General features: G+C 40.7%; 1 protein-coding gene and 2 long non-coding RNA genes across 7 annotated transcripts in view; all 3 read left to right on the top strand.

Moving 5' to 3' along the window:
• LOC144588645 (uncharacterized) overlaps positions 1–11,529 on the top strand; it is an 18,098-nt gene extending 6,569 nt beyond the window's left edge. Inside the window, exons 1-2 of one of the 2 annotated variants that reach the window (XR_013544284.1) lie at positions 1–9,112; positions 9,410–11,529. The exon at positions 1–9,112 is cut by the window's left edge and continues 6,569 nt beyond it. This is a non-coding gene — a long non-coding RNA (uncharacterized LOC144588645). Of the gene's footprint in view, positions 9,295–9,409 lie in introns of both variants that reach the window. The other variant, XR_013544283.1, reaches the window with a different exon arrangement.
• The window catches only part of LOC144588644 (uncharacterized), an 88,206-nt gene extending 44,220 nt beyond the window's left edge, over positions 1–43,986 (top strand). The window contains exon 3 of the long non-coding RNA XR_013544282.1: positions 43,712–43,986. This is a non-coding gene — a long non-coding RNA (uncharacterized LOC144588644). The remainder of the gene's footprint in view (positions 1–43,711) is intronic.
• A 23,516-nt stretch (positions 43,987–67,502) lies between these two features.
• Positions 67,503–140,166, top strand: SLC44A3 (solute carrier family 44 member 3). Of its 4 annotated transcripts, none has more exons than XM_072997967.2 (16): positions 67,503–67,524; positions 69,842–69,949; positions 72,077–72,219; positions 73,479–73,615; positions 83,337–83,430; positions 92,341–92,510; positions 94,594–94,683; positions 97,982–98,106; positions 100,484–100,670; positions 106,381–106,546; positions 118,004–118,160; positions 119,413–119,496; positions 134,631–134,768; positions 135,081–135,317; positions 137,484–137,582; positions 139,958–140,166. In XM_072997967.2, the coding sequence occupies exons 2-16, from the start codon at positions 69,887–69,889 to the stop codon at positions 139,967–139,969; spliced, it is 1,902 nt and encodes a 633-aa protein (XP_072854068.2). In that variant the 5' UTR covers positions 67,503–67,524; positions 69,842–69,886; the 3' UTR covers positions 139,970–140,166. The 4 variants fall into 4 exon arrangements, with proteins under 4 accessions (XP_072854068.2, XP_072854067.2, XP_072854070.2 ...); XM_072997966.2 differs by lacking the exon at positions 67,503–67,524 and adding an exon at positions 67,553–67,709; XM_072997968.2 differs by lacking the exon at positions 67,503–67,524 and adding an exon at positions 67,651–67,709 and having other exon boundaries at positions 72,090–72,219.
• The last annotated feature ends 4,013 nt before the right edge of the window (positions 140,167–144,179 follow it).

Genomic DNA, 144,179 nt, shown 5'->3' with positions numbered 1-144,179 from the left:
AGTGTGTGTGTCTATATTAGGCATTCCTCTTGGTTTACTTCATTGGTTTTTGTTGTTGTGACCTTTTTGCTTAAGCAATGAAGTAACCCTACTATGACCTGGCTTACAGATCATCCCTCCCATGGTCCCCTATTCATGTGGCTTACAAGGCCAGGCCTGTTTAACATCAAGAGGAGACTTGTACCACATGCCTTCAGAATCTCCTCCAGCATGGAAAAAAAATGATAAACACTGTTCCATAGGGGGTATGCTGAGGAAGGCAACATTTTTCCAAACCAGAAATAAAATACAAACAACAATGTACTTGCATGTTGTGTGTTTCTTTTCATTCGAAAGGTTAGTAGTTTACTTTGTTCTCTTGAAATCTTTCATTGCCTTTGAGCAAATGTATGAAGTTCAAAGGAGCTGGGGGCAAAATGCTGCTTGCAAAAAAATCCAGGAAGTAAAACATGTTAGTTTCCAGAGCTGATATGCCCCGAGGCACCTTGCTGAAATTACCTTGACAAGAGCCAGAGCTGTGTAGTACTTAGGAATTTGGAATGGTGGGAGTCCGCATCGCTCAGCAGCTAGTGAATGGAAACTGGTGAGATGTAGGTTGTACTTTGCTCCTAGAATAAATAGCTTGCAGGAAAGCAAGGTTACTTTAATGTCTCCATGTCAAGGTCAAAATACCAAACAATTGTTTGTATTTTAAGTGTAGATTGAAAGTATGCTGTTTTAACCTAAGTCAAAGTGCATTTCATAAGTGACCTGTCCATATACAGTATATCCACAATTCATCACTGTACAGAGATCAATTTCTTAAAAAGTTAGAGGCAAACTGCATAGTGGACAATGTATTTCACTATTAATACACTTGAAAATATGTTAGCTGAGTGGAGTTTCTCATCTGTTGCTGTCAGGCAGAGCTTATGAATGTTTAAGGGATGTTCAGGACATGATAGGTCTTCCACTGAGAAGTACTGTAGAATGAATAAATTCTTGGCAGACACTAAAATTCTTATAAAACAGATGTGTTCTCCTGGAAGACCCTTCTTCCACACCACTACACTTTTTGTTTTGCTATTCTTTCTGGTAAAATACATGTGCCATTGCTTCCATACAAATAGAATACAAAACTGACACACAACAAGTATTTGCACAGCACGGGCAGATGACTCTCTTATTCCACTTCTAACTTTCTGGAAATATTATGTTCTCTATGTCCTATCTTTTACACCTTATGTTGCTCTTCCCAGATGATACTCTTTGATAAGCCCACTTTACAATTCTAAGAATTGCGTAAAAATAAATGTCACTGAATCTAGTTGAGAGCCCTCTGTAATTAGCGATGTTTGGGATTGCATCAACATTTAGCATTCAGTTGCGATCTCAAACCCACCTATGAGGCAGGAAGTCCCAATGAGTAACTTTATTCTGAGTAAACACACTTAAAATTGAACTATTGCCTTCTTGGTTTGTACCAAAAACATGAAAGAGAGGAACTGGAATTCAGCTTAAAAGGTTCTCCATTCTAACAAACAAAAAAACCCACCTGAGTAAACATCTTAAGTTCATGCCTGCTGTTCCTTGCAGGGAAAAGTAAACAGCCTTTTTTGTTCTTCACCAGTTTCAACATAACCAAGTGTCTTTGCAAAAGCTTTGACTTCTTTAGAAACTCAGTGGGAAGGATGGTCCCCACCCCCACCCAACGGCACTCTCATCCGTGGCTGTGCTTCGTCATGGGCACAAGAGCATGGTTTGCCAATCCTAGCAAGGGATATTTTTGCCATCATATAAAGATGGTATATTTTCCTGTTTCTAGAACCTTCTGGGTGTGGTGCACGATATATTAGCCTGAGCAAAAGGATCCTTGGGATTCAGACCTGGAGATGTTCCATGTGGCAGGTGTGGCATGAACTCTTCTGCAGTACATCTCCATCGGATTATGTACTCCATAACAAAGAACTTTCTTTTTTCTGTGGAGTTTGTAAAAGTTAATTTTTGTTTGGATAAAGCTCCCTGAATCCTTTAGCCAGTATGGCTAGAAGGTTTGTATATGTTTGTGTTCTTGTTTGTTGTCCATTTTGTGTATCAGCTTGGTTTAGAGGTCCCCAAGTGTCATAGCTAGATATATCTGCCATTTTTTAAAGAGCTCTAGGCTTTTTCTAAAGACAGAAATTTTTATCAGAATTCACCAGTAACAAGTCAGGGGGAAAAGCAGAGACACTTTGGAATGGAAGAAAAACAGAACACCAAGTGCTGCTTAACTGCGATTTGTGCCATTTTATGGATCCACCTGAATTCAGAATAGTTCTGATCTCTAAGAAGATTATGCAGATAACACTGAATTTTGCTAAAACTTAACTTTGCTGCAAACTGTTTCTCACAAAACAGACCCACTTGTGCCTTTTGGCTTGCTTGTTAAAGAGACAAAAACAGGAGCATTTAACCCTAGTAATTCAGATGATAAGTAGATGGAGTAAAGCAAATGTACGTAATAACTTGGCTAGAGAACTTTGCTCTGATCAAGCAGGGAGTACATCAAACCTCCTTTTCCATGTGGCTTTTGTGGCCAGAAGTGCCTTTGCCTGATTTTATGTGGTGTACCACTTGGACCCCTGTGATCCTTGTTGGTGCAGTGGTTAAACTGCAGTAGTGCAGCCAAGATTTTGCTGACAACCTGAGTTCAATCCCAAGGGGCTCAGGTAGCTAACTTAAGGTTGACTTAGCCTTCGAGCCTTCTGAGGTCAGTAAATTGAGTACACAACTCTCTGGAGGGCCAATGCGTCACCTGCATAATTAAATTTTAAACTGCCCAGAGTGTGCTTCAAGCATTATGGGTGGTATATAAGAAGCATACTTTACTTTGTTTTCATTACATCTTCTTTATACTGCTTGAATGTGAGTTATGTGCAGATGGCTGTACAGTGGTGCCTCGCTTAACAATTACCTCATTAAACAACAAAACTGCTTGACGATGAAGTTTTTGCGATTGCAAAATTATATTTAGATAGAGAAATTTCGCTTAAAGATGATCGGTTCCCTGCTTCAGGAACCGATTTTTCGCTAAACAACAATTTAGAAACAGCTGATCGGCGGCTCTAAAATGGCCGCCCACTGTGGAAAATGGCTCCCTGCTGTGTTTTCAGAATGGATTCCTCGCTTTACAGGCACCGAAAATGGCCTCCCCTATGGAGGATATTTGCTGGACGCTGAGGTATTTAGCCCATTGGAACGCATTGAACTGGTTTCAATGGGCTTTTTCATTTTGCTTGACGAGGATTTCGCTGTACAGCGATTTCAATAGAATGAACTATCCTCGTCAGGCGAGGCACCACAGTATTTGGAACATACAGTTAGCGCAAAATGGAATGGCCAGACTGCCTGGTGTGTGTTTTAGAGATTGTATGTTACAAGTTTCCAAAAAGAAACAAACAAACAAAAAACAGCATTGGACTCCATTTATTTCCAAGCTCAGACTATATTTCTGTTTTTGCCCTACAAAATACTTCATGACATGGAGCCAAGATGTTTGTCAGACCTTTTCCTCCCACGTTTTCCTCCCTAACCAGAATTTGAGACCTTTGGCACAAAAGCTCTATTGGGTGTCCACCATCCCAAGAGACTATGTGGATGAGTTCATCATCATCATTGTCTTTGAACTGCAGAGCTGGGAGGAATGTGAAGGATCATCAAGTCTAGCCCCTATCAAGGAAGCAGAATAGGGAATTGAACTCCCAACCTCTAGCTCCACAGCAGGATATCCGAACACTGAGATATCCCACAATGCATGATTTAACAATACCCTCCCTTTTGCCACACTTTGATTGTAGAACTCCCTCCCAAGAGAAATCCATTTAGCACCTCTCTTGCTGAATGATTGTTTTGCCCCAAAAATGCTATTTTTGTATGGTCATTATTTTTTTAAGTAGCTTTTGAAATAGTTTTCAATCTGTGCTTAGAGATTAAAGATCTGATTTCTTGTCCATTGCTTTGAGAGCCCTGGTGGGTAAGGAAGCAATTAATAAATACTTTTAATAATAAATAATAGATAAATGAAATGTTGTTGGGTCCTGACCCCTTTGAGGAGAGTCTTTAAAATGTGATGTACACTATATATTACAGAATACCCCCTTGCACTTGTCAGACATTAGACCAGATTGTGAAAAAACTTTTTAAAATTGGAAATAGTGGGAGAGCCTATCTAAGGGCTCGACCACATGTATGAAAAGAATACCAGTTATACCAATTCTTTTCATTCTTCTCTTATAGTGATATAATTTTTTCAGCATTTATCACATAAATGCTGAAAAAAATATCACTATAAGATAAGAATGAAAAGAATTAGTATAACCCCTTAACTTACTTGTTCCTCCTTCCTTATTTCCCTGCACATCTCTCCCTCTCAGTTCTTGGCTTTAATTTTTCTTTTCCCTTTTGCTGATCTTTGGGAGAAGGAAGCAGGTTTTAAAAGACTTGCAAAGTATTGTGAAGAGCAGGGTTTAAAAGAAAAAGACATTCATACGACACTGCTTTCTTTACAATTCAAAGCAGGAAATATCCCTTTCTCTGCTGAAGCTCTCTTTCACCCACAAGGGAGTGGGAAAGGCTGTCTCCTTCTGAGCAATGTTTGTGGCTGTGGTAGCTGCAGCTGCTGCTATTGATTTACCAATATCCCTTTAAAAAAAACAATTAAGAGGTTTTCAAGAAAAGATTGGACAGCCATCTGTCTGGGGTGGTATGAGGTCTGGGATGGTATGAGGTTTCCTGCCTTGGGCAGGGGGTTGGACTAGAAGACCGCCAAGATCCCTTCCCACCCTTCTATGAGCCCTAAGTCATTGCATTAAACATTAGATTTAATTTGCTTATTTTTTTAATTGCTAGGAGCCACATGTTCACTCTTAGTTTACCAGGTGTATACAGCTATTGCATTTTCCTACATCAAAGTCTACTGGATTTCAGACTTTTTTTGTATTGATGTGAACTTTTTGTAACAACCTTCCAATCTCCAGGCCTCTTTTTATCTTGTCCTTATCTTCAGAATCCCTTTTAAATTATAGCCTCGTACTGTGTGAATTAAAGGGACTAACCAAAGAAACAGGCGTGGTGGCCCTTTCCTTGCCCTTTCTCTCCAGCCTATTAATTCACATAATATAATCTCTATAACTACACAACACAGTGTCTATAACCGAGTTTATTAGTTATGGGCAACACACTGGTGCACACTCCCAAGCAATCCTGAGCAAACAATGGAGTTTTGTCTGTTGTTTGCTTAGCACATTGTCCAAATATGGGTGTAGTCTTTCTGGTTTGATTCTCTTCCAACAAACAAATGAAAGAACCCAGGGTCTCGTCTTCATTTTTTATTAGATCATAGCACCTGTGTCTTCAAGGTAGCACAATAAACAAACCACCGAGCAAAAGCTCCTTACTTTGTTTGGCTGCAGGGGTTGCTATGGCAGTGTGCACTGGTCACTGCTTGTAATGAATAACAAAATGTGACCATAAGGGGAAGCAGATCACAGTCGAGATTGCTTATAAAGTGCTTCTACTTTGGGGGGATTGGCTGGACTGATTCCCCAGCAGTCACGAGAATTGTTTTAAGGGAGATCAGACACCTGCCTTTGCAGCCATCTGATCACACCCCCAGAATCCTCTCCGGCGATTGGCTTTCATGCAAGAAGCCCAGCCTGTTTCCTGTTCACATGTGCCCACCACTCAGTTGACGGGTGGGTGCATGGGTACAGACAGCCGGCCAGGCTTCCGTGCAAGGACCATGGCCAGCTGTCTCTCAGGATGGCAGCGGCAGCGGCTTCAAGACAAAGTAGAGAGGTGTGAACTCAAAAAACAAACCGCAAACTGGTTGATTTTTTGGAGGGTACGTGTTAGTTCATGGTTTGTGGGTAGCCACGAAACATCATAAGCTGCTAATTTTCCAGTTTGTGCCCATCTCTGTTCTATTCTTGTCTTATTATCCTGCCATGCTGCCATGCTAGATACAATAATAAATTGACAACGCAGCAAAAAATCAAACCATTCTCTTTAATATTACATTTTAACTTATTTTAAATTTATTTTGCCATCACTGATATAGATATAAATATAGATACAGATATATGTAGATATAGATTTCTTGACTGAAACCTGTCTGAAAACAATATTTTTTATTAACAACAACAACAAAAATACATGTGCACATCTATATGCATAACAAAACAACAAAAACATGCCCCCTAAATCAAGTAATATTTTTCTATTGATCGAAGCAATTATTCCATGATCAGATATACATTTATTGGTGTGAAGGTCACAGTTGCTTGAGACTTCCAGATACATTAAATACTTTAATATACAGCACATGCTCCTAAATATCTTAAAGGTAGCTCTACCCAGAATGCTTCCCCACACTACCCCATACAGGACTTTTGGGGAAAGAATTAAATGCTGCGTTATTAGAAATATGGGGAAGGGCTTTCCGCATCTTTCAAAATAGCAACATGACTGTTAAAAAAGAAAAAACATGGAACTGATTTGTAGTTTTGCAGGCGATGTACTCTACTTGCATGGAAAAATTGCCTCTGTGAATAAACATACATTTTGCTTCCCCTGAACCATCCCCAGGATTTAAGGATTCGGAGGGGTGGGGGAGAAAAATGAAAGGGGAAAAAAAGGTTGAAAAAAGCTTGAAGCTCTGAGAGAGACAGAAAAACAGCAAGTGTGAAGTTTCTAAGTATAGTGAGTGATTTGTGCATCTGGTTAAGGCAGGAGTCTGAACTAAGAACCCCAGCCAGTTAGCAGGGTGATGTGCTCTGCCAGGTTGGGCTGAACAAACTGTAGGCTTCACAGAATGTCTGAAATTGGTATTCAGGCTTCTCTCTTCTCTAACAGGCCATAGAAGTGAACTAAAGAGTTGTGGGTTATTTCTCTTGGTTTAGGGGCAGGGGGTGGAGACAAACCAGATTTCTGGGTTTGGACATCATAATAAGCAAACCACAGATCTGTAGTCATTTTAGACACTTGGGAGTGATTAAAGTGCAGGCACTAACATGCGGCTTTGTTGATAATAGGCCAGAATCTTGGCTTCTCGTAGTACCGACAGGAACCCTTTACATCTTGTCCCTAAAGTGAAATCAATTTTGTCATTGCTTATGACTGAAGGGAGGATTTCTATAACATTTCACACTGTCTCTGCAACCTATACTTCAACCCACAAGCAAATTTAAACATGTTTATGAGTAATCTGGCTTTTCTCACCAGATTACTCATTAACATGTTCAAACCCATGTACTGTATTTTTCTGGGTATAAGACACTAAGGTTAAGGTTCCCCTTGACATTTAGTCCAGTCAAGTCCGACTCTAGGGCGTGGTGCTCATCCCCATCTCCAAGCCATAGAGCCAGTGTTTGTCTGAAGACAGTTTCCATGGTCACGTGGCCAGCGCAACTAGACTCAGAACGCCGTTACCTTCCCACCAGGGTGGTACTTATTTATCTACTCACATTTTTACATGCAACAGCAGCAGCAGCATGAGGAGGCAGAGGTGAATGAGGAGCTGCACCCGGCCACCCCTTGGGGCAAAATCGCTGCTGCTCATTGACTGTGACTCCGACACTTCAGGAGAGAGAGAGAGCAGGGTGGAGTGTGGTGCAATGTAGGAGGTCTAGGTAAAGGGCTATATTTGGGGAGGGGGAAAAGGCATCCTGTGGCCACCCTCCAGAGGATGTGCTGACCCAGATGGTGCCCACTGATTTGGGCACTTGGACTCAAAAAAGGGTCAAAATTGGGGGGCATGCTATAAATGGAGGGCATCTTATAAATGGAAAAATACGGTATAAGTTCAATGCAGGCTGCAGAAAAAATATGACATGTGGTAGAAATCCTCCCCCCTATTTATGACAAAATGGGGGCAAAATGCAGAACTGATGGAATGGGTAAAGTTCATGCAAGCATTTATAAAAATAAATATGATTTTTTAAAAGGTTCTAGCAGAGTCCATACAGTGGACCCTCGACTTACAGACGGCTCAACTTACAAACTTTTCAAGTTACAGACTTCTCTGGCTACAAAATTTAGGTTCGACTTGCAGCCGGAGAATCGACCTACAGACTAGAAAAAAACCAAATGGAACAAAAATGGCCAGTTATGGATTAATTGGTTTTCAATCCATTGTAAGTCAATGGAGACTCAACCTACAGACTTTTCAACCTGCAGCCACCATTCCAATATGGATTAATTCCTTAAGTAGAGGGTCCACTGTATTGTTCTGCTACAAGAGACTAACATGGCTATGCTTTTGAAAATCATTAAAGGTGGAAGAAAAACATTTCTCTTGTATTTCTAGAGAGGGAATTTTATGACCATTCACCCCTTTCTTGGAGTGTTGCCTAATGATGATAAATTTAAAATATTTCACAAAAAATTGTTTTGTAAAATATATTGGATAATACCCCAAACTAAGTGCAGTGATGAAAAATGCATGAAAACATGGTGGAGTGTGTGTTTGGAGGGGAGATTTTACACCTTGATTCTACCTAATGTCTAGACTGACTAGAATAATTATCTCAGGTTTTATTGGATGTAAGTCTACATGAATTTTGTTACAAAAAGATCACACCATGTTATCAGACATCTGCTGGATAGCTCAGTGGTTTAGGTCAGTTAGGAATTCAATTCCCCATTGTGCCTCCCTTTCAGGGGGGAGTTGGACTTGATAATCCATAGGGTTCCTTACAGCTCTGCAGTTCTAAGTTTATTATCTCTGAAAACTGGAAAAAAAAACTGGATCTGGAAGTTACTGGCTTTGTAACAAAGAGAGCCTGTGTTTCTTCCACATCTGATGGAGCTGAAAAGGAAGCTTGTAACATTTAGAACAGAGTGGTACAAACTATTTCAGCTATGCTAATTGTTACAAATATATAAGACCCTATGAAAATATGCAAAACATGTAGCACCTACTACTGTGTAAAGCAGAGCTATATTTACATGCTGCTTTTAGATTAGTTCATGCCAGATGAACTAATGAATGCCATTTCCTTGAAACAGCAACGGTTACAAAGAGTGTAAGACATGCTGGCTGAAATCCAGTAGTAAACTGTAACTCATGTAGTCCGATTAAGTTAATGGAGATGTGGTGAGTCGATTCTTTCATTTGTTCCATTGATCCAGTGGGCCTACTTTAGTTGCAAGTTACAACTGGATTTCTGCCATTGCTTTAGTTATTTTAATAACTTACCAGAACCCACTGGTTCTTTGTGTCTCCATATGCACAACAGAGAGGACTAAATGTAACTTTGCAGAAGGAAGCTAAGCGCAGTAAATACCCCATTTTTCTTTATCATTCTCATAAAGGCAACCCAGTGCTGTGTATTTTAATTTTTATTCGTATTCATATTTTATTGTTATTTTTTTATCCCACTTATCCTCCAAGTCAATCAGGGCAGAGTACAAAGTTTTCCCTTCTGTCTTCCCATAATCCCTGAAGCTAAGAGAGAGTAACTGGCCCAAGTTCATGCAGTCAGCACTGGCAGCCAGGCTTCTCTTGGTTAATTGTTGTAGGCAAAATTACTGATTAGCAGACTCTGATCTGCAAGCTTATTTCAGCATCACTATTTTTCATGTCACTTTTGCCTCATACACTTGTTGTTATCTATATGGAATCTTCTTCTGATGCCTATCATCTTGTGTTGTGTGCTTACTTGACACCATTTCTATTTAAACAGATTTACTACGTAACTATAGAGGTGGTGCCACCTTCAACGAGACCGTCTTTTAACAGTGAACTACTGAGCTAGACAGATCTCTTTGTGTGATAGTTAGATGGAACATTAATTATACCATATCACCACAGCATACCCAGCAGAGGCAATCTTTTAATTTAGACTGGCAAAAGGTTGTTTTTAATTTGAAGGTTTGCAGGACCCCCTACCCTCCCATCCCACATCAAATGTTGGTCCAGTATCCTGTATTTGTTGCATACCCCTTACTTCCTTGGTCATCAGCAAGGCAAAATCATTATCAAAGGAGTCTTTTCCTTATAAGTTTCAAATAGCACCTGCTATCTTATCTAGGTATTTTTCTCTAAAACAGTAAGAATCTTACAAATGTTTTGGAAAGTTTGTCTTGAAAGGTATCTGGAAGAGTAAGAATTAGAAGCATGAACATTTGCACTCCAGACCATTTTGTAAAGCATGTCAGATAAATTTCAATTATAAGATCCTTCGTCTCTGGTGACAAACTACAGATCTTGTAAATACATCAAAAAGGTTGCCTTGAAATATTTCTGAAATGGTGAGAATTAGAAATGAGACACAGAGACAATTTCTTTTCCAGCTCTAATTACTGGTTTAGTTATATCTTGAAATCAATTCCACCTCAGTTCAGCCCAGAGATAACTAGCTTTTAGTAGCACCTGATTGTAGGCATTCTGAGAACTCATTAAATATGTTATATAAATGATACTTACAAGATACTTAATTACTGGTTATGAATGCAATCAGTCATCTGTGAATTCCATTCCCCCCCTCTTATCACACAACAATATATATTGTAATCAATATTTCAAAACATTAGTGTATGTGATATAACTCTAAATAATTTGAAGGTAATTGTGGAACTGAAGCCTCCAAACTCCCAAACAGGGGGCACCAGTATAGTGAGTACTGGGCTGAGTAAAGTTGGACAAGTGGCTACCTGTTCACTTCCGTATCAGTTTCAAGGGGATGGTACTAACCTATAATGCCCTATCTGGCCGAGCGCCTCCTTCCTGTTAGGTCTGCCCGTCCTACAAGATCTTCGCAGGCAGGGTGGCTGAGAGTTCTGACCCTGAGAGAGGCCCAGAAAACAACCACTAGAAATCGGGCCTTCTCGGCGGTAGAGCCACAGTTATGGAACTCTCTTCCACCTGAAGTCTGCCTGGCCCCTTCATTGGACACATGCAAAAAGCTACTCAAAACCTGGCTAGTTAGACAGGCCTTCCCTGAATAAACTACACTCTGATACAATAGTGTCCAATAATATAACTTGTATCATACTGCCATGCTCCATGTTTTTATTTTCTTCTATGCTTTTAATTGTATTTATTGTATTATAATTTTATCCTCACTGCACTTTATGATATTTGATTTTCACCCCTATGTATTAATGCCACTATTTGCTATTTTGTTACTCTGTTTTTTTTTTTGTTATTTGTTATTTGTTGTAAACCACCCAGAGTGGCCTTGGCTGCCAGATGGGCGGTAAATAAATGAATGAATGAATGAATGAATGAATGAATGAATGAATAAATAAATAAATAAATAAATAAATAAATAAATACAAATAAAGTGAAGAAGAGAGATAGAACACTGGGATAGGGTTGGAATGAATGGGTTTCCAGCCTGAGCAAAACTGGGTATATTTACTAATTAAAATTAAAACATGTCCTCTGAAGATGCCAGCCACAGAGACTGTCGAAACGTTAGGAAGAACAACCTTCAGAACATGGCCAAAGAGCCTGAAAAACCCACAACAACCATTAGATCCCGGCCGTGAAAGCCTTTGCGAATAAAATTAAAACACATTTAAAAATAAATAAGCTGAAGTTGTGAGACTCACTATAGATCAATAGCAAGGGTTCTGTAATTCTTTAGCCCATGTGGTTCTGATCCAGAACGCAGGCCCCCTGCCTGCTTGTTTACACTGGGCAGAGTGCCCTACTATGAAAGGATTAAAGCCCCCATGCCAGTGATCCATTTTAAAGCTGTTCATTGTTAATTGTATTAGTTGGACCTCCACAATATAGGAAGATGACAAAATGTTGGTACCGTTAATGAACTTATTATGTCTGGGAAAATCAAAGCTAATGTTGAGATCTAGGGATAAGATCACGCTTCTGTGTGCATCAGATAAGAAAGATTTTATGGGCTTATGTCCCAACAAGCAAGCTCTGTGAAACAATCCAGTGCATATGTGCGTCACTCAAAAGAATGTGCAGGGTTTTAGTATTAGTAACAACAAACACAAAGCGATAGCATTATTGCTTAATGGCCACAAGTAAAGTGCCCTAGGTTGCTGGGAAAAGTGGCTGTGCCATTGACAAAGCAATTTACATGAGATTAAAACAGACCCTTATTTGGAGACAATGAGGGAATATGCAGCATGTACAAAGACTTTATTTTCAGGTTAAATACCTGCAAAATAGGGTATTTTAAATGTTTAACTAATTGTTTAACTAGTTGTTAAAATACTGTGTGTGTTTTATTGTTTTTATTATCATACTTTGTTGTGTTTTTAGTTGGTTTGTTGTAGTTTTTAATAACCTGTGAGCCACCTTGATCTCAGAATTGCGGAGGTGGAAGGGACCCTATAAATCAGTGGTCCCCAACCTTGGGCCTCCAGGTGTTCTTGGATTTCAATTCCCTGAAATCCTGGCCAGTGGTGGTAAAGGCTTCTGGGAGTGGTAGTCTAAAAAACATCTGGAGGCCCAAGGTTGGGGACCATTGGATCATTGAGTCCAGCCTCTGTCAAGGAAGGCACAGTGGGGAATTGAACTCCCAACTTTTGGCTTCACAGCCAGATGTCTAAACCACTGAGCTATACTAGGGTAGCTCAGGTGACCTAGAGATCTAAATAAAAAATCAACCAACCAACCAACCAACCAACCAACCAACCAACCAACCAACCAACCAACCAACCAACCAACCAACCAACCAACCAACCAACCAACCAACCAACCAACCAATCAATCAATCAATCAATCAATCAATCAATCAATCAATCAATCAATCAATCAATCAATCAATCAAACAAACAAACAAACAAACAAACAAACAAACAAACAATCTTAATAGATTTCATACAATTACATTTCTGGTTTACATGCTATTCTTTTAAGTTATCTCTATTGAATCCAGATTTCTTATGTGAAACCACAAAGGCTATGCCTCATCAACTCCCTTACAGGCAAGACAGACAGAAAAAGCTTAAAACAGTGATCCCCAACTTTGGGTAACCCAGGTGTTCTTGGACTGCAACCCCCCCCCGAAACCCCAGCCGACACAGTTAGTGATGAAGCACTTTATAAAACTAAGATAAATGTAATTTTTCATAAGGATGGTTCAAGAGGACACATCTTGCTTACATTGGGAAGGAGAAGATTATTGATGGGCACAAACCCCCTGGTTCACTTGTTGGCCCAACAGGTCTTCTGTGGTTTCAAGCCTTGTCACCTTCAGGTGCTGCCTCTCAATCCATTTTAAAAAGACCCATGTTTGAACAATACAGTAGGTGGTATTCTATACCAAGAATGGGTGATGTCCAAGGGCTTCGGGTGGGAATGTTCACTCCCCTCAACGTTACTGCAGGCTGCCCAAATCCTGAAAAAGATGGGAAACTGATTTTTTTTTTAGATGAAAGCAACCAAGAAGTACCTGGAAAGGCATTTTGGATTTGGATTTTCAGTATTGTACTTGAGGACCTCCCAAGCCTGAAGAGCAGAAAGCCTCTTGGAGGCTTTCTCAGCCCCAATTCCAAATAAAGTACTCACTTTTTCTGGCTAGCTAAATAAATAAATAAATAAATAAATAAATAAATAAATAAATAGATAGATAGATAGATAGATAGATAGATAGATAGATAGATAGATAGATAGATAGATAGATAGATAGATAGATAGATAGATAGATAGATAGATAGATAGATAGATAGATAGATAGATAGATAGATAGATAGATAGATAGATAGATAGATAGATAGATAGATAGATAGATAGATAGATAGATAAAACTTTTGAATGTTCTAGGATGGCCCTGTTCCCTCAAATATCTAGGGGAGGGGACACATGTGGCCTTATCCTGCTTGATCATTTGCCCTTGCCTATATTGACTAGTTTGATCAGCTCACTGGTTACTGGTGGAAGCCTGTACTACAGGAACTTTTCTTTAATATGACACATTAAAGTTGGGGAGGGGATTGTTCCTGCTTTTCTGAATCGTAGCAGTAGCAGTGGCAAGCGGCCTTTTCCTGTTATGAACAAGAATATGCAATGACATAGATTTTGAAATTAGTTAACTCTGCGTATAAGTTGAACTTTATATGAAAAGTTGTGGCCAGAGTTTTCTTTCTGTGGTGGTTTCCTGATGCACTTAAGACACCAAGGAAATAATTTTATTACAAGAAAGCTGAGGAAGTGATGAAGACACCAGGCCTGTTTAAACAATTCCTCTTTCTGTTTCGTACTGTCCAAATTTCTAAACGGAAACAACATTCATGACCTTCCTGTTGTAAAAAGTGATATAATTTAACCTTCCTGTTGGTTAAAATGTATCACTTTTTCCAATAGAATCAGAAAAAGGAAAAGGAAAAAAAAGCAAACCTGTATGCAATGGACACACAAACAGAGAATGCAAAAGATCAGGCTTCTAAGCAGCCACTCAGCTAGTCAGCTATGGTGAGTAGTTAGTATAATTTAAAGTGAATGTTAGATATTTTTGGACAAAGTTCGATTTAATGCTGGTGGTTCAGTATCATAGTGAATACTAGGGGTGCACATGGAAAACACTTCCATGTTTCATTTGTTTCTGGTCATTTGTTGTTGCTGATGTTAAAGGAGGGGGGGCAGTGTCCTTCCATTTCCATAGTTTTTTTTGCCCACAAGCCCTTCTGCTTAACTCAGAAGGGACCAACATGCTTAGTCCATGTTTCCTCCTACATGGTCTATCTGGCACTTGCCCCCCCCCAAAAAACCCCCCAAAGAACCCATAAATGCAACAAAAGCTGCCCTACAGACTGAGTGCCCTCTTACAGCAGAGATGGTGAAACAATGAGTGGGTCAAAATGGGTCAGAGGTGAGGCAAGGAAAGGGGGAAAGGATGGCACATTGAGCCCCTGTATTGCAAGGGGTGATTTTATACACAACAGGTGGAAAGAAGGCTACATGGAATAGGGAAACGTGGAAGAACTTGAAGCATCTGTGTAGCCCTGTTCCATTAACTAGAATCATTAGTGTTTCAGAGGCTTTCTTCCAGAAAGCAATAGAAGAAACACAAAGGATGAAAGAAGAGCCTCTTCTGTATTTTTACCATTCTTAGTCCCATCCTCAGTTAATATTTGACAGATTCATCACATCAAAGTCACAATTGACTTAAATAAGCTTGTTGCACTGATTTTTGTAGAATTGTGCCAAATTATTCCAGACAGAAGGCTCACGGCATTGTGAAGCTTCTTTTGTTCTTCATGTGTTTTCTATTTTTTAAAAAACCAGACAGAAATGGGAAATAGACTGGCCAAATTTCTCTTGTCTCACTATATTACTAAAAACACAGATGGTGTGACGTTTTGAGGTGAATTGAAAGTTTAGAAATTACACTGAATATTGCCAGCTTTGTCTTGAGTTGTGTAGTACAACATGCAATTGATGTCTGCACTGATTTCTTAACTTGAGCCAATTTGCCTCCAAAAGGATTTTAGTGGCACAAGAGGATTTGAGCCAAAGGGCTGCAAACTGAAAACAACCATGTCTGAAAACGACCATGTACCATTAACCTCTATGAACGAGGCCCTGTGAATTGCTCAGTAAAAGCCTTCTCTCAAAGCACCATATCTGACTGTAGAAAGGAAGAAAGCACAGGGCCTAACTTTTTGGCTCTCCCAGGGATGGACTCTTTACTCTTTGACTGTTTAATTATCAATATTATCTGTATGACTTACTTGTGAGTAGGCATGAGTAGAATCATATGATAAAGACATGACAGTGGTCTTTGTCAAGTTGGAGCCAGCTGTGAGAAGCAGAAAGGTCTCTACACTTGACTGCCAAAAAATGTAAGTAAAAAGCAAGCAAAATCATGCAGACATAGAAAATGATAATAATCCTAGAGATAATCATGTCAAATGAGTTTAAAAGCTCCCCAAGGGATTTGTGAAAGAATGAATGTATAGAGGTTCCTAAACCAGTGGGTGGGAGGGTTGGGAATGAAGTTTAGCTGCTCCTAAAGACATGAGCTTGTCTCTCACTAAATTCTTCTCAGAACCAGAACTGCTGATTTATGAAGTAATCTAGATTACTGTAATGCAAAGCACAAACATTTGGATTTGTAAAGCCAGTGCCACTGCAGTTTTTGTATAATGTAAAGCTCAGTGACCATCAAATAAGTGGGTTGAATGCTATCGTCATTTCTAAACACGTCATCACCACTACCAGGAAAGTTTTCTTTTATAGGAAATGAAACTCATGGCATGGGTGCTGGGACAATTCTTTGAACCTAATGACCAGTTCTGGTGGCTTTTTTGCTTAATCGACATGGGCCGCACAAATGGATTATGCTGCTGTTTAACATGGAATTCCTTCGAAAAAGCCGATGAGTCAACAAACAGACTTGCTCAGAGAGTCCTGGGTTTAAACGCTTGCATAGGAATTCGCTTCACAGAATGGCCCCATGGGTTGATCTCTATCTATGAAGCTGAAAAAGGACAATTCATGCTTATAAATCTCCAAGTATCTCAGAAGAAAAGTAGATTGCTACCAGAGCATGGAAGTGTTACCTTTTTCCACTACAACTCCCAGCATCCCCCAATCAGCATGGTTTCTAAGCTCTGATTATGACATGTTTCCTATTTCCCCATGCTCTGATGTGTTCCAGAGGCAGTCCCTCTGGGTCCCTATTCCTTTAGATAAAAAGAGTACTGAAGATTTAACGTGTCTATCACATTGGCTTTATTTACAAATAATCATCCCAGAATATTTACCAAAACTCTGCCTGACAAACGATTAACAGACACAATGCAGTGGATGTATGGGAGTCCCAATGGTGCGCACATTATAGTTCCTGAGTTATGTTGCCTTTCTTGGCGCCTGCTTTCTCAGAGCCATGTGAATCCTATGCCTGGAAACCATTCCACAGCACTCATCATAAATCTCTGATCTGTCTCTGATTGAGTCATTAAATCTCGTGGGGTGGCTACGGACATCGCCTTGGGAAGCCTGGCCATGGCTGTTCCAAATTAGTGTGGGAAAAGGCGTGTCATGCTCTCAACTAAACCCAATTGCAACATACATGATTTTATTTTTATTTTTTAATTTTATTAGATTTATACCCTGCCCATCTAGACTGGGCCTGCTCTGGGCGGCATTACAAAATTTAAAAACAATAGAACCAATAAATATGTAAAAATCCAAGATGTAAAAATGTAAATATTAATATGCAGCAGGAGGGAAAGCCTGCCTGAATAACCATGTCTTAAGTTTACTTCTAAAGACACCCAGAGAGGGAGCCAGGTGGATCTCTATGGGCAAGTTGTTCCAGAGGCGAGGGGCCACTGCCGAGAAGGCCCAGCTCCTCGTCCTTTCCCTCCAGGCCTCCCTCTGTGTTATCCTGATCTTTACCAGGCCATCATTCATGTTATTGTTGTCATTTGCATTTGCACTTTGCTTTCAGCTCACCACTGCATACCGTGTGTGGCAAACACTAAATTTATACCTACCACTCATAAACAACATGCTTCATGTGCAGCTAGAAAAATTTGGAGGCAAGCTAAGGAAAACTTGTTTATCTTGTCAGCATCATAGGTAGGTACTGGGTGAGTGCTTTCTAGAAGTCACCCAGATGATTTATAGATAAAGTAGACGCACAGATAAAGAACTGCTAATTCGATCTCTAACAAAATTACAGCATGACTGACTATAATCTTAGGCCATGTTGTAATACTTTGGGGGAATTAATTAAATTATTGTGAGTCTGTAGATGTAAAAAGAACAAAGGTTCTTCTGATGTCTTTTAAGGATCCTTTTTATTTAAAATTCACATTTTCTTGAATAAAAATCCTAACAAATACAGGTCATCCTTAGTTCATATTCCATGAACTAAGAGGACTCAGATACATTCATGTGTCTCATTTGCCCTCCTCCCATCAGGAAACTTGATTTCCAAATAGGCAATATGAGTGGGAGGGAAGTTCAGGGACTATCTCCTGTCCTGGAGACTGGGTGGAAAAATTCCTACCAGAACACCCACCCCCAAACTGGTTGAAACTAGCTCTCTGCTCGTCTTACGCGACATGTGTGGTGGATCTCTGCCATGACCATTTTGGAATTTTCATTCGTAATTATTCTACCCTATGCCTGAGAAAGTGAATTTTTTTCATGGAAGACTGCATTGAATGTTTGATTTTTAGCCGTCTAAATAAAAGTATCACCTCTTCTACGTTTGGATTGTGTAAAAGACTCCACAGCTATCTCTGTTGTTTATTTGCACAGAAGACTGTCAAGTTTGAACTCTGGATTTTCTTTTTGACTTCTTTCTTTTGTGATATTACTAACTTCAGAGGTACAGAAGTATTAAACCAGACTACAGGAAAGCTTAATCACATTTGGAGAAATACTGTAATGTCTATTTGTTTTGTACTACCTCTATTTCCTGCTGAGGTTCCAATTCTCATATTTTTGCTGTGCCAAACAATTGGTGATGAGACTATTTGAGAATTTATTCCAAAATTGGGATTCCCCAGATTTAGAAAATGAGAAATCTCCCCCAAGAGCTACAGTATTATCATTTGCTCTAATGGTGGCTAATGTGATCACAAAATTGCATTTACAAACACAGTGCTGTGAACAATACTTTGAAACAGCTTGTGAAGTTATCTTTTCCTTTATTGTTTTAAGAGTAGTATTTAAGTGGTAGTAAAGACAGACAGGCTTCTACAGTATAAAGAGATTATTACAGTACCCTTGGGATTGTATATTTCTTGGGTTTATTTTACTTTATTGCCTTCCTCAACCTGGTGCTGTACTTGAGGAAGATGGTGAAGTCTATAGACAAAATAGAGCAGGCTGAATCGGGCAAAACGGGGTTACTTAAGGTTACATAGAGGTGTCATATGTCATTTGGTGCAGTCCTTACATCTGGATTTGTACAAGGACTGTGTGGTTTCAGGTAAGAGACTACACCACATCTTAAGTGACTCTGTTTGGCCCATTTCCCTTTAAAGAGAAAGAAGAGGAGGGGGGCAAAAAAAAAGACACACACTCCTCCTTGTCCTCTCTTGTTTCTTTCTCCTTCTGGGAGGAGGTTTTCAATTAAAGTTTTTATTCTCAAAAAGCATAGCACATCTCTGTCTGCTGAAATCACTTAAGAATACTGGAAACTTGAAAGCTATCTGTTTAAGTTGTCTGCTTTGGTTCATTCCCAGTGACTGCACATGCTGGAACCAAACCAAAATGGAGTGATCCTAATCACACCTTAAAAAAACAGGGAATCAAGAAGGTGCAGATAAGAACACATCAGGTTCGCATTGGCACTTACGTCATGTGGTTTCTGGAAAAAGATGTGAACCAGCCCACCTCCCGGATTGGACCAAACAGTAAAACAAATCCCTGTGTAGTGACATCCTAGGCTGAAACATGGAACTAGAGATGTGACAGAATATTCTGGCATTTATGGAGAAGACTCTACTAAGCCTGTGTTGCCCCTCCCTCTGTAACAATCCCTTGCAAACAGAATATTCCTAATGAAATGAAAGGAAAGACATTGCATTATTTGCAAAGATACCAATCTCCTGTTGTTTTAACCTGCTCCCCTCAGCTGCCACGCATCGTGTCAGCCACCTGCACCCCTTCATACACTTTTCTGCATTCGTTCAAGCGATCACACCATCTGAATTGATGTGAATGGATCCACTGTCTAAAAACAGGAGACACCCCAAGGGCAGAGGAAGAGACTATGGATTCTAGAGGGAAAGGCCAGACTGATTTGCATTGGCTTTTATGTCATGTAAAAGGTAAAGGTAAAGGTTCCCCTTGACAATTTTTTGTCCAGTCGTGTTCGACTCTAGGGGGCAGTGCTCATCCCTGTTTCCAAGCCATAGAGCCAGCGTTTTGTCCGAAGACAATCTTCCGTGGTCACATGGCCAGTGCGACTTAGACACGGAACGCTGTTACCTTCCCACCGAGGTGGTCCCTATTGATCTACTCACATTCGCATGCTTTCGAACTGCTAGGTTGGCGGGAGCTGGGACAAGCGACGGGTGCTCACTTTGTCGCATGGATTCGATCTTACGACTGCTTGGTCTTCTGACCTTGCAGCACAGGCTTCTGCGGTTTAGCCCACAGCGCCACCACGTCCCACCTTTATGTCATGTAGTCAATGGGAAAAAAATGAAAATTGGACTTCCCCAATCTCATACAATTTCCTGCAGTCAGTGTACTCACACCCCGAGTCCCTGATATGCATATGCATTACAAATTGATAAGATAGTTGGTAAACCAAGGGTCACACTGTGGGTAAACTTGATCTAATCATTACTAAAATTTGACAAATGTTGTCGGTCTGACTTGTATCAAAATTCCACTCAAACCACATGATTGATGGGGTTTTGAAAATGAGTTTAAATGAGACTGTCTGCTGGCTTATGTTACATGCAATCAGCCTAGAAACAACTTTACTGATCCTTTGGGATATCATTTCAATGCTGCTATCCAACAGTTCTCTTTCTTTCAAGGGGCCATTGAGCATATAACAGCAAGCCCCCAATATGATAGTAAAATACTGCTAATAAGAAGAAAGGAAGGGAAGCCAATATGAGTCTTGTATTTTGTGTCACTGCGCTAGACGTTTAGGATGATAGGGTTCAATGTAGAAGCCTTGGAAGCTACACCAGGAAGCAGCATCCCCTCGTGTTATTGCTAGCACTGAAAATTAGCTATAAAAAGACAGAAGCAAGCTTGTGTTAGCTTGTGTAACAGGAAACGAGAGATGGAATGAGAGATTCATGACAAGGGGACACCATCAGCTGTTTTGTTTTTGCTTCTTTTCTTTTCTTGGCCTAGTATCTGGCTGTGGAGCCAGAGGTTGGGAGTTCAGTTCCCCACTGGGCATCTCAGAAGAGCCAGCCTGTGTGGTCTTCAGCTACCCAGGATACTCCAGAAGAAGGGAATGGTGAATTATAGCTAAATATTCTTCCTCACATGTTCCTTATGAAGTACTGAATTTTCAATAACTTTGAAGATTTCTTTCCAATAAAGATCAGACTTTGATTTGATTGAATTTATTTGTTCAAGGACAACTCTCTACTATTGCCTTTTAAGGAATTGTCATTCATGGAACTGCAGTACTTCATGAGTCAAGATTGCAACAGCCAAGAATTAATGGATCATATTATGAAATGGTTTTATGCATCAAATGACACACGTTCAAAACACACGGCGATTATAGCAGTGTGATCTCATTGTTAATTTTTTTTATTTGTGGAGAAAAATCCCTGAAAATGTGTGCAATTTTGATTCAAAGTCTGCAGTAGTACACATGCAGTAGCAGTACATTCTCATGAATCAGGATCCAGATCAGGCTATCAAAAGAAAGAAAAAGAGTCTAAGAATATGGATTTTGCCAGAAAGCAAAATAAATCTCCAGATACTATGATAAACACATTGTGTGAGAAAAGTGTGCCATTATAATGACGTTGATGTGGATATAATGGTTTTTACAACAGGATACATTTTATTTCAATAAAGATTCCCAGTAGAAATCTCTTGAGGTTTACATAATTCTAAGCATGTTCTCTGCAGGATCAGCCATGTGATATTTCCTTTCTTAAGGCAATACAAAATGTTAATCTGTCATTAATTAAATTCAGAACTTTGTTTGTTACAAGGCAGCCTTGGCTGGAATTCAGTGCTGCTAGTGTTGATTTAAGTGAGGGCTCTCAGTTCCTATTGAAAAAGATGCCAGGCATCTTTTGAGGAAAGAAACTGTAAAAATGCACGCAAAGTTATTGCAAATGAAATAAATCTGCAACCCAGTTGAGATGAATTAGTTATGTATGATTAGGAGGGGATTCTGTTATAATGAGTCTGACCAATAACTTTTTAAAAGTACAGTAATTTTAATGTTTTCATGTTAGTTTTGAAACAATGGCTGACATTCTGTTGCTTAGTGTAGTGCACTAAAGTAGGGCCATTGATTTCATGAGGATTTGGTGAGTCAACTCTTCCATAAGTTCCATTGATTCAAATAGAACTAGTTGCAAATAGGCCTGTTTGAATTGTTGGAATGTGCAGAGGAGCTGACCAAATCCCTTCTGATTCAATAAGCCTACTCTAATGCAAACTACTAAATTAAGCAGCAGGATTTCAGCCATTCTTCAGATTAGATTTCTTTCTTCTGTTTAATCCAAAAGTAATGATTTTACTGTCAACACCTTAACACATTATTTCCAAGCTTTGGCCTGCTCCTATTTGCATACCTGGATGCAAATTTCTTGGTCACATCAGAATGTGACAGAACATTGGGAGCTGCCAGACTCTCGTGTGTATCATCAATACTAGCAGAATTCTGTGAAATATTCATAGGCTTTCTAATGCTCCTCCCCATTTTTCAGAGGGGGCAAAGTGCAAATGTTGTTCAGTTGCAACGCTCACCAGCTTTAGCCATCATAGCTAATGGTTAACAATGTCGGGCGTAACAGTCCCATAGCGTCTAAAAGACTGTACTATCCCCACCCTGTCTTATGCAAACATGATTGGTATTTCCTATATTGCTTCATGGATAGATGACAAGTTGCTGATTGCCATTCTAGTGGGAAGTCAATGTCCATAACTGTAATATGATAACCGCATGTCTATCCTTTCCCCACTTTTCCTCCAAAGATACTGGAGCAGGATATCTGGAAATACTTGTTTTCAAGCTTGGGACACTGGCTAGCTGAGAGGTTGCTGAGGGTCAGGCTCCAGGGTGCAGCCTGCAGTTGGAGCCCAGGCTGTGCGCGCCCCATCTCAACATTGTAATCCCACTGATGTGGGGAATAAGGACTGCAGAAATGATAAACCTTCCCTCTCCCAGATTCTGGCCTCTTTGGAAGTCAGTACAAGTCTAGCTGCTTGCTACCTGTGGGGTGTTTAGTTTCCTGTTCAGTTTTTGAAACGCTGAGTTCCTTTTTAGAAGGTACTCTCAGAGACTGAACAGGGTTGATGGCTCTGGCTCATCATTCAGATGATTTTGTTGTTCATATTTTCACGAAGGCTTTCACGGCCAGAATCTAATGGTTGTTGTGGGTTTTTCGGGCTCTTTGGCTGTGTTCTGAAGGTTGTTCTTCCTAACGTTTCACCAGTCTCTGTGGCCGGCATCTTCAGAGGACAGATTTTTGTTGTTTTTGTTCTCTTGGAATTCTGGGTCAGGGAAATGTCAGGCTTTGTTAGAGAGGTTTTTCAGTCCAACCAACCCTTTAGCTGAGAAGACGGAGAGCCCGATGACACTGCTAACATTTTTAGGGGACAAATTAGGTACAGTAGAACAGAGTTGTATGCCATCTTTTGATAAGCTGGAGGGCTTTAGACAGAAGGTTGCTAGTTTGGGGATTCACAGTAAAGTTACTTTTTTGGAATTACAAGAGTTAGTGGACCATTACAAGAATTGGAATTACAAGAGTTAGTGGCAGCCCCTGGTTGGGCATTCCTATAGAAGTTGTGCATGGCTGTAAAGGTTCTGCGGCACCTGCATCACAGATTGTGTGGCGTGGCAGGCATTAGAGCCATTCTGAAAGTATGGGAGAGGTTCTTGCTAGAGTATAACAGCATTTTCCTTTTGGAGAGCAGACCTCAAGGGTGACCTGCAGACGCACTCAGATGCTGTGGATTTGCTGGGCTATGGTGTATATTTTAGAGGTAGATGTGGGTGGCCAAGTGGGAAAACTTAGTGATTACTGAGGATCTCACGTTCCTAGAATTCTTTCCTATTGTAGCGACATGTTGTTTGTGAGCAGAACATTTGGCAATGTCAGGAAGCACTTTTGGTGTGACAGCCTAAACTCTTTGACATCTAAATCACCAAGTCTTTTTTACACTGTGCTGCCTGCAAAGCCATATATTGTTTCTGACACATCAAATGCTGGATCTCAGCAACAGTATTGCTTCTGCAAATGGATGGACTGCTTTTAGCAGCTGGAATCCCAGGCCAAGCCTTTGCCAGACCCCATGCCACAAGAGTTATGGAGCTTTTACAGTGAGATGTAGAATGAACTAGAGGTATGACGTTAGCACCCAGCACTAGGAAAAGCTATGACACAGCTGAACAGGAATTCCTAGCATTCAGAGAAGACTACAGTGATGTGTAGCTATGGATTACCACTTGTTACAGTGTGGGGTGCGACTGAGGAGGAAAGTCTTAGTACCAACATTCAGGGCAAGTTAGCAGTGTCAGCCTTTAAACTGAAAGCTTTGTGGCCTTCAAGACACAACTGGTGATCATTGCCTTTTCCTAGATTATTGTCTAGGGGGGAAAGGGTATCTGGCAGCCATTGTTGACAAGGATCTGCAGGTGGTATGGATGATGCATGCAAGGACTAGTATGAGGACCTGCCCTTTAACACAATCTTGGTTGCCTTTTTAGGGGCTGTGCCATGTGGCAGGAGGAGAAATATGCTGACCTGCAGCCATGGCACGGTGTACTGGGCAGCAAATTACATTACAAAGTCAGCCATTGGCACACAGCTGAGCATCAGCACATGTGCAGTGGTGGAATGGCTGGGTTGGAGGGGCCTGAGATAGGAAGGCCTCCTCCTGTCAGTGTTGTGAGAGTGGGCTGTGGGCTACCATCAGATATTGTGATTGTCCATTTAGGAGGGCTTGTTAAATGGGAAAGAGATGATATTGAGGGCAGTTAGAGATTTGTAAGTGGCTCAGACTGGCCATTGTTTTGGTCAGTGATGGGGCCCAGGACAGTTTAGAGGGAGGGCTGTATTCCTAAGGCCACAATGAGAATACAGCAGGGGAGTCAAAAGAGCTCAGAAAAGCTATGGAAAATGGTTTGGGAGTTTACTTACTGCATCTGGAATTGTGTTTGGTAATCCAGAGTTCTGTCAAAGTGATAAGGTACATGTCACATTCAGGTGGCAACAATTTCATAAGGGACCAGCAGATGGGCCTGTAATCCATTTTAGACGGCTTGGTGCGGGCAAGCCATCTAGTTGCTTGCACCATTGCAGTGGCAGGGGTATGGAAGGATAAGAAGGGATGGTTTGCTCTCTTGGGTCACCTTTTGTGAAGAGGAGTCGACAGATGGGTTCATAGGATATTGTCATCCTGGGGTCCCTCTGTCGTGCTACCTTTTGGCTGGCTGGTATACAGCCTTCTTTCAGTCTGGTTCCCCTCAGATGGAGGATGGGGCCAGGCTGTGGATTACAACATGGCCTTGGGGATTAGGAGCTAGCCCTTAAAAGAGAAGAAGTGTATGTAGAGGAACCTGGCTCTGTCTCAGTTCTGCACTTTGTTAGGCCCCTCTGCAGGATAGGGGATGACCGACTAAAGATCAAGAAAGTTAATGCCCTAGTTTACCCCATTGTATGTGTCTTGACTATTTTCAGTTGGGGGGGACTGTCTTATCCAAGTCTGAAATACACTGTTCACACTTGAAATTTAGTTAGCACTCTGTCATGACACTGGCTCCACTGCTGAGGCAGTTGCTTATATCTGAATCAGGCCATTTCCATAAAATATTTTGGTCCTGTTACCTAGGTTTTAATTACTAACACAACTATCTCTCTAGAAACTGCATAAGCGAAGTCCATTCTTGGAAAGTAAAAGATTTAATAGCTCTCCTCCTTTACTGTACCCAGTAATATTTTTAGTAACATTTAGTATATTTATAACTCGGGTTGAGCAGGGACTCATCCAAAAGAGCCATGGAGTATGAGTCTACCTTGTATCCAGGGAGAAGGCTGAATAATGGAAATGTTCACATCTGGAAGACATTTATTCTACCCAAACCATGCCTCCTCAAAGCACATACTAGGTGGAACACATTGTCCTGAGAATTTTCTCTGCACAGACTGGATACTCCCTGCTGTAGCAGCACAGAAATCTTAGGGGGCAGTTTATTTACAACAGAATTCATCAGGACAACCACAGAGTAGGAGTTATTTGACTCACGCCCTCACAGTGCGAACGTACTGAGAGCCAGCTGGCTTACTGACAGTGCAACCCTGTCTACTCTGAAGTAAGTCTCAGTCTGTTTGAGTGGGCTTACTCTTGGATGAAGGGGTATGAGATTGCAGTCTAAAGCTTTGTGGGTATTTCTCACAAGCATTTCTGTTTTTTTTGTTCTTTAAAAATCTCGATTAGATTGAACATTTAAAAAGAAAAAAACATAATACATTTACTTCCTAAAGAACCCATCATAAAAATCCATAGGTTTAAATGTTCTTGACTATTGCTGAGTTCAGTCTTATACTTGATTAATATCTACTATTTCTTACAATAACACATATAGATGCATATGCACAGGCTTTGTAAATGGGTATTAGCAATATCAGTAACAACAAACGAACATTGACCAAACAATAAGAGAAACAACATGAATACTTCTGAAATATTTCTTGAACAATATTTCTTTTTACATGTCTTGCCTATATATGCAATGTAATTCTATTAGGCTAAATCCAAATATTAATCTCAGACTCACTGATTGAAAGGAACTTATTAATATTTATGCAAATCCCATTAATTCAATCACCCTACTCTAGTTGGGAGTAATAATTACACTTAAGCCACCCAGTGTTTCTGCTTCACAAAATTTAAAGCACCGTTCTTCCTTCTCACCTGTAGACGATCGTGGTCATTTTATTTTCAAAGGGTGCTATAAAAATCTGACACGTATGTTTCAAGCAGTTTTCATAGACTCCAGCTGTTCAGATACCATATATATAATTTCTGAAATGTGTCACAGCAAGATACTTAACCCTATGAACCTAATCTGTCTGCAGTGTCATCCTGCCACAACATGTTTTTTTAAAATAATAAATTGTTTTCAGGAAACTATTAACGAGATAGAGGTTTAATGGTTTTGTGTGAGAGGTCACCTTTTGAATGTAAAGCCTAATGTACAACAAGTGTAAACAAGGTGGAATTAAGGTATGGAAGGAAGATTATGTTCAGAACACTCTCCTGAGCCTGCACATATAGATTGCATCTTGTCCACAGGTAACAAAGATGTGTGGAAGGTTGTTTCCAGTAGTGGCCACTGAAGGAAAATGTCTATCAGCATTTCAGGGAAGGAGGAGACTCTCAGCAATTTCCCCCCATTGCAAATCTTCTCTGGACCCCGAGGACCTTCTCATGAAGATTACTGAAAACAACCCTGCTTCCCACTCTGCTGGCAGACCCCTTCCATTTGCAAAGTGGCCACAACAGAGTACAGCCAGAGCACGGACTGTATAGAAAGAATATGCACATGTATAGTTGGCTTATGAGTCTATGTGTTCTGTTTGAAAACATGACCAACATATGGACATTGAGTGTGTGGCCCATGGGTGAGATTATCCCCTTCTCTTTCCACACAGGGATAGTGTACAGAAGCAGTGAATGTCTTATGTATCTTCCATTATAAGTGGCAGGAGTTCAATAGGCTTGAATTCTGTGACATTTTATTGGACGAAACTAGAGTAGGATCAATAGAGTTCTATCATTTCTTGCTACATATAAAATGCCCCCCTTCAGAAATAATACTATTTGTTGGAATTAAAAACTGACCACAAGATTTGGTTTGAATCATAATTGAACAGTTCAGAAAATGGAATAAGTTGATTTGGATCAATTCAGAGGTCCTTTGATTCCAAACTCAAGTCCAGCCGTGAATTTTGCTGCAGAGAAACCAAACAAATGCCTGCAAAAATTTAATATTTGCCAGACATTTACACATGTTGCTTGCTTTTTTGAGTCAGTCTGTCTCATGCAAGGCCTCCTATTTAATTACTGCCTTCCACTTTTCCTAGTGTTAACGTCTTTGATTCTTGTCTTCTCATGATGTGTCCAAAGCAAGATAGTTTAGTCACCTTTTTCTTTTAACTAAATCATGCTTGAGTCGATTTGAAACCCATTTATTTGTCTTTCTGGCATTCTATGTGATATTTGTAATCTCCAATACCACATGTCTTTTTCTGGACTGCTTTTTTTCATTGTCTAATATTTGCATCCATACATGATAATCAGGAACATCATAGTACGAATTATCTTGTCCATGGTCTCCAGCAATACATCCTGATATTGAAGATCTTTTCTAGTTCTTCCATCACTGCCCATCTGCATGTCTGCCATCTTCTGATTTCATGGGTGCAGTCAGGGCGGATTCAAGGTTCTGGTGGGCCCTGGGCAAAAAATATAATAGTGTGGGGAAAAGCCTTCCTCCTCCCTCTCCCTTATCTCCTGCCTACATGGGTCACAAAACATGGACAATGTAATATGGCATAAATAAGACAGACTCATTAATGTAATATTGGTAGCAGTAAATAAGTGAACAATGCTTAGGTAAATAAACAAACAAACAACATAATATTGAAAAGAAAGTCTAACTCTTGAGGGAGAAGGAGAGGTGAGGCAAGGGAAGCCTAAAACTGAGCTTCGAGGCACTCTGCGCATGCCCAGAGAAGAGGAAACGCTGTGCAGATTGAGTGCAGAACATGCTGAGGCTGCAATTCAGAGCAGGCCCCACATGGAAGGGAGGGAGGGAGGCTGCCTGTTGTGTGGGGTTGCAGGACGTGGGGCTCAGGTGCAGGAGGAGGCAGAGGACTTTGGAGAAACAGCTGCCACCACCCAACTAAGGGCAGTGGTGGAAAGAGTGCCCCACGTGTCCCCGCCAGCCTTTCTCCCCCTCCACTTCCTCATCTGAACTCTGTTAGGAGAAGCAAGTCTTGTTGAGGCACTTGAGCTCCAGGATGCCATTGGGGCAGCCGGGGGCAAAGATGGCCTTGTGCACCTCCAGGGGCACCCTTGGGGCCCTGGAAGACATCCCGGAGCAGGTCCTTGAGGTGCAGGAGGGCGCCCTTTTCCTCGTAGGTGTCCAGGAGCACTTCCTACAAATGTGCCTCCTGCTTGCACAGCAACGCCACCCGGCACAGGAGGAAGATCAGCCGCCCTAACAGCACCCATGGCAGCCACAGCCCAGCCTCCAGGGGAAGAAGAAAGGAAGTGGAGGAAGCCGGCATAGCTGCCGCTGGGTCCGTCCCGTAGCTCTTCCCCAGGCATGGTGGGTCAACAGGGGTAGGACATGGTGTGCAAAGGAGCTGAGCGCCATCTACCTGCCCTCCAGCACCCATGGCTTGCTGTTGAGGAGCACCACCTGCATACACTGCACCACTGCCCTGGGCTGGCCTCATCCTTGCGGCCCCAAGGGCTCCCTGCCAGCTGCTGCTGCTTCTCTGGCTGCTCCACCCCCTCTTCATGTGGATCTCTGCAGAGAGTGGGCCCTGGGCAAGTGCCCACTTTGCCCTCTGAGTAAAGCGGCCCTGAATGCAGGCTCCATTTTGATTCCTTATCGAACCAAGGTGTAGAAAACGACTTCTATCTCTTTATTGTCAACACTAAAATTATGTAATTATTCTACGGTAGTGATTTTTGTCTTCTTAATGTTAAGCTGTTATCTTGAGTTTGGTCTTTCTTCACCTTGTTGAGTTGTCATTTTAAGCTGTTGCTCTTTTCTGCCAGTAATATGGTGTCTTTTGTATACATTGAATTATTTATGTTTAGAGATGGGCATGAACTGCACTTCAGCACAGTTTGGCAGATTCGACCCACAGGTGTTGCACGGGTGCCCTGGATTCCCCGCCCCGCCTCCTCATGGTCTACACAGCGTAAGGCTTTAGTGTTTAATGTATAATTTTATAATGCACTTCAATTGTCAACAATCTTGATTGCCACTTCCTTTTCTCATTTAATTCATTTTGAATATCTGGCATTACTTGGTCCATTCATGGTAAAAGTCCTTTTTTGTGATTTTGATAAATGCAGTACTGTAGCTTCAACTAGTATCATGTCTATTTTTCATAATTTTTTCTTTCTTTCTAATGCTTTGAAAGCAGCTTCCACCTCAGTTTCTGAAACTGCAGTTCTTCTTAGCCCATTTCCTTCTGCTTAGTACTAACAAGAGTTAGCTTCAGTACCACTGCCGTTGTCTAGGAAAGCTGCCCGTCGGGTGCTTCTGTGCCCCCAATATCACTACCATTTTTGTTCTGTGGACTTGACTGCTAAGCTTGAAGATAGAGAATGCATCTTAGCCTGATGTGTCAGCTAAGTTCTGACTGGGGTGGTCTGATTTGGATTCTTAACTAGTGAGAATCTAGCCTCTTAAGAATTTTGTTCTGTTTTCCTAGGAGACTCAGCCTATCCTGTTAATGTTTACACATTAAGGTGATTATATGATAATAAATAAAATAATAACATTTTACATTTTAAGTGATACATCATAGTTCTATGAAAATTATTCTATTAATATTTAATTTTCTGAGGTAAAGATAAGGATTTTTCCATTCATTTTCTATTATTTCGGCTTGTGTTAATTAATTTACAAATATTCATAATATCCTTTGTTAATTGTTTAATTTGCTGTAGTCTGATACCGGCCTACAAGCAAACAAATCTGAATATACTTGTGTTAGTACTGTTTTCATCACTGTTAGCTAAAAAAAAAAGCAGCTAAATCAAGAAAAGCAATGGCAAATGGTACTTTTATTGGATCATTAATTCTTTTAAAAATCTAGCTATCAATCTATGCTAGTCTTCATCAAACTGTGCAGCAAAATATTGTGCATAGTGCAGGAAAAAATATGAAGGTCTGAAATATCATGGCAGATGTCCATGCCATGAGTTACAAAAAGCAGGCTGCAAACATAAATCAGGAATGCAGGGGTGGAATTTGAAAGCTACATTCCTGAGTTATGTTTACAGCCTGCATTTTTAAACTCACCTTTAAGAAACAAACCTGGCACAGACATCTGTCATGACTTTTGGGACTTCCATATGTTTTTTTCTGTGCTACCAGCAATACATTGTGGAAATAGTGGTCTAATAAAGGCATCACCTTCCCTTCCTTTTGCAATGTACTAAGGACCACATGGCTTTGTTTTTAATAAATCAAGGAGTGGAAGTGTGGAATTTCCCAGAGATGCGAGAAGTTATTTAGCATATTCTGGGAATTACAGTTAAAACTGATTTTTTCTCATCTTTGACCATTTCCTTTTCCAGATTCCAGGACTGTTAAAACATTAATATGTATTAATTAATACATTAATATTTTTTTTTCCAAAAATATCAAGGATGTTCACTTTAGAGAGATAGAGTAGGACCTATTACTGCTCTTTTGTCATTCACCAGACCTTTTGTAGATTCATACTCTATGCAAGATTAGTTCTTTAAGTAATTCCTTTAACATATAGGACACTGTTCTGAAGCCGTTGTAATGTATCTGCTCTATTTCCCATGCCTGTGGAATGAAGCTGTGTCATTCCCATTCTGCTGTATCTGAGACTCTGCTACCCAGGACAATCCAGCTTCATGGCTTCGTGCAAGCATTTGAGCACTCGATTTGTCTTTGTTTCTTAACAGCTTTGTGCATATGTGTTTCTGAGAGGAGGAGGAGGGGAAGCAGGGAATTTGGGGATGGTTTCAAAGCAGTCAGTGGCAACTGTGGCATCTCTCATTAGAGGTTTGGCTTCTGTAATGTTTGGCTTCAATTTCAAACCAAAAAAAGTCCCCAAAATGGCCAGACTGGAGCTACAGTCATGGGAACAAGTCCTTGCATGGCAGTTCCTTATTTCTTTGGAAGTGGCCACAACATAACTGAAGATGTGCATCATCTGTGTAATGTGTAAGTACTCAGTCATGAGTCTGAGATTAGGCGTCTGCTAATAGTTCTTGTAAATTTGATGCAGGATCTGTTTTATCCTTTCATTCTGTTTACTGGGCATACTAGCTCTAGCTGCATAGAATCAATGCCCCATTGACTTACATGCAGCTATCTATTCACACGCAGAGCAGAGAATAGGATCGTGCAATTAGCTGAAATCTTCAGTAATTTGTAAGGACCTAAAGTTTACTTTATGCTTTGGTGACTGCTTTCCTCTTCTGGCATCTCTATGATTGTTTGGCTGAGCATGCTGTGTATTGAGGTGTTGTAATTGCTCGAATGGATGCCTGTGCCCTTTGTCATTATCAGAGTACGGAGCATTCTCTGATTACCAATCTCAGAGTAGGAATTCACATCATTTTTTATTAATAACCATGAGCAGTATTCGTTTGATGGTAGTTAGAGGGTGCCCACCAAAAAAGCTCCCAAGGGGCAGTCAGTGCACAAAAAGAAAACAACTTAAAATTAAATGACATTTTAAAAAAACAGTAAAAGCACTGGCACAGCTTACACTGAGAAAATAGCATGATACAAGCAGGGTAGATATAAAAACCTGGGAAAATTAAATGATAGCGGTGGAGCAACAACATCAAGATAAGACTCTGCTGAGTCACTCTGGGGTGGATGTTCTGCAGCCAGGGCACTCCACCATACTTTTTCAGCAGTGTTACTTGAAGGAGAACCTCTGAAGATTTCAAGGTCCAGGTAGGTAAATGTGGAGAGTGGTGGTCCTTCAAATGTCCTAGTCTATGGTAGCTGATGAGTGGACCCACTGGAAAGCTGTTCTCGGGAAGTCTGTAGTCTTGAAAGATAACTGTTATGTTTGTATACTAAATTAATCAACAAATGCTGTCAACACACAACTTTCTGGAGGGATGCCGTGGACTTCTTTTCTGGAGGGATACTGTGGTCAATAGAACTGAACACCAATGAGAGGTCCAAGAGAATCAACAGGCTCACATTTCCCTGTGCTTCCCTAGGCAAAGGTTGTCTCATGAAGCGATTGAGGCTACTTCTGTGCCAAAGCTACAGTCATGAGAATGAGTGCCCACACTAGTTTTTCCTTGGAAAATTGCCACCAAATAGCTGAATACATGCATAATCTATCTAATGTGTGTGTAGTCAGTCATAAGTCTGAGAATATGCCAGCACCAAACTTTTTTTTTAAATTAAATCCAGGATAAGCTCAACCACTTGATTTTGCATATTGTATAAACTGGTTTTCGCTGCACTGAACCAATGCAAGCACATTTACATGCAGCCCTTTCCCTCCCTCATGCAAAACAGGTAAGAGCATGGTCTTAGCATGAAACCCAATGGAAAGTGTTAAAGAGTGACCAGATAGGCGGGATATAAATAAAATAAAATAAATAAATAAATTCAGTTTCCTCTCTGTCTTCAACCTGCTCAAGCAGCTCATACAGGCTTCTTTAAAAGGGGTTTACACGATAATAGAATATATAGTAAGTAATTGGAGAGTTTCTTATCTGACTAAAGCGGTGGAGATACAATTGCACATCAGACCACCTTATCCATTTTATAGCCTAAAAGCAAAAAAAAAAAAAAAGTATGAAGATTGTTTAAAAGGCAGCAGAGCTGCAACTAGATAATTTTCTGCCCAAAATTAACCGTTATATCTGATATCATAGTAGATGTTTGTTAAAATAGTAAATAAATAAATAAGAAGAAGATTGAGTAATAATAAGATATGCACACTCTAAAGCATAAGTAAATCGGCATTTAGTACATTATTTAAAAATACATGTTTGGTTATTTTAAAAGTCTTACATTTCTTCCGTCAGTTTATGTACTTTCACTGATAAAAAAGGCACAGAATTTCCTTGCCTGATACCTCCTCTCTCCAACACCACCACTCAGAATTACTGACTATTACAGAATGATCAATACGTTCTCTCTGAATGGGGTAAAAGCATGCTTCACTCATTCATCCCCACTAGCCTAAGGTGGAGACAATCTATATGCCTGTGAATGATATAAAGGAGAAGGAAAAAAAGGACAGGTGTTTATGCTGGAGCCAGAATTTGGACTTTGTTGATCTTTCAGCATTCTTCAATTTCTGGCTCAATAAATTGATGTGTGGCAGTGGATCTGTTCTATTCTCAGCCTTTAAATTGGGAGACAAATTCAAATATTATTGAAATATTATAAAATGTCAAATGTGTGTGCTCTGTGCTGTCAATTGGAACGAAGTTATAGTAACCCTAATAGGGCTTTCAAGGCAAATGAGATATTTAAGAAGTGGTTTTACCATCTACCCACAGTGAATTCCCACGGCCAAGTGGGGATTCAAACCCTCTTCTCCAGAGTCCTGGTCTGTCACTCTGTCCACTACACCACACTGGGAATCCCTCTGAAATGTCATAAGCATCCAACCGTTCCAGTGATGTCCTTGAAGAAGAAACTAAACCTAGGTGAGCACTGAGAATTTTCCAATCACTGGGGAAATGAATGTGACTATAAGTTATGATGAAACATCAATAATTTTTTATGATATGAAAGCATATGTTAAGAAAGCACATTGTAACAAACTTTGGCCAGAACTAGTGGAAGAAAGCACGTTTGAGTTTCTGGCCATTCCGTGCTCTTCCCATGTTTAAACATCTGGAATCACTTAGCTGTCTCTCTGCTTACTCATTCAATTTAATATGCAATGTCACTGAAATGTTCTGTGAGTACAATAATATGCTACCTAATTTTAACTCATGAGTTAAATATATATCTAAGATGCTTTCATCAAACATTGATCAGCATTTTATAGAAGGCACAAGTAACATATTTGCACTCAATATTTGTATTCATTTTGTCAGTGTCCTGTGTTAAATACTTTTAATAGACTGAAATGTTTTGGAAGGCCCTTGTAGCCTATATACAACAATATGTTAGAGAAATATAACTAATTATGTAATGACCTCTGAAATTATTGAGCCATTGCCTCACTAGTGCAAGTTCACCATCATTTGCACATGCAACTCTATAGCAGTTCTGTGACAAGGAATGCTGACAGAGCAGAAAGGGGTTAAATGCACACCCCTGTCCTATACTGAGAGATCTTTGGAATGTCTAGCCAAGATGTGTGTTCCTAGAGTAGCTGTCGCTTCCAAAGATCACACAGATGAGTTAAAACTTCCCCATTTGGGATGCTGGCTTCTGAACCTTGGAAATGTTGCATGCAAAGCATTTGTTCCAGGTCGTTTTTTTCTCTAAATCTCTTTGAACAAGAGATGTGTAGGGTGTGGATGAGTGAAACTGTGGATGCTGATCCCATGGATACAGGGGTCCTACTGTACTAATTGTTTGGCTGTGGATGTAACTCTTTGATTGATTGAATGAAGTTCTAAAGCTGATGAATTGTATATTACCTTGACAAAACAAAATTACACAAACTACTCACTCTGGAGTGATCTCTTAATCTATCACATACAAAATGGATGAATTCTTCTTGCAATGCCCAACCGATTACTTTATTTCAGCTCTTCAAGACTAAGGATTTCCACCTGATCATCGCAGGGCTTCATTGTGAAGTTGTAGAATTTCATGTTATTTGAAAGTGTGCAACAAGATCAGAAAAAGAGGTTCCTTTCTGTAAGAGTACAATTAAGGTTGCACTTTGGTAGCATCTAAGAACAGGAAGATTCTGTTTTAAGAGGGCAAAGAGAGAGGGAGAGGGGAATTTGAATGTGACGATCCTGTTGCTTCCCATTGCAGTTTTCTCATATCAACCCTTCATATGAAAATTATACATAATCAGCCATTCTCCTATATTGCAAAAGCATTGACAATTTGGCATTTTGGAAAAAGAAGTCACAGAGATGTAGCACGTCCTGAAGCTACCACATACTATGAATCAGCAACACTATTCACGTTGAAAGCAGATGTACAAAAGCCTGTACTATGAACTTTTGGTGACTATTCATTCTTGATCCATTAGTTTTAAAACAGAATATTTATTAAGTGAATGATGTGTTTCTACCTGGTTCCAAATCTTCCTTTAATTTCTAGCCACAAATACTTGATGATTTAGCTTTCCACTTTTACTAAGTCTGACTTCACTGTGGTTTTCGAAGTCTGTGAACCATGTGCTTGGCTCTTGCATATCCTCATTAGACATAGTTGATGAGCACATTATACGTGTGTTACTTCTATGGACTACCATATATCAATAAACTGCTTCAAAGTTTCAATGTGTAGGCTTTGGGGGAGTGACCACAAGACAAGAGAAGGTGGCCAGTGTATCAGCAACTCAGGCCACAGTTTGAAAATTATTCACTCAAATATTTTCCAGCCCTGGGATTTTCCACAAACTACAGGCACAGAACCAGTCTTTTACAGCCAAGAGCAGGCTGTCACCTAGCGCAGGAAATAAACAATTACTCATCAGAATAATGTTATGAATTTGACTATTCTGGTACTCAAGTAGTTTTGTCCATTTTGAATCAATGATTCTTTAACACTCATAAAGCTACGACACTTCTGCAGTTACCTTCTGGTCAAAATCCATGTACGGTACATCTTGACTTTGTGAATGGTTTCAGTGTGCATTCAGAACATGATTCCATATTATCAAAACTCAGATCAAGTGAACTTGCATTGGTTTATGATGGAAAAATATGTTGAATGAGTCACAGGTTGGACATCTCCTCCACAAAGGGACTACAGAAAGCTGCTTTGCTGTCGGATAGGCCCCAACTTCTTGGTTGTGACATGTGTTTTAAATGTTAATCAGATGTCTTAAGAATCTCTTAAGCCATTGTTTGGTGCTGAGATACGTAATACTTCACTTATATCATTCTTGAGGGTGAGAACAAAACAAATCAGGAAGTTCCTCCCTGTTGGGCGAGACTGCAACATCTTTTGTGCATTTTTTTTTAAATTATAGGATTTGGGTGGAGACAATTTTGCACAATAAACTTGCAATTAGCACAAAATACAAGTTTTTCTAAAACAAAATACATGGTGTGTGTGTATGTGCTAATGAGAAAAAAACTAGTCTTTTTGATCTTGTTCAGGAGCAAAAAGAAATTAAATGATTGATAGTTTTTCAGTTGAGTGTCTCAGTGACTTAATACACCTGTTTTCATTGAGGACAAGAAAATTTGTGAGTACTTCTTACAACCTTAATTGTGACTGACTTTTTTTTCTCCCTAAGGTTTTTTAATCAGAGGGACATACTATACCTGAATAGCAGATGTTGTGATAACAATTTCCGCTTATTAAACAGGGTGAGTTTGTGTCTGTTCTTTAGAATCAAAACAGTCATCTGTCAACCCTGCGTCATCATTCCTGTTAGTGGAGTTATTAATCTCATTTAACTTTCTTTCCTTTTGTTCAATTTATAAGAAACAATGAGACTGAGAATCTAGATTCTCTGGAAGGCATGTTGTTGTTGTTTAGTTGTTAAGTCATGTCTGACTCTTCGTGACCCCATGGACCAGAGCACACCACGCCCTCCTATCTTCTACTGCCCCCTGGAATTTGGTCAAATTCATGCTGGTAGCTTCGATGACACTGTCTAACCATCTCGTCCTCTGTCTTCTCCTCTTGCCTTCACATTTTCCCAACATCAGGGTCTTTTCCAAGGAGTCTTCTCTTCTCATGAGATGGCCAAAGTGTTGGAGCCTCAACTTCAGGATCTGTCCTTCCAGTGAGCACTCGGGGTTGGTTTCCTTTAGAATGGATAGGTTTGATCTCCTTGCAGTCCAGGGGACTCTCAAGAGTCTCCTCCAGCACCACAATTCAAAAGCAGCAATTCTTCAGTGGTCACCTTCTTTATGGTCCAGCTCTCACTTCCATACATCGCTACTGGAAAAATCATAGCTTTGACTATGCAAGGTGATGTCTCTGTTTTTTAAGATGCTGTCTAGGTTTGTCATCACTTTCCTTGCAAGAAGCAAGCATGTTTTAATTTCGGGGCTGCTGTCACCATCTTCAGTGATCGTGGAGCCCAAGAAAGTAAAATCTGTCACTGCCTCCATATCTTCCCCTTCTATTTGCCAGGAGGTGATGGGACCAGTGGACATGATCTTAGTTTTTTTTGATGTTGTGCTTCAGACCATTTTTTGTGCTATCCTCTTTCACCCTCATTAAGACGTTCTTTAATTCCTCCTCACTTTCTGCCATCAGTCTTAATTCCGGTTTGGGAATCATCCAGTCCTGCCTTTTGCATTGTACTCCTTTCCCAATTTTGAACCAATCAGTTGTTTCATATCCAGTTCTAACTGTTGCTTCCTGTCCCACATATAGATTTCTCAGGAGGTAGATAAGGTGGTCAGGCACTCCCATTTCTTTAAGAACTTGCCATAGTTTGTTGTGGTCGACACAGTCAAAAGCTTTTGTGTAGTAAATGAAACAGAAGTAGATGTTTTTCTGGAACTCTCTGGCTTTCTCCATAATCCAGTGCATGTTAATGAATCGTACACCCAAACAAATAAAAAATATATAAGCTTCATAGGTGCAAACTCTGACTATGGATTGAAGCATACGTACTTCAGTGGGAGTAACTTCCAAAAGATCATGCTTAAGATTACACAGCACTGTGAAGGAACCACCAGATCTAGAGCTGGGATCTCTTAGCAGTGTCTGTAGCTTCCCATGCAGTGAGGGGTAGATCTCTGATTTGGAGCATCTTTCTGGGCACTGAGCTATTTCAGGCTGTCTCCCACATTTCCAGTCTTCTATCCATTGCACCCTTCTAAACCGATAGAGTTATACACCTTTGTGTGGACAAAAACAAGCTGCCTGGCTCGGGTGTGTCCTTTGATTCTGAGAGGAGATGGGCAGCGCCCAGAGGAGGCAGGACAGAGAAATTGAGGTGTTGCCTTTGAGTGAGTGCCTGCCACAGGAGGCAGAGCTGGGAAGTGCCACATGTCTGTTCATCCGAAATACAAACCGACACATGCCCGTCTCTGATTCCGACTCCTGGGTTTGTCCCTTCGGGGTCACTCTGTAACACTGCTGGTGTCCTGGTTCCCAGGCTTTGCTTCACTTTAATTGCTGCCAGTGGCTCAGCCCCAGCAGTGGCTTTGCACAGCTGTATGTTTAGCTTTCATAGTGAGGTATATAGACAGGATGTGAATGCAACTATGGGCTTGAACACAGCTGTCCGTTTTCCTTGTTTGTATGGTTTGTTTAACATAGTTGGCCCAGTTGGTTATAGGGGTTTACCATCTTCCACTTCGGAAAAACGTTTGTAGATCTTGAATTGTTGTTCTTGAAGGCAGAATGCCACTCTGATGATGCTGTGAAAGATGCATTTTTAAAAAGTATTATTTGTGATGGGCTTCAGAGTTCATTGTTTCTATTAAAAGAGGAAGGAAAATTGAAACATAAAAGCAAAGAAGAGGCTTCACAGCCAACATGACATGCTGAGTAATATGAGAAAATACCAAATTACTTCTGAGTTTGGCTTCTTTGCGACTCAGCCCACATCTTCTTGCATAAGAGTCTTGGCAATCATGCTCACTAATTGTCCTTTTGGTTTCCAGTGAGGATCAAGCTAAACCTGAGAGGCAAGCTGCATTTAGTTTAATTATGGGTCTGTTCCATTTGTATACAAAGTGTGGGTGGGATCTAATTTTAATATCAGAAGGGATGCCTGAGTCAGGAATGGTGAATTCTCACTCCTTCCATTTCCCTACAATCCATCGCCCCAGATTCTCTCTTTTTAACTTGTCTGACTTTGGCATTCAGGAGGGGTGGAGAGAGACATGGAGCCCATGACTGTGGGAGAAAGCAATCATCCCATGGGGCCAGGAAGTGTCCCTTCTGCATTCCTTTTAAAGTTAAAACTATAGCCCCAGCCTATTCAGTCTGTGGATGGGCAGCCCCGTTCACATATCTATCCCCCCCCCAAGACTATATCAATGTTTTAAAGCTCAATTTGGTAAATAGAAAGGGGGTGGGTGTAGGTGTGGCAGGAGAGCAAACATTGTAAATGTGTACAGTAGACAACATGTTCAGAAACCAGCTAAATATATCCTCATGGATTATTCTGTTCCTAAACAAAGCATGGCAGAAGAGATCCATGACTGGATTTTATGATCTTCTTTGGGTGGGGATAGAAAGGCTTCAGGCTTTCAGGATCTATTTTGTCTCTTACAAAATCCAGAAAGACCATGGGATGACATTTTTTCCCATGGCTATCAACAAATTCTAAACATTTTACAGTTTTTCTTGTTTTCATTGCATTGCAGAATGTTGTTTGCTTTTCTTAGGGAGTATCCTGGGCTTAGCTTTGTTTTGATCTGTTTCTCTAAGATTATTCTTAATCACCTACCCATTAAGATTGCTTGGCTTTGTAACTTGTTGGGGTGGCTGCCCCTGATGACTTTAGCAGTACAGTGCAAAAAAATGAAACTCTGTTTTCAAGCATTTAAAAAAGACTTCTACTTGCTGTTTTAACAGAATAATCAATATGACCCCAATCTTTCATAAATTTTATTGTTGCATACCATAATCTCTCAAGTGGAATGTAAGTGCAAACTTGATAGCTCTGCGGTTTAGGTATCGGTTGGGAGTTCAATTCCTCACTGTGCCTCCAGGGAAAAGAGCCAGCCTGTGTGGCCTTGGGCAAGCTGCACAGTCCCAGGACAGCCCCAGAAGAAGGGAACGGAAAACCACTTCTGTGTATTCTCTGCCTAGAAAACCCTGGAAAGGGTCACCATAACTCTGAATCAACTTGATGGCACACAATTATTATTGTTCTCTGCCTAGAAAATTCTGAAAAAGGTCATCATAAGTTGGAATTGACTTGCCAGTACACAATTATTTATTATTTTATACTGCAAGAATAAAAAGAGATCTAAATAAGTGGGAGGCTGGGTTTTTCCCTCCTTACAGAAGGCCAGTTACTAACTCAAAGTGTTAGCTTCATATTAAATGGATTGTCATTGTATTACCAAGCAGTTAAAAGTTTGAGTGTTAACTTTTTAAAGTCCCAGATAGCTTGCAACTTGGGTATCTGAAGGTAAATACTTATGAATAAAGGTTATTTCTTCTCGTTGGGCCTTGCCGCAACAAAAACTACCTTGCCAAAGTTGCCAGTCACCTTGAACAGCAGGTTCAAGGGAGAGGATCTTCACTTAGAATGTAGCATATATACACTTTCGCTATTGATACACACATCGCTTTGGGACGATCTATTATAGAAAGTACATAGATTAATAATTTTAAGAATCTTGCAACCTACATCTACTCCTCCTTCTGTGCACCCTGGTTTGTACCATCATCTCTGGATTGAAACAGATGTTATGGATGCTCTGTCATTGGCAAAGTCTTTCCTTAACCTTTGTAAATGGGCCTGAACGCAGAGCAGGAACTTTGCTCACATCATGCAATTTGCAACTCAGCTTTCTTTGTTTTGTGATTCGCCTCCAAAGCAGACCAACAGGAATCCTCTGGAGTTAGATTTTGCAAACACAGAAGTCTGCTTTAGTCACATCTCTCTAACATTTACATGCTTTCATTTCTAATCACGGGCTATTTTCTTTCTGCCCTCCCCCCTTTGGCTGCCAAAAAGAAACATGCATTAAATGTAGTTGTGCATATGGTCTGTTTTGCCCTTTAATTATCAACTGGATTAGATAATGACTGCATATTTTCCTTTTAGTTCCAGGAATAAAGTGGCTAGGAAACAGATTTCTCTTTGGAAGGAGGAAAATGAGGAGGACCACAGTTCTAGAACATCCTATAGGACCACAAACTAGGCAGTCCTTGTAGTGACTACAGCTCTCCTTTAGACACTCTAATACGACGTGTCTCTCTGGTTGCTCCCAGAATTTGGAATGTGCTGGCCTGAGAATCCAGCTTGGCCCCCTCCATTTTGCCCAAGATTTTCCCCGTTCAGGCAGGCTTTTAAGCAAGAAGTGTTTCAGGAATGTGTCGTTTATTAATTTACAGATTTTTAAAATTCTTTTACATTGTTTTTAATCTTGGTTTTAATCTTGATCTATGTCTAATTGCTTTTAATATGACGTTTATATAATGTTTTTAAAGTTGCCGATTATTTGATAGTTTTAGTTGTTGTGAACCACCTTGCGTCTCCTATGGGGTGGGGGTGGGGAGTGGCAAATAAATAAATAAATAAATAAATAAATAAATAAATAAATAAATAAATAAATAAATAAATAAATAAATAAATAAATAAATCTTCAAAAATTGACTTCTGCCAAGTACTGGAGAGGGAAGAATTGGTCTTGGCACACTAAAAGTGGAGATGAGACAACCTCTTCCACTCCCTTTCTGCCCATTCACCTCTTCACCTCAATTGTCCTTTGCCGTTTTCCCTGAACTATTCTTTTCTCTGTCATGGAAAAAGCTAAAAAGCCGGAACAGAGGAAGAATAGAACAAGAACGGTAGAGGAAGGTATAAAGGCCCCAGTTTGTCTACTCCATTTTGGCTTTTGAAAGAATGACCTGATCTCAAATTTGTGACTCAAAGGGCGGTAATGGCAGACAAAGAATCACATATGCATTTACTCATTCATTCAGCTTATCAGTTGCCCTATAGTCAAGGATCTTTAATATTTAAAATATTAAGGTTAAAAACAGAAGGGAAACATTTACAAAAGGTGATTAAAATATTTGATATCTCTTACTACAAAGATCTTAAAATAGCTAAGCCTAGAGGAACACATAGGTAAAACATAATTGGCAGTAACAATTTTTGTCTCAAGTTTAAAGCAGCTGGGAATATTGAAAAGAGTTTTGCCTGGCATTAAAAGGTCAACAAAGTTATTAATATTATAATGCAAACAATAATTCAGGTTAATATGTTCGGTTACTGAGATTATGACCAGAGATGGGCACGAACTGCTGATTTGGTGTTTCATGCCAATTCATCCTTTGGATGAAAAGGTGTTCTGCGTTTCACAGTTCCTCCTTCTCTGGCAGGCATCCACTCAGTGGCAGCACCTAGAGGAAGCGGGGCCGAGAAGCACCAAATACCTGTTTGTCTGAAGGACCAAATGGCATGAAACTGGCGGTTCATGCCCATCTATAATTATGGCCTATTAAGATGGAGGGGAGGTAGATCAGAAATAATGGTTTCCAAATTCTAGGGAAGATACAGGGGGGGGGGGCTGCCTCCATATATGCAGTTTGCTAATTTTGCTTTCCATTATTATAAATGGTAATGTTTCTCAAGCTACAAAATTCCTCTAAGAACCCTGGATTTTAAAGCCGCATTATCTTGTTAGATCAGCAGTTGGCAATTTGTAGGACTCTGTAGTTTGTATAACCAACATTTTGAATTCTGAATGAAAATGAATATCCTCCTGCCAGTAATATAATCTGGTGGTGGTGATATGGAGGAATGAAAGACTTCCTCCTCCTCCTCTCCTGGGGCTACATGGCTTCCATCAGTGAAGGGGATCATTCCCAAGTCAGAAAAGCCATGGGAGAGAAAGGGGAAGTCTTTAATTATCAAGCCCCTTGCTAGCGAGGTTGTTGTTATCCTTCCACAGGCTTAGCTGGGCCAACAGGATTCGCACTGCTGTTTCCAAACATTAGTTAACATAGTCCAAACAAAATGCAGAACACCACTGTCAGGCTCAGAGATGGAAAAAGGTGTATTTTGGGAATGGAAGTCCCTGAATCAAGCAGGTAGAGGTTTCTTGAAAGTTGTAGTCTTGAGGAAATTAACTATCCCCATCTGTGGTCAGATTCAATATTTCTACAAACAGGCACCATAGGCATACGTACAAATGTAAAAGCACTGTCAAAACCTGAGCATCTGAGTTCAGAGCTGAATCCAGGGCTATATCCAGACGGCAATGTGTGTGTTCTTCTCATTTGAGTCTAAATAATGTGCACAATCTGCAAACTGACAAATAATCTGGGATAAAACTCTTGCAATTTAAATTGAAACATTCTGCCACCCCCACCCCATAAAGGCCCAAAGCCCATAAAGCCCTGTTTATGTAAAACAGGAAGGAATTGTAGGAAGACTCAGTCCCATGTACTTCCTCCCCCTTCCTCTCCATGTGCAAAAGGGGAGAATGAAGGCTTCTGCTTGCACGGTGTTGAGCTTAAGGACTCGCATTTATCTGATGTGGTGTTTTCTTTATTTGATACAACAGGTTAATCTACCCCTGGACTTTCACTGCAGATTGCTAGTAAGCGAACACAAACTTTTTCATTAAGTCTGACAAGAAAAGGAAACACTGTATAGCTACGATTCTCTTCAATGCGCCGGAGAATTTTGCTCAAGAAATGGCTACAGGAGACCTTGCCTCAAGACAGTTTGAGAAGTTAACTGAAATATCAAAGCAGACTTTTGGGGTTTTACATGAGGAATGTAAACTGAATTAAGTCAGTATTTATTTGTTGGAATACATACTGCAATAACTGAGAATGTGTATGGCCTGTGTCATGGATTCTACTTTGGAAATGGCTAGTGGAGCGGACTCGCTGAACCAGGTGCAGAATGAAAACTCAATGTTTATGGAAATCCCATTGGTTTTACAGTGATGCCTCACTAGACAGTTACCCTGCATGACAGTTTTTTCACTAGACATTGGCTCTTTGTGATCGCTATAGCGATTCACAAAACAGTGATTCCTATGGGGGAATTTCACTGGACAATGTTTGGTCCCTGCTTCGCAAACCGATTTTCGCTAGACGACGATTTTGACAGCTCCCTCCGCGCTCGCTAAACAGGTGTTTTCAGGACCTAAGCTTCGCAAGACAGTGATTTAAACAGCTGATTGGTGGTTCGCAAAGTGGCTTTCCTATGGCCAATCTTCACTAGACAGCGATGATTCTTCCCCATTGGAACGCATTAAACAGGTTTCAATGCATTCCAATGGGGAAATGCTTTTCGCTAGACAATGATTTCGCTAAACAGCGATTTCAGTGGAACGGATTATCATCATCTAGTGAGGCACCACAGTATTATAGTGGGGGACTAGCTATCAGCTTGAAGCCAGTGCTTGAAAATGCAAGGTTCAATCAATTCAATGTTTGATTCCTTACAATGATTCAAAGTTTGGTTCCTTACAATTGTAGTATTCAAGCTCATATAAAAGAATTTTGGCCACATACCACAACCATGAAGGGCTGCCAGCTAACTTCCTACACACTGAATATATGTTGCTTCAGAGATGCTGGAGTAATATTGACTTTGGCCTGTGCTTTGGCTGTTGGTCATGCACAATAATTGAATAACGGGGTTTAGAAGCAGCATAGATGGCAAATGTTTGGTTCTGGTGTTTCTTCAGGGAGTGCAGCTGTGTCAGCCACATGGCATCACATTTAACCACAATAGACATATTTCCCAAAGGTCTCATCAGAGCAGACACTTCATTGTGGGAAAAAAACCATTTGGGCAGGACAGGCAGGGCTTTTCTGCTTTGCTTTTCATGGGATAGGAAAGAAAATGAAATAAAAAGAAAGAAGGGATATTTATCATACCCTCATCATCTTCTAGGACATCTCTATGCTACTGTATCCAGCCAAATGCAGTAAAGATGTACCCTTCAGCTTTTTTCCAACTTGGGACACTAAACCAAAGCATTTACTGTATTTCTTTCCAGATTATTTATATCTGTTTTCACTAGAGGAACTATGTACAGTAATTAGTCATGATATACAATGTATTCCTTATCTACATTGTAGGAGCACGTGGAGAAGCCATCACGAGGACATAATTTCCTTTGGGTGAGAAGCTAGTATGTAACCTAGACAGAGATCAGGAACCTGTTCTTTACTTCAGGCCCTGTAGCCCTGTAGCTAGCCTTCTCTGTTAGATGATGCAGCCACATGTCCAGGAGGGGCATTTCTGGGGGAGGTGGAAAGGATGTGAGGATTAGGCCAACAGAGGGGAAATGGAGTAAATTTCACACTCACTCCTGTCCCATGGAGAAAGTATGTTAATATAATCTATGTAGAGCTAAACAGAAATTTAGTATTTTTGTCTGTTTCATAAGGAACACTATGACCAAAAGTGAGGGTGGTTTTGCCATACAACAACTTTTGGAGGCCCACATGTTCCCTACCTTTGCCATAGATATAATCATCATCACATCATCATCTTAGAGCTGTAAGGGACCTTAGGGATCACTAAGTCTGGCCCCTATCAAGGAAGCATAGCAGAGAATCGAACTCCCAAATTCTGGCTCCACAACCAGATATCTAAAACACTGAGACATCTATGCATGCATGTTAAATCAACGGTGGATGCTGCATGAGAATGTTGCATCACTCTTATGGAAATTAATAAATTTCAAAAAAAGACAGAGATACTGAGGGTGGTTGCCCCCACCATCAGCAGTTTGGGAAACTCCCTCTCATTTTTTGGGGGGGTGGTGGCTCTCACCACGAAGAGTGAGGTTTGCAGCTTGGGGATCCATCTGGACCCAGCGCTCACCATGGAAACCCAGGTGGCATCAGTGGTCTGCTCCGCCTGCTTCCACCTTTGGCGGATTGCCCAGCTGCATCCTTATCTTGATGCTGGGGCACTCACCACTTTAGTGTATGTGCTTGTAATCTCGAGATTAGACCATCGTAATGCGCTCTACATGGGGCTACCTTTGAAACTGATGCGGAAGCTTCAAATGGCACAGAATGTGGTGGCCAGACTTGTTAGTGGGGTGAGAAAACACCATCATATCTCTCCTACTCTGGCCACACTGCTAGGCCTAACACACCTTGATAGTCATCATAGGAAACAGGATGCTAGACAAGACTGACTATTGGTCTGAACCAGCAAGAGTCTGATATGCCTAGCAGTTTGCAAAATTGAATGCATGTTGGCCCCAGTAACAAAATGCACATGATTCAGGTCTTGTGGGGTTGAATGGGTTCATGGAGGCAAACCTTTTTCCTATAAATGCCAGAAATAATGGAGGGAATTCCCTCACAATATATGTTAATATGAGTAACCATGTTCAGAGTTCACTAGGTTTGTGAATTTTCTGTGTTGATGTTTTCCTGAGCTTTCTGCAACAGCATATCTGCGTCATTTTCTGATGATGTAATGATTTTCTGCCATGCTATCTAATTCTGCCTTTTCTTAGTATCATTAGAAAGAATGAAACATCCTGTTGCCAAAAATACATTTTTTTTCTGTTTTTTAAAAAAAGTCATCCGTGACTGTTTGAAAAAAGCTTCCTCTTTAGAGATTCCTGCCCTCTAGAGTGGCTTCCTTTGCATTATGCAATAGTTATCAGTCCGTGATTACAAGCACGACAGCTCTAAAGAGAGGAATGAATGGTTAGCATTCTACACGGACAACTGTTTGGAAGTCTGCTATAATATGATTAGAGTGATTATATTTACGATTCAGCGGGTAGATCCTTTCCCTTTTAAACATACACTTAAGCATGTTAGAGTGATCCACAGTGGAACTATCATGTCTGGCCAAGGGATGTTTTCTAGCTTGCCATCCCCAGTTGCTCCTCCTTTTAAATTCCCTGCCAGAAGAGGGGGGGGAATCACCTTTGCTGTGGCATAGCATGGGGGGGGTGTCACAGGGGCAGTTAGCCTGGGCACAAAATTTCAAATGAAAAAAAAGTAGTACTAATAAATAAAAAACAGCATCCCCTCCCTCTGCCACCCACACCTTCCAGGCCATCGACCAGTACTCTGGCACCCTTGGTGGGCTGGCTGGCAGTCCAGCTTTCATCCTTCCCGCCAGCTGCCTCCCTGCCTGCCTGGGGTGGGAGGAGATGGATGGATGGTCCCCACTGGACCTGGCCCTCCCTCCCTCCTCCCTGCTTGGCTGTGAGGGTTTGCAGAGGGGGAGGCGGCATGGCCTGGCTGTTCATACCCTTTCCCACCAGTCAGCTGCTGAGGGAATGTGCTGCTGCGCCTCGCAGGGAGAAGAGATCTGCATGGAGAGTGACACCAGCCAGTCAAGTTTCGCCTTGTCAAACTCCCCCCACAATCTCTGGTATGTGGGATCTGCTGGCTAGCCAGTCAGCTCACACCATGCAACCCTCCCTGTCTTCTTCACGATCCTTCTGCATGATGCTTTCCCAGGTGCTCCTGTGCACCACTACTGGGGCAGGATCTGGAGGAGGATGAGGATGGGCCTGTGCCTGCCTGGAGAAAGCCCCTGCTGCCAACATGGCTGATCCCAGGCACCATGCTTCTCACCTCCCTCTGCCGCTGCTGGCTGTCCACGAGCCAGGGAGCACACCCACCTCCTCCTCTCACTCAACCAGGAGGGCCACCCTCCTGTCTCCCACTCCGGGCTACACTCACCACCTTCTCCCCTCTGTCCAAAAGCTCCAGAGCTGCACATGACCCTCTTGGGTACATGAGTTCCCTGAAGACATTGGGTGATTATCACAAACATGAAATCCTGAGCTACCATACCATGGGTTAGGGGACACAATACTTGCCTTGCCCCAAATGCTGGCAACCCACACTACACCACTGCACCTTTGGCCACAATTGAGACATTGTTTTTCTTTATTCTCTGCAGAGGGTGGATTCCAGTGGAAAAGATCGCTTGTTGGGTAAAGATTTAAAGCTCTCCATTCAACACGTGGTGGATGTCGTCCACAGAATGTATCAGTTAGCATTAAGAAGTGAGGCAGCTCTTAGCCACATAGCCCTACCCTAGGTTCTTCTTCTTGGCCATGCTGGGCCATGGTGTTGCCAGGTGACCTATCCCCTAAGGGAACTTGTAACTCCTCTTCTCTCAAATGTATCCTTCACATGAACCTTATTATTTCATTATATCCATTTGGATTAGGCATCCTTTAGTCTCAAGAGAATGTGGTAACCTGCTCTAAATAGAGGACTTGGAACAGCATCTAGTGTGGCTTAGAAGGCCACTTTGAGAGTGACAATCCCTTCCACACTGAAGACAAATACAATCTGTCCCCTGTCCAGGTCCCTGATTTTGCTGGGTTTTGATGCTGTATGCGAAGCTGGAGTGTCCTCTCCAGAGCACAAAACCTGGGTAAAATAATATGGAGGATAGGCTGTTACCCAAGCAGCAAATCTCCCCACTCCACATCACCGAAATAGTCCAATGGAAAGGCAAGAGCCAATACAACTGGTTCCAGCTATATGCAACTATATACAACTATATCCCTTAATTAAAAACATAATCAGTAAGATAAAAATCTATAAAAACACAGTATCAATTGTAATGTAGGAATCAGTTTGTTGTGAAAAACTTTATAAGTGTAATCTGGAATGAATGTAAAATATAAGAAGACTTTAACTGTTTATCTTTCAGTTTGGAAAAGGTCACCTCTTGAAGCCCTGCTGATCCTCAGACTGCTTCAGCCCTTCAGGAAGACAGATCTGGCACAGGCTCCTGTGTTGAGACGGGGGCCTCCCTTCTCTCAGAAAAGGTATAGATCTAGAACTGAATGAAAAGGCTGAGGGAGAAAGATCCAAAGGCAGACAGGATAAAGCAAGGAGAAAGAGAGCCAATACAATGCCTTGAGTATCAGGGAAACTTGCAAATAAATAAGCCTCTAACACTACTCCCAGAAATCCTGGCCTGCATGGCTAGTACTGAAGGCTTCCAGGAGTTGTAGTTCAAGAACATTTGGGGGCCCAAGACTAGGAACCATTGCTCCCATGTTGGAAAGCACACTATCAGCAACTGAGGAAGAGCAAAGGACAAGTATGAATCGCTCTGTCACTAACAACACAATTAGATGAAAGCTGAAAGGATGTGTAGTGGCCGGTGTACATATGAATGTCTGAATGGAAAGGCTGAACCTGTACAACACACACAATTGGAACATGAAATGTGAGGAGTATAAATCAAGGAAAGCTGGAAACTGTAAAGCAAGAAATTGAAGATGTAAACACTGGTGCTTGGTGTCAGTGAACTAAAATGGGCTGAGTGGGATATTTTCAGTCAGACAACTACAAAGTGTTCTACTCTGGAAACCACAAACAGAGAAGAAATGCAGTGGCTTGAATGCCAGCGCAAGATTAAGCCCAGGCAATTAGGGGCTATAATGCAAGATCTGACCAAGTAATATCCATCAGACTCTGTAGAAAACCTATCAACGTAACACTGTTTTTACTAATAAGCAATGGTAGTTTTAAATGTCTTTGATAAAGAAGCCATACTTTAAAAATCATTCTGTCTGCTTTATTATAAAAGGAAACAAGATGTTCCACACACAGATAAAATGATGAATTGGGAGTAACTGGGCAGATGGCCACCTCATTCCTGTGGCACCTACAGCAAAATCTTCAGGAATATAGTCACATTAATATGTTGCACCAAAATCAAAAAGCAATAGTGTGGCACATTATACTTCAACATGCCAGAAGATATTTTTTTTAAAAAAAGTTTTTGGCTGTAACAAAATGTTGCAGCATGGTAAATTCCAATTCCATAAGGAATAGTCTTGTCCCTTCCTTTCTCCCCATAGTTATCCATTTCACCTTTTCAACATGCAGCCAGATATCTGTGCCCATTGCCTATACTCCCTGGACTAAAACAGTTATGGATTGATAATGAAATTACTAGTGCTGGGATTTTTATAATTGCACCCCCCCCTTTTTTTAAAGTAATCTTGTCCGGGCCTGAAATTCCTTGGGTTTATCTTTTAGAAAGAAAATATCTGATGCATTAAGAAATAGCCACAAACATGAAATCAAACCAGTGGCTGATTCAAAGGGGAAGCTTGTGGGAACTCCAAAACCAAATGGAAAAATGGAAACACAAACTAAATTAGTTGACAAACCATGAATCAGGTAAATGCTCCAGCATTTCTTTGGGTGCATTGGTGACTTTTCCTCTTAGGTCTTTGTGATTCAAGAAACAGGAGGTGGCTGTGAGTAAATTCAGCTGGGTTTGGTTCATACTCCTTTAATTTGCAAAAAGATCTTATATTCCAACCCAAAAATGGAAATTAACAGCAAACACTGAAAAATATCTGAAGGTGAAAGGGCCCTGGTATCTTTTCTAAGTATGAAATTGATGGAGAGACTAATTTTTGCACACATTCTTGGGGTAAGTCACTCATTTTCATTATTAAGTAAGAAATACATCTTTCTCTGTCTCCCAGATCACTGGGGGGGGGGGGGGATCAGCAATCTTTTTTTCTCTGTGGGCAATGATGATGCCTGAAGCCTCTTTAAATGCAGAACTTGCCAGCCAAGTTATGCTGAGTGAAGCATTCAAACATCTGGAACACCAGAAATAAGTAGACTGACATTTTTGCACTGTTTCAATCACTTTGAAGAAATGAACAGGTAATTCATTGATTTTATTTTGAGTGTTTTTATTCTATAAAAATTATCAGGTTAAGTAATTCTGTCAGAGTTAGTATTTTTACATTTTGGGACTCAAATCTCCACAGCATGGAGGATGCAGGGTTCTGGGAGATGTAGTCCCTTTCTAAAGTTCTGGTTTCAATTTCTGGACTTGAAAATTATTTTGAGAGGTGGGAGGAAGGACTGTCAATAGAGACCAAATAAAGAAAAAGAAAACCCCCAATTTAGAAACCTTGCCCTTACTCTGATCAATAGCATCATCATTCTCTTAATGTAAGAGTACGGAAACTTTGGCCCTCCAAAGAGCTATCGCTCATGGGAAGAGAACATGCTTAAATGTGGAAAGTTCTAGATTTTTCACCCCCAGCATCACCAGGTCTGGCTGGGAAATAATCCTGCCTAAAACCCTAGGCAGCTGCTTTCAACCAGGCTGTATTAAGCTGTATGGGGTAGTTGTCAAACCCGATATAAGGCACCATGTTCTATTCCAGGTTAAAGGCAGTGTTGAAGGAATTTGAGAGCTTTCTGGGGTTTGTCATATCACCCAGAAAGTCTTGTCTGATTTGGAAACCTAAGCTGGAACAGCCTGGTTAACACTGGAATGGGAAACCACCAGGAAATATCAAGGACCTGGAAAAAGGGTATGAAAAGAATCCAGGAAGAGTGTGAAAAGATTTCCAGCCAAAGTTGGGAATATTAAGATAGATAGATCAAGGGTCTAAATTACGATCACCCAATTTTCTTTTGTTCTGACTCCCAGATGTTGCAACCAGCATGGCTATTGATCAGGGATTATGGAAGTTGTAGTCCAAAATGTCCCCAAAAGGGCAGAGTTTCCAAGTCCACTGTTTTAAAGCAGTTCTCATATACATCCATATCTATTCACCAACAGAGTGCCAGCTGCAGTTTGCTTGCTTACGTCTTTGATAGCACTGATTGCTAACTTTGGGGTAGGGAAGGAATTTTCCTAGGGCAAATTGGCCAGAAACCCTGGAGGTTTTTTGCCTTCCTCTGGGCATCCAGCAGAGGCTACACATTAGGGCAAACATAAAGATTAAAAGTAAATGTATATATATTTGAGGAAAGCTATAAGGAATAAGTAAACTTTTAAAAGTTTTAATTATTTTTCTTTTTAAAAACTAAAAGCCCTGAAGTATTTAATTTTTTTAAATGAAAAAATAAACCTTATAAAAATATTCTTTCTCTTGTTTGTCTTCTTTTTCTCCTTTCTTAAGTGCCATGAGTCACAAATAGATTTTTTCCTTCCAGTTCTCTGCCACTCTCTGTCCCTGCTCCATACAGCCACCGTTATACTCCTTTCTCTTAGAACAGCAGGCAGGTACCCTGTATTCGAAGGTAAAATAACATGTGCATGAAAAAGGGACTGGCAAAGTACTGCATCCAAAAATAATATTTGAAAAATACAATTTTAATACTAAGACATTTGTTTTCAAGGCCTCAGAATGGGGAATGGCTGGTTCTCTGATAGGTACAGATGCTCAATGTCTGACATGAAATGAGAAAAATAACTCATTTGCACACTGAGTTCCTTGCAGAGGTGACTGAAGTTGCTCACTCAGATGTTTGCACCATTGTGAGTATCAGCTCCTTTGCTGGATTGGGATACAAAAACATTTCCGATTGCAAAGTTAATTGCATCCAGCCTTCAACCTCTCCAATCTTCCATGCTGAGTGAGGAGATCTGAAAGTGGCTTTTATTCCAGAGTGTGGTGCAATTATCAGAGTGTTGAACTGGAATTTCTCAGACCCACACTCACATCCCACTGAGTTATGAAACTCACTCTTTCACTGGGGACCAGCCTGACCTACCCTACAAGACTGGGAACCATGGGTCCCAGTTTGGAGAGCACTGCATCAGCTATTGCGGAAGAACAAAAGACAAGTACGAATAACTCTGTCACTAATGACACAATTAGATTAAAACTGAAAGGATGTGTGGTGGCTGATGTGCACAGAAGTGAATGGAAGGTCTGAACTTGTACAACACACACAATTGGAACATGGAGCATGAGAAGTATAAATCAAGGTAAGCTAGAAACCACAAAGCAAGAAATTGAAGATGTAAACACTGCTGTGCTTGGTGTCAGTGAACTAAAGTGGGCTGAGGGTTTTTTTTTTTAATTAAACAACTACAAAGTGTTCTACTCTGGAAATGATGAACAAAGAAATGCAGTGGCTCTAATGCCGATGCAAGATTAAGCCCAGGCAATTAGGGGCTATAATGCAAGATCTGACCAAATAATATCCATCAGACTCTGTAGAAAATCCATCAACATAACCCTGTTTTTACTAATAAACAATGGTAAAGTTTTAAATGTTATTATGTTGAACCAAACCCATCAAGCAATAGTGTGGCACTTAACGGTTCAAAACGGCAGATGGTATGGGTTGGGGTTTTTGTTTTGTTTTGTTTTGTTTTGGCTGCAAGAAATTGTTGCAGCATAGAAAATTCCAATTACATGTGGAATACTCCAGTCTATTCCTTTCTCTCCATAGATATCCATTTCCCCCCATTCAAGATGCAGCCAGCTATCTGGGCCAATTGTCTACAGTCAGTTGGATTAAAACAAAGTGTGTTGCTTATATACCATCCCACAGCACTTAAAGCATCCTTTGGGTGGTTTACATGGAACACTGAATGAACCTTGAGCTGGCTACCTGGGATTGGACCCAGGTCGTGAGCAGTTTTAGCTGCAGTCCAGCAATTTAACCACTGCACCAGAAGGCAACACCATTAAGTTCCAGCCATATCACACACTGTAACTCTGATTCCTCGTCAACACCACCCAGGCAGCTTGGGGGAAAAGGCAATTTTGGTCATGCTGGCCAGAAAAATCTGGAAATTGTATTCCAAAAAGTTACAATTTCTAAGTTTTGGCTCTGGAATAAGGCCCTCCCCACTTATTGGTCATTGAAAACAGCATTTGTTTTCTAAAGCCATCTCCTGAGGGAGTGGAGTAAAACTTAGGGGAATTTTCAGAAAGGAATTGAGTAGGAGTCAGAATAGGTAGGCAGCAAACACCCTTGTCTTCTGCCCACCAAACTTTTCTGTGTATAAGACACCCCCCACTTTTCTAACCCCAAATTAAGAAATCTAAGTGGGGCTTAGCAAGTGTAGGGGGAAAGGGATCAAAATGATCATGTAGTCGTGGGATTGCTTTGATTCCTTTCCTCCTACTTTGGCTAAGCCCCATGGGGCTTAGCACGAAGGGAGAAATCAGGGATCAAAGTGATCCTGCAGTGCTTTGATCCCTTTCCCCCTTATACAGCCATGGGATTGCTTTGATCCTTTCCCCCTCCTTTTGCTAAGCCTCATGGGACTTAGTAAGTGGAGGGGAAAGCAAGGATCAAAGCCAGACTTCAGTGCTTTGATCCCTGCTTTCCTTTTGCTAAGGCTTAGCAAGTGGAGGTGAAAACAAGGATCAAAGCCCTTGGTTTTTTCTCTCCTCAGCTTACTTCCATGTATATGATGACCCTCAATTTTTAGTCTAAAGATTCTAGACAAAGTATAGTCTTATACATGGAAAAATATGGTATTTCCTCCTTCAACAGATGGGTGTGTGTGTGCTGAGACCACAACCTGAAGCTGAGCATCTAGTTCTTTCCTCCAAAATGAAGAAACACTCTTCAGCATTTGCAGATTTTAAGGAAGCAAAGATCTTTTTCCCCACCTAAACTAGTCTCCTACTGCTGTAACCAAGTTGTTATAAAAGTGATGAAAGTTGCCTTCTGCTGCCACCTTCTGGGAAAAGTCTGCTAGTATAACAGCCCCTGCTATGATTCAGGCTCAGATTATTTGGTGTTTATAATCCTCGTCGTCATAATTTTAGAACTTCTAGCAATATATCTATTTTAGAAGCTAAATTCTAGATTTTTAAAATGACTTTCCATATGGGAAAACATTTGCTATGCATTTGAGGAAAAATGCATTTGAGGAAAAATATGTTTCTTCCAAAACAAGAGAAACAGTAATGGAAGATCCTAAGCTATCTTCTCTGCTTTTTTTTTCCTATTCTCCACTTGGTCTTCGTATTAATAAACAGCCGCCGGTAACTGAACTTGTCCAGTTCAGCTGCATTCTTTTGAAACGAGCAGGGTATGCAGATTACCCTTGATGCAGATTACTGGCTGGCTGTTGGAATACGTGCAAAGTTACCAAACCGGAACACTTTGTCCCTGTTCATTCACAAATGGACAGGAGGTGGGTATGCCCAAAGCTGTCATTGATATGTGCCACCATTTAGATGAAAATACTGTCTACATCAATATTTCTGCACAGATCACTGAGGAATGGGGCTGAGAATGGTATGCTGTGCACATATAATATGAACAGTGTGCGTATTGTAAATGCGTTGTGTATTGGCTTTGAGGAAGAAAGGAGTAGCCCTGTATAATTTGCACTCTGGCCTTGTGCACTGCTGACATGAGCTTCATTTTTCCCACAGATTCCCCAGATAGCAGTCCAGTCTTCTAGCTGAAAAACATATTAAAACATATGAAATACATAAAACATACACAGCCATGTATACTGCTGTAAACTTTCTTTTGAATTTTGGGTGGGTGGGTTGAGAGGAACAGAATATTATGTTTTTATATATTTGTGCATCTGCATACATGCACCCAAAAATGCAGAAAATAATTATTTCTGCAATCTTATATCTTTCAAAAGTGCAGAGCCTTTGATTACTGCCAGGGATGTTGGCAAGTCTTTGGGTTTGAGTCCCAAGTCCAAGTCTTTGGTACCAAGTCCTGAGTCCCTACTGAAAACAAGTCCCCCCCCCCCCAGAAAAAAGGGAGGTTGATTCGCGAGTTGAATTTGAGTCATAAAAAAAAAACTAAGTCAGGTCTGAGTCGAGTCACCAGTGCGACTTATGTCTGATGTGGCAGTGAGTCCCACGACTCACATCCCCATCCCTGGTTCCTGCTTGCAGATAACATTAAAATTTGCATTATTGCCTACTTGTTCAGAAACAATTCTATTGCACTACTTATCGGGTCACCATATACTGTATTATTTATATCCTCTGCACTTTTCCTGGAATTTAGATATGCCACCCAGTACCCAGCTAGTCCTGATTCTAAGTTTTCATAAGAAAAAAATAAAATAAAACTCAAAACCAAATACAGTGGTGCCTCGCTTAATGACGATAATCCGTTCCAGGAAAATCGCCGTTAAGCGAAAACATCATAAAGCAAAATTAAAAACCCAATTGTGGATCTAGTCCTCATAGTGTTGTCAGAGGTGTAAGGCAAAACATGCAGTCATTGTCTGAGCCAATAGTTTTGCAAGAAACAAGACTTTCCATGGGGTTAGCCAGCAAATGGAACTATCCTACATTTGACAAGCATTCGTAAACGTCTTGCTGAACTACTTGCAAACAGTTCACAACATGCACATAACTCAAAGCAATGAATGCTGCCTGAGTAATTATGGGAGCTGTAGTCTAAAAAGGAGGAACTTTTTAAATCTCTAATGTTATGCACATCGCAGCATTTTTTAATTTTTAATTTAATTTTATTTTATTTTTTGCTTTGGCAGGGTGTTGGACTCAAGTATTCTTGAGGCTCTATGTTTCTATGAGTCAGCATCATTGTATAGTCTTGTAGAGACAGGAATTTTATTTTCTCTTCCATATGCTGTCGGGAGCTTAGCTGATAGTTTAGGTAGAAGCAGACCTGAGGAAAGGATGACTTTGCCAAACAGAGATGGAGGAAACATCAGTTATTAGCAATGTCTGCTTGCTGTTGATGAGGTTACCCTTATAGTTGATGTGAATATTAAATTTCTGGAAAAAGATTTCAAATAATGATAATGAAATGATATCATCCTTTTCAAAGAATTTATTCTGTGTCTATTTGCGTTCCGTGTCTAAATCACACTGGCCATGTGACCACGGAAAGATTGTCTTCGGACAAAACGCTGGCTCTATGGCTTGAAGAGCGGGATGAGCGCCGCCCCTAGAGTCGGACACGACTGGACAAAAATTGTCAAGGGGAACCTTTACCTTTACCTTTATTTGCCTTGGGAGTATGGCATGCCTGTTCGAACTGCTTACTCAGATATATATATAATATTAAATGAAACTGGCCTTACATCTCAGTCAATGTGCACAGGAAATTGATATAGTGTATAAATTGATATATTTGGAAGCAGAGAAACACTCCCAGAATCCCCCAATGAGTATTCTGGTTGATAAATCCTGCATGGTATGTATACTGAAAAAGTAAAATTACAAGCTCTGGTATGAATCTCATTCCTTGGCCCATAGGAACAAAGCAAACATCAACTAATAGGGGTGAGTCTTTAGGAAGGATCAGCACTTCTCTCTGTGTGTAAACATAGGTATTGCAAAGAAAACTATAATATGTTCTAGTTGCAATTTAAAAAATGAATCTATCTATGAAGAAAATGATGCATTGTGTTCTCCCCTACATTTTTGCAGGTTTGCCCCCACTTTCCCCTGCACTTCCCCTCATATTAGGGCAGTGGTCCCCAACCTTGGGCCTCCAGATGTTCTTGGACTTCAACTCCCAGAAATCCTGGCCAACAGAGGTGGTGGTGAGGGCTTCTGGGAGTTGTCTTCCAAGAACATCTGGAGGCCCAAGGTTGGGGACCACTGTATTAGAGGACACTGTTGCACTTGAGCAGGATTTCTGTGGTATTCTCATGGATCTTTATTGCTTTTTGCAGTCAATAAAAACTGAAGGCAAAAACAAAAGTCATCTCATGAGAATATAATCAGAAGCCCAAATATGTGGCAAAATATTGTACTTCATTTATATGCACCAGTAATGTACACAGTCGCTTTACATGGTTCTTTCTCCCTATGCTGTGCTGAAAATAAGTTTGTAAGGTAGGCTTGGCTGAACGGTTGGCCCAAGTATATTAAGTAAGCTTTGTGAGTAAGCTAGAATTTGAATTCGAGTCTCCTTGTTTCAAGTCCAACACTACCCATTACACTATATTGGCTCTCTCAGATTGCCGATTATAAAATATATATAGTAAAAGGCTGAAAAGTACTGGTAGAAAACCTTTTTTAAAAAAGAAGTGCTTATTTTACATAATATGAAAAATCTGTTGACATAATGCAGAAATAAAGTTGCCTAATAATTTGCATAATATGCAAATTAGGCTGTCCAGATTTGGATGACTGGAATACATTGTATTGAATATATTCAATGCAAAGTTATATAGCCAGCCTACCCAGTGCAGCTTGGATGTCTCCCTGATCACTGACATTCTTTGTTTGCAAAGGAAGTGCCTGCATCCAGCTGTTTGGCTTCTTCCAGCATACTATCACATCCCCAGCTAATTATAGGACTCCTGCTGGGACTTCACCTTTAACCTATGAAACAGAGGTCTTCCAAACTCCACAAAACACAGATTATAACTTTTCCCTTGATAACTTAATCCTCTGGGCTGAACAGAAAACTGTACAATAGACTAGATTTGATTTATCCAGGAGTTGGAATTCCTCTTAGTATGGCTACATGTTACTGTTGTTGTTGTTTCAATTTATATACCACCCCATAGTGCTAAAACACTCTCTGGGCGGTTTACAACATAGTGTAATTATCTAAACAACAAGTTGCCTCGCCCCCCTGGTGAGCTGGGTACTCATTTTACCAATCTTAGAAAGATGGAAGGATGAGTCAACCTTGGGCAGACTACCTGAATCCCTTGGGATTGAATTCAGGTTGTGAGCCGAGGATTGACTGCAGTACTGCAGTTAAACCACTCCACCATGGGGCTCTGAAGTGTGTCCTCCAATAAAAGAAAGGCCACTTTAAATGCCATTATCAGACACCTTGTTTGGAATAACAGATTCTTCAAAAATAATCTTTCCTGGAATGACTGCATTTTAGGAATCTTATATCCACATTTGGTCATAGAATAGATATACATTGTCAGTCTTTTTCAAACAAATCAGAGGTTAAATATTTCTCATGCTACTAAGCTTTACACAATTGTTCCTGAAGCATACATGAAGTCTGAGCCAAGCACCATCTGTGGGTCTGATTTTAAATTAATAGAGTATAAGGTTGCACAAATTTCAGTGTTCTCTTTCAGATGTTGGAAGGAGAACACAAGAGATAATAATCCCTTCTTGCTGTTAAAAAAAAAACCCTTATTTTTTAACATGGAATGTGATAAACCTTAAAAATGTGACTATCAAAACAGAAGAAACCTAAGTCACAATACAATAAAGCGACTTGTTTTTGAAGGTGGAAAAGGGGAACAATTAAGCAATGTACTGTTAAAGGCAAAGATGTGGGAGTGTGGCCTTCACCGAATTGTAACCTGGGGAGAAATGCCTATTATGTTTCTCTTTAAACCATTTTGTTTCCATTAGCTTGCTTTCTTCAAATTACAAATGGGTTATATATGTTTGTGTTTTGTGATACAGAATTATGATGTGGCTTTGAACAAGACGTAGGGGCCAAATAATTCAGAATTAGTTATTTGATGTCAGGTTTCTTTTCCTGGTGGCTGAAATGTCATGTCAGGGCATTCTTATGATTTTCTGTGTCTCCAGGAAAGGAGGCCAGCTTCTTTGGTACTGAAGGAGGAGAAAGTATAATTCTTGAGCGTGAGGTGGCTTTAAGGTCTGAGGATCTGTCTCAAGCCATTCCCAACTGATACTAAGGTTCGCCGGCTCATGGTGAATTTTTGTGTGTTTGTGTGTGTGTTGTCTTTGTGCAACACGTGGACATACTAGAAAGACAGGAGCAAGGTGTGGGGGCTGTGGGGAAATCCAGTGAATGCCTGCTTTTAGGCTTGTCACATGTTTTGGAGTACCAGTGAGCTTTCTTGTTGTAGGGGCCAAACACAAGCCTGACACGAGCCCCAGCCGCTTCCCTGTGTGTCATATCTGCCTCAGGAAAGGCTTCATGGGATGACAGCCCTTGTGGGAATGATAGCCATTTCTTGGTGCATTTTGCCACCTTCCTGGTCCCTGAATCACCTTGGTACTTGTTTGCCATATTAACACATTAGCTGGAATTTATCTGATTCTGGGCTCAGTTATCTGGACTGCTGTTGTGCCCAAACAGCTGGGCCAGAAACAGTTCTACTTCCTACCAGCTTTTAGCTGGGTTTCCACTCTGGGATCATAAGAGCCCATTCTTGTCTTGGATCTTGGGCTTGAATTTCAGAGAACAGGGTGCTGCTCACTTAGTGAGCTGATGTAAAAGTAAAGGTTCCCCTTGACAATTTGTCCAGTTGTGTCCGACTCTAGGGGGCAGTGCTCATCCCCATTTCGAACCCATAGAGTTGGGGACAATCTTCTGTGGCCACATGGCCAGCACAACTAGACACGGAATGCTGTTACCTTCCCACCGAGGTGGTACCTATTTATCTACTCGCATTTTTACATGCTTTCGAACTGCTAGGTTGGCAGGAGCTGGGATAAGCGACAGGAGCTCACTCCGTTGCGTGGATTTGATCTTACGACTGCTGGTCTTCTGACCTTGCAGCACAGAGGCTTCTGCAGTTTAACCCGCAATGCCACCACGTCCCTAGCCAATGTAGGACTTTACATAAAAGCTGAAATGTGTACAGAATTGCAAGTAACACTCTTCATGCTTGTGGAGTTCTTTCTTTCTTTCTTTCCAACAGACAGACAGACAGACAGACAGACAGACAGACATTGACAAAGAGTGTGTCAGGACAATTTACAAGAAGTGCAAATTAGTTTATTGTTTTTATTTAATGAGGAGTAATCATGTAGTTCGTACACTGAGTACTGAACGTGTAGGAGATACCTTTGCATGGGATTTTTGTTCCATAACATTCAGAAGACATTACAATGTGTGGTTTTTTTTAAACTTGCTTTTCAAAATTGACTCTGATAAGTTCAAGGAAAATTCAGCAATACTAACCATGTCTATTTAAAAGTCCCACTGGTTTCAGTGATACTTCCTTCTAGTAAGGATACCTGTTATAGAAGCTAGAGTATTTGCTTCAAAGAAAACTCAGGAATATGACTTCAGAGAATGTTAGTAGACACACAGTTGCCCCCCCAGCCCCAGAATAAATACGCGAGACAACAGCTTGGATTTAAACGGGCCACACTTTATTTAATTAATTCAACCAAATTCAAATTCTTGAAGCTGTTGGGGGGCCTGCTGTAATGCGGAAACAGGAAATCAGGGGTATCAAAATATCCCATAAGATCACCATTGGGCAAGCCCCAGGCCCCCATGTTCCTGCTGTCTTACTGACAGCAAGAACCTGGCCGGCCGCTAACAAACACCCCTAGACCTCGCAATGCTCGCCCGCTCAAAACGCTCCTCTCTTTTGCCCAAAACGGGAAGAGGGCGAACATCGGGGAGAGCTCGCATATATAGGCGAGCTCCCCCTCCCAACATGCCCACGTGTCCCCAACGTTCTCGCTTCATCCGGGGACATTGGGGCAAAAGCCAGCCACGCCGATCCAGGGCGCAAAATGCCCATCCGGAGGCTGCGGAATTCAAAACATTGCAGCCAAGGGGACTGGCTGGGGCACATAACTCCCCTGCTACAGTGGCTCTACTGGCTTCCAGTCTGTTTCCGGTTCCAATTCAAAGTGCTGGTTATGACCTATAAAGCCAGGGCCGGACTGGCCATCTGGCAATTCTGGCAAATGCCAGAAGGGCCGATGGTCAGAAGGGCCGGTTCTTGCCTCAGCGCAGGGCCAAGCTGAGCCCCCCTCCCCAAAAGAGAGCGAGTCAGCGAGAGAGCAAAAGGGAGCCTTCCCTCCCCGCCCCCTTGCCTTGCCTTGCCTTGCCTCCTCCTCTTCCTCCTCCTTCCTCCTTCCTCCTCCTCCTGCCCCTCCAGCTGGGGCGTCCCCCCCAACCTCCCCACCCGGCCCAAGAGTGCACCCGCACCCGAGGGGGGGCAACGCCAAGGCCCAGCTCCTAGCGCGGCGGCGAAGGCGGGCTCCGGGCGGCGGAGGCGGCAGCCATGGGGACGCGGCCGCTCTGCCTCCCTCCCGCGCCTGCGGAGCCGGCAGCGGCGGCTGCGCGCTTTATTCGAGGCTAGCGCGGGCAGCCAAGATGCCGCGGCTTCCCGGCCCTGCCTGCCCGCCGGCTGCTCTCGGGACGCGGCTGGTGCTGGTGGCCAGCTGGAGGGTCTGGCTGGCGCATCCCCCGCCCCGCTCGCTCGCTCGCTTCCTCGCCCTGGCGCGCTGGGGCAGGGGAGGGCGGAGCGGGAGCGGCGGCAGGAGGAGGAGGAGGCAGCCTCGCCTCGGATCCTCCCCCACTGCCTGCCCGCCCCGGCCTGGCCTGGCCCGCTGCCCGGGCACCCAGGTGGCCGAGAGCGCACGGTGCCCGGGCGCATCGCCTTCGCCGGGCGCCCTTGGCCTCTCCAAAGGGAAGTGCGCCGCTGGGGGATGGGAGAGGGAGCAGGCACCTCGGCCGGCCTTCCCCGGGCGGGCGGGCGAGGAGGGAAAGCCGGGGGGGGGCGGAGAGGGGAGGAGGAGGAGGAAGGGGGCAAGGATGGGGAAAAGAGCGGAGGGGGGGACTGGAAGAGGTGAGGAAGGCTGATCGGAAACTGGAAGCCGAGAAAGCCTCTCCTCCCGGGCAGGGGTGGCCATGCTGCCTCCCGGAAAGCCCCTCTGACGAGGCTGGGCTGAAGTTTCGTCGGCAAGCCCAGCCTCGACCGGAGGGATCCTGACCTGGTCCCGGGAAGATCAACTTTCCTGGCCAGTTTTTTTTTTAAGTGAAAATTACCTCATCAGAGCTGGGCTACGCTGTCTTTGTTTCACCGTCCCCTGAGAATGTCACAACCCCGCTTTAGATACGAGTTGCCTTCTTATCCTGCTCCTTAGGATGCGCTGCGGCAGAAAAGATACACTCCTCTTGCACAGGGAGGTTCTGTTTATTCGTTTCGTTCATATCCTCAGCTCCCTCCCAAGTTTTATCCTCCTCCCTACAGCCCTGTGAGGTAGGCCAGGCTGATGGCGAGAGCACCTCGCTCAAAATCCCCCCGGTGCATTTCAGGGGTCCATAGGGCCAATCCTGGCCCAAAGCCAGGTGGGCCTGTGTCCCCACAGCCGGTGGGCCTGTGTGCTCTAAATGCCAGGGCCGATTTTTGGTCCCAGTCCGGCCCTGTATAAAGCCCATACGGTTTGGGTCCACGCTATCCACAGGACAGTATCTCCTTGTACAAGTCTTCCCAACTTCTATAATTGGCAACTTCTTTCAGTTCCACTGTCCTCACAGGCATGTCTGAGGGGAACAGCAAGCCTTCTCTGTGGGCTGCTCTCAAGGTGTGGAATGCACTCCCTTGGGAAGCTAGATTTGCCTTCTCCTTCTTGTCTTTTCAGTGACAAGTGAAGGCCATATTTTTTTCAGACAGGCTTTTGATGACTGATTTGGCAGTTTTGGATCTTGCATGCTGGATATTAATCTTTTAATGCATGTTTTAAGGTGTTTTTAACAGTTTTAATACTATTGCATGCAATTGTTTTAGTGTCATAATTTGTGGTTTTAGTTGGTTTGTTTTTTTAATAATTTGTGAGATGCCTTAATTAGGAGTAAGGTGGCACAAAAAGGAAAACAAATGAAGAAGCATACAATTGCATTGTAAAGCATCCTGGCTTCACTGCTGGATAGGGACCTACCTACTGGTGTAGTTCAGGGTGATTGGCAGGATATTGACAAGGATTTTTTACTCCCAGTTTTAACAACAGCAGTAACAAAATGATTCCCCTTTTCTCACCTTATACTCAAATTACTCCTCTCTATTCAGATTATATAGCTGAAATGGAGAATGGTTTAGCTAAATAGGGATAGATTTTTTTTTATTGTGAAAAGACTCTGAACACATTTTATTTCTGTTACCAAGCAAATTCCTAGGCTCAGTATTCTTTAATTTTACATGTATGTTTTTGCATTTTCTTGGGCAATCTCAGTATTCTAATAAAAAACAAACTAGATTCAGCAGCTGGAATACTAAGCAATATTGTTTTACTGGCAGTGAAGAAAGTCGCAGGTAGTTTGCACACCAACCACAATGACAGAGTCTTCCAGAGTAACAAATACGACTTGGCATAAGCTTTTGTGGACTGTAGCTTAATTCTTCAAATGCATCTGAAGAGATAGCTAGAGTGTACAACTGTTTATGACCAAAAATATGTTAGTTTTCAAAAGCGCCACATAACTCTGTTCTTGTATTGAAACAAACTAGAAAGATTTCCCCTCTTAGAAATTACTGAGAGGGACGTGGTGGCGCTGTGGGCTAAACCGCAGAAGCCTGTGCTGCAGGGTCAGAAGACCAAGCAGTCGTAAGATCGAATCCACGCGACGGAGTGAGCGCCCGTCGCTTGTCCCAGCTCCCGCCAACCTAGCAGTTCGAAAGCATGCAAATGCAAGTAGATAAATAGGTACCACCTCAGTGGGAAGGTAAACAGCGTTCCATGTCTAAATCACACTGGCCATGTGACCATGGAAAGATTGTCTTCGGACAAAACGCTGGCTCTATGGCCAAGTAACAAAAGAATGACCCAAGTAAGTACTTAGTGTTAAACCTTAAGTTGTGGGTTTTGCTTAAGTGTCAGAGGAGATCACCTTCATGCTAAATGACCTGAACAACTGCATAGCTCATGTGCAGACTGGTTTATGCCAGTGTAGCTAGAGAAGCATCATATCATAAGTGAAGCAACTTGCCAGAAAGCCTGTTTTGTTACGTACCTTGTCAATTACAATCCACTTGTGGAAGACTACTGCTATAAACCAGGCATACAGGTTTGAGCTCCACCTTTGTGGTAGTTGGTTCCATTGCAAGTGAAATGCCCTTTAGATTTTTCCATGCCTGCTCCTGTACCACTCCCTTCTGTAAGATGCTGTGGAATTGCATTGGGTAAAACATTCTATGCTCCCCTTGGAAACAGTGTCTCTGTTAGTTCAGTGGTGCCAACTCATGTTGGTACACTAATGAAAACATGAGAAGAAATGGAAAATACATTCATGTTGACTGAAATGAGGTCATTTTGAGGAAACAGATTCAAATACATGCTTTTATTCTGATCTAGCCCAAATGAGGAGATATTCACAATGTATAGATACTTTGGGAATGGTCACATGTGTATTCTATGTTGGTAGGAAGAGACTTCGGCTCTCCTACATTGGGGAATTTAATTACTGAGAAATAGCAACTTGGAGAGAAGGGGAGTGAGTAAGTGGTAGTCAGTCTGCCAAAACAGGCAATTCAGTCAAGTGAAAGGGAATAAAATGTTGCCCCCACCACTTTTTTTGATCCTATGCATCTTGATGAAGAATTCTAGAGACCCCCAAAGCTAGTAAGCTGTTGTGGAATTTTAAAGGGCCATAATAAAGGTCCTGACAACCTTGTGGAACACACTGCAAGAAATCCAAGTGATTGTAGCACGTTGCTACTACTGTGTAACGGGAGATATGTGGGTGCTGCTTTACTCTTTGCTTTCTTACCCTCTGGCGAGGGCAGGGAGTACAGTCAAAGGTAACAAAATCACACACTGCCAGCATTCTTTCGTTATCTTACTCCTTCTCTTGCTCTGTGCACCAAAGGAGGCATGTTTGCCAACAATGAACAGTCTCTGGTGCTTCCACTCCTTAGACACCATTTGCTTTCAAAAATAATAGCAGCAACAGTTATAATTTATTCTATTGAAAGTTTGGACCAACTAGGGTGTCTTCAGCTTTCATGCATTTGTTTGAGAAACATAGATATCCTGCAAGCAGCAAAAGACAAGTAGAGATGGGGTGAATGAATTTGAGCAATTCAAGTTTTGCAGAAATTGGCCTTTTTTTTGTCTTAGTTGCTCCAAAACCTTAAATTAACAGTATGATCATAAAAGCATAGGGCTTGCCCAAGGCAAAAAAATTAATCCAGACAGCAGTTGCCCACTGTCAATTATCAGGGGACCAATAGTCCACTTAATCAAGAAGTTCCAGAGAAGCCCAGTTAAAAGAATGAGAACTTTAAAATATGGTTCACAAGTAGTAACTCTTTTGGTTCTCATTGTACTGTTTTAATAGTACCAACATCTGCCACATCAGTCACCTCAGCTTGTCACATATGGTTTGTTGGCAGGAGATGTGATAGCCTAGCTATGAACCAATTCTGTAATGGCATATTTGACAATTAATATACAGTAAATTATAACTGTAGTAGTAATTGTTTCTTAATGTGTGATGTACTCTGTCCCAGTGACAACACATGTGCTTTGACTGTCTATAAATCTTTATGATAAAGTTCGTAACACTGTTGTATGTGTGGCACCTCTACCTGTACAAGTGTATTAGGACAGTATGGTGAACTTGTCAAAGTGCTTGTAATATCTATCCATCCAATGTTTGTGATGCACTTACATCAACAGAGGTGTGCTAGAAAAATAACAGAGGGGGAAAGTCAAGAGATATGTCAATTTGAGCAAAGCACGAGAAAAGTAAGAGGAGACTCTATGGATTCTAAACAGGTAGCATATTTTTGCCCTGATGTTCAGAATATATAAGGACCAAGTTATTAGGATAAGTGTAGCTATGTTTATTTTAAAAGAGGGCATTTTCTCAAACAACAAAGAGACAATAGATTCCAAGCAGCAGTTTTTTCTTGAGTGTTAGGTTCATGGTAGTTCCAAAAACAATTCAAGAGAAATGTATTCTCGAAGGCTTTCACGGCCAGGATCCAATAGTTGTTGTAAGCTTTTCGGGCTGTTTGCCTGTCTTCTGGCCAAACAGAACATGGCCAACCAGCCCGAAAAACCTGCAACAACCAACCAATTCAAGAGAAAGCTAGTCACCTGGCCCTCCACCACATTGTAGTCCCCAGTAGTGACTGATTTTCCCCTAGGGCTGGTGGGGTCATCAGATGGAGACTCCATTACCTCTAGTCAGCAACCCAAGCTCTTCCTTTGCAAAGTACACCTTCTACCTTTTGGAAGTTTTTGCAGCCTTGCCTGCTGCCTTTAGTAGGTTTGGGCTGGGGTGACTGCTATCCAGCACTAACTTGTCCTTCCTTCAAAGAGAGCCCCACCTCTGTACTCTTTGTCTCTTTCCCTGTCTCTTGAGTCTGTTGAGGTCTGTTGTAGAAAGCAGTTTTGTTTGTCAGTTTGCTGTGTGATCTGTTCAGTTATATGTAATGAAACCTTTTATTCTTTCTCCTGTTAAGGTCTCAAGAGTAAGCAACTGATTTATTGTATGTGCTAGTTAAAAAGAGAAAAAGGAGTGGTCTACTCTGGAGAACTTGCAGCTATTCTGCTCTGTGAATCCCTGCACTTCTGAGCAGCTAGAGGAATTTAACCAAATATTCGAAACTCTGCAACAGTACCTCCCTGTTGGCTGGTGAACTGTGCCCCGATTGCCCGGACAGTAGGAATGCTTCTGCTTGTCCGCCATGGCACAGTTTACCTGGCACTGGTGCCCAAATAGCGTGCAGGTGGACAAAATAGGATGCAAAATGGATGAAGTGGGTGGGTTATTGGCTGGCCTCCACTGAGAGGTCGGCTGTGATTACTGGCGATGTACACGCTCGCCTATGTTGCATTTCCAGTACCTAAAACTGGAGTCAGGAGAGCAATCCTGGTCCATAAAAGTGCCCCCCCCCCTTGAAAGGTGAAGGGAGGGAGTCGCTGAACAGGGCGGCGCTGCTGCTGCGGCTGCTGCTGCTTCAGGACACCGGAGCGCAAGAGGGCGGGCGAGGCGGCGGGTAGGTAACTAACTAACTAACAAGGTGGGTGGTTGGCTCGTCCTCCTCCCCGCTTCGGGGCGGCCCGGCCTTCGCCGTCTCCTTCCCCGGGCTGGCAAAGCCGGACGGAGCCGCCCAAGCTGCCCTGGAGGGGAAGGCGGAGGCGGGACCGGAGCAGCATGGCGTGCTACAGCGGCGAGTACTGGGTGAGAGACCACACAACGGGACACCCGGGCGGGGGCCGGCGAGCTTGAAGGCGAGCCTGGAGGGCGGGCGGCATCCCTGTGGAAACAACTGAAGAGCAGGGAAGGCTGGAGCGGAGACCACCCGCCGGTTTCGGCTGAGGCGAGGCGAGGGCGCCGTTGCACCCCCCCCACCCCAGGCTGCGCCTCTCCGCTCCCCATGGGGCCGGCGGGAGGCTCCCCCTTTTGGCCCGAAAACGAAACTTTCTCCCTCAAAAGTCACCCAGGAGGCATTAGGCGCCGGGGTGGGGGTGCGGGTGGAGGCAGACAGGTGCATAACCTCTCTCTCCCTGGGCCAGTGGGCTTCCTTCCGCGCTCTTCCCTCGGGTCTCCTGGCTCCTCCATCAAGGGCGCACATTAAGAGGAGCGCAAGGAGACGAGAGGAGAAGTCAAGGACTCCAGGAGCGAGGCAGGGGGCCGGCCTGGAAGTGAGAGTTCCCTTCAGAGCTCGACCTGTGGGCATTTCCAACTTTTCTGAGAGAGTGAAATAAAAGTTGTCTTCTTCCCATAGTCTTATGTCACAGAATTGTGAATTACTGTGTGTCATTGGAAAGGGACCAGTAAGGCTAGGGTAAGTCAGGACAACATGACTTAACTGCGGTAATGTGACTGAAAACAAGCTCAGTTTCGCCCCACAGGGAACCGTCTTGGGATTGTTTTTTTGTTTTTGGTTCAGCTACCTGTATTGAAGAAACATGCGGCAAGAAAGTTGCTGGTTCGAAGTTGTGTACAAGTGGGAAGTCCGTTTTTTGACACTCCTACTTTTCAGTGTTATCAGGACACATGTAAAAAACATGCCGGTGTAAGAAATATTACATGACTCAGTTCATTCACGTACAGTATTTTCATCTGTCTCTGAATGAGATCTGTGTCTGATATGGACAAGAATACATAATAATCACTAAGTATTCCAGCTTGAAACATTTCAGTCAACCTAGAATAGTGGAAACTCAAAAGTATGAAGCTGGAATACTTACATTACATACATGCTTTCTCACACATTGCACAGGGAGAGGAAATTTCAGAGGTTAAATGCATGCAAAATTTACATCCATGTTTTACATTGTTAGGTATAACCCAGTAAATAAATGCTTTGAACAAGACTGTGTGGATTCTGTGCCAATGCAAATATAGACAGGTTTTCATGCTGGGTGTGTCAGGACACAAGACTGAGAAGTAGCTGTAAAAGTGAAGGACAGAACTAATACATTGGGAGTAGGCAGATACTACATAAAGGTAGTCCAGTCGTGTCCGACTCTAGGCGGTGGTCCTCATCTCCGTTTCCAACCCATAGAGCTTGCGTTTGTCCACAGACAGCATGGCTAATGTGACTAGACACGGAACGCCGGTTACCTTCCCACCGTGGTGGTACCTATTTATCTACTTGTGGTTTTGCATTTTTTCATGCTTACGAACTGCTAGGTTGGCAGGAGCTGGGACAAGTGACGGGGCTCACTCCATCGTGTGGATTCGATCTTACGACTGCAGGTCTTCTGACCTTGCAGCACAGAGGCTTCTGCGGTTTAACCTGCAGCGCCACCACATCCCTACATGGCCTATGACTTTTCTTTTTTACTCTAAGTCATCTGAGTTGTGGTAACTTAGTTTGGTTAAACAAAACATTTGACCCATACAGGCTGATCCATGGACCTGTCCCTTTTCTCTTGAATATTTATGTAGCCAATGTTTAAATATGGTTGCATTGGTTGTTTCCAGTTTTCATAGGAGGTAGCTTTCTGTCTTTGTAACAGCAAAAACAATAAAGAGCCTTATTGACACCTTAAAGACTCATGAGTTTTATTTGGTGTTAAGTTTTCTTATACCAAATAAACTTATGATTGTATTGGAAATAGGCTATAGTCGCCAAAAAAGTATGCCTGATAACACTTGTTAATGCCGTGGGATATTTTTCTAGATTTCATACATTTGTTTTAATACAATGATGCAGGTGTACTATCTGTAGATAAAATTTAGGTCAATTGTGGTTAACATATAGTAAAATACACAGTCTAACTAAATTTCTAACTATTTAATATATTCAAAAGACAAGTTTTTTTTTTATGTGTGTGTGTGTGTGTGTGTTTTGTAAATACTAGGTTTCTGAAGATGGGCTACCTGAACCAAGAAAGTGGCAACCACTGATGTCTAGGAAGTGCACAGACCCCCTTTGGTTAATTATATTCTTTTTCTTTTGGTCAGGTTTGGTAAGTAGGCTGCCTTATACAACTATCTGGAAAGGAGCAACAAAATGTTTGAAATTGCTAGCAATCTGACAGAAATCTTGCTTTATCAGTGTGCGAGTTCTAATTTGGAGCGTACAGACCACTGTGGTAGTACAGTTTCACAGATTTTTTTATCACCATGTTTTACCTTAGTTTTGTAAATGTGTTATGGCCAGAATCCTGTTGGTGGTTTACATGTGTGTAAAGTGAAATCACATAAGTTGAAATGTTGAATAGCCACTAATTGATGCAATGGCCAGTGGTGGTTTTGGTTGCATGCCCACCTTGTGGCAATTTGTTCCGTGGCCTATGTGATTTCACTTATGCATGTGTAAGTTGCCAGTAGGATTCTGGCCTATGTTTATTTTGCAAGAAGGTATAGTAGTGTAGAGTTTTGGGCTCAAGCAGGCCAGTGTGTTTGGCAGGGTTCCACTTCAATGGACACTGCCAGCGTTTCTCGGTCTACGTTGGACTGTTTGGCTTTATTATTTTCTTTTACAAGTGAATGTATTTCTGTATTTGATGTACAAGTATTTGTTGTATTTGCTGTTTTTCTTAAGTGAGAGATAAGATGCAGGGGGGAAATGAACAGCTCTTTTTTATTTATATCTTTTGGAACTCTGTGTCTACTATCATATATCATGCTAAAGGATTTTAGTTCCCAGCTGTGAACACAAATATTCTATTGTTCAGTGTCAGGCTGAGAGGTTTAGGGGGAAGAGTAGCAGAAAGGACAAATGGTATTCTTTCTCTTTCCTCCTTCCTGAAATGTCTGTATATTACACAGAGAGAGAAGCTTTTTAACTTCAGGGTACACATTGTGCCAACTGTATTTCCCACCCCCAACATATTTACTATAAGTTATTAAGAGGCTTAGGCAGATGAGCATTGACAGCACTGACAATCAAGTGCTGGTGTGGCATTACAAATATTCCTTAAAATTTTCCCAGAAAATAGTCTCATATCCTGATATTGCAGGATGGGAAGACTTTGGATAAGAAAGAGTGGTCTGTGAGAATCCTCTAGCATGTTTCATGTTTAATATCAGGAGACGGAGGCTACCTTATATTGCCAGCCAAAAAACTTTTTATACAAAATTCGTTTTGTTTAAAGTTCAGTTGCCAGCTTGGATTTTCACCCAGGCTACATCCAGCACTCAGCTGCATGAAGGATCTTCAGGATACATTGACTTGTGTGCAGCTGCATTTTGGCTGAGAACACTGACAACTATGGATATTGATTGTGCTCAACATAGAATTAAATTATAATTTAGTATTTTGTCTGTGAACCTTGGACTTGTGTGCTTTCTGCCTTCTCTGGTACAGCTGTGGCGACTGAAATCTGCTTTCGTTTGTAACTTAACTGTGACTTGCCAAAAACAGGACAAACTGTTATTTGTTGTAACAATGGTTTGTCTCAACAATATGATTTGCAATCCTGGCATATTTGGATGAACCATATTTAAAACTGTCCTTCCTGTTTGCTCTTTGTAAGAAACTGCAGTTTACTGAAAACAAAATGCTTCCAGTCTCCTCTTTAAAACTGTGCCAAAGGATGAGAAAGCAGGTTCATGTGTGTAATACCAAACAGTGTTTATAAATAAAGCCATACTGAGTCCCAGGTATGACTGGGAAAGAATGAGTTGCCAGTACGTAGACATCGGTTTCCTTTTTTACTTCTGGTCAGGGACTCAGTCACCTGACTGCATAGGCTATTCTCAGAACTTTATACACCTTTAAACCAGATGTGCCCTGAGATATAGTGGGAAGTAAGAGGATTAACTTAGAGCTGTCTTGTGATTAGACACCAGATTTGTTTCTCATGAGAATGTGGACAGCGTTGTTTGGTTTTGTAGCACTAAATAAATCACGAATAGTTCTATAGCAGTTTTCTATGTATGTGCCACTTTGAACAAATCATGGTGAAAGCACCTATGCATGTTTGTACAAATGTAAGCATGAAGCAGAAAAACCATAACATTCACTAGAAGGCTTCTAGTAATCATTTTGTATTATAGCAAACATTACACTGGGTAACTAGAAGGTATAATATAGTGTGACAAATCTGTGAATTCCAAGAAGAAAGACAAATATATGTGTGTCCTCATAGATGTTTATAACAGGCTATGCTGTAACGGCTGGAGCTGCAGAAAGACTTGTCTTTGGATATGACAGCTATGGAAACATATGTGGGCGGAAAAATACTCCAGTGTTAGGTGCACCTTTGTCAGGGCAAGACATGAGAAACAAAAAGTGAGTATGGTGTTATTTTCAAAGGCTTCAGTATTGTCAGTGTCTGTAGAAAACAACATTTTCCCACCAGAAATGCATATAGCTGTATCTTAACACGTATTGGCCAATATCCTATTGCATTTGCTAGTTTCAGCGAGAAAGCAGAGCTGTTGAATCAATTGCTGAATTGTCAACAAATACGTAAATCCCTTTGAGGCAGGGCTTAATCAGATCCTGATATTTGAATTGCTGCAGGGATGGGTTGGTTCACTCAATCATGCAACATAGTTGCTAGAGTGAACCAAATCATTACCAGAGTGTCCCTACCTGTTCCTTTCTGGACAAGCTATCTACTGGACCTAGAAAAGCAAAGCAAACAAAGAAGCTTTCCATTTTAAGTGTTGCAGCGAATATTCACTGTCAAATGCACACTTAACAAATTGTTTTTCACTTCTTCGCCCCTCAGTGGAGGTGAGGAAATGATTAATTTGCCAAAATCCTGAAGTGGCTGTCTTAAAAGCTATTTCATGATATTAGCAAAGGCTGCAGCAGACCAAATAAGATCATTTGAGATTGTATGGCATCTGGATGCAAAGATCGCATCAAATGGCATACCATACTGCAGTGGTCCCCAACCTTTTCTAAAATGCGGACTGGGTGGGGGGGTCTGGGCATGCTCACACCTATGCGTAGATGGGCATGCATGCTCAGGAGCATGCACAGATGGGGGCATGCTTGTGGATGGGTGGGGTGTGCTTGCGGGTGGGCAGGGCACCTGTTCTTGCAGGGGGCAGGCCATGTGTGTGTGTGTGGTGCATGGGGGGAGTGTGGGGGGGAGATCTGTTTCCGCGGCCAAGTCCTGCCATGACCATGGACCGGCAACGGGCCATGGACCAGGGTTAGGGACTCCTGCCATACTGGACCTCATATTGACCTGGCTAACCTGCTGCAGTCTGCTCCACTGGGTCTAATTTAATTGGATGCTGTTAATTATATGTTAAGAAAAATGTATAGGAATAAACCTAAAGCAATAATTGCAGTTAACAGTTATTAACATTCAAATGCACCACTGAAATTCTTGGCCATGAAAGTTACTCTGTAGCCAATTTTATTGTATTTTGTTGGGAAAAAAATACTGTTTTGGTGCAGTAGTTAGCATAAAAGAGAGAATAATTTTTTAAAAAAAATCAGAGTTTCAATATTTCATGGGAAAAACAGACGATCAGGAAGACAAAGTGAAATTGAATTGTTTATAAAAATGGAATTTCTTTCTCCCTTAGATTTGTGTTTTTTCTGAATTCATGCGGGCTGGAAATAAAAAATCTTAAAATTGATTCAGTTGCGTTGTGTGTATCAGGCTGTCCGCAAGAGCAGCTTACGTCCTTGGAAGAAATTCAACGTTTTGCAAATAATAATGGTATGTAGTGAAGTAGAAGAATTCCTTTATTTGCGTTTACCTGCCTGCATTTATCCGCATCTATCTGCTATCTTTCAAAGTCTTGTAACAATATAATTGGTTGAACAATAAAGACATTGTTTTATTTGACTGAAAGAAACAATATTAAATAGAAACATAACTGAAATTTATGTTTGCCATCAACATCATTATTGCTGAGTAGCCATGTTCTAAAGTTAGAATCCTGTACACCACTGGTTCTTAACTTTGGGTTACTCAGGAGTTTTGGACTGCAACTCCCAGAAGCCTTCACCACCAACTGTGCTGGCTGGGGTTTCTGGGAGTTGCAGTTCAAAAACATCCGAGTAACAAAGGTTAAGAACCACTGCTGTACACCAAGGGAAGAGAAAATGCAATACAACCTGTTGGAGGTTGTATTGTTGCTTTAGGTAATCTGTCCAAGGCTGCCTGCCAGCAATGGACAGAAGCCTGAAGGGTAAATAAATCCAGAGTCACAGTGGATCTCTCTTTTTCTGTCATCCTATTTTCTCTCCATCTTTTCCCCTTCCTTCACAGCTGGCTGCTGGGGGTTTACCAATCACTCTTACCAGGGTTCTGTACTCTTGATTTGCAGAGGGATTTTGACAATAGGCCACAGACTGCATTTCTCAGCCTTGCTAAACACAGTCACCTACTACTAAGTGCTGTTGAATTAAGCGGACCTTACTTTTACACTGAAATGTATAGGATTGTAGTGTTAGAAGTTTTAAAAGAAGTCACTTTCCTCCCTCTTTCCATGATATTTAGAACTGATGAAAGAAGCAGGGAACCTCTATATAAATGCTAAAAAATGTACAATGTAATGTTTAAATAAATGTTACAGTTAAAAGGATATAAAAAGTATAATGGACCCGGTTCCAAAACATCTACAGTAGCTCCAATTATTATACAAACTACTTTTGAAACTCCTGTCAGGGCCTCAACAGACCAGATGGTGATTTCTCATTCAGAAGCCTTAAGAGGAAGATATTGGCTACAGTCCTGTTGCTTAGTGTGGCAAATCACACTAGAATAAGCCCATTGAATCAAGGAGGATTTAGTGAGTCAATTCTCCCATAAGTTCCACTGATTCAGGCCTCCTCTTACTATGCTAAGATTTGTTGCAGTTAGAGTAGGCCCACTCTTATCAATGGAAATTGACTCAACAAATCCCCGTTGATTCAGTAAGCCTACTCTAGTGTGATTTACTATACTAAACAACAGGATTCTGACCACTGTCTCTAGCACTAGCTTTTCTTAATTTGCCTTTGGAAAATTATCTTGTTTTTGTTTTGTAATTGACTAGTTGGAAGATAACAAGGCTTTGTTTGCATGTCTGATATTTTAGGCATGCAGCACTGAAAGATTTGTGCATCTGGAGGGATAACGGTGTAGATGGAGGAGATACTGCTCCATGTGTGATCTGATCCACAATTTCAGAAGTGATTTGGTATATGACACAATATTTTGTTATTCAAGAAACATAGTAAAAGTCATAGTGAACATGTTGCTTTGTATTTTGGGCTTCGGCTTCCATAGTTAGAATTGTTAATATGGGCTTATTTTGGATGCATATGATTTTCTGCATTGCCACATCCCTCTTCAGTGTAAATGTACATTCATTCTGTGGAGTCTCTGCACACTTTTTAAATTTTAGTTAATGATGTTGTGACAATTTTTCTGCTCTAGGCTTCAAGTATTGTTGTTTTGACTTCTATACCGCCCCATAGTGTCACCTGGAAGTCACTTAGTAAAGTGGAGCAGACAGAACCAAAATGCACTGAGAAAAATGGGTGTTTTCCATTGACACAGCCCTTTGCAAGTGCAAAGAAGAACAGGCAACTTCACACCTATGTCAGTTTAAGTCTATGCCCCTCAACATGTCATATGGAAGATTTGATGTTAGCTACCCCAAATGCTCTTCATATTGCCTGTTATTAAGAGAAATTTATTGGAGATATTTATTAATTGTACTGCAATGATTCTGACAGAAACAAAGAAAGAAAGACTGCTGCTGCACAATAAGTGCACAATTCAGTGGCTATCTACCAGAATCCCAATTTATCTTGTTCTTTAATCACCATCATTTTAGATCCAATCAGTGGGTATGCGAAGCCAGAGTTTATGAAAGTTCAATTGCACCAGCGCCCATATGGGTCTTTGGATACCTGATTCCCAACTTCTGTCCCTTTCAAAATCTGTTTATTCTTAATTTCTTCTTGTCCTTTAACCAGTTGCTGTATCCCGGATGACTGCAAAATTTACTCTGAGGCATTTAATGTAGTTCTTTGGCAAAAGATATTTGGAGCTCCAAGTACATAATGTTTACTGAATAACTCGTATTGACATGGTTTTCGAAGACATTAATAAAACAGAATGTTCTTTTGCTGAATCTTCCTCAGGAACATTATTAACTCTGTATTTAATTATATCTTCCATCAGTTTTTCTGGGCAAAAACCTAGGGCAATGGATAAGTAATTTCCTAGATATCTTTTTAAAAATTTGGTTTTGCACTTCCTACTTGTCAATCCTTTGTTAAGGAAGTATTTTCTAGATCGGTTGTTGTTATGTGCTGTTAAGTTGCTTCTGATTTATGGCAACTCTATTAATTAGTGACCTCCAGAAGATCCTAGTGTCAGCAGCCCTGCTCTGAGTTTGCAAACTGAAGGTTGTGATTTCTCTACTGAGTCAAACCATACCTTAATTAGTCTTACTCATTTACTGTCACTTTCAGATTTTCATAGGACTGTTGTCTTTTCCAGTGAGTTGAGTCTTATCACAATTTGTCTGAAGTACGATAGCCACTATTTAGTCATTTTTTTATTCTAGAAGGAGCTCAGGCTTCTTTCGAGCTAGAACCCACTTATTTATCTATCAGGCAGTTTTTTGTACCTTCAAAGCTCTTTTCCAATACCATATCTCAAATGATTTTTTCCTGTCAGTTTTCTTCATTGTCTTCCACATTGGTACAGTGTGACCATTAGTCAGATGGGTAGTATAAAAATCAAATCAATCAATCAATCAATCAATCAATCAATCAATCAATCAATCAATCAATCAATCAATCAATCAATCAATCAATCAATGAGAGTGTCAGAGTGTAAATGAATTTTACATTGCTCTTCAGTGAAAAACATTTAAAACATTTTTAAAAATCAGCAAACATGAGGCAGGAACAAAAAACAGAAGACATACATCTTGCGAAGCACGGCCATAGGAACATTTGTCTTATGAGTCATCACCCCCATTGCCAAAACCATTTGTCTTGCGAGGTTTTTTTTTTCCTGTGAGGCATTTGTCTTGCGAGGCACCACTGTAATGTACGGTTTGTAAATTCAAGAGAAATGTTTAAATTATGGTTTTGCATTATGCTTCTTTTAGTATTCTTTGGTTTTATTCTAATTTTGATACTATTAATTCATGATCATTACTGCATGATAGTTGCATTGATAATTTTTGCAGGCAATCTGATGTTATTTAGTCAGATTTTCTATTACAGTGGTGCCTCGCAAGAAGATTTTAATTTGTTCCGTGAAAATCGTCGTCTTGTGAAAAAATTGTCTTGCGAGGTTCCCTATGCATCAGTCTAAAAAAAAAAAAAAGTCTTGCGTAGTATCTGTCTCAAAAAAAAATGTCTTGCGAAGCATCGGTCTCAAAAAAAGTCCTGTGAGGCACCATAATGATCGCAAAAACCTATCATCTTGCAGGTTTTTCATCCCACGAGGCAATCATCTAGTGAGGCACCACTGTATATCTTATTACTGCTTGTGTTATATTTTGCCTCAGTATTATAGCACACAGTTTCTTTTGATTTTCATTGCCAAAGTAAAATATTTTGTACTTATCTGACTGAATATGCCCTATTCCTGTCTGCTTTTGTCTGCTCCCATCAGGTACTGCAATGTTCCATTTAATATTTTATAGTTTTGAGTTCACTTAATTCTTACTTCTCACATTCTGTGCTCCAATTGCATGTGTTCTGCAGCACTGGATTTTCTTTTAGCCTCAGTGAACAGTGGCCACCAGATGTCCTCCCAGCTTTAATCTAGGTGCTTTGTCAATAGCAGCACTACGTTCCTCTTCTCCAGTAGCTCACTGAGAGTCTTCTAACCTGGGGGATCTCATCTTCCAACACTATCTGAGTGTAATGCCATCAGGTGGCCAGACTACATTATGAGTCTGGACTCCTGGGAGAGTCACCCAAGGTGGAACAGCCAAAACTGAGACACCAGACCAAGATTCAACTACTGTGTTCAAGCAAATGTTTTAAAAGAGTGTTAATAAGCAAATGGTAACCTTGTAGTCCCCTTCTTGGATGCACACCTTATTGTGGTGAGAGGGTTTGAGTGTATCAAAGAAACAGAGAGCAATGCTATCAGAAGGCCAAATTGCATTACAAACCTGCACTCTTGGCAGGGTCACCCAGGGCAAGATGTTTACAGCTGAGACACTAAATGCCTCAGATGCATCCACCCTCTTCAGGAGTAACAGCTGCATCAGCAGAAGAGAATGGATGGTGATGAGAGTACCTTCCATTACCTACGTTGCCCAGTGGGTCAGCCACTGGGCAACACCATTAATGGAAGGTGGCACTGGATCCTTCACAGACAATGACAAGGATACTGAAGCTAATTATTGTTAATGTTGTGCAGGAGAGGGGAAATGATAAACCACTTTCCAATATTTCATGCAGGAAAATCGCTATGATAAGACAATTGAAAATGAAACAATAGATAGTGCTGAATGTTTAGATATGTTGCAGAATTTACTTTTGCGATTTCGTGTGAGTTGCGTAAGACTTCCTGAATTTCTATTGTCTAGATGTGGTGATTTGTTCATTTGTTTTGGTCCCCCCCCCCCATTTTCGATGGGTCCTGCATGCTTGCCTTGTTTTTTCCTTTGTTTTCTTTGCATTTCTGACCTGCCCCCTTTGTTCTCTGTGCATTTCCGATCTGCTCTGTTTGCATTTCCAATGGGTCTTGCACGCTTGATTGCTTCCCCCCTTTGGCCGGAAGGGATTAATTGCGTTTCCAATGAGACTTGCAGGGATTTTTTTGTGTGATTTTTTTCTTTGGCCGGAACAGATTAATTGCATTTCAATGCATTCCTATGGGAAAAGGTGCTTTGACTTACAGCGGTACCCTGCTAGACGATGACCTCGCAAAACGATAAATCTGCAAAACAGTGTTTCCTATGACGATTTTCGCTGGATGATGTTTGGGTCTGTGCTTTGCAGACCGTTTTTTGCAAGACAACGATTCTAAGCTGATTGGTGCTTCGCAAAACGGGTGTTTTCGGGACTGATGCTTCGCAAGACAGCGATTTTAACAGCTGATCGGCGCTTCGCAAAATGGCTTCCCTATGGGCAATTTTCGCAGAACAACGACGATTTTTCTCCATTGGAATGCATTAAACGGATTTCAATGCATTCCAATAGGGAAGCGCTTTTGGCAAGACAATGTTTTCACAAGACAGCGATTACAATGGGGCACCACTGTACAACCATTTTGAATTACATCCATCTTCTGGAATGGATTATGGTTGTAAGCCAAGGCACCACTGTACTTGCAATACCACACAGTCTCTGTAGTCTTTTGTTGTACTGTATAATGTTGATGTGAAGGAGGAGTCATTAGTGCGCCGTCCTTAACGAGGCATACTACTGAGGAGAACCCAGGATGTGTGGAAGGGGTCTTAGTAGAAATAGAGAAGGATGAGGGAGAGGAAAACGTTGGAGATGTGTTTAGCTGATGATAAAGGGGAGGAGTTAGATTTGATTGTGTGGGAGGAGGTTATAAAAGAAGGGGAAGAGGCACGAAACTTTAGAGTTGTAATGGACGAGAACAAAAGAGACACGAAAGATAAAGCTGTGCAGGCAGGAGATGGGGAGGAGACAGAGGAGGTTAGGAAGCTGCTGAAAGAGTTTCCAAACCTGAAGACAGGCGGAGGTTTGCTCCCAGACCCTCTTACAGCTAAGCCAGGCAATATGAAGATTGAAGCACTGGAATGTACAGTAGTGATCTACCCCCACAACCAGTTGGGGGGGAAAGGTGATTCACCCCAGTCCCTGTTTCAACCAACCACCATGCAAAGGGGACTTGGCGAGACACCCCAGCCATGGCACGGTCTACGCGGTGCGGAGCACACCCTTGTGGGCAATGACAGCTCGGGAGTGCTTTAGTCCGGCTGCGATGTATGGAGCGACATATTTACACCAAATGTGAAGGTCCGTAGTTATAACATTTTGCCGGAGTTGAGCATGTTAGATCCGTTTGAATTAGTTGACATTGCAGTTTCAGAAAATAAAAAGGACTCTGTTCAAGTTTTTAAAACGCCTTCGTCTCTTATTCCCGCCCAAACAAAGGCACTGCCGCCGGCTTTAGGAGAACCTGATTACAATTGAATAATAACATAACAAATAAGATAATAACAAAGCGGTAACAATAATGGTGTGCTGCTGCCATCGTAGTAAAAACTTTTTACTTTATAAATAATTTACATGGCATGTCTTTTATCTACTTTAAGAACTATATGACTATGTTTGTTTATAGACATAAATACTGCCTTTGGGGGGGGGGGAACCCTCCTAGGCATGCTAAAAATAAATGCTAAAAAATTACTAAAACAAATACAGAATAACAAGCATAATATATTAAAAATTAAATCTGATAAGCAAACAAACTAAGGAAAAAGTCTGTGTTGAATAAGTAGAAAGTAAATAACAAAACTATGGCCTGACTTTAAGGAGCTGGCAATCTGGTTCTGATGGAAATGCACCCCAGAGTTCTCCTAGTTTGTTTTGTAGTAGTGTAATATTTCTGCCAGCAGAGGGACTAAAGAAACTTTGAAAAGAATACAAGTTCTTTAGCTTCTAAATTTCCTGTAAGGAATTAAGAACCCTGTCCTTGTCTCCAGTTTCCATTTATACTCAGTTCCTCAAAAATAATATTATCATACCATTTTAAACGCCAGCTACTAATCTATCTATCTATCTATCTATCTATCTATCTATCTATCTATCTATCTATCTATCTATCTATCTATCTATCTATCTATCTATCTATCTATCTATCTATCTATCTATCTATCTATCTATCTATCTATCTATCTATCTATCTATCTATCTATCTACAGTGGGGTCTTGACTTGAGAACTTAATACGTATTGGAAGGTGGTTCTCAAGTCAAAAAGTCTGTAGGTCAAGTCTCCATTGACCTACAGTGCATTGAAAACCGATTAATCCCATAACAGGCCGTTTTTGTTCCATTTTGGTTTTTTTCTGGTCTGTAAGTCAATTCTCAGGCTGCAAGTCAAACCTAAATTTTGCGGCCAGAGAAGTCAGTAAGTCAAGCCGTCTGTAAGTCAAGCCGTCTGTAAGTCAAGGGTCCACTGTATCTATCTATCATAGTTTAATTCCAAATTAAAATTAATTAAATTAATTGCTCCTAGGGGTATCCCAAGAATACTTTCTGGCTTCACATTCCATGTACAAGTGTTATATACAAACAGCAATATACTGCTGTATAGCAAGTCTTTTATCTTAAGCAGGGATACAATAATGTATAAGGCAATTTCCTTTTTTTAACAGCTTCTGACTGCCGAGTATACTGTATACAGTACATGTACCTTACTGTGGAATGTGGATGCCTGTCATTTATGTGTCTGTTAGTGTCTGCTGGTACTTAAAGAGATATTTAAGTCTGAAGAAGATTTACCCTGTATTATTGCCGACAATATGATTTTTCAAAGCATTTTAGAACAGATCTTAAAGCTGTCGGTGGGAAATGTAGGGAAACAGGCATTAGTATTTTAAATACTGTCATTACGTGGAAACTTATTTATTATTTCTTTATTTAAAATATTTTACTCAGCCTTTCTCCTTAAAAAGGACTCAAGGCAGTTTACATAATTAAAAAACAATATTTAAAACAAAAAACAGTAAGTATACAAATACTAAAAAGTATCAAACAAATATCACTCTGAGAAATGGTAAACAAAAACAATACCAAAGACACATTCAAAGCAGTAAGGCACAACAATCCATTTAAAAAACTCACTCAGGCAGCTGGTCAATGAGGGAAAGGTTGCCTGATTCCTGCAAGCAGTGTCATATATAGCTGATTAGATATGTCTTAAGTAAAATTGGAATACCAGAAATTAGAAATACCTGAATTGTATTTTAGCAAAATATGAGGAATGAAACCTAAATTCCTATTTTATAGATATATATTTGAAATAATAGGGACGTGGTGGTGCTGTGGGCTAAACCGCAGAAGCCTGTGCTGCAGGGTCAGAAGACCAAGCAGTCGTAAGATCGAATCCACGCGACAGAGTGAGCACCCGTCGCTTGTCCCAGCTCCCACCAACCTAGCGGTTCGAAAGCATGTAAATGCGAGTAGATAAATAGGTACCACCTCAGTGGGAAGGTAACAGCGTTCCGTGTCTAAGTCGCACTGGCCATGTGACCATGGAAGATTGTCTTCGGACAAAACGCTGGCTCTATGGCTTGGAAACGGGGATGAGCACCGCCCCCTAGAGTCGAACACGACTGGACAAAAATTGTCAAGGGGAACCTTTACCTTTACCTATTTGAAATAATAAGAAGGTGAGATTTTAAACGTTCTGTTAATTTTTAGAATATTTCAAAGTAATGTTTATCTAAAGTAGCTTTGTGCTGAAGTGGTACAGAACCTATTATTATTATTATTATTATTATTATTATTATTATTATTATTATTATTATTATTATTATTATTATTATTATTATTATTATTATTATTATTATTATTATTATTATTATTATTATTATTATTATTATTATTATTTTGATGTGATTTCTGTAATATCTGCCTGCAATCACTTACAAAACTACAACTTGACATAGTCTGGTGTACATCCACTAGGTTGTTTTCTGGACATAATCACAAGAAGTATAGAATATCAATTCCGTGGGAGTTCGACTTGTTAACAGTTTATTTCCAGGCAAAATTCAAGGGAGATACACATAAACATCTCTTGCAGTGTCAGCAGATGCTAACCAATGTATAAATGACCAATGTCCACAATAAGATATAGGATATACTCAGTGGTTATCAGAAACTGTAAAAGCTATATGGAAATTGTTCTATACATTATTGCATGCTTGCTTTAGATAAAAGACTTGCTATATATTGCTGTTAGTATATGTTCAAGGGATTTTTTTTCTTAGGTCTTTGCAGTGTGATGCAGGAAGGGATCATCTCCTATTTATGCTTCCCAGTTTTTAATAATATGGTATAGATATCTGATAGAAGATGGAAGTGTCAGGTTACTGGTCCCTGTGTAAAGTGCTTTCTTGTGGGTGGGCCCAGATCATGGTAGTCTCAGATTTGGGACGCTGACCATAGGTTTTTTACACTGGCTTTTAAAACTGGCCTTTATAGATCTTTTTATTTGGGCAATCATTTAATAGCATGACTCTTTGCCTTTGTAGCTGTTATTGTTGTTGATTTTATTCTGCTCTTTGTTTTCTTCAGATAGTTTTACTAATATTTTAACTTCTCTATAAATTTGATCTTTGTTTTCATTTTAGGCAATGTTGTATCAGAAGATGTATAATATATTTTCTCAATAAATGACTACAATTATTAATAAATAAAATTAATTTTAAAATAAAATTAACTAGCATTCTAGTGTTTGTTTCATGGGTGTTGTTTTTTCTAGGTTCTTGCCTCTGTGTTTACAGTTCTAATGCCAGCGATTGTATACCTAGTTCCAGAGCTCCTGAACTTTGTCCAGTTTTGCCGGTTCCACCAAGGTAAGAGATACTTTTAACCAGAATTTTTTTAAAATAAGTATTGGGTGTTAGCATTTTGTGCTGGACATGACTAAATATTCATATTATAGTCAAAACACTTATATTGTGATTGATTTATTCATTTTCTAGTCTTCATGTTTTCTCGAAGGCATTATGTATTAAAAGTTGAGCAACATTTCTGCTTCCTTCTTGCTTTAAGTTCATTCAAAGTGATGTTTAAGAACAAGGGGAAGGAAATAAATGCTACCTGCTGTCCCGAACCAATGATCCATGGGCCACAGCATCTCTCCTTTGCCTGGGCTGAGTTTTAAGTTCTTCTTCGTGGCCTCTGTGAATGCACAAAAATGGGTTAGACTGCACCTGCGCAGGACTCCTCGGAATATTCTAGAGCTTAAAAACATGTGATTAGTAGGACATTTCCCCATGGCGTGCATGCTCCGCCCGCCCATAATAACTCAGTTCCTTTTTTGCTGCCGCTGCGATCGGACTTTTTCGTGTCTAGAGCTGTTTTTTCCTATTATTCTGGTTTTTGATTCTGGTCTGGTTTGTCGAATATTGTTTCTAATCTCTGGAGAATTTTGACTTTGGACTGACTACAATATACGGTTATCGGATTTTGGATTGGCTACTGTTCGTTGTTTCTGGGCTATTTTGACCTTTGGACTGCTTACTGGTTGTGGTTTTAGGATTACGGACTTTATTGTGACCAACTTGGCTTCTGATCTTTCGGCTTTTGATCTTGTACAGGCGATCGTTGACTTTTTCCCATGAGTCTTCCTTTTTACCCGTTTCCCACCTCCCTTCCTTCTCTTGTTTCCACCAATTTTTATGGCCTCGTCAGATCCCTTTAAGTGGTGTACATCATGTGCCAACAAGATCCCCTTCATGGACAGCCACAACCGCTGTTTATTTTGTTTAGGAAAGAGGTACCAGGCTCACTCCTGTTGGAAGTGTAAAAAGTTGACCAAACCTGACCTTAAGCTCCGTTTGCAGAGGCTTCGTTCGTATCTGTGGGAGAAATCACTCACACCTTCGAGCCCAGCAACCATGGAGCCTACCTTGACTCCTGCTCCTCCCACTGCTTCATCAGTTCCTGCTACCCCATCTCCGAGGTCTTCTTCGAAGGCATCTAAACCAAAGAAGTCTTCGACATCGACGTCGGCCTTGATGTCGAAATCACCATCCATGGAAGATCCGAAGAAAAAGAAAGCTGTTGGTAAACAGAAGAAGGCTAAACAAACTTCTAAATCTGCTCAACTTATAGAACTTCCTCCAATACGAGTCTCCCTTCCATTTCCCATACTTGAGGAGTCATCTCGAGAGTTGCCAGATCCGGACTCCCTTTCTGAAGGGGCTGACTTGGCACCACCACCACAGGCTCAGGCTTCGGTATCGATACCGAGCCTGTCTCCTAGTCATAGCCATTCTGAGGCTGATGTCATCTCCAGTCTGGCCTTGGCCCATTCTAGCCCTAAGTCAATCGGGCGGGCAACAGTGATACAATTATCAAATTTGGAGGTGTCCCCGCAACAATCCCCTCTGCAGAAATGACTAGCGAAACATCTGCATGTTTCTCCAACTCAAGAGCATCCTCGGCATCGAGAGGTGACGGTGTCATGCGTATTATGAGGAGCCGATTTATGTAGAGTTTGAGCGACATGGTGGTCGCGGCCAATACCATGAGGACGACCTTGAATCTTTTTATGACACCGGTGATTACATCAGGCCCAAGAGAGCATGTTATGTATATGCCTTTCCTTCTGGATCCTCACCATCACCTTCATCTCCTCCACGTCGGCATCGAACCTATTGCCAACCTGACCCTCCGCCATTGAAGCCTGCTCCTAGACATCATTTGTCTCGGCAGGAAGTGGATCATCAGACATCCCATCCTTTGAAGCGCTCTCATGCCCCGTCGGTACCATCATCCTCGATATCGCAACCAAGAGCCTCTCACACTCAATCAGCTCGTAAGGGTGCACCTGAAATGGACATATCCATACCGGCTTTGGCTTCCATGTCAAGAGGTCGTCCTTGTTCACCCTCTCCACCTCTTTCCTTTACTAGGGGTTCTTCAGTATCATCGGTTTTTGAGCAAGATCCACCTTCAGGAGTTTCCAAAGAGTCTCCTTCAAATTTGCCAATACCAGATTCAGATGTTGCGAATCTTCATCTCCCATCACCATCTGAAGACTTTACATTGTACTCGCAATTGATTCTCTGCATGGTGAAATCTTTGGAGCTTGATATCTAGCAACCCCTGCCTCCCTGGCAAGACTTTGTTTTTGATTATATAAACCAAGAAAAATCCCCCCCCCCCCCCGGTTAAGCTTGGCCTTCATTCCAGCTATGTTAGTAGACCTCATAAAAGAGTGATCGAACCAATCGCCTACATCTCTTCAGATCTCTAGACGTACTGAAAATCATTACAAAACACATGACAGCAATACGACTTTCCTCACTAAGCATCCTGCCCCAAATTCCATTATAGTGCAATCTAATCAATCAAGGGCTGGGAATCATTCTAAGGTCACCCCCATCAACAGGGAAGGTCAGAAGCTGGATGTCTTGGGTTGTTGCCTCTATTCCCTAGCCTCTTTTGTAATGAGGGGTTCAAACTACCAAGCAGCTATGGGAGCATATCAGAGGTAATTGTGGAACAAAGTTTTACCAGTTCTCCAAGCTGCTCCTGAGGAGACTAGGACCAGTGCTCTCAATGCTCACCTAGAGGTGACTACACTGACTAAACAGCAGCGCTTAGCATCCCGTCATACGGCTGATGCAGCATCTAAGGCCATGACATCGACTATTGCCCTTTGCAGGCATGCTTGGCTGCGCTCAGCAGGAAGCAATGATGATGCTAGGTCTGAAATTGAAGAACTCCTGTCTATTTAATGAGAAAACGGATGAGATCAGAAGACAGCACACTCTTCTTATGTCCAGCAGCCACATTACCAGAGCTAGAAAGCCTTCTACAAAATTGCTATATGGTTAGTTTTCACCAAATTTACTGCTTCCAGAGGTCTTCTGGCTGTTCCAGTTTCGTTGGATACTTTCCTTGCTTTCATCTGTTATCTGTTTGACCGAGGTCTGGCCCAGTCGGCATTAAAAGTTATTGCCGCTATTGTTTCTTATCAGCCTTTGGGTTCAGAAGCTACCCGCTTATTTTCACACCCAACTTTAAAGGGATTCCTTAGGAGTCTGCGTAATATGCACCCATCTGTGGGAGTCTGCTGACTTCATTACAGCTGAGCAAGGAGGTCACGTAGGCAGAAGAATGCATCAGCCAAATGCCTAGCTCTTTAACACAGTTAATCTGTGCATGTGTCAGTTGTTGCTAGGCAGAACGTACTTGATGCCTTATTGGTTGTAATGTGATTCCTGTGTAACCTAAGTACTGAATAAAGGGAGGTGCCAAGAAAGTTTTCTTTTCCTGCAGGCACGACCGAGCATGCTTTCTTTTTGAATCTCCGACTGCAGCCTTCTTGTTTTTCTTCAGAGATCTCTCCCGTTCACTGATGTTGGAACTGGACTCTGACACCCACCTGTCCGGACTCCACTACCTCAGTGGTCTCTCCAGGTCGTTTTACGGGCTCTTGCTCGCCCACCATTCGAGCCTATGGCTTCTGTACATCTTAAACTTCTCTCAGTTAAGACTTGTTTCTCTTGGCTATTACTTCTGCATGGAGAGCCAGCGAGTTGGCTGCCCTTTGGGCTCATGCCCCTTATATACAGTTTCACCCGGACAAAGTTGTCTTATATCCTGATGTGTCTTTTTTCCCTAAAGTGATTTTGAGTTTCCACGTTAATCAACCTCTGATTCTCCCAATGTTGCTTCCTAATCCTTCTTCTGATGTTGAGTGCATGCTCCATTCCTTGGATGTTCGACGTGCTTTGGCTTTTTACATTTCCAGAACTAAGGACGTCCGTACTTCTCCTAAACTATTTGTCTGCTTCCATGGCCCACAAAAAGGCGCTCCAGCCTCTCCTCAGATGGTTTCCAGGTGGGTCATTTAGGCTATTACCTTGGCCTATGAACTGGCTGGCAACGTGCCACCAGAGGTGTTGAAGGCACACTCCACTTCGACTGCCTGGTCACATGGCATTGAAGTCCCTGACATTTGTTGAGTGGCCACATTATTGACCTTTGTGATGCATTACCGTCTGGACATCAGGGCCAAAAAGGAAGCAAGTTTCGGAAGAGCGGTGCTGACTTAAGTGTTGGCGTGATGGTCCTCCTTCTGGTAATTGAACTTGCTAGTCACCCATTTGTGTGCATTCACAGAGGCCATGAAGAAGAAAGAGAGGTTACTTACCTGTAACCATAGTTCTTCGAGTTATCCTCTGTGAATACACACATCCTGCCCATCCTCCCTGCTGTCTGTCACTTTGGTTCTTGAGCTTGGTTACAATTAGAGCCTTGACAGCGGTGAACGTTTGGGAACTGAGGTATTACGGGTGGGCGGAGCATGCACACCACGGGGAAACATCCTACTACTTACATGTTCTTAAGCTCTAGAATATTCTGAAGAGTCCTGCGCAGGTGCAGTCTAACCCATTTGTGTGGGTTCACAGAGGACCACTCGAAGAACTATGGTTACAGGTAAGTAACCTCTCTACTTTTGACATTCATGTTACCCGTTACTAATTGAAGAAAGAAGTTTACTCCTTTTGCAGCGTGGTATGAATTCTTTGTAAACAGAATTGAGTGTCTCATCAGCATACATCACTAAAAGATGATTTCACTCTGTGCTTTCAAGTGGATATCAATGGGAAACAGATAGTGCTGCAGAGAAATAAAGGAAGCTGCCTTATTCTTTGTGTTAGATTATTGGTGCACCTAGTTCAGACCAGCAGGAGTTCCCCCAAGGTTTGGGGAAAGATCCTTTCCTAACACTACCTGGAGATCCTTGGGATTCCTTAATACAGTAATCTCCTGTCTAAGTACTGACACCAACCCTAGTTTCTGAAATCTGACAATATTAGGTGTGTGCAGGATAGAGAGGATAAAGAGATGGATCACACATTGTCCTGTTCTCAGTGAGAAATAAGAAATATTTTTTCATGCATCAGACAGATCTCTCTGTAGAAGATCATTTTTTAAATTGCTGAATTTCTTGTAGTTTTCACACATTTTTTGTTCAAGAAATGATAATGCACATGCAGTATATCCCTTCCTTTTATGAGATGGCAGCCTACAAGAATCCACCACTGAATAGAAATCTAAGGAAATAAATAAATAAATAAAATTTTCAGTGGTAATTCACTGGTAGGTGTAATGCATGCCTTGCTGTTCTGTTGTTTACAGAAAAGCAGCTCTACCATGTGTAGAATACACTTCAACTTTGCACAGGCTGAAAAATGGTAAAATCATGGGAGTCTTTTTGTTTTGTTTTTCTTTTGTTTTTGCAAGAATCCCACCTTTTGCAGACTGTCCCTCATCTTGTGCAACAGTTCTGTGCAATCTGTGGATGAATTCCTTGATTTTTCACAGTATTTTTTGTGATTTCTGTGCATAAAAATAGCAAAACAAACAAAGAAATTGAAAAAAAGAAAAGGAAGATACTTCATTTTGCTTTCTTGCTACAGATTATTTCATGAGAGCAGGGAAACTTTAGTGAGAAGTCTCAGCATAGTCAGACTGAGAAGACTGCCAGGAATAAGCATTTTTTGCAGCATTCATTCCATTCCTATTTTGGCATGATATGGTAGGCTAAAGTATGCTTTGTTGTTTTCATTAGCATAATTTATAACTCCTGTGGCTCCTGCCCCTTTAAATCTTTGTTGCAGTTGACATTTAGGAACAGAGAGAAGAGGGCAATGGGTTGATGTTTGAAGGGATGTGGGCAGTTCTGTCCTCCTACTCAACCAAAACATCAAGTGGAGGACCTTCTGTGGCTGTTTTGGAGGAGAATCCTCTAAGTCTAAGCCTCTGCGAGACCCAAAGGGTAATGACAGTTCAGTGGTACAGAAGTAAAGTAATCAAAGGACCAGGAGAAACTGGGTTTTTTCCCCACCAGCTGAGTAGACCGAGTCTGAACACATCTGAATGAGCACAGGAAAATACAGAGGCTTTTGCACGGCTTTGCACCAGCAAGAATAGGAACATGGGTGTGCAACATCAGCGAGTCTTCCTTACTTTCACTTTATAACAGGGCACATTGCCGTGTTTGAGATATTGAGGATGCGAATATAAAATAGAGAAGAACCATGGCTGTGTATTGCACCATCAATGAATAAAATTAAAATGGAACTAAAAATCAGTGTGCGCCAAGCATATACAAGGGTTTGTATGTTTACTGTCTGGCCATGGGTCCTTGAGCATCATGTCCCAAAAGAATTTGTTGGGCACAAGTCAGAAATGAGTAAAGTCTTGGGACAGTTTTCTGGAAAAGCTGTACAATCATCTCCTTCATCATAACCCCAGCCATTCATCCCCCTCACCAAGTGCGTATGTGACTCCTACAGCCATACTCTGTGAAGCACATGCCTATAATTTTGGGCTTCAGTACCCCAAATTCATTTGATGCTGTCTAACTGAGCAGTGCATTCATCAACAGACAGTAATGCAGAATAAAGAAATGAAGAAATAAAAATGAAAAGAAAAGCAGAAACGTGATTTCCCAATACTAGCTGCATTGCAGCCCTCAAACAGAATTTGGAGTGGGAGTTGGAATCTCTGTAGCCTGCCAATGCTGGTGTCTTATATTGGTTTTACATAAAGAACCCAGGTGGACAGTGAGAAAAGACACACACCTTGGAAATATTTGGTCAGGTTTCAGCAATGTCAGTGTTGTCTCATTGCAACATTATAATATGAATCGCTGTGTGTACATCAGCTTCTCTGTTTTGTGGGGTGTCTGAGATGATACGTCTTATTCTTATACAGAATGTAATAAGTTTTGTTGTGTATGCTTCTCTTTATGCAAAGTAAAACAAAGTTACATCAGAAATGTTATGTAAGTTCCATATTCTATTTAATGTTTTGACTATTGTGTGCTTTATTTGTAATAAAGAGGAGTGCCTGAAAGCACTTTTCATCATGGCTGAGGTATTTCTTGTTTAAAGCAAAGGTGATGAAAGTAAAGTCACCCCATCTCTTATCAGTAAATTATTAACTAGAAAGGAATGCTGCATTGATTAAACATTTTCTTAGCAGCGTATGTGAGTTTGCTTCATACTGCATATCCTTTCAGTGGTCAAAAGTTGATGCATTTGTGGGGGGAATGCATAATACACACTCTTGTCTGCATATTTCTGATTTTGCACTGTGTTGTTTGACTGAGCTGATTGGGGCCTTTGCTTACTTATCTTGTTCCAAATCAAATGTTAGGTTTACTAAAGTGGTATGCAAAGTTTATGTGTGTTGGAAATGTTTGTGTTGGATAATTCTGAAATGGCCTTTAATTTGCAAAGTCATATGATTTTAGTCCATGCATTTTTGCAAATTAGGATAATCAGGTTAGGTTTGCAATGGAACAGGATTGTTAAAAAACCAAAAAACTATAATAAATAGTCTGTCTGAAGTGCAGGACATTTCAGGATTATAAGATCAAACAAGCTTCTCTGAACTAATACAGATCTGATATCTGGTGATCTATATTTAGTACATTGTTCTTTCACTGAAAAATTGCTTTCCTTTCCTTGCAGAACTTTCTTAATGGGTGGGAAAGGAGATTGAAGTAACAAATCATCCACAACATCCAGAGCCCTTCTGGTTTGTGCTGGCTAGGGCAGGAGTTGTGAAGGATGAAGCTTTGCCACGCTTTACAGCCTGGCAGACTTTTTTTAAAAAACTTCCTGTTTCCCCCAATGACAGAAATAGGGAGGTGATTTTTGAATGCCAACTCCATGTTAGTGTATTCAAGAGATCCAAATCTGAGGACCCTTGTGTGGGCTTGTGGAACAGAGCCACTGGGAAAAACACAGCCTACCTCACTAGAAGAGGTGGGAGACCCATTTTGTCCCATCCAATCATATCCAAGTTGGCAGCCATACAAGTTAGGCAAGAATTATCTGTAATAATCTTCTTTGAAGATACTTTCATGAATAGCTATTTAAACAAATGCTTTTAAGCAGCTTGTGTTCATGCAGTAAATTGCAGTTGGTATATCCCCTGCAGAGGGGGAGAGAGAGGAAATAATACTTTCTTAAAACTATATAAAACAATACTGATACACTATGCCACTTTAATTTTTTTTCAATAGAAGCTTCTTCCCACTCCCCTACAGAGGAGGAGACAGGAGAGGAAAAGGAGAGTGCTCTTTATTTTATTATTAGTATTATTTCTTTTTTCCTTTTTCTTTTTAAATAAAGGAAGGGTCAAAGGTGCTTTGACATGTGGTGTGGTTTCCTGCCCTAAAGCCACCCAATCAATGCATGTGGATGCAAAGGTTGCCCAGATGACATCTCATACCTCACAGTGACTCTGTTTAAGACAATGTAGTCAAGGTCCAGATCTCTCCAAACAGTCTAACACACACACACACACACACACACACACACACACACACACACACACACACACACACACACACACACACACACACACACACACACACACACACACACACACACACACACACACACACACACACACACACACACACACACACACACACCCTGGCTATTTCCTGTATTGAATGGTAGTTAAATGAAGATATGTATGAAAGAATTGTCTCTAACCTTAAAACAAATGGTATTGCCATTTGTAAATAGTGCTCTGCATTACACACATAGTGCTAATAAACAGAAGCGTGCTCAGTTAGGAATATTTTTTGTGTATCTTCTGTTATTATTAATAGGTTTTTTAAAAAGCATTGCTGTTGTAGTAGTTTCAGGGAGAGTTTGATTCCTTCTCTGAGATTAATTGTTTTTTTAAAGGACAATGTCTTGTCTGTAATTTTTCAGCCTATCTTTCCCATTGTTTAATCGATGTATTCCGCAAAATGTCGAGTGCTATTCCCAGTTTGCATCAGTATTGATAAATATGGTTAATGAAGTGGATATTTTCCATCGTATTCTTGGTGGGATTATGACAGGAAGAGACACTGTAATTGGACTGTGCGTCCTTGCACTAGGTAAGTCAATAGATACCATTTATATAACATGATTGCGACAATTTAAGAAGTAAATTACACTTTTAAAAATGATGTTGAGTATTTTGATTTGGCAGATCACAAGATCCTCTATGTAACTGTTGTTGAGATAAGGACTGCTGGAAAGCTCAGTGGTTTAGGTCTCTGGCTGTGGAGCCAAAGTTTGGGAGTTTGTTTCCCCACCGTTTCTCTTTGACAGGGGCTGGTCTCGAAGATCCATAAGGTCCCTTCCAGCACTGCTGTTCTAAGAACTATATACAGTTATTGAAAAGCAAAATTTCCCAAGAATATCCTCTAAAGAATTCTGTGCTTTGCATGAAGTTAATGTAGCTGACTGGTTAGTAGGACGGTTTGGGGGATTTGGGTTTTTTTAAAGTATAGAAAGGATGCAAAACGTTATTGTAAAGCTACCTTCAATTAAACTACCTTCAGTTAAGCTGGTGAGAGTACTGCTCTTATTGTGATGGGGATGTGGGTATGCATAGAAACCCCACCCATCATGTCCCCCATTACATGGAAAGCTGTCAGACATTCATGTGTTCCATTCAAAGGTCTGAAGAAGCGGCTGTTCTGGGTTTTTCAGGCTCTTTGGCCATGTTCTGAAGGTTGTTCTTCCTAATGTTTCGCCAGTCTCTGTGGCCGGCATCTTCAGAGGACAGCAACCTGCTGTCCTCTGAAGATGCCGGCCACAAAGACTGGCGAAACATTAGGAAGAACAACTTTCAGAGCACAGCCAAAGAGCCCGAAAAACCCACAACAACCATTAGATCCTGGCTGTGAAAGCCTTCGCGAATATGTCTGAAGAAGCGCTTGCAAGAATGTTCAGTTGAATAAATGTAAAGAACTTCCATCAGTGAATAAATCTTGAAGAGATGTCCGTAAGGGGCTCTCTCTTAAGTACTTTCATCTACAGTATATGCAGTTACAAGCTCCTCTCCAGGCCTTCTTATTGAACGGGTGAAGGTGAAAGTGTGGTTGACTTGCAGGTAGGAGGATCATGCAGGACATGGCTTAACGTGTGTCGTCACCAAAGGGAGAACCCCTTTTACACATTCAGGCAAACATCTGAATAAAGCTTCCAAGGTTTGGAGCAAAGGAGATGCTTCCCTGCCTGAATGAAGGCGGGAGGGTAATTATACAGCTTGGAAAAATTAGCTTATTTGATTACTTATTCCAGAGTTTTCTCACCAAACTGGTCAACTGTAGTATTAAAAATAAAAAGTCTTCTGAACTCTGGATTATTTTTAGTGGCAGCTCTCTTTAGAGCAGTTTTTTGAAGTGGAAGACTGTAGGCACAGGCATCCTATCAAGAGTTAAATGAATATTTGTAGTCGATTCAATTAAATAATGTGAAGTAGAGGATCTAAATAAGGACTAAAACAGAAAAATAAACGTTAATAATGTATGTTGTTGTTGCCCTTGCTCTTATATGTCAGACATGTAATTATTATGATTTCAGTGTTATAGTCCTGCATTTTAACCAAGTTAGCATTTTGTCCATTATTACAGTATCCCAAACTTTATCAAGCTATTTATCCAAACTAGTTAATTAGTATCTCTTTCAGAATTTTGCAGTTAATATAATGTTTAAAAACTCTATATGCATTCTGAATCCATGTATTCTGGTATGACAGAGGAAGATGAACAGGATAGAGTGCTGGTTGTGAATGCAAATGAAGGGGAAATGGATGATTTGTGCAGAATAGAAGGCTTGGTGATCATGGGTCTCTGATATCATCAACCAGGATGTTGGCAAATGCTCATAGAAATATCCCACTGATTTAGAGGGGGCTTTAAATAAACCTATTTTTGTGTTGAGTCCACACATAAATGCAAAATTAGACTGTAGGAGCTGGTAGCATTATTTCTATCAAAGGCTTCAGTCATGCTCAGAGTAAATGTACCTGCATCCCTCCGTATTCAGTGGTATTTTGGCACTCAAAATGACAGGACAGTCAGAAAAATCAGAGTCTTCAGGCAAGCATAACTAAAATTATCTTACAAGCTGTTAAGAGAATGTGATGCAGAAGTCAACCATTGGACCATGTTGTTTTTCCAATTGCAGCCTTCTCAGTAATAATGATGGTAGTCTTCAGGTTCATCAGCATGCTTCTGATTCGTATTTTTCTTACACTGCTTGTGTTTGGATTATTATGTAAGTATTGATCCCTTTGATGTAAAGTGTATTTATTAAAGCTGAACACAGAATATCATGTCAGGGTTCTATACGCATATGAGGGCTTATTAACCTCCTCCTTCCAGGACCATCTTCCCACAAAAGATCCCTCATCGTTCTGAGGATCTGTTGAAAGAAGGGGTGGTCCCAGAATTAAAATACCATCTCATACATGCAGCAGCACTGTATGCATATAAGTTTATTCTAAAAGCACTGTGTAGAGACTGTGTAATTAAAAAGATAAGAAACAGCAGTTCTTCTTAGGTATCTGCTAGCAAGTTAATTATATTCTGGGGAAGATTTGTAGCTCAATGCAAGTAAATGCAGTTATTGGTCTGGTTCTTCAAATTGAACTAATCTCTGATAGGATGGCTAGGAGAAAGACCTCCCTGGGAGGCTATGTGGAGCTCCTGCTATCTTCCTGTTGCTTTTGACAATTTTACACGTATGACACCCCTCCCCCGCAAATTGCATCACTTCTTGTATAGAACCATTGCAATAGAAGACTGATATTTTGCATTCAAACAACATTCAGATTTTCACCAGGTGGATTTTGCCAGGGGAGAATGGTACAATGGCTAATAAACATGTCAGTGCACTCTAATACTGATACAGTGGTGCCTCGCAAGATGATTTTAATTCATTCTGCGAAAATCATCGTCTTTTGAAAAAATCATCTTGCGAGGTTCCCTCTGCATCGGTCTCAAAAAAAAAAATCATCTTGCGAAGCATCGGTCTAAAAATTGAAGCATCGGTCTCGAAAAAAACTGTCTTGCAAAGCACGATCATAGAAAAAAAGTCTTGCTAGGCGCCATAGTGATAGCAAAAACCAATCGTCTTGCGGGTTTTTCGTCCCACGAGGCAATCGTCTAGCGAGGCACCACTGTATTATTACTTTACTGGAATATTGTGAGCTCATTTGAACCATCTGTAGACAGCTTTCATTTTAAATGATGTCAGACTTTTAAAATAATGTCACTCTGGTGCAAATAAAGCAGCATTTTATTTCCTTGGTTGGGTTGACTGGTTAAAATTGATGAGATGGGCTGTCAAGGAGTAGAATGGCAATTCAGTTTCTGCTGAAATTGAAAGGAAAATGCAAAATCATAGAAACAGAAGATAATCAAAATTTACAATTTCTCTTATAAGAATAGACAATTGGGACATATTGTCTCAAGTTGAGTTAAGTAAAGTTTTGGAGACATTTTCCACGTACTTCAAATCCAGAAGTATTCTTATAGAGTGATTTTAATGCCTGAACTACAGCATCTGAGAACATTTATAGGTAAATTAGAATATAGCCTTAATATAGTGTCTCTGGATACTGCACTTAATAGGATATACATTTTTGCCTTGCACTGGTTTCAGAATTCCACCTTAGAAATTGAAATTGTAATTGTTCTAGACATTCTATAATAATTTTAATTTTAATAATCTTAGAATTGCAGAACACCCTTTTAAATGAGAGAGAAACTGTAACAGATTATAATCTGACCCTAGTTTGGGTATCTGCTGTGAGCAGGAGAAAAGCCTCAACTTGCCTGTGCCCTACTGTGCAGCCTGCAAGAGGAATGTGGCAGGGAATCAGTGGAAGGAATGCCTCTCTCTTAGCAGCTGATTCTGCACTGACAGCTAGTCAACTGGCAATGAAGAGGAGTCATACTTGTGGCTGGTTGAGGTGTGGGCTGGGAAGGAGAATAGTTTTGCTGAGAAAAAGGAAAACAGGAACATCTTTGTTGTGCTTCCCAAGCCAAAAGGGAGGCAAGATCAAGAGGTTAGCCTGATTAGGAAGAGCCTCCCAGAGATAATCAGAAAGAACATTAGTACAAGGCATGAAGGCTATTGCTATTTGTTGTTCTGCTGCCTCCTGGTCCATTTTTCACTGGACAGCCTTGCCAAATCAGCATCACAGAGCAGTACCATGGGAGCAATCCCAATGCCATGGGCAAGCATTCTAGCAATCAGCGTCCTCTGTACACCCCAACAAAGTGAGATGGTGCAGGCGAAGAAGGTTGCTGCTTGTCACCCCAACTCAATTTGGTTAGTAATCTATCCATCCTGATGAGGTTTGGACCAACTCATCTGCTATTTTAGCCAAGGGCTGGGTCCCACAACTTCTCATTTGTCTATTCACTTGGGGACTAGCTCCAGTAACCAACTGTCTATGGAAATACAGGTATTTGCCTCATAACTGCCTCACTTTCTGTGGAAATTGAAGCTAACTTGATTTTACCAAGAGCCAGATGCCACAGCTACTTGCCAGGTTGTTCCTCAGGGCCAGTTTCCCTCCCCACATCTTCTTGATAGCTGAAAAAAAGTTGCCATAAGAGATTGTTTGGGGAACAGAACCTGACATTGAAATAATCTCTTCCTCTTATATTTTCTTGTGCTGTTCTTATCTTAATGGATCATGAACAAAAAGGATACTTAAATGACCTCAGATTCCATGTTCTGGGGATAGTTTTTCCAGTATTAAACTTTCAGTTACGTTTGTTGATGATGAATTTTCAGAAGTTCAAGTTTTCAGAAGTTCCAGCTAAGTCCCATGGGTAAGCAGAGGAGGATAAAAAATAGCTGTATTGTAACAGAGATCCCGCTTTATTTCCAAGGGATGTTTTTACTTGATTTTCACACACTCCTTCCTCTTTTCCCTTCATGACATTCTACCTTGCCACCTTCTTCACTAGGGTCCGGCAACACTCTGGATAATGTTTTGGGGGCTGGAGTGATTTTTGTGGGTGGGGTGGGGATAAGGAATTCTGCTTCAGACAGCCTAATTGTATACACACAAATTTGAAAACGCCCCCTTAAACAACTACACTGCCAGTTGTAAAAACCTTAAAGCTAAATTTCTCACAAAATTGCTTGAGTCAGTATCTCAGCTTTTGGGTTTTGTAAAGATTTGCTTCTTGTTTATGGATAAAAATTAGTATATCACCTACAGAATTTCTTTATTTGCTGTTGTAGTAAATAATTTGCATTTAAATTTTTCAAAATATTTGTCACAGACTGCAGCAGATAATTATTTTGTTTTAAGTTTGCCAATCGATGCCGCACCCATCCATTTTTATGCCAGAATGACTCTACAGCTCATTCAAGTATATTGTATAAATTCTGTAGCCTATCATTTTGTGCCAGTGTAAGTTTTCAATTTGTTTGGAATTGTCAGATAAATCTGCCCATCATTTCAAATATCTGTTTAGTGGTAGGTATACCTAAGTATCTTATGTCTTTCCAGTTTAAATAAAAATTGCCTGTATGTCTGTATTTGTTCTAGTTGTTTCAGGAATTATGTGGTGGCTATATTATGATTACACCAATGAACCCAACATAGAATTAGAAACTGAAAAAGAAAATATGAAATTATTACTTGGTCTTTCTATTGTATCTACGCTTATTACGGTAAGATACTTTATCATAATCATTATTTGTGCAATGTATTCACGAAGGCTTTCACGGCCGGGATCTAATGGTTGTTGTGGGTTTTTCAGGCTCTTTGGCTGTGTTCTGAAGGTTGTTCTTCCTAACATTTCGCCAGTCTCTGTGGCCAGTATCTTCAGAGGACAGCACTCTGTGCTCTGGTTTAGTTGCTCCCAAGCCTACTACACCAGAGCACAGAGTGCTGTCCTCTGAAGATGTCGGCCACAGAGACTGGCAAAATGTTAAGAAGAACAACCTTCAGAACACGGCCAAAGAGCCCGAAAAACCCACAACAACCATTATTTGTGCAATTTGTTCAGCACAGGTTAAGGTGGCATGTTTTCAGAACAATGTAATTTTGAAGGCTGGACCTTATTTTCTGGGGTGGTGGCAGCAAGAGTTCATGTGATAAAGCAGACTGATTTCCCAAGCCACAGCAAATACAAATTGTCCACAAGCATCTAAGGAGCTTCTGCACAAATGTATTAACCCCAGCACTAATACCGTTTCCCCCCAAAAATAAGACAGGGTCTTATATTAAATTTTGCTCCAAAAAAGCAGTAGGGCTTATTTTCAGGGAATGTTTTTTTTCATGTACAACGATCTACATTTATTCAAGTACAGTCATGCCATCTTCTTCTGTTTTCTGCACAATGGTGGAGGGCAAGGTTTGACTTAACTGGGGCTTATTTTTGGGATAGGGCTTATATTACGAGCATCCTGAAAAATCATACTGGGGCTTATTTTCAGGTTAGGTCTTATTTTCAGGGAAACAGGGTACCAAAGTGAATATCCTCCCTTGTCATAATCATTGGGCAGTAATGTTCACTAGCCACCTTGGCCTTGTTCTCCAACCAGTATTGAAGAGTGAAGGCTAGAAGTTGTGCTGGTCGTAGTCTCCTGGGCCTGATGCCTTCCAGATATGTTGGCCTGAACTCCTGTCTTTATTCAGATAAACTATGTGTGTTGTAGTCCGGGACATTCTGATGACATTAGGTTGGAGAAGTCAGCCTTGGCCATTGCATGTGAAAATAGGGTATAAGAATTGTACTTCCAGGCAGGCTGTTGCTTTTTAAATTAATGTGTGTATCTCACGTACCTGTAGCTGAATGAGATTCATTGTCAACACCTGAACTTATTTTAATATGTAATATATGATATTAATTTTTGAAGCAATCTGCAAATTATTCTAATCCATGATTTTCAGAAGATTGCCCCAGATATGTTTGTTCATTGCTCATATATTACAAATAATTCACATGAGTTATATATGGTATGTCTAGTGCCATGCTAGGTACAGCAGAGAGATAATGAACAGGTGTATATATGGATTGTAATGCTTCATTATAGACATTTGTGTTCTACCTTCAAATTCGATGAGCCTCTATATGAAGGCTTCAGGAGGCGGTAGGAATGCATGAGAGAATTCCGTTGCCTAGCTTACCCTGTTACTGGCACAAGAGGGCAGCAGTTACACTTGGAGAGGATGGCTTGTTTTTAACAGTTTTGCTTTTACATACCTTTCTTGCCCTGCTTGTTTGAAACTGAGGCACAGAGGCATTTTACTGCACAAGAAGCTCAAACAGGGCATGACTTTGTGTACCTTTGCATGGCTTTCGTTTATCCATAAACATGGCAGGTCTCTTTGATTTTGTTTTAGTAGTGTTTTTCCTGAGGAAGTAGATTTTATCCATGAAAGCTCACATTAAAATATACCGTATTTTTCCGTATATAAGGTGACCCAGTGTAAAAAACAACTCCCAATTTTCTAACCCCAAATTAGAAAATTTGATCACTGCTTTCCCCCTCCACTTCCTAAGCACCACGAAAGCAGGATCAAAGGGCTGTGGAAGTGGAGGGGGGAAGCAGCAATCTTAGGAAGTGGCGGGGAAAGCAGCGATCAAAGGGCTGCAGGATCAAAGGGCTGCAATCCTGTAGCACTTTGATCCCTTTCCCCCTTACTTCAGTGTATAAGACGACCCTCAATTTTTAGTCTAAAGATTTTAGATAAAAGTATAGTCTTATACATGGAAAAATACGGTAATAATCTTTAAGGTGTCACAAGGTTTTTGTCTTTTTTATTTATTGTTTTATTTTAATTTTTTATATTTTTTTGTCTGTAATGCCTAAAATAAGCGTTCTAACGAAGAATTTAGTAAATTACTGAGCTTATCAGTCTCTTTTGTACCTAAAATCTATGGAACAGAAACCATATTTCTGTATATTTTTTACAGAAGAATGTTATAAAAACAATATTATGATTCTGGCTGATACTGAAATTATAATGTATTTCCCATGTCACATGTTGCTAATTTGGGAAGTGAAACATTATAAAGTATTATTTTCTTTCTTTTTGTAGGTTATTTTAATTTTCCTGATACTCACATTAAGGAAGAACATTCACCTGACTATACACATGTTCCAAGTTGCCAATAAAATAACTGGCAATGTCCCTTCTGTGTTCTGGCAGCCTCTTTGGACTTTCATAATACTAATTTTATTCTGGGTGTATTGGGTAGCTGTGTTACTTAGCTTAGGAACTGCAGGTCAGTAAACTTCTTTTCTATGATACCATGATGCACTGCACTATTAAGCATTTCCTTTTTGCTATACAAATACTCAGACTGTTCATAATTGGATAGCAAGATGGTCCATCCCATAACTTTGAGAGGAGGCAACCTCCCCCACCACATATACCATGAGCTTAGCGACTCTTGTAAATACTTGTATACTTTCAGATGGAAATAATCTGCACAACATGTATATGTAGGTTTAAGTTATTTGTACTGTGGACACATTTACCTGCTATATGTGAATGCTAAGTGAGTGAGCAGATATAAAATATTCAGATAAAACCTAATCATGTTCGGCCTTAAACAAAGTTCCTCTGTTGACCTTGTGTTGCTTGAAAGACCTTGCCTCTTCCTGATTTAAAATGCTATACCTGTTTGGTGTTGCTTTCTCGAATGCTCATAATAGATGTTGGCTGTTGCTGCCCCAAACTGGGATTTGCCCAGCCTTCCATTGGGTTCTGAGCCTTACTTCTTCTTTTTATCTGCTGCAGTTGGCCTCAGGATGAAAACTGCATTTGTTTTTCTTTAGTCTCATTTGTGGAATCATAAATAATAGTAATTTAGATTTAGAAAGATGATTATAGTGAATCTACATTTCTTAACATATAGGTCTTGACATAACAAGAAAACATAATCAATTATTTTTCCCTTAAGAAAATAATTAGTAGAGAAAAGGGAGCCAACTGTATTCCAATAATGCAGAAGATAATTATGCGGATTATGAGTGTAAATGAGTACTGTATAGTTTAAGAGGCAAGCTACTGTGAGCAATATTTGCTTTTGTTTAAAAAGAATGTCAAGAGATTACTTGTTGCACTGTAGAACTTATTTATTTTAATCGTCAGGTAGTATGTATAATTATAATATACAAGCTACAATGTTACTGCATAGAAGTGATCACTCAAAAATAATATTTTCTTAAGTGCATGGTAAAGGACAAGAAGCATTTAATACTGCTTCTGTTCAAGTCATCATATTACAAAACAGGATGAAGTCATTTCTGCCACACTAATTCAGTAGATGGCTGTGTAACCAGAAATTTGCACATGGAAAAGCATTCTGGAATGAGGTCACAGGAGTTGCCCTTCGGTCAAGTCACGATTGTACTTCATTGGACAAGTATCCCCATTAGTACTAGTTGTGCTGTATCTGATAGTATATCAGATGTCAGCAAATTTCCCCATCTGCAAACATGCCTCAGCATGAGGTAGGACTAGATTGGTGATCTCGCTCAAACTATTAATGTTGCATGTTGCTTTTCTGTCACATTCTAAAGCAAGTGCACCTTGCTGCCTAGCATTACCCATTTTAGGATCAGAAAATTTGTCCACCTTTTTGAGTTTCCACTTAGTCCCTTCCCTTGTCATTGTCTGATTACAGGTAAAATACCTTTTATTTATACAGCCCTTTAGCCTGTCGGACTGATCTGTTTCATCTGTTGCAGGAATTCGTGTTTTTAATTGCTGATTTATTAATCAGTTGTTTTTTATATTGCTTATTTTATAAGAGATTTGTTTTGTTTTGCTTTGCTTTGCAAGTGACCTAGATACTCCTATTCAGAAAGGCAGAATATGTGTTTAAACTATAAACAGGCAAACGAAAGTAATCTCTATAAAAGTGAAAATCATAGGGGAAAGTATTTCACCTCTGAAATTAAGCATTACAAACATGGTATCATACATCATGTACTATTTTATTTGTTGAGGCAGATTATGAATATTAGGATAATAGTATAACATGGACATTTACTTTCTATGAGATGGGGAAAATTGTGTTGCAATAAGTGTCAGGCAACATTTGGAAAGTTTTTGGCACTTGGTGGACGTTCCTAGATACCTGGTGTTGTATGGGCATTGTCTTCCAGTAAGAGATCTTGCTGCATTTTTGTTTGTCCCTATCCTGTTGGAATGTAATGCTTTGCCTATGGAGCTCCCACATGATCTGCAACTTGCCGTACTGCAAACAGAGATCACCCATTTACAATAGCAAGACCTTTCACTTGTGTAGATGGATGCAAGTTCCATAAAAACACAACTGCTTGCACAACGGATTGTTGTGGTAAAAAATGAGTGAAAGAAATGAAGAAGATATTTGCTCTTGTTTATAAGCAAAAGTGACAGAGATGTGCTGGCACTGCGGGTTAAACCGCAGAAACCTCTGTGCTGCAAGGTCAGAAGACCAGCAGTCAGAAGATCGAATCCACGCAACGGAGTGAGCTCCCGTCACTCGTCCCAGCTCCTGCCAACCTAGCAGTTTGAAAGCATGTAAATGTGAGTAGTTAAATAGGTACCACCACGGTGGGAAGGTAACGGCGTTCCGTGTCTAGTTGTGCTAGCCATGTGACCATGGAAACTGCCTTCGGACAAACGCTGGCTCTGTGGTTTGGAAACAGGGATGAGCATCGCCCCCTAGAGTCGGACACAACTGGACTAAATCTCAAGGGGAACCTTTATCTTTACCTTTATAAGCAAAAGTGGACAGCTAGCCTTATTCTCAATCATTTAAATTGTGGTGTAAGATAGGAGCAATGATCTCCTCTCAGAGACTTGAATGGGAACTTCTCCCCTGTGGTCTGCTATAAAGATAGGCCTTCTTTGCTCTCTTCCTCTCGCCTTCTCACTTTAAAACATGCTGCTTGTTCCTGTAGATGTAGCGGTGATCACCAGATGTCTAGTGATCTAAACCCTCCAGGCTTCAATCAAATATCATATGCAAGCCTGCATAGAGAAATCTGGTTGTTATAAGGCCGCTGTGGCTTGAGGAGACCAGAAAGTAGGAAAGACAGTAGTAGGAAAGAGCTGATGAACTCATTCACTGCTTATTCCAAATACTGTATCTTAAAACTTGGTTTTACCCTGAGCTTGACTAGACAGAAGTCCATGAGGCAAGACAGCCCGATATTGGCAGGATCATGAGAAGCTCTAGGCAGCCAGGTTCCTCAAATAATATCTGGGACTTGACTGAAGGCTTTCATACTTCCAGACCCAGAACATCCTTCTAAGTGCTTCCCCCCAGAGGCCCATATATTTTAAACTCTAGCATTCATTCCCCACCCCACCCCGTGTGTTCCCTCTAAGTGCATTACTGCCATTCATAGGCCAGTGTGTGGACATCGATCACTTGCATGGAGGAAGTGCTCATGGTGTTCAGATTCCCAAGGCCATAATTTAGATATCTTTGACTCAGGGACTCTGACGAGGTTATGCTTTGGCTCCAGCACAATCCCAGTTATGCTCTTTGGCACAGGTTTCTTTTCAGCTTCTCAGGCTCCGGAGACACTGGTCCAATGGGTCTGGCTGCATCCCTTTTGTATGAGTTAGAATCTGAGCCCAGGTTACTACAGTATTTGGGCAGGATCCTGACAGGCTTGGAGGACTAGCAATATTATTGAATAAATTTGCATTTGGAAGTGGAATGCAGCATACACAGATATAGCCAGGAAAAATGTAACATTGCTTCACTTTCAGCAGGTGACCAGTTTTAATTGCCATTTGATCACCTTCCTCTTCTTCAAGAAAATGAATTATTTCTTTATTACTATTTATTTGTCTATGATGAATAGTCAGCAATGATAATTTGTGTCCATGATGGGCATGCCATCACACATTTAAGGTTTCTGTACTTGTCTTATCTTGTGTAAGCCTGAATGGATTTTTGTGATTTTGGGGGGGGGGGGAGAATTCAATGGCACCCTTAGTGACATCCCTGTTTACAGCCATAAGCAATTAATAATAGCCTACTGCACTGTGCTAATATAATTATATGATATACATCCACGTAGGAATTTAAATACAGATCTAGTCTAACACTCTGTTCACTATACCACACTAGCTTTCATATTCTGTCGGCAAAAGGTTTTGAGCATTGCTGTATAACTGACTTAAAGAATATGTCTGTTGTAAATAAGCCAAGTCGTCATTTAGATCTTTTGTCTCTGGTCCTGGCGTTTTGTGGTTTTAGATATGATTGCAAGGAAACACTTTTCACAGGCTGTCCTTGGAGCCGGAGCCTTGTCACTGTGAGCGGGTGTGTCCTTCCCCTGAAGGTCACATACTTGGCTTCTAAGAATGAAAACAAATTTCCAAGACACTGTGCCTGCAACCCCCTTTGGTTCCCTCTTCACTTCACCATTAGAGGCTGTCAAACCTCATATAATCTGTATTAATGTCTGCAGTTAAGGCTTCATTTAGACATAATGGAATAGGTGGCTGCTATTTCTATGTCTTTTTTTTGGAAAATGAATTTACATTTTCAATCTCTAGTCAAGTTACTCAAAGGCAAGCATGGATATTTTCAATACCTTATCTTTTTCATAATGTTCATTTGCTTTCTAACAGGGTGGATTTGGTTTAAATCATCTTGATTTAAATCACAATTTAAATTTTTAAAAAATCAGAATTTTTTTTAATGATTTAAATTTTAAAAATCATTGATTTTTGTCCACCCTGCTTTCCAATAAATGAAAGTTGCCTTCTGGAAGCACAAGTACGGATTCCTGTTGCTACAGCCCATTCTGTGTTTTATTTGGCTTGCTCTATAATGGAAATTTGGCCTCTGTTAGATATGCATCACAGTTGAGGAAGTGGGTCACAGATCACAAAAGCTAATGCCAAATAAAACCTGGTAGTCTTTAAGGAGCCACAAGAATCTTTGTCATTGTCATTTTTCATGAATTTAGGAAGCTGCCTTCTACTGAGTCAGACCATTGGCCTGTCTGGTCCAGTACTGTCAATTCTAATTGCCAGTGGCAATGCAGAGTTTCAGGCAGGATTTCCTTGCCTTACTTGGAGATCCCTGCTCGCCAACCCTTATCCAAATCCTGACCCTTCTTAACACCCAAAATTGGAGTGTGTTCAAGGTGACCTGGCGGTAAGCAGTTCTAAACTCATTCTAGTTAAGAGTATAATGTTTATTGTAGACTGTTCCTCTCTGTTGGTGATGAACTAAAACAGAACGGTTAGAATATGTTCTTACCCACTCCATTAACGAGTAGGGAACACTTCCTACATTCCTGATGAGATTGGTCATTTCACTTCTGGCTACATTTACTTTGTAGTGAACTCTGCTCCTGCCCTAATGGGTCCTCCGGTCTATACAAGTAATATTTTGGATGTGACTCTGATATAAAGAAAGAACCAGAATAGTCTTCATGCATCCATGGTGTTCCATGAGTGACCACCGGCTTCCTTACTAATTCACTTTTTAAAAATGAGCTATTTTGGATTACAAAGACATTCTATTACATGGGGTTAGTGTCACATGATATTCATACATAATGTAGATTTTAATATCAATTTTATATATTTTAAGTTTTAAAAACAAAAATTAATAAATAATTTTCTTTACTTACTTTTTGATAGTGATATGTCTAGAAAAATGTCCTCCTCTGGCTTTCCAAAAAAAATGAGGGGGAAAATCTGTACAGTTTTATTATATACATTTATTTTTGGAAAGCAAGTTTAGTCCATTCATCCAACTCACATCAGCACAATGGATGACCTTCCATCAAGCCAGGCAAAAATCTATTAATCATGTATTGTAGTGTACCAGCAAATTAAGATTATTCATTTGAGGATAACAGAATCTAGCTGAATTCTGGAAAAGTACATTAGAGGAATTGTTGCCATTTTCCAAAACACTTATGCTTGTAGAACTAATAGTTTTCTTGTCTTTTGATTTGTAGGTGATGCCCAAGTCATTTCAAGAGGTCAAGTAGAATACAAAATCCGGTTTGGCATTCGTTACATGTGGTGGTACCATTTGGTTGGGCTTATCTGGACAAGTGAATTCATTCTAGCATGTCAGCAGATGACTGTGGCTGGAGCGGTGGTTACTTGCTTCTTCAATCGGTATGTTAGTTCCTAGCTAGTTTTTAATTTCCTCAGATTTATTTTCTTTAGAGATGTATGTATTCTGTGTTTTTGGATTACAGCTCTAAAGTTAAGCTAGCAGGAAAGTACCGTATTTTTCCTTGTATGACTATACTTTTGTCTAAAATCTTTAGACTAAAAGTTGAAGGTCGTCTTATACATGGAAGTCAGCTGAGGAGAGAACAAAAACAAGTGGAGGAGAAAGCAGGGATCAAAGTGATCCTGCAGGGCTTGGATCCTTGCTTTCACCTCCACTTGCTAAGCCTTAGCAAAAGGAAAACAAGGATCAAAGCACTACATTCCTATGGGAAATGGTGCTTCCACTTACAACCATTTTGAGTTACGACTGGAGTTCCAGAACCAATTAAGTTGATAAGTTGAGGCACCACTGTAGATGCTTTCAAGAGGATTGATTGATTTATTTGATTTGATTTGATTTGATTTGATTCAGTTACTGCCCATTTGGCAATCCAGGCCACTGTGGCCGGTTTACACATTACAATAATACAACATGGTACAATGCAATACAGTGAAACAGAACAATAAGACAGAAATAATCAATACAATTTAGCCAAAGTGAAAATAATGACAATATAAAACATTGCAAATAAAACAGTAAAGTCATGGTGGAGGATTGAATATCTAGTTGTTAAAGCACGACTGTATCAGGATACTCTAGAGTCCAGAAAGGCCTGTCTAAATAACCATGTTTTTAATGATAGTTTGAAAATTCCCAATGAAGGGGCCCGGCAAGTTTCAGGCAGGAGACCATACCACAGTTCTGGTTTCTGGTTATTTTTTTTCTGGGCCTCTCTTGGGGTCAGAACTCTCAACCACCCAACCTGGGAAGATTTTACAGGGCAGGCAGATCTAGTCAGAAAGAGGCGTTCTGCCAGGGAACAAGGCTTTGTAGTTACTAGGCAGCAAGGCTAGACTAGGCAATGAACTCTTTAAGTCAGGCATGATCTGAGCGCTAAGGCTTTCATCATTCTTTTAGGTGATCCACCAAAATATGGAACACTGGATACACCCCCAAAACTGGATCTAGCCCAGTATCCCAAACCTCCATACAGTTGTTACAAATGAGTAGATAACATCAAAAAGAGCAACCTAGAATCAAACCATTACAAGTAATAGATTACAAACATTTGGGGAAGGTGAGCTGAGAAAATTGCTGAGTTGCTCATGAGTACCCCTGGTCTCTATGGCTAGAAACGGGCCATGTAGACTGGAGCAGAAATTTCTGCCTGGAAGTCCCATCCTCTGCATTGATTCAGACTGTCACAAGAGGGCTTGACTGGCTCAGCGGTTCTGAAGCTGCTGCTGATGGAAAGCAACCATGCCAAGATCCTGAATATCAGATGACTTGTGGCCCTCATATTGCTTTCTAACCTGGGCACCACAACAGGGCACAAAATGGTAATTCCAGTAAACTGGAATCCCTTGTGTGTAAAGCACATTCAACTAAATACTCTACATAGAGAACTGTGTATTGTGGACCTTTTTTTAAATGTACATACCCCTGTGTGAGGGTATGTGTGTCAGAGTGAGAGTGACAAGGCTGTTGCTGTCGGTTTTGAAATGCTACCACAGTTTCGGCAAATGTCAGTGCCTCTGGCACCAATAAAACTGAAATTCAAGTAACGTTTATTTAGTTTTAGCCAGGAATGAACTGTGTAATATCAAAAGAATTCTTGTATTGGCAATCCCTGTAAAGCACTTAGCCTTCCTTTTCATAAAGTGTTATTAACTAACTTTCAGAGTTTTTTCATTCAGAACTGTATATTTGTCATATGCTAGCAAACATATTTACAAGGATATATTATTAGATTATAAGGAAGACTTATATATATGTTTTTTCTATTTTCATAAAATTGTGAGAACATTCTGTCACAAATACGAACTTCCATTTTCTTCTTGTCATCTATAATTCTCTTCTTTTGTTACATTTTCAGATTTATATACATTTCTGCATATGCTGTTTATACTCTTTCTTGTGGAAGCAGTTTTGCATACGTGAATAATATGCCTGTGCCGTTTATTTCTTTGTGTAAGATCTATTTGTCAGGTTTTGCCCATTGTCACTTTCACTTGGCATTGACAAAGAAAGGGGTTGCTTTTCTTTGAACAGTGAATGCTTCCAAATGGTGCAGACTTGCTGTTCTTTAACCTCATAGATTATGGAATCTGTAATTGTATTAATAATCAAATCTAAGCATATTATAAAATAAGCATATTATTCCTGTTCGTAGTTGTGGAGAATAGTTGATCTTGTGAATAATCTGGAGAGAATGTTAGATGGTTTTTTAAAGAAAATTCTTAGTCTTATTTTGTTTGTAACAACTCTTCCAACTTGTTTTCCCCAGGGGAAATCACAGCTGGGTGGCATCAATAAGAAACTATTTCAGAGTTTCACATGTGTTGCTAAAATGATTCTACGTATAGCAAGGTTCCTTTTAAAAAGACATTTGTTTTTGTTTTGTTGCTCTACAATTCATGTGATTAACTTTGTCAAGTACTGTAATATGAGCCATATCTGTAACTGGCAGTGAAAAAACTTTCAGTCTAAATGTTTTCTTAGTTAAGTATGCACGGTACAGATGGAACACATTGTTATTGAAGGGTCCTGTCCTTCTTCAAGCCAGGGAGCAAAGGCAGTACGGTACTGCAAACCATAAGCAACTGTGAGACAGTCCAAGCTCAAACCAAGAGTGTCCTGTTGAAGAACACAGCAGTTCAGCAAGGCCAGTCCAGAAGCAACATCCAGAGCAATCCAAATTCAGACTAGGAGCATCCTGCCAGGCCAGCAAGGTTAGTCTAGAGCAGTGGTCTCCACCTTGGGTAACCCAGGTTCTCTTGGACTGCAACTCCCAGAAACCCTGGCCAGCGCTGCTGGTGGTGAAGGCTTCTAGGAATTGCAGTCCAAGAACTGCAGTTATCAAAGGTTGGGAACCACAGGCAGGGTCTAAAGCAGTTCAAATTCAGGAGTGCCCTGACCCTACTGAGGCCATAGGTGCCCGGGGTTCATGAAGGCTGCCAAGAATAGGGGATGGGCTTCCCTCCCCAGGTTTGAGGATTATAAAGGTGAGCTCCCTAGCGCCACTGGCTGAAGGTACTTTATAAAAAGTCTTCCTTCTGAGAAGACCACTGATTCCAAGGAAGCCCTGAAACTCAAAGGAGTTTCCTTTTGCAAATGTGCTCCTCCTCAGTGCACTAACTATTCATGTAAGATTGTAGCCTGTTCTTTTATCCATGCATGCTTTCTCAGACTGAGAGGAGACCTTGCCTTACTCTCTAACATGGGAACAGTGTTACTTCTGTATGGGATGCCGCACTCACTTCCCTTATGCTTGAGGTCTAGCACTGTGGAAGTAGCCCCTGTCCCAGGAGGCTCTGATTTGTCTTGACTGAGGACTTCTTTGGCAAGAGGGCATCTCACACAGCAGAATCCAGAGGATGAATACTGTGTGAGATGTTTGTGGAATATAGTGGAATAGATCAAGGATTCATAATTTGTGGCCCTATGCTGGGTAGGTCTGGTGGAAGCAGCAGTCCAGCAGTAGCTGAAGGGATGCCTTAGGATAGATCAGAGTCCTCAAGTGCTGCAGGTATCTTATTGTATTCATCCGTGCATTTGACCCCCAATTTGTGGAATAGGTGGGAGCTGATTAACTTCGTGCTGGCTAGAAGTGTTGATCCCACTACTTTTTTCCCAAGTAAACCAGCATATTCATTCTCTCCCCAGCTCTGGGGAGAGACCAGGAAAGCTTTGCTCTTTTGAGATTTGTCTCAAATCTGGCTTCCTCAGATCAGAGCAAATGCACTAACCTTTGTGGCATGTTCTATATCACGTTCACTTCAGACCATTGATGTTTTGCAGTGGTAGATGATGTATTTTTGTGTTGAAAACATTATACTTGCAAAAGGAAATGGTGCTATTCTGCAGTGCTAATCTTTCTTCCTATCCTATGCTTTGTCAGCATGTAGAATAATTAAACCAGTGCAGTTGAGTAATATAGTGAGCACAGGAAAGTAAAATAACAACAGTGTTATTTACATGCTTTGAGGCAGCAGCATGTCACCAGAGCTTTGTTTATCATATTCCATGCAGAGTCTTTCCATTTAGCTAGTAAGCAGTTACAGGAAACAGAAGAGCCTTTACCTCAGCAAACCTACTTCCTCACTACAGAACGCAATCCATTAGGCACTCTACATTCTCTCCATAAGCGGAATTAAAAGTAGGGAGGGTGGAGTTGTTTCAGCTGGATTAGCTTTACAAGGGACATCTGTTTGACCTGAAACAACAATACTGAAACTGTACTTGGCTTTATTTTATTTTAGATGAAAGATGCATTCCTTAGAGGGCTTAATAATTTAATAAAAGTAATAGAGGTTCATTTAGCAGCTACACTTTTATTATTTGTGAAAACAGGGCTCAGTGTCCTGAAAACTGCCTTCAGAAAACAAACTGAAAGGCCTGAATCTTTTGAACCTTTGACTGAGTGGAAGAGTAGTTTAGTGAATAAAATTTTGGATGTAAGTTGAAATCCAAGCTATGCTGGCTGAGGGATTCTGGGTTGTTTTTTTTTAGTAAAAACAACTTTTCTGAGGCATATGTAGCTGTGCCATAAAATTTGCTGGATAACACTGGCCCAGTTTCCTCATCTATTAAATGGAAATAGTTATCCTTTAACATATAGTTTCCTTGCTGAAATGAGTAGAAATTGCAGGGCTATGGTTGTGATACTAGTGGAAAAGATAAGTACTTCATGCAGACATATGAAAAAGAAAGTACACCCTCTTTGAATTCTATGGTTTTACATACCAGGACATTGCAAAAATAATCTGGTCTTTAGCAGGCCAGAAAATTAGGTAAATACAACCTCAGGTGAACAACAACACACAACATATTACACCATGTCATGATTTGGTGGTGCCTCGCTTGACGAGGATAATCCGTTCCAGCGAAATCGCTGTAGAGCGAAATCCTTGTCAAACGAAATAAAAAAGCCCATTGTAATGCATTGAAAACCGGTTTGATGTGTTCCAATGGGCTAAATACCTCAGCGTCCAGTGAAGATCCTCCATAGGGCGGCCATTTTCGGGTGCCTGTAAAGTGGAAAATCCATCCTAAAGCACAGCAGGGAGCCATTTTACACAGTGGGTGGCCATTTTGAAACCCGACGATCAGCTATTTTGATCGTCGTAATGCAAAGAATTGGTTCCTGAAGCAGGGAACTGATCGTTGGGAAGCAAAAAAAGCCCTTTGAAACATCGTTTTGCGATCGCAAAAGTGATCACAAAAACCTCATCGTCAAGCGGATTCGTCGTTTAACAAGGTAATTAAGCAAGGCACCACTGTAAAGCCAAAATGGAGAAGCCATATATGAAAAACTAAGTACACCTTTACTGCTTCCATAGGAATTAGGAGGCCAGGTGCTGCTAAACCAATGCCCCTAAGTAATTGATCATCAGCAAATACAACCACCTCTATAAAAGCTGAAGTTTTAGCAGTTTGCGGATCTGGAGCATTCAGGTGTGTGTTTACACAGTGCCAAGGAGGAAACACATTAACAGTGATCATAGAGAAACAATTGTTGCTGCCCATCAATCTGGGAAAGGTTATTACGCCATTTCGAAACAATTTAGAGTCCCTCATTCTAGTGATGAAGGTTATTTGCAAGTGGAAAACATTCAAGACAATTCCCAGGAGTGGACATCAAAGCAAATTCACCCCAAGGTCAGACTGTGCAATGCTCAAAGAAATTGCAAAAACCCCAAGAGTTACTTATCAGACTCTACAGGCTTTAGTTAGCATATGAAATGTTAAAGTTTATGACAGTACCATTAGAAAAAGGCTTTGGAAGGGTTGCCAGGAGAAAGCCTCTTCTTTCTAAAAAGAACATGGCTGCACGGCTTAGGTTTGCAAAGCTGCATCTAGACAAACCACAAGACTTCTGGAACAGTGTCCTTTGGACAAACAAGACCAAAGTGTAGATGTTTGACCATAATGCAAAAGTCCATGTTTGGCACAAACCAAATACAACATATCAACACAAACACCTCATACCAACTGTCAAGCACAGTGGTAGATTTGTGCTTGTTTTGCAGTCCGAGGACCTGGGCATCTTGCAGTCATTGAGTCAACCATGAAATCCTCTGTGTACCAAAGTATTCTAGAGTCAGATGTGAGGCCATCTGTCTGACAGCTAAAGCTTGGCCGAAATTGGGTCATGCAACAGGACAATGATCTCAAGCACACCAGCAAATGTACAGCGGAATGGCTGAAAAAAAAAAAAAGAATCAAGATGTTTCCCAGTCAAAGTCCATTTCAACCCAATTGAAATGCTGCAGTGGAATCTTACAAGAGCTGTGCATAAACAGATACCCACAAACCTCAATGGACTGAAGCAATGTTGCAAAGAAGAGTTAGCCAAAATTCCTCCACAATTATGCGGGAGACTGATAAAGTCATACAGAAAATGATTAATTCAAGTTATTGTTGCTAAAGCTGGTTCTACAGGCTTATTGAATCATAAGGTGCTCTTAGCTTTTCACACGTGGCTTTTCCATGTTGGCTTTTTGTTAAATAAATAATGAAATGGTGTAATACGTCATGTCTTGTTTGTTCACCTGAGGTTGTATCACACGGCAGCATTGGGAAACTTTATAAGCTTTCCACTCTTCAGTCTCAGCTCTGTGTACTTATTTCATGACTGAATCGAAATCCAAAGATGGCTTGTGACCCGAACAGCAATCCCCTCCCTGATTTGGGGCAAGGTGCCCCCTGTTGGGCCATGAACCATCCCTGTTAGGTTTCAGAGGTGGATGATGCCACTTGGGTTGATGGAAGATTTGATGGTATTTCCTAAGCCATATTATATATAATACCTGCTCTTTATCTTACAGCTTCTGTGCATTTGGTTCACAGACCTAGGTGAAAGTTAGAGCTTGTTCTGTTATTGAAATTCCCCCTTTCAAGCAAAGAAACCCTTGGCTAGTTGAAGATTTTGTTACAGGACCATACAAACACATTTCATGTGTACCCTCACCTTGATTAAGGAACACACTTTAGGTAATGTTACAGAAAAAAAGATATAAGTAAAATTCCAACTCTGCTTTTTGGTAAGAAATTGGTCAGTGAAGTTACCCTTTGCCTTTTTTGTATATCTTATACAGTGGTGCCTCGCATAGCGAGGTTAATTGGTTCCAAAAAAAACATCGCTATGGGAAAACATCGTTAAGTGAAACGTGTTTTCCCATAGAGATGCATTGAAAACCGGATAATCCGTTCCAATAGGAACGGATTATCCAGTTTTCTCCCCCACTATCGGGTGCAGCCCTTTGGGAGAAGCCTCGGGGGAGGGGGGGAAGACGGCATCGGCTCCTGCCTTCTCCCCCACCACCTGGCTTCTCCCAAAGGGCTGCCCCGACTGTGCTTGCAGCAGCGGAAGAGGTGCCCGGTGGAGGAGAAGGCAGGAGCCGATCTGTCATTTCTCCTCCACCGGGCACCTCCTCCGCTGCTGCAAGCAACTTCGGGGCAGCCCTTTGGGAGGAGCCGGGCTGTGGAGAAGAAAGGGAGAAGCCCATCCGATCTCCCCCAACCATCGGGAGCAGCGGGAGAAGCTGCCCGGTGTGGAGGGGGGGGAGATCGGATGGGCTTCTGCCTTTCTTCTCCACAGCCCGGCTTCCCCCAAAGGACTGCCCCGAAGTTGCTTGCAGCAGCGGAAGAGGTGCCCGGTGGAGGAGAAATGACAGATCAGCTCCTGCCTTCTCCTCCACCGGGCACCTCTTCCGCTGCTGCAAGCACAGTCGGCCATGCCTCCCACCCTTCTCAAGCCGCAGGAGGTGGGTGGTGGGTGGGAGGCATAGCCGGACTCCTTGGCAGGCACCGCGGCTCGGATCGGATCTGAGCCACGGTGCCTGCCGAGGAGTCCGGCCATGCCTCCCACCCTTCTCAAGCCGCAGGAGGTGGGGGGGGTGGGAGGCATAGCCGGACTCCTTGGCAGGCACCGCGGCTCGGATCGGATCGGAGCCACGGTGCCTGCCAAGGAGTCCGGCCATGCCTCCCACCCTTCTCAAGCCGCAGGAGGTGGGGGGTGGGAGGCATAGCCGGACTCCTTGACAGGCACCGCGGCTCGGATCGGATCGGAGCCGCGGTGCCTGCCGAGGAGTCCGGCCATGCCTCCCACCCTTCTCAAGCCGCAGGAGGTGGGGGTGGGGGTGGGAGGCATGGCCGGACTCCTTGGCAGGCACCGCGGCTCCGATCCGATCCGAGCCGCGGTGCCTGCCGAGGAGTCCGGCCATGCCTCCCACCCTTCTCAAGCCGCAGGAGGTGGGGGGGTGGGAGGCATGGCCGGACTCCTTGGCAGGCACCGCGGCTCGGATCGGATCGGAGCTGCGGTGCCTGCCGAGGAGTCCGGCCATGCCTCCCACCCTTCTCAAGCCGCAGGAGGTGGGGGTGGGGGTGGGAGGCATGGCCGGACTCTTCGGCAGCCGCCGCGGCTCGGATCCGAGCCGCGGTGGCTGCCAAAGAGTCCAGCCATGCCTCCCACCCTCCTCAGGCCGCGGGGGTCCGGCCATGGCTCCCACCCTCCTCAGGCCGCGGGGGGAGGGTGGTGGGATCCATCCGGATCCCCCCACCCTCTCCCCGCGGCTTGGATCCGACCCGCGGCAGGCTACCCCATGCATGGTCGGACTCCTGAGAGTCCGACCATGGCCGGGGAAACTGGCCGCGGGGAAGGGGAATCCCAGCGCTCAGCTGGGGGAAAATGGTGCCTATGGGGAAAACATCGCAAAGCGATTTTTCCCCATAGGCAACATCGTTATACGATCGCAAAAGCGATGGCAAAAATGCCATCGCTATGCGAATTCATGGTTAAACGGGGCACTCGTTGTACGAGGCACCACAGTACTTGCTTTTGCAGTTGTATTTCCCTCAGGTGTGACAAATTTTTTACATGAAAATGTTATGAAGAAACATTTTCATTAAATTAAATTCAAACTGAAGGGGAGAAATTTAATTCAGACATACTAGAATGATGTTTCTTGGAAAGTATGTCAACATTCTTGTTTTACATAGAAATTCAGTACTCACCCAAAACTGTTCCCCTGACTTGAAGAACTGAAATGTATGCATACCATTTTTTCTGGCATTTCCTATTCAAAATACTGTGGTGAAGGCCTATATAAAGATTGCCTTATAACTGTAGCATAGCTATTACTATGGCAGGATTGAAAGGATTGTGTTACTGCAGAAGCTAGACTGATGTGCCTACATCTATTTAAATTCCTAGTGAGTGGAGCCTTAATCAAAGTATGTTTGCAGAACGTCTGTTTCTTACTTCACCTCTCTGTTCTTGTTCTCTTGCACAGCTGCTCCCATTTTAAAAGGTCATAGCAGAAAACACTTGAAGGATTACTTATAAAGAGTGAACAGTTTAATTCTTACTCGTTTGTTCCTGAGGCAAATTCTGAATTAAAATTAGTGGGAGCTTCAGTACTCATTGGTCAAGAAGCATTGTCATGAGAGAATTCTCTACTTTCTGTAAAGCACAGATTTAAATGCAAGTTCACAGAACTTTACAGTTTTTTTTCTTTTCTTTTTTCAAACATTGACTACTAAAACGTTACACTCAGTCCTGAGCAGTGCAGCCTAGGAATGCTTCAGACCAGTTTTGTACCTTGGGGAGACAAATACTGTCCTTTAATCTTCTATTGATGAGAAACAGAAGTAGAATTTATAAGGAAATGGCAAACATACATAAATTTGATTAGTGCAAGAACAAGAGATTAACTGAATCAGATATTATGTATATCAGATTTCACAGCAGCTTTCCCTGTAGGTCTTTTATTATCTTTTGCCCTTATCTGTGTACATATGATGGCCTCTAGTGCATGGGCATTTCTGTATTCTTTTTCCTGGGCATGGCACACCTGGGTGCTCGAAAGGAATTCTCCTATATCCTCGAAAAGACATAACTGGATTTATGGAGGTGGACACTGCTCAAAATTCCCCAGAGCTCTAGCAATCATAGGAGACTCTGGGAGTATAACATAGCCCCATATTTATATGGCAGTACTCCAGGGCAGTGGTCCCCAACCTTGGGCCTCCAGATGATCTTGGACTACAACTCCCAGAAGCCTTCATCACCACCTCTGCTGGCCAGGATTTCTGGGAGTTGAAGTCCAAGAACATCTGGAGGCCCAAGGTTGGGGACCACTGCTCCAGGGTGTATTCAAAAGGAGGCGTCCATAGTATATTAAAGAACATACTGTACATCTGTTTACAGAATAATAAGGATTTGTATATGCTTTTTAAAAATATGGCTAGTACATGTCCCATAAGCACAGTGGGTCCTTTGGTATAGGGTTCCCCAGGATCCCAAAACCACTGATTTTGGGAAAACTGTGAAAAATGCCAACCTATTTTAACATATTTAGTAATTTAACAATGTTTATTGCTTTTCTTTTTGTTCAAAATTGCTTTTCTGCACCTTTATTGATTCAATTGATTCAAGGGAGTCTTCAGTCAGACTTTTTACCTCCTTTAATAATTACTTACAGGTTAATTGTTGCTATTACAGTATTTCCTATTAGCATGTCTTGATGCTGTTTAGGCATCAGAGCACTACATAACTGCAATTTTCTGATGCTTAAAATGTCCCTAATCATTGAAACAGGTAATAACAAACAAGTCTCCAATTAACATGGGAGGAATCAAGGAACACTCAAATTGAAGACTTCCTCATACAGTTAAGACATTAAATTATAGAGAAGCATTTTTTAAACAAAAAGTAGAGTAACAAACAATTTTAAATTACTAAAAAAATGTAAATAAATATTTAACAATTGCTGTGAAGCTAGGAATATGGGTAGGGGCTGTGCCACTGATTTTCAGCAGCAGATTGCACCACCATTTTTTGGTGGCCTTTTCCCCCTGGAATCTTCAGGGGCGCAGTTCTGAGATGCCAGCCAATATGAAAATTGGTCCTTAGCCTCTTTAAAATTGCCCACCCCCCAAAATGAATGATAATGTAAATTTATATTCATCCAATAAAATTGACTTTTTTTGTCCTAACATTTTGTATTAGCATGGACAAAGGCACCTCTATGCCAAAGTTGATTTATTAGGACTTTTTTTTTTTTGGCCCAAGCTGTCTGTGTTTAAAAATAATTGTACCTGGCATACAGCATAAATGTAGGTGACAATGTCATAGAAAGCCTACATTGTAAGCCTAATGCCTTTTGGATTCTGAAATAAAATGTAACTCTGACCCGTCTTAGTGCATGAGGGTTAATTAAGTTTCAGATCAATAAATGAAGGACTACTCGTAGTTCAGGGGTTCCATATTATGAGATGTAGGGCTGCAGCTGTAGTATTGTTATGTTTTGTCTTCTATGCAGTTTTACATGCTTCACTATTTTTCATTCTAGAAATAAGAGTAAACCACCAAGTCATCCAGTCCTGTCTTCCATATCCATTCTTTTTTGTTATCATCTGGGAACAGTTGTGAAAGGGTCCCTTATAATCCCAATAGTGAGAGTCCCAAGGATAATTCTATTGTCTGTTTCTGACATCTTGAAAAAAAAGGTAGGATTGTCATGTTGTTTTATAATACTGTAGTATAGCCATTATAAAATAAAATGTAGAAAAGTTAGCAGTTACTGATCAAGAGGAAAAAATACAGTTTTTTATGTACAGTAATTCATTGAGCTCCATCCTAAAAGGTCACAGCAGGTAACAGTTTAAAGTCATTGAACTCCACTGAAACAATCTTCGAAATATTAAAAGTCTTCTACGTGAATGAATTGACCAAAACTGTTGTCAATCAGCCCAAACAAGCATCTTCTGATAAAGGCTTTTTAGAAGGTTTCCAAAACGTGCTTAAACTGCAACTTCAGCATATCTCTAGGTGAAGAGAGTTGCATCACTGGTGGATTAGCCACTGTAAATGTCAGGGCACCTTTTTTCTAGAGAAAAAAAAGCAAATTATGAAGATAGAAGGCAGTGTACTGTTGAACTACGGAGGAAGAATTGGGGAGACAGGTATTTCAGTGTCGGGTTCTAAACTCATTTGGGTAGAATGATGTTCAGACAGACTTTCCTGCTGCTTGAGTTTATTAACAAATAACAGTATGCATATCTAGGACAGGGCTAAGTCAGAATGATTCATTATCTGGTGTAGTGTCAAAAATGTTCTGGCTCTGGCTCCCCCCCCCCAGCAATCCTTTGAAAATGTGCCCTGTTTATGTCCATTGCGCTTTCATGTGCTGTCTGTTGGCTTCAGCTGAGCTGAGGTTTGTAGCCAAATCTGATTGACTGCATTATTGTCTTTCCTAAGTTATAGTTTATTGATTTGCTAGTCTTGCTCATTTGCCTTCTCAAGGAGGAACAATGAAGCAGAAACTAGAAGGAACTAGAAGCACTAAAACCAAATTTCTTCATTATGTTTATCATTTCTTGTTCTAAAATCTAAACAGAGTATTTGATGCAACCCTAATTTAGACATGTATCTGCTTTGTACCAACTTACTGATGATAGAGAGCAAAGCACTTGCTGCAGTTTGTCCTTTACCATACATTTTCTATCCTTAAAATGCCATTGCAACACTTTGATGGTTGCTTTCATACAATAGGAGATGTGATATTCAAAGAAATTTTTTTAAGTATAAACGCTTTCCCAAGTGTTTCAAATTCAGATGTGTGTTCTCACATGCACAATATTTGCTCACATAGGAGACTAAGAAGCAGCATTATATCATAAGATGTGAACATAAAATATGAACTTTGCAAATATACAGTATTTTCTGGTGTCAGTAACTAACATTACTTTCCCTCCCTAGGAAAATGCATGTGCAAGGTGCATGTTCAAATGCTGTTGTTGCTGTTTCTGGTGCCTTGAAAGAAGCTTAAGATACTTACACCAGGTATATTATACCCAATGGATTTATTTATACATGTTTGAAATGTTGGAAGGAATATCTTGGAATAAAAATGGAAGTTCTTATCGATAAAATGTTAGTGGCAAACTTTTAGGTCTTCTAGGTAGAGAGTACTTGGAAGTGGTATACCATTACCTTCTTCTGGTGGCAGCCATGGGACTATGCAGTTTGGCCGAGGCCATACAGGCTGGCTCGTCCCCCTGGAGGCACAGTGGGGAATTGAACTACCTAATTCATTGAGCTGTCCAGCCTTTGAGCATAACACAAGCTTTTGTATATCTCATAGGCTGAAATTTAGTAGTATGTTGCAACTAGAGTAGGCCACTTGAATCAGTAAGGAGTCAGTATTAATTCAATGGGTCTACACTTATTCTAAGGTACTCCTGGATTTCAGAAACTGATTTCAGTGAGAGAGATCTGAGCACATGTCAGATTATTTCACCTGCTTTTTCTTGATTTTGTCGATAGCTACAGTAATTCAAATGGGACGTGGTGGCGCTGCAGGTTAAACTGCAGAAACCTCTGTGCAGCAAGGCCAGAAGACCAGTAGTCATAAGATCGAATCCATGTGACGGAGTGAGCTCCCGTCGGTTGTCCCAGCTCCTGCCAAACTAGCAGTTCAAAAGCATGTAAATGGGAGTAGATAAATAGGTACCGCCATGGTGGGAAGGTAATGGCGTTCCGTGTCTAGTTGCGCTGGCCACATGACCACGGAAACTGTCTACAGACAAATGCTGGCTCTACGGCTTGGAGACGGGGATGAGCACCATGCCTAGAGTGGTCACAATTGACTAGATAGGCGGGGTATAAATGAAATAAATAAATAAATAAATAAATAAATGCCCTAGAGTTGGACATGACTGGACTAAATGTCAAGGGGGAACTTTACCTTTACAGTAATTCAAATAGAATTTCCTTTTGGAATAAAACAGATTTAAGTTCTATTAGACATAGCTGCATAAAATGTACTTTTGCTGTAAGGCTCTTGATCTAGTAGTGCCTGTGGATGTTACTCTTATTTGGTTGTTAGTCCCATTACATTTTATCTGGCATGAAGGATTTTTCATTTAACTGGGTTGTACATAAATGTCAGCTAACAGTTAATAGTCTTGCAATTTAATTTCTGCAAGTTGCTATTGGGAGACAAGCCTTTGCAAATCCTTACTTGGCCTTAAAATTGCCTGTAGATAACCCCTAACACAGAGGAAGTATTTATGTATTGCAAATGAAAAAGAGCATGACTTACCTTTAGTAATTAAATAGTAATAGCAAGACCCATGACTGTGCAGTATATGTCCACATAATGCACTAAGAAGATAATGTTAGGAAGGTAGTCATTGCAAGAGATGATGAAGTCAATGAAAGGTAACATACTTGTTTTGCTTTAGAGAAGGCAGTGTTTATTCCACTGCATAACCTCCTAATAATTTCTTAAACTTTTTTTAAAAGGAGGATGGGCACAAATGAGGAAAAGGTACCGTAACTCCTATTGTGGAAATCTAAGTGCACTTTTGGTCTTAGGTTCCTTCCTTTCCTCTTTGCATGTCAAGAAGCAAGACAAATAAAGGTCTGAAGAGCAGTACACCTCAGGCAGAGATGAACTTGCAGAAGGAACTATAGGCTTGTGGGAGGTGAAAAGAATTATGAATGGAAAATGGCAAGAACAAAAAGGTGATTTTAGGAGATGGGCAGTGGAGAGAGACAGCTTTCCACACTACATCACAAGATACGTCACTTCCAGTTGAAACGATGGGGCAGTGTACCTAATTTAGCTAAAGCCTGAAAAGACAGTGCTGTGATTTTTTTTCCCCCTAACACTGCTGTGTAGCAGCACTTCAGAGCAAACTAACAGTTGACATTTTTTTAAAAATAAATTACTTGTAATTTTTAAATTAAGTTTCAACAATAAAGGTAAAAAGAAAGGTATGATTATAACAGTCTCAAACAAAATTCTGTATCTTTTCACACAATTATATACCTTTAGGTTTTCATCTTTTGATTTCTGATATGCAAGGCGGATCTTTAATTTAACTTATAATGTTGACCTAGGAATTTATAAAATTCTGACCATCTTTCTTCAACGTCCTCCTCACGTCCATTTTCTTTAAGTAATATTGAGATCTTATCCATTTCTGCACAGTTCAACACTTTAATTATTATTTGGTCTTCATCAGGGATCTTATTCGTCTTCCATATTTGTGCATATATCATTCTAGCCGCCGTAATGACATGAATCATTACAAATTTCTTTCGCTTGTCCATATTTTGTTGAATCATAGGCAGTAGAAATGTTTCTGGTTTCAGCTCAAGATTAACCAACATTGTTTAATAAATGCTCATACTCTACCCCAATAACTTCTTAATTCCTTACACGTCCACCACATATGGAAGAAAGATCCCCTTTGTTCACTATATTTCCAACAAATATTAGATACTTTATACATTTTAGACAATTTATCAGGAGTTACGTTCCACCTATAAAACATATAAGGAACATAAAACATAATATAAGTTTTCTTTAAGTGTTATTGACTTTGTGATCCTAATATTAATCTTCCATAGTTTTCCCCATTCTACCAAAGGAATTTCTGAACCTATATTCTGAGCTCATCTTATCATACAATGTTTTTATTATCTGTCTGTCTAACCAATAGGTAATTATAGATTTTTAAAATTAAATTTCCATTAGACAAAAACATTATTTTATCAAAATCGACTTCTTGATTTAAGAAAACATGCTGATTTTTATCGCTGTTGAACCAGGATTTTATTTCCATATCTAGCCACCAATTTACTTTAAACTAACCATTGACATTTATGGAAAAATGGGAACGAGGTGGTTTGGAAGAAATATATAGATTCTCTGGAATGAATGAATGAATGAATGAATGAATGAATGAATGAATGAATGAATGAATAGCTAGTGTCAGTATCAGAGGAAAGGGCTAGGACTGACACTGATTGTATTGGAAGATGCATGCTTATTAAAGAGGAACAACATGCTTGACGATCAGTGTGATAAGAATTGCTGAATTCTGTCTGAATTAAAGCAATTGCCTTATCTTCTGATTTGTGAATTTACCTTTTTAGGTGCTAACCCTGAGGGCTGTTCTCTGTCATTAAATTTCTTCAAATGTGTATGAGTGACCCTTTAGACAAATGCAGCATTGTTGGTAGGAGGCTACCTTACGCTGAACATTGGTCCACCTCGCTCAGCGGTGTCAGTTCTGACTGGTAGCAACTTCCCAGGGTTTCAGGCAGGGTTCTTTCTGTGAGATCCCTGGTGTTCTCTAGTGACTTCCCATTCTAATCCCAAGCATGCCTGGCCCTTCTTAATTCTGACAATCAGGCAAGATCAGATTGCTTGTGCTAATATGCTAGTTTGGGGAAGAATTCCAAGTCTGCGGTTTTGGAAGAGGGAAGTAGTTATAGAGAAGAAGCAATGATTATTTTCTCCTGGGATAAACAAAGAGAAAAGTGGATTGAAATGCATCTGTTCTATCTGGGAGAGGGCCATTCCACTCAGAGTTGCTGCGTTTGCTGCCACTTTATTTGTGCTAAGAAACAAACAATCTAGACTCAGACTTCAGCAGTGGGGAAAAAATCTCTTTAAGTGGCTGATTTGGCAACAAAGGAGCCTCAGTCTTCAATGTCTACAATTCTGGTTTGACAGAAACACCTGACAGAAGCATTAATGTCGGCATTCCAGTTTGTAGCGCTTTCAAATCAGTGTCAGGCTTTGGAATTAATTCGTCTCCTCAAACCAACAGCCTCAATTTAATTAACCTTGACGTCAGCAGCTCCAACAGCATCATTGTTGGCTTTGGTAAAGGAAAACAGCACTGTCTTCTGTTGATGCCAGGAAAGGGAAGAAAGAAAAGCAATGAAACAGGAGAAAAAAGACAAATGATCTCCTAAAAAAAATGAGCCATAGCACCGATGGTTCTGCAGCTGGATATACTGAAACTATCTGCAACACTTGCTGTACAACTCCTCTGACAAGAAACCTCGGAGGAAGAGGTAGTGTGTATCTGCTTCTGTTTCAGAAGGGGAGTTAAGGAGTGCATCCCTTATTAGTGCAGCTCATTCTTCTTCTCCAACAAGAAAAATTCAAATCACACACTTAATACCAGAGGTATTCGATATACTGAATGTAAAGGATACCTACTTCCATATACCCACCTGATCACCATTGCTTCCTACATTTCATGCTGGGAAACAACATCTGCAAATCAAAGTACTCCATTTTGACCTAGCAACAGCAGCCAGAATATTTACGAAGTGCATGGCGCCAGTGGCTGCATGCCTGTGGATTTGAAGTATAAATGTTTCCCCATATATCAGCTATTGGCTCCTAGCTGTGGATTGATGCCAAACACTTCAGAAGAATCTGCAGTTCACCTTAAAGCTTCTATTCAATCTTAGTCGTTGTGTAAATTTGAAAAAAAATCCCAATTGAACTGGACAAAAAACAATTCAGTATATAGGAGCTATGTTAGACTCTTGCCTCTGAACAAAATGCACATTATTACTCTAGTACAAGGTGTTTGTGAAATGATCACTGTGTGAGCTCTTCAGTTCAGACTTCTATAACCACCTATACTGGTAACTACAGATGCAAGCCTCATGGAATGGGAGACACATTGCCATGGCAACAAAATACTGTACATGGTTTGTTGCCTCTCTCAGAAAGTAAACTACACAGACATCAACTATCTGCAGTTACTTGCTGCACCCAAAGCTTTCCAAGTCTTTAAACCTCTTAATTGGCAGAGTGGTATAGGCGGCCATGGGCAATATGACCACCACGTACTCTATAAATACCCTGTTTCCCTGAAAATAAGACCTAACCTGAAAATAAGCCCTAGTATGATTTTTCAGGGTGCTCATAATATAAGCCCTACTCAAAAAATTACCCTAGTTAGGTGAAGCCCTACCCTCCGCCATCGTGCAGCAACCAGAAGATGACGTGACTGTATTTGAATAAATGTAGATTGTTGTGCATGAAAAAAAGCATCCCCTGAAAATAAGCCCTACTGCGTTTTTTGGAGCAAAAATTAATATAATATTTTTGGGGAAACACACTAAGCAAGGTGGAGCTCATTCTCTACAACTCCTTTTTCTAGCAGGGGACTTACAGGAGTGGTTCATAGCTAGAAATATTCAATAACAGTAGATTATTAGCAAGTGAAGACATCAGATATCATATTGCCTCAGCTGTCAAAGCAGTCTCTTGAATGCAAACCGTCACCAGCTGTGGATCAACCAAGCATAGATCTATTTACAATTCACCTGAACAGCACATACCAGGTACAGTGGTATCTCGACTTATGAACGTCCCTACTTGCGAACAGTTCGAGTTATGAATGGCTCCATTTGCAAAAAGTTGCTTCAACCTGTGAGCGGAGCCGGTAAGGCCTCGACCTACAAACCAAAAAGAAAAAGAAAAAAACCTTTCCTACCCTTTTTTTTTGACCTAAGTTCACCTTAGGTTAAAAAAAAAATTCATTCAAGATGCTGACCACAGAGACTGGTGAAACGTTAGGAAGAGCAACCTTCAGAACATGGCCAAAGATTCCAAAAAACCCACAACAACCAAAAAAATTGTGGCAGAGTATGGATTAACCGGCTTTGCATTAGTTCCTATGGGAACTAATGCCTCTACCTACGAACAGCGCCTTTACCTACGAAGAAAAAGCAGCAGATACGGATTAAATGGTTTTCAATGCATTCCTATGGAAAAGTTTGGCTCGACTTACAAACTTTTTGATGTATGAACTTAATTCCAATACGGATTAAGTTCGTAAGTCAAGGTATCACTGTATTAAGCTCATGAACAAATCAAGGACCTTATTCAAAGGGGGATGCCTTTATTCATCAGTGGACAAGGAAACTAATGTATCTTTTCCTACCATTTCCGCTATTATATCAGGTGCTAGTCAAACTCAGACAGGACAAAGCAGCTGCCATCCTAATCATGATGGCTATGTCAGCCATGGTTTGTCACACTCCACTTATTGTCCTTCGAGTTCATCAGACTGCCACTTCACTCAAACCTCCTAATGTGTCAGAACAGAAAGATGTGTTACCCGGATCTTCAAAAACAACTACAGCTGTCTTCTTGAAGAGTTTACCTAGTAGCTCATCAACCAGACGGAGCATCCACACATGCTTTATTATCTGATCCAGTCCTCAGAAGATTTCTAAGGGGTCTAAATTACACATTCTGACAATAAATGTCCAGTACCATCTTGGTTGCTTTCAGAATTTCTGCACCATTTGAACCCATGTTGATAACAGATATTCATGTATTTACCTTTAAAATTGCCTTTCTAGCAGCCATCGTTTCTGCTAGAAAGGGCAAAGAAACTTCCATCTTTTCTACAGTTCCACAAAGAGAAGGTCAATTCTTTATCCAGAGGTGTCCTTCTTATCTGAGGTGGCATTTCAATTTCCGATCAATCAGCCTGTAGCATTTTATTCATCAACTAGAAAAATCTCTACACATTCTAGAAGTGAAAAGTGCTTTGGCTTTCTATATCTCAAGAACTAAGGAGTTTAGGAAAGCTACAAAGCTCTTTAATTGCCATCAGAGGCTCTGTAAAGGCCTACCAGTGTTCACACAATGCTATGCAAAATAGGCACTCTCTGGAAAGTGAGTGAGTGAGTGAGAGTGAGAGAGAGAGAGAGAGAGAGTATTTTCAGAAAATTAGGTATGGGGACACATCTTCCCTTATAATATAGCAATTGTCCTAGTTGATTATCTTGCCTGAAGTTTTATAGGACATGAAAAAAGCCAATGAATTTCTTTTACAGTAATAGTAAAATTCTACTTTTGCAGATCAGGTTTTAGTTCAGCTACTGCCAGCTGGCAATCACCCATTCCACAGCACAGTACATGTGGTTTTCTTATAATGCACATACACAATATTTTTTATTCTCCTCTTCACTTTAGCAGACATTATCTCAAGGTGGTTAACCCAAAGTTTCTCCCCACCCCGTTAGTCCTTGCAACTCTGCGAGGTAAGCTAGTCTGAAAGAGACTGAACCAGGGTTAACCTTGTGGAGATTTGAAGTGAGGCCTTTGTAGCCCTAGCAGAGCATTTTACGTGATACCTGACTCTGACTTCCTGTGCTCTTGGCTGGAGATAGTGTAGCTTTGCTACAAGATGAGCTTTGCTGCCTGCCATCTGCATGTAACAGTACAAACAGCATTTGCAGGGAGCATACCTTTGTGCATATTGCATAGCACTGTACATGCCGGTGCTTCCCAGTCAGGTTTCCTGATCACAAAATATCTTCGCACATGCTGCTGTATTTCTGAAGAGTCCCTTTGTGCAAATCATAGCATGATGTGTGGTGCCAGAGAGGAGGAGCTAATTAGTCCAGTCAATCAAGAGGGCTAGTGAAATTCTGCTCTCTGCTCATGTTCTGACTGAACATGTGGGTGTCATGCCTATAAGGAGATTAATGTTTATGCTGCTGGTCCTTCATTGCCACAAAGCAGGAAGGGGAAAAGTATACAAGTTGTGAACTACAAATGGTTGTGGCCCCAAGCACTGTTGGCCCTCACAGCACTCCCACACACCCCAAAAGTATGTGATCATAGAATTATAGACAAAATTATCAAAAGATCTCCTTGGGGCCTTTTGGACTACATTTTTTGCTAGGTTTTCCATCTCTAACATATATGCAGACACCCAAATTTAAAGTAACAAAATTTTCAATATAGGATGTGAATTTTTTCAGTTAAACAAAGAAATAGTAAAGTTTTATTATGCAGTCATAGACCCAATTATACAAAGATAAATATATAAAATAAATACATAGTATAGTATGAAATCTTGCTGTAGTGTTTTGTGAGTTCTCATATCTGAAAATAAAAACTTAGCCACTAACTCACTAACTGTGTTATTATTTGATTCTCTCCAGACAACAGAAACTTCAGATAGCCTGTGGGGAGGTAGAAATTATTGAGACCTTGGTGCACATAATTTTAAAATGTCGCATATATAGGATCAAACATATTCAGTATCTTGGTTCAGTCATGTGCAAATGTAGTGGTCTACCTCCCACAACAAATAAATAAATATGCACTGGGATACCAGAGTGAGTGTGATCCTCCACGATCCGGGGGTATGAGTTGTATGGCCCCCGGACCTTTGGAAGTCCTACCCCTATGGTGGGGAAGAGCTTCCATCTGTTCCCATTTTCCATAGATTGTGCATCACTGCTCTTTCATCTTACTGCTCTGCAATGCAAGTTATAGCACCATAAGGCAACTAGGTTTCATATGGAGACCAGGAAGGTTAGAAGTATAAGCAAGCCAAAAAAGCAAATTACAATGGCTGACCAGCTTGTTTTTGGCTTCTCTTGAAAGAAGTCTGTTTTGCTATCTTACTCCTCTCTTCACGGAGCTGGTTTTTAATAGAGAATCGTAGAATGGAAGGACAAATTCGGCTGCTAGACAAAGTAGCAATTATTCTTCACAAGCAGAAAACTTTAGGGACTGGAATTGTGCCACAGAACTTTTCTCATGAAACTAACAGGCCAGTTTTTCCAAGACCCTTGACATTCATTCTATGTTCTGTGTTCAGTGTTCTGAAGTACAAATGGATGGGTGTTTTTTTTTCTAAATACTTTCTTTGCCGGCTGTACTATTTAGAATTATGTAAACAATCCCATTCCTTTTTTATCTGTGAGAAATATAGCTTTCGTTCCCAGACATCAAAACTTAGGAGTCCAAATTTCTTATAAAGGGGGACATAGCAGAGTAATGCAAATGCCACAGTGGTCTTGTTTGTTTGTTTGTTTGTTTGTTTGTTTAAAATATTTTTACCCTGCCTTTCTCCTTAAAAGGACTCAAGGGTTATTTTTGATTTCCTGGTTTTTGCTGCAGTGTGAATTGGTTCCTTTGGTCTAGGAAATGGGCTGAACATATGGATTAGGGAAAGATACAAATTAGGGAAAGGTCAGAGCATGGGCAAATTACTGTTTTGGACTACAGCTTCAAGCATCTCCAAATCAGTATGACTGATGGTTGTTCTGACTAGGGGACTGGCTGGAAAACAGCACTTAAACATGATCTGCAAAAACTGAACTGTCCAAAGATTAATGTCAGTAAAAAATATAAGTGAATCTGATCAGAGTGGATCAGATTACTGTAAGGTGCTCTATGTGAGCCTGCCAATGGAAAGTGTCAGTAAATTTCAGCAGGTCCAAAATGCATTACCCCGATTGCTGATTGGAGCTGGTTAAAAGAGATTAGATAACCTCCCAGTTACAGCAGGTCCAATGGCTGCCAATCACCTTCCGGGCACAATTTAAAGTGCTGGCTTTAATTTACAAAACCCTAAATGGCCTGGGTCCAAGCTATCTCAAAGACCGTATGTCCCATTATGAACCAGTTCAGGTGTTAAGATCACCAGGAGAGGCCTTTCTCTTGGTCCCACCACCTTCACAGGTGTGTCTGATGGGGTCACAGGAAAAAGACCTCTCTGTTGCTGTTCCCAAACTTTGGAAGTCCCTCCCATAGGAGGCCAAACTGGCTCTATCTTTGCTGTTCTTCTGCAAGCAGGACCTTTCTCTTCAGGCAAGCCTTCCCTCAATAACTAGCTACCTATTGTGCAATTTTTAGATGGATTGTTATGGGTTACTGCTTTGATTGGATTTTTAGTACTCCTTGTATTCTCCATATTTGTATCTTTCATTTTTTTCCCAAAGAATATTTATTGTTCTTAGCTTTAATATTGCCATTTAATGATGTAAGACGCCTCCTTACTCATTGTTCTTTAGCTTTAAATATTATCTTTCAACGAAACTAACCACTGTTGTATACTCATTGTTTTCAACTTCAAATATTGTTTCTCAGTGTTGTAAACCTCCTTGGGTCATTTTCAGGGAGAAAGGCAGGGTAAAATATTTTAAGTAAATAAAATAAAATAAGTGCACTCTTATGCTGAAGGTCCACTTATTTAATTGCTTAACTTTATATGAGTGTTTGACCTCTGGGCTGGATTGTGGCATTTCTCATATTTCAGGAGATGAAGTATTTTTCTGCATTAACGCAACTTAATAGTACAGTTTTGTCAAGGGAAAGAAATGGAATCTCAGTTGTCTTATGCTTATGTTGGGTGAATCTTGATTCTCTGTGTATGATTCTCTTCAGAATTAGACAGCTCGTTTGAAACAGGATTTACATGAAGATGCTTTCTCCTGTACTTTCTTGTCCTCAGAATCTTCTAGTTGAACTGGCACTGATTTGCATCCATGTGTATCTTTTTTGCCAGTTTGTTGTTCAGCTGTTTTCTGTAATGATCATAGGGACAGAAATCTACTTCTTACAGTATACAACATCACCAAAATCTCTGTTCATTTCAGTTGACTTTTCCAGTTGTGCTGGTTCAGCAATAGAGGTTGTTAGTTTTATAGAAGTAGGACAAAAGCAACATCATGTGCATATGACATAAGGTGTGAAATGCATTTAGGTCTGAATGTTCTGCTGATATCTGCAGGTGGAAAATGTCAGCACCCCAGAATAGTACTGCTAACATATTGTAGCTATGAATGGACATACTATTTTAAGGGATGTATGTTGTGTTGCAGTTTGCTATACAATCAGTGGTAAGGGTTCTTGCTTGAAGCTGAATATAAATTTCGTAAAAAGCTAATAAGCAACTATTCAACAAAATGTACTGTAGTGTTTCTGTCATTTGGGAAGAAAAGAGTGATAGCCATGTTGGTGTGTGAGGGGGGAAACCCCCTAAAATGAATAGTTGGGCAGTGTAATTATTAGCATCAACAAAAGTGTACAGGTTAATTGGGTTGCTTTTGTTTATGTGCTACCTGGAATTGTACATGTCATTCTTTGTATTAACCATAAGAATCTATGGAAGCAGATCTTTGGTGCTGCAAGTTTATTATTTCTCAATAAAGGCATGTTACAATCATTACATGGTCACTATAGCTTAATAACAGAAACAAAAAGTTCTGTAATACTTTAAAGATTAACAAATTAATTGTTGAATGCAATTTATAAGCTACATAAGCTTACTGTGTTAGATGCATCCAATTCCTTCAGGATTGATATAAAATATCGAGTTTTACTGTGTTTATGGTCCATTCACAGATAACTCTTCTGATGCTTGCAGGTTATATTAGATCTTGTATAGAAGCATAATAGATATTGCTGCTGGATTTATCTTGAACACTATTGTAACAGAAAGCTTTCCAAAATAGGACTTTCCTGGCTCCTTCCATGTGTCCTCCAAAAGTTACTCCTAAGGGTTCAGAGAGCTTCTGGTAGAGGAGGAGGGGATGGGAGCCAGGGGGCTGCTGAAGGAGAAAAGTGGCACAACTGGATAGAAGCATGTTACATGCAGTACACCCGCCTGCTTTTGGCCAGTCCTGCCTCTCCCTTACTCCATTGCACACTATTCCAGAAGGTCTCCCAGCTCTCAAGACTGGATTTGAAGGGGTGCAGAATGCAGTGTTTCTTTCCACTCTTTAAGCTTCCTGCATTTATGGTTCCCGGAATCATGTGTTAATCCTAAACTTCTTCTTGGTCTCTGTGATTCACAACAATGGATTCTTTCAGCACGTGTGCAGGCATCCTCGGAACATTCCAGAGCCTGAAAATCTGTTAATGCCTACTTTCCCCTCTGTGCACGTCCCCACCAATCCTCAGTTCCCTTTCATCTGCTGCTGAGGAAACACCTTTGAAGTTTCTGAAGCCTTTCCTCTAAGTAGTTTTTTTTTCTCCCGTAGATACCTACTGCTTGTTGATAACCTTACCTTTTGACTAGCTTTTGTTTTGTCCATTGTTTCATCATTATTTCTCCCTGGGGGAGGGGGAATAAAACGTTTTCCCTGTTTTCTCCTATTGAGGCCTTGCCACCTTTTACAGCCTTAGCGGACCCATTCAAGAAGTGTGTCACCTGTAACAACAAGATATTCCTCACTGATGAAGTGCCTCTATTGTTTGGGTGGTGGGCATTAGAATGGCCTGGTTTTTTTAAAAAAAAGATCACCAAAGTTGCAGTTAAAAACCAGAAGTCTAGATTAAAGTTCTACTTGTGGGAGAGATTTCTATAGTGTCAGGCAAGAACAAAAGAAAAAATTTAAAAATAAAGAAGACAATGATGAATTTGACCAGACATACAATCAGTTGTGCTGCTAAAAAAATATGTCAGCCACATTAGCTCTCAGGTGCTACTAAGGACTTACTGTTTAATAGTGGGGATCTGTTTAATGAGAAAACAGATGACATCATGGAAAATCTATATGAGGCAGTAGTTCCCAAATGTTTTATAGAGCCGTGACCCCCTTTTATAAGTAATCTGCAACCTCCCTGTCACATTTGCATAAAAAAGGCATTTTTAATGAGGTAAAGTCATCCCTTCTCAGAAAGTAGAGGCTTCCTTCTCCCCAAAAGGACCTAGTTCTCGTACATACCCATACACACTAACTTTAATATCCCACTCCAGAAGATCAAGGAAGAAATTATTTAACAAGGGCTACACACATATAAAGTAACATGTGACACACACACACATCCCAGAAAATACTTTGTGACCCCCTTGGGGGTTGCAACCGCCCAGGTTGGGAAACACTGATATAAGAAATGAACAACAGCTAAGAGGATAGGTTTTCACCCACAATCTCAACAGAAACAGTGCAGACCCTTTTGGAGACATCCATACCCATATGCAACACTTAGATATCTGCAGGGAGACAAAGACATCCTTCAGCAACTTTTCCACAGTTCTATAGACAACCAGCCCAGAAACAAAGATATAGATCCACCAGTACCACAAAGAGCCACAGTAAAACCTCAAAGCAGTAGCTTTGACTCCATATCTAGGCCCAAAGCCTTTCCCCTTAATATCAGCAAGGCATCACTCTGCAATTAGCACCATATATCAATACTTGGTGCACCATTGTCAACGATGCATGAGTCCTATCTATAATATATGGCTGTACAATAGAGATTACATCCCTCCTTCCAACAGGACATTTCAGACCTACACCATCTCAAGTCCTGGATGAGGATATAAAAGCATTCTTCAAAAAGAATGCAAAACAAGAAGTAGCCTTGGAGTTAATGGGGTATGTGTTTTATTCCTGATACTTCACTCTCCCCAAGAAAGATTGTGATTTGAGACCAATTCTGGACTTGAGATATGTAAATTCATACATAGACACCAAGAAGTTCAGGATGATTACTCTGACAATGATACCACCACTCCTCAAAACAGGAAACTGGTTTGTTGCAATAGACCTAAAGGATGCCAATTTTCATATTACCATCCATTCAAACCACCAGTGTTTCCTATGTTTTGTTATGAGCCTCAGAATATTTCGGTTCAAAGTGCTCCCTCTTGGTCTCTCTACAGTTCTCTGAGTCTTCATAAAATGTATGGCCCCAGTTGTGGCATACCTCAAAATAGGAACATAGATGATAGAAATAAGTCCCTCTCATTTTGCAGCTACTGTGGGATTTTGGTCTTCAAATAAACCTGGAAAAGTCACATTTAAAGCCAAACAGGGTCATTGAAAATGCTGGAGCAATCCTAGATTCGAAGTCTACAATAACATAATGTACCTTATGATGAAATACACAAAATTGTCAAATTGGCAGAAAAATTCAAAGCCAATATGTTGATAACAGCATATGTAGCTCAACAGTTGCTAGGTCTTATGTCTTTAATAAGCAATTTAGTAATCCAACATGCCCACTTGAAGATGAGGTTCCTTCAAAATGGTATCTGGTGTTTAACATGCAAACAGAGATCAATATGAAAAAGTAAGTTGTGACACCAGTATTAGTAGAACAACTTTTTTGGTAGACAAACTCAAAACCTATCCATGGGATGTCCATTCAAACAACCACAACTCAGTATCCAAATGACAACAAATGTGTGTCTCACTGCTGGAATCATCAAATGCACACTCTATGGCCTGAGGTGGAGAAAAGACATCACATAAACCATCTTGAGATGTTAGCTGTCATAAAAGCCTTCAGGAATTTGAAACAATGATAATCTGCAGAGTAGTGTAAGTGGCCACAGACAACAACACCACAATGCAAGTGAACTATAAGAATGCAAAGTGGAGAAAGTAGGAACAAATAGATTAGCAGGCTCTGAAATGTTCTGAGGGCATCTATGCAGGTGCAGAAGTTATCCACTGGTGTGAACTCACAGATGAACACTTGAAGAACTACACTTGCAGGTAAGCAGCCTATCTGTATTTGAACATGAATTGCCCCTGAAGCCAGAAATAATAGTAGCAGAGGCTTTTGAAGACAACTGGTTTCATCATTTGCATTCTTTATTAATATACAAGCTTTTGATCTATAATTTACTATAGGCAGGTGGATCTCAATTTCTACAATTCATTCTTCTCACTTTACAGTGAAAATAATTTATGAATTATGAATAAATTATGCACACTCACTTGATTTTCTCATAGATTCCATAATTCTCATATCTATAGGGAGAAGTAACTCTAGGACATAAATCTTAAGTACTTTGAAAGATACCATTCAGCATATACTAATGGCTTTTGCAAACAGGCCAGAATGTATTTTCATCCCCAAGGATACTTTGGAAATCTACAGATTCTTTTTGCAAAATTTTGCATTCTACTAAAATGACCAAACATGTCATCTTGAGATGCCTTTAAAAATAGTTCAGGCATGATGTAATTCTTTTTTTCCTTAAGCAAAATACAAGTGAAAAAAGTAACTGTAAAGCATTTTACATATTTATTTTTCATGTATACATTCATTGTCTAACTCTGTAACTGTTAAGGTACATAGGCCATTGATTTCAGAATGTCAGATACGACATTGTAAAATTACATGGTCTATTTCAGTTTTTTATTTATCCTGAAGAAGCTTAACTTAAAAAATGATTTCACTTGAGAAGATAATTCCATAAGGTTTGTAAATTATGTTCAAATATTATGCAAGACATTTCTTTCTTATAGAATAATGAAATGTAAACATTTATTAGAATATATTTAAAAATAAATTGTGCTTACTTTAAGTTTGGATTGAGATGTATGTTTCCTGTTTTTATTCTCTTTTATTTTTTAAAATTGTATTCAAATTACAGAATGCCTATACAGCAACATTCATAAATGGAACAAATTTTTGTACCTCAGCAAGAGATGCTGTACTTATTTTATCAAAAAACCCACCTGACACCATAGCAATCAACTGTTTTTGTGACTTCATCATCTTTCTAGGAAAGGTAAAATGTTGTCATTAATTTAACAGTATTTTATAAGTTACCAGTGAAGAGTCCAGTCATGTCAGTGTATTGTCTAACAGTGCATTAAAAACAGTCAGGTCTAAATCAGCCTGCCATTAGTTTTTCTACTGTGCTCATAATTTACAACATTGGCCATACTGAATAACCTTTGGAAACCACTAACTATCAGTTAGTAATACTGTATCGTCTATATACATATCATATATTGTTATTCCAGTTGCTTCACTCTGTTGATTGACATCTCTGCAATAATTTCTCTAAAATGTAGCATATTCTTTTATTTTCATACAGGTGTTTGTGGTATGTTTCACAGTTTTTGGAGGCTTGATGGCATTTAATTATCACCGTGATCTACACGTTTGGGTAGTTCCATTGCTGCTGATAGCCTTCTTGGCTTATCTTGTGGCACACGGCTTTTTATCAGTATTTCAGACAATATTAGATGTCTTATTCCTTTGCTTTGCTGTTGACATAGAAACAAACGATGGCTCTCCAGAGAAGCCATATTTTATGGACCAGGAATTAATGGTAAGCATCTACAAAGACAGAACTTAAGTTTGCTTGAAGAAATGCTTCAAGTCTATCTAGCCTTGCACCTTGGTTCATGGTGTAGCGAACCAGATACAGTGGGGTCTCTACTTAAGAACTTAATCCGTATTGGAGGGTGGTTCTCAAGTTGAAAAGTTCTTATGTTGAATCTGCATTTCCCATAGGAATGCATTGAAAACCATTTAATCCGTATCTGCTCTTTTCCGTCCATAGAAACTACAGTGGAACCTCTACTTAAGAACTTATTCCGTTTTGGAATGGTGTTCTTAAGTTGAAACATTCTTAAGTTGAAGCAAAATTTCCCATAGGAATGGACTGAAAACCAATTAATCCGTTCTGGCTGTTTTTTTGTTATATAGAGGTGCGTTCGTACATTGAAGCATTAGTTCCCATAGGGACTAATGCAAAGCTGGTTAATACGTACTCTACCACTAGGGGGAGAAATTTTTTTTAACCTAAGATGACCTAAGGTTAAAAAAAGAGCAGGAAAGTTTTTTTTTCCTGTTCTTATCTTGGATTTCTGTTCTCAAGTAGAAGCAAAATTTAGCAAATGGAGCTGTTCTTAAGTTGGATTGTTCTTAAGTAGGGACGTTCTTAAGTAGAGACCCCACTGTACCAAATTATCTGACCTTAAATGCCACTTTAATCTCTCCCCTACTTCCTATGCTAAGGACAGAAGAACTATTCATTCAAGAGAGCAATTAAGTAGATGGGACATATAATTTCTGCATCATTTGTGTATAATATAGTAAATTAAATTTTTTGCATTTGATGCTTAGCGAATTTGGTTTGACTGATTTAGAAACCCACTTTTATGAGCTACTGGTTTCTTGTTGTTGTTATTTTATATTTTTATGAACATATGTAACTTAATTTGCCATAGTTGCCATGGTGTTGTGAAGCATACGTCTGCTTCCAATAGTGGTACTCATTTGTAAATTTTTGGGACTGCTTACTTTTGCTAACTAATTATCATTCATGGAAACTAAGTAAACTCCAAGTCAGACTTTCAGTAAAGTTGACCTTAGAGCTTGAACTCCCTAAATTTCTGTGATAATTTGCTTCTCATCTCATGATTCTTTACAGTAAACTTGGATAAAATTTAGCTTTAATTATATTTTCATTAAACATGTAACCTGTGAAAGAGAATTTATAGCTGATGTCTGACATTGTTCATTTGCAGAGTGTACATTTAATATGGTTTTCTTGCAATTATTTATATATGAACTGACCCTCTAATAAAAAATGTTTAATTGGAAGTATATGACACTTAGTTTCAGAGGAACGTCCTGTCAAGTATGTCTGTGATTAAAAACATGCAGCCTAGTCCTGCACAAAAAGGACCCCATGAAACGTAATGGGGCTTTCTCATAACAGTACTGTACTTAAGATTTCAGTTTTAGTTACATATTTTAAATGTATCCTGTAACACCTGCCACTCTTGTTTTGGGGAGGGATGGTGAAGGGGTCTCTTCAATCATACTGTAGGCTGCATAGACTCCTGACACTCAGCTTTTGTCATCACTGGCATTTATTTGGGTAACAAAACAGGTGACAGTAGAAGGTGAAATGCCCTGTTCCCCTTCTCCTAGTCCATGGGTCTTGGAGGAGAAAGAGCCAGTTTCTCCCCAGGGCACGGATGGAAGGGGACTTCCCTCAAATCTTGGACTAACTATTTGACCCTGTCCCCAATGGAGGCAATGAACTGCTTCTCATCTTCCTGTTTTTCCTCTTTTAAGGCTGGCTCTGTTGTGGTCCAGTTTTGCCCTCACTTTCTTGGATCCCACCTGGGCATCCCATCCCGCCTTCCCTGTCCTCAGGCTTCCTTGCTGCCAGGGTCTCTGGGCAGTCCACTGGAGAGGTGTGGGGATGAAGCAGGTGGCCCTCTGGAGGCAACCAGAGCGTCCCCTCACAATATGAACATTTGATAGCATGGAAGAATGCAAACATTTGAATGTTAAGTCATGTTAATTTGAAGTTGCTTTGGTAGAGCATGTTTTATAGGATCAACACAGCAGCAGTCTACTTGTTTTGTTGAGAAGATAAGTTTTCTTAACTCTTGAAACATCAGAAAGCAAATTTTGTCTGATAAGTGGAATATTGATCTTCATCTATTATTGACCTATTGGTCTTTGTTCCTTTCAGACTGTTGTGTATCAGAGCTGCAAGCTTGCACAAGAGATCAAGCATAAAAATAAGAAAACAGTGCATAATAGTGAATATGGCACAGAACTTCAACCTATGGTAAGAAACAAAGCTCAGAGAGGCAATGTGGTACATATATAAAATATACACAAATATATATATGTACACACACACACATATATATATACTTCATATTATATTGCCTGTTGCTACTGCTGCCACTGTTTCTGAAGCACTCCCTGAAACACCCAGTCCCTGTCCATTTGAGTCGAAGGCACCTTCATGTCCTTCCCCACATGCTGCTACTAAAGAATAAAGAGGCAGGCTGTGTGACACAGCAACCGGATTCAGTTAGAGCCCACTTTTTAAAGGTAAAACAAACCAAAACTGTCTCCAAAACAAACTGAAGGTGGATAGAAGGAAGATCAGAGAAATCCTTTGTGCTGTATTTTCTTTGGACATCCTCCCATTTCTTTCAGGTGTGAGACCACCTTTCGAAGACATATTTTTTTTCCAAAAATAGGCTTAGAGTTCTGGGTGGTTACTTTGCCATGTTGCGCATCACTTCCTTCTCTAGCAGCACCGTGGAGAATTGTGTCGAGGTGCTGCTGCCACAACCTGGAAAGGAACCAACCTGGAAAGGTTGCCATCCTTTCCAGGATGATGGTGTGGTGACACATTGCTTCCTGCCTGAAGTGGTGGGTGAGATTATGTCACCTCAGCTGCTCATTTACCAGTACTGAAAAAAAAAGTTTCCATGCAAAAGCACTTTGTACATTCTTAGAGGAACTGAGCAATCCTCATTACTTCTGCATGTCTGATGTTTACGGTCTTGCCACTGAGGTTAGGCTTCCAAACCAAATGTGGAACAAATGTATCCCCATGTGGTGCTCTCGTAAGACTGATAGGAAGATCACAGAGGAAGGAGGTCTGTTCATACTTGTGCAAAAGAGAGAACATATTGAGATAGCTTGCTGTGCAGGGGTGAAAAATTCTGTGCAGTTATTCCTCTTCTGTAGAACTATTAGCAGTAGAAGAACACTCCTTTTCCTTTGTATCTTAATCATACTATTAATTGTGTGCAGTCTAGTCAGTTCTGACTCATGGTGACACTTTTCAAGGTTTTCTAGGTAGAAAGTAGCTTATCATTCCCTTAAATGTTTTTAAAGTTTTTGAAAAATTGCAACACACACACACAAAGCAACCAAATATATAACAAACTGCATTATATATAAAAGTTGTTCCATTCCCTTCTTCTGGGAGCATCCTCAGAATGTGCAGCTTGCCCAAGCTGGCTCTTCTGGGATGCACATTGTGGAACTGAACTCCAGTTCAGTTCCCCCTGAGCTCTAGCTCTGCAGCCAGATGCTTAACTCATTGACCTACCCCACCAGCTGCTTTGTATCTTGAGTGACCCTGCATTCTGTTCTTTGCTTGCTTGCTTGCTTGCTTGCTTGCTTGCTTGCTTGCTTTATTTATTTATTTATTTATTTATTTATTTATTTATTTATTTAACTTATATGCTGCCCACACTACCCGAAGGTCTCTTTATATGTATATGATATTGGTTGTCAGGTCCAGCACAAGCAAGGACCAAGATGCTTGTGTAGTTTTGATCATCATCTGCCTTTATCTTCCTGTGCAAAATCTGTAGTAGATACAAGAAGACCAAGCAAAGCAAAACAAAACGGGTGAAAAACCTTTTAAAGTCCCAAGGCTTCATTCTAATATGTATTCTACTAATACACAAGGATGCCCCTCAGTGTTTCCATATTTGTCCATAAAAGTATGTTTGAATTAAGCAATGTTTTAGTTGCTTGGGATCTAAAAGAGAGAGGACACTCTTCTCCATCCACCACAGCCGTGTGACAAGAGATCAAAAGTAAAAAATCAATAACAAAAGCTGATGATGAGCGCTACCAGATAATGCCCATGATGGACAACTGTTACACCTTCCCTTTTCCCAAGGGGCATTTAGTTGGAGCCCAGTTTATATATCTGTGTAACATAATTGGTATCTGAGTGGAAGAAGAGCCTCTGAAAAGCAGTTTCTCTGTGTGAGGTTTTTACAGTAGCAGCTATCCCTGTTTCTGCCAAAATAGTTCATGCCAGAAAAGAAAATCCTCACGTAGTGGTGGTATTTCTGGATTTTTCTGCCAGTTGCAAACTCTGGCAGGCTTAGTTTTTCAGACCTTTCTGGTATATGGAAGCAATAAGCTGGTCTGGCAGTCTGGAATGTATTTACGTTTATTATGTTTATGAGAGGCTATGCTTGGTTTATTCATTATGTGGATCTTTATGCATTTTTGCCCCCAAAAGTAAAAATAAAAGTCATACATATACTAGTGGAATGCATAAAAGTATCATTTCTGTACCAAATATTCTCTTTTTATCCCTTCATAAGCTTTGTGTTATTGAACAAGCTTTGTGTTAACATTATGACTAACTGTATGCATTTTGCTTCCTACTTACAGACAAGAACGTGAGACAGCTTTAAAACTATGATCTGCATAACAGCAGCAACAAAAGTGAATTGAAGAAATTATGTCCTGCATTGGGTTCTACTTTTTGCACTAGAAGAGATTATTAAATCCAATGGCACTCTCTACAACAATTTTTCAGCCCACGTGGTTTTGTTAAAATACTATTTAAGGTGTTTTTATAAAATAGTATTAATAATCAAGTCTGCTTTTTGTTTTGTCCTTGCACTTGGATACAACAGAAGAGCTGGACTTTAACAAAATAACATTGAAGGTGATGAATCAAAATATATATTGTATACACAGCAGAGCCTCATTTGATAACGGTGATCAAGATAGCATCTAAAAAATGAATAGCCATATGCTAAATTTAGAAGTATTGTTAGACGGACCCCTGTGTTAAAGAATACCCTGAGGAATGAAACAACTAAGAATTATTTGTGAACATAAGAGTATAGCCAACAGGAGATTCTCCAAACCTAAGAAGGCAAGTCTACAGATAATTGTATAGTCGTTTTATGATGTTAGCAATTTACAAAAGGTTTTGACTGCTGGCGCTGCCTTCAGAAGAGCAAGCTAAACCCTAGTGGCCTTTGACCTGGTAAATGTACAGTATTTTACTTATTTTCATTTACCTTCTTCATTAATGGGCCCACTGGGTCTCTAGCTCTGGTTCCTCCAACTGATGCTCTGTGTTTCCTTAAGGCAGACGAACACAGATCTGCACAATTTCTTGTCTCACTTACAACAAACAGGCTTTTGTGGTCTGGAAAATCTTAATGTTTCCTGCCTTATCCCATGCAAGTGGCTTATCAAAGCTGAGAGAGACATTCTCTGCTTTGGTTCTCTAGCTGCTGCTGGTAGCCTGACGGTACAGAAGCTTAGCTACTTTCTCCTGTGTACATGTTCTGGCTGTTAATCACTTCTATCTCCCAGTAAGAAGTGTGTAAAGTACCAAAGCTATGCGTGCTTTGCTGGCCACTGCTGCTGTATTGTAGCACTGTTTGGCACCGATGGAGACAGCTCTGAATTCAACAACAATCTAATGGACCTTGTCCAAGTCTCATGTTCAGCGTCTCCTCCCACAATGATTCTGGGGCTGTTTGCTAGTTGTTAATTGCTCTGATCAAAGGCAGAAATTGTGCCAGGGGACAAGAGGTGGGGGAGGAGGGGATATTCTTTAGCTTCTAGCAATGCTTCATCTTCTTTTTCCAGAGGCAACAGGTGTACAGCAAATGCAGACACTGGGGGCATAGAATAAGCATGCTTCTAATTTCATATTGCCCCCACCAGCCCCATTGTAAACCATCCCCTGACAATGGGGACTGGGATTTTGGCAGTAAATACTGGGCAATAGGGGGGTGTCTGCAATCCTTCTTTGAGGACTTGGATTTAATTGCTCTTTCCCACAGAGAAAGCTGTTTGAATGGAATGTTGCTGCTTTTTATATCATTTGAAATAAGGCCATTAAGATCGTTGAACTGTTAAAAGTTCTTGGCTGCTTCAGCTTTCCAGTTGTCCCTTCTGTTTTTTCATAATGCTACTTGATGCCAGGTGGAAGGGATGGAAGAGACAAAAGTCTGCTAAGTTTTTTTTTTTACCAAGAACCTTTGTTTTCTTTCATAAGAGGTTGTGAACCAATTAAAATTCTTTAGGCTCAATGCCATGGTAGCTCTAATCACCTCCAAGGCAGTAGTTGTTAAAGAGAGGAGTGGCATACCAACAACCTGCCAAGAGAAAGTACAGTGAAATCCTACAGCACCTTAATGAAGCATCACATCTAGGCATTAGGTCAGTCTCTGTCAACTTGGCAATCACAGAAATGTCTGTCTTTTGGGCCCAAGCTTTATTGCTTGAAGTGTTCTCCGAGTCATAGGGCCTGACTGAAATGGCCAAACAGCAAGATTTGTTTGTGTCTCTTCTGTAGACTGTATCCAGAGACTCCCTATGCATAAATACATATTGCTCTGGCATACTGTTATTTGATTATGGCTAATTCTGTATGGAGTGTAGCAACATCTCCCATATTGGTCACTAGTGCTTCTTCTAGAACAGTGGTCCCAAACCTTGGGCCTCCAGATGTTCTTGGACTTCAACTCCCAGAAATCCTGGCCAGCAGAGGTGGTGGTGAAGGGTTCTGGGAGCTGTAGTCCAAGAACATCTGGAGGCCCAAGGTTGAGGATCACTGCTCTAGAAGACATCTGTAAAAGATCCATTTGGGCTTTTTCATCTACCTTCATTAAACATTGTAAGGTGATGCCTCAGTTGATGCATCCTTCTGTTGCTAAGTATTGCAGCAGGGGATACTACTATTGGTCATCCCAGTGCTGTCTGTTATTCTATTATTACATGCCATGAACTGTCATTCTGGTCAGTGGAAAGCAGACCAAACAGTCCCACTCTTTGCCACTAGGCAATTCTTTTTGTGTCGCATTTCCTTGGGTAGTAAGGATATGAATATTTGCAAGTCCCCAGTCTCTGTCCTATCTACTGGTTGTTCTTCCATGGTTGAAACTGTGTTGGTATTTTAACTATAGTATTGTACGTGACTTTCAACTCTAATGTTTAAGCCAAATTCTGTGATTGAAGGGTGTATTTCTCCTCTCAAGTGCCTGTTCAAATTGACCCTTTTTCATCTTCTGAGATAACTGGAAAGACACTTAACAGTGAGTTCAGCATCACATTGTTAGTAATCATTGGCCAAAATCCTGGTGGGAATAAATGCGCATGCAAGGAGAGCCATGTAAGTTTCTGTGGCTAACTGATGAGATATGCCAGTCATGCTCTCCATCATACTTCCAGCACCTTCAGTTAGCTGCAAATGCTTGTGGAAAACATACATAATTGATCTTGTCTCCATGTGAAACCCCAGCAGGATTTTGGTAATTTTCATAGGATGACTCCAGTCACAGCACTTCTTTGTAGAAATCTCAGTTCCTAAACTACCAAATCCACAGCAGTCTAGAAAGGACTGTCTGAAAAAGCAAAGAAAGGTGCTTTTTCAGGCAGCTTTATCCTGTAAAAGAGAACCACTGTTCACATAACAAGGCAAATCCTAACTAGAAAAATGCAAGAGTGTGAAATATGTTTGCTATGCTTTTTCTTTAGCAGCATTCATGGGAATAAAGAGTCATTATGATAGTTGTTTAGGGGCTGTTCAAGAGCAGTCACACTATACTTTGCACAAAAGAGAGTATTACTATAAGGATATTGTTCCAGGACATCATGAGGCTGCCCCTGAGTTTGCCACTAATCTTTTCAGTAGATGAGGAGTTCTTTACGGAAGGTACTCTTCCATAATGTGACAATGTGGGTTACTACAATTACTATACTAATATGAAGTGTTTAGATACATGCATGTATGCCCTACTCACCATAATTCAGTGAAACCCTTTATTTATCTTCAAGTGAGTGTATGTCTTACGCACATTTCTCCCTTTTGAACAACTATATTTTACAGCTCAACATTCCCCTTTTCTTTTACACCCCCTTTGAGTTTCAAAAGTAATGTGCTGCTCAGTGGGAGGGGCAGCACCAGGAACAGTATAACTGCATGCCTATCTAAACCCCTTGAGCAACCTTTGAGGTATTAATTATATATCACCACTGTTGTGCAAACACTGGCTACCATATTCTAAGATATGACATACAATCCATTTTAAGAGATTTGATAATCACTCAGAAACAGGAGTCTATGTTTCTTATTTAGCCTAAAAAACGTAAGTTTGGATTTAGAGTGGCTTTTCCTACATAGAAGGCAACAAGACCTAGCAGAAGCTTTACATTAACAGGAAAGGTGAGTAGAGGCCTGTCTCCTATCTTACACTGCTTTTTGAAGACCTCCTAGAGTCGGACACGACTGGACTAAAAAAAAATGTCAAGGGGAACCTTTACCTTTACAGCACCTTTACAGGGGAGTTACATTGGAAAGGTAGAACTGAAGAACATCACATCCTTACCGTCTGTTTAAATTGTACTGTTTAAGAACAGTATTTTCTGATGTCCTAGTCACCTGCACAACTAGTTATATAATGCTGCACTTCCTCAAATACTTCCCCTGAAACTTTAAGGCCATAAAATTGTGTAGCAGGATGAAGTGGCACATACTAGGTCCACCCTCGAATATGCCTGTGTGTACCAAGCATTCTCTCCTCCATCTGCAACTCTGCCAGGACCTTGTCCAGCTGCATCAAGGTCCCTGTTTGTGTTTAATCAC

Source organism: Pogona vitticeps, chromosome 4 (genome assembly GCF_051106095.1).
Source record: "Pogona vitticeps strain Pit_001003342236 chromosome 4, PviZW2.1, whole genome shotgun sequence".
Taxonomy (NCBI): Eukaryota; Metazoa; Chordata; class Lepidosauria; order Squamata; family Agamidae; genus Pogona; species Pogona vitticeps.
This window is presented reverse-complemented; position numbering and strand designations above follow the sequence as displayed.

Coding starts and splice junctions, on each gene's coding strand:
- SLC44A3 (XM_072997966.2), top strand. CDS start 67,683: ATGGCGTGCTACAGCGGCGAGTACTGG. Junction 98,107..100,483: donor TTGTATCTACGCTTATTACG/GTAAGATACTTT, acceptor TTCTTTTTGTAG/GTTATTTTAATTTTCCTGAT. Junction 100,671..106,380: donor ACTTAGCTTAGGAACTGCAG/GTCAGTAAACTT, acceptor TTTGATTTGTAG/GTGATGCCCAAGTCATTTCA.